Below are 120,782 nucleotides of genomic sequence, written 5' to 3' on the forward strand. Positions count from 1 at the left end.
TACACGTTTGGACTGAGTTTGCAGCAATGTGTGTGGGCAGTGTGTGTGGGTGACTGGTGTATTTTAGTGTCTGCACACAATAGGTCTCTGTGTGGTTGCTACCATAAACTGTCAGTGGTTGCTACATACAGTATGATAGCTGCCAGTAGCTGGTTTAGCAAAGAAATTAGAAGAGCCTGTAAAGTGTGGAAGTGCTTCAGCAGAATATGTTAGAAAGTTTAGAGTCTCAAGTGTTCTGGGATCCTTCACACCCACACTACTCCCACCAATGAACAGACTTTACTTTTCTTTCCCATCTGAAGCAACTTTGAGAAACTTGTCAGCTGTGCTCATTAAGTATTTCTAGAAATAGTACACAACGCCTAGATGTCACCAAAGTCGTATCAATTAAGAAAGAAAGAAAGGTACTTTATTGATCCAGGGGGGAAATTCAATTTTTCACTCATGCTATTTTTGGACATGCTACACATACAGTTTTTTTGGCATATACATACAAATGCACACACATGCAGTGAACATGCTTAGGGAGAGATGTCAGAGTGAGGATACTGCCGTCAACCAGCGCAACCCGAGCAGTTGGGGGGTCAGTGCCTTGCTCAAGGGCACCTCGGCAGTGCCCAGGCAAGTGAACCAGCACCTCTCCAGCCACCAGTCCACTTGCCAGACTTCGTTCATACTGGGACTCGAACCGGCAACCCTTCGGTTCCCAAGCCGGCGACCCTTCGGTTCCCAAGCCAAGTCCCTATGGACTGCACAATTGTATGTCCAGAAGGTTGAACTCTTTCTTACACAGAGAAGCAGCACCACAGCTGGAATATGATATTATGCAGCAGTAATTGGACCAGCATATAGGCTAACTAAAGGTAAAACACAGCTTGTACCAAAAAATGTGTTTGTTTTCAGACTCAGTTTTTCGAGTTGCTGTTTTTTTTTTCCGACGAGGGAAAATAGCTGTTCATCATATTATCTGTAAACTAAGATTAGCTGAGCTAATTGGTGCATATTTCAGCGTCATTACGACATGCTAGGCTACTGATCATCTTATCTAAACTCTAGGTGATGAAATTAACCCTCCTGTTATGTTTGTTTCTTAGGGACAGCAATAATGTTCGTGGGTCAACTTGACCTGGGGCATCTTTAATTATCCAGAAGTGTCAGAACTAAAAAAAAATCCCAATGAATATTTTTTAATCTCATTATTAACTCCATTACTAACCATTTAATTTAATATTTAGTGCAATGGTGTTCTTTAATCCTCACAGATCATGGTTCAATGAGGATAACTCACTCGTTTTTATGAAAATTCATGTTAAAGCTTTGTTTAATGTACATTTGGAAGACCTAAATATAAATACAATGGTTTTACATGACATACATTTTTGTTTATTTCATGTGATGTTGATAAATTAACAGGAGACACCTCTTCTGTCACATGCTGTATTTAGCTGGTTTGGAAGGTATATATTGCCTGAAATGGAAGGAACATCTGAAAGCCTCTAGCCTTTCATCCACTGTGACTTTAGGGCCTGGGTTATAGAGTAGTGGAAGTTGCTCTACCCACTTGTCCCTCACTGTTCTAATGGCTGACAGCGTGTCTCTATTTGATCTCAGCTCCTGCGGTCAAATGCCGAAGTGTCCTTGGGCAAGACACTGAACCCCAAACTGCAAAAAAATTAGCCCTTTTCATTTGATTGTTTTCTGCTTTGCAACACTAATTTATACAAATTCTAATCATACCATCATGATGATTGGGTCTGATTTTTAAAGAATGGGCGAAAAAATATATATTCTGCAGGTTTTTATATACTGGAAGAAAAGAAGCCATTTAAAGGAGAACATCCTGTGATGGTTTGGTAGACTTTTTTTTTGTTTTTTTGCTTGTTTGTTTGTTTACTTGTGTTTTCTTATGCTGTGAAGCCTTAGGCCCTATTCCTGGTGCTCTAAATCAGTGTCTTATATCTAACCACAAACATACTGTATGTTTGATCTCCTTCAGTGTTATAACAGAGGACATCACTTGATATCTGTAACACGACTTCCTCAGCATCCACCCTGAGTTTCCAGGACTGCTGTTTGTTCTGTGACATTGCTCATTTTGCTTTGTTGATGTTCCATCTCTGGTGGCCGAGCTAAAACGAAAAGTGCATGTTAGCTGTTCACCGGTGAGGCTGCAGAGACCACACAATATCTGGAAACTATGGTGGGTGCTTCACTTCTTTCATCCCCTAAAAAACTAGTTAAAATTGAACATATTTGTTCATGTTATGTTATTAATTTTGACCATGTTCTTATTTTGGATGCTGCACAGACTTTTTCTTGGCAGGTGATGACCTGTGAACAGCTTTCAAAGCAAAACTCCTCTCCCACGAACAGGTAATTTTCTTCTCATCTTCCCCTTTCTTGCCTTCCTTGTGTCAAACAACAGAACTATTAGTTTAAGCTGAAAATAGCCAAACTTAAAAGGTAGAGTGACAGAGCTACCGTAATCTTCTTAACACAAAGGGTAATTAACATGTAAAAATGTTTTCTCAGGAATGTTACACAAGAAAGCACACTGGGCAGTTTTTCCTGTCCAGAGGCACGTGTGTTTGTGTGTGTTTCACATGTGCCCCTAATCCTTGTGTTTACATCTACATAGCATATATATTTCAAATTTTGCCTCTGAAAACAAAGAGTAATCTACTTAGACCCATTCCTAATTTCTGAAAGAAAATCAGAAAAAATGATTTTCCATTCATACACTATATTTACATAAAGACATAAGTTTTTAATCTGGCTTTTGATTTTGAGTAATTGTTTTTAGCCCTGGACTGCATTATTACCATCATTGTTTTAACACCATTTATCTATCTTATGGTCACTGAGGCCACTGGGGATGAATATAATAGCCTAACCCAACTAATGAAGTCTTTGCTAAGGCCAAACTTTTCCATAGCGTCAAAAAGGTACACCCAATCGACCCTGTCGAAGGCCTTCTCCGCGTCAAGGGAAACAACCAACTCAGGGGTTTGGTTGCTCTGTGAATAGATTATGTTCCTGAACATAATTCTATACGCATTAAGGAACGATTACCCATACAGCATATCTCAATGTCCTCACCCGATGCGGCACGCTCACAAAACCCCCACCCAAAATCAAACACCATGGGATGGTGCGTCCCTTAGGCTGTGACAGGCAGACACATATTTAGCAGCCAGAGGAGCTGCTGACTCTTCCCCCAGGAGAACTGAAAGTTTCTCTTCTGGGGTTAATGCTGGGAAGTTTGGTACCATTTTAGTAATTTCCACAGTAGTGGGCATTTCTTAGAAAAGAGAACTTGCTGCAGTGGAGGAGGAAGGGCATCTCTGTCTCTATGTCCCCTGTAGAGCAGTGAGCACATAGACGCTATTCTCTGGGCAGCCATGTCTGCCTGTATCTCCCTGTTGAGTTGAGTTTGCTGTCTGGTCTCTCTGCCCTCTAGATGCTGTATCTCAGAGGAAAAGTGTGAAGAATGTTGACGCAGCAGTACATCTCCAACCTTGCATCATTCGACCAAACGTAGGTGAGAGAGAGAGCAGTGGAAAGTTAAGTTTAAGGAGCTGTTTATAATTATCATATTTACTTATTATTACCACTTGAGGCTGCTATAGAGTTGCAGAGTTTTCCTCTCACCGAGGTATCTCTCGATCATCGTCAGCTGATTGCATTTCTGTCTCACAACTCTATAAAGCTGCTTTAGTAAACAACACAAGTCTATCTCTGCTGTGAGTCCAGAATGCTCCTAAAACACACCAGAAATGCTGCCACAGGAAACAGCTGATCAATAAGATTTGATATTTCTTCGTTTCTTTGTTTGCTGGCTGAGTTAGGGGAAATGTAGCACTGCTGATTTCATTCTCATGATTGAATCATCGCCACATCCAGAGAAAACTTGCACATAAAATTGCATAAAAACAGGAAAAAATTAAAGTTTTGTTTTCTAACCTGTAGGAGTTTGAAGGATAAAATATGAGAAGAGGACAAACAAGATCCTGACTGTTATTTCTAACACTGAAGTGATAGTGATTGATTGATTTCTGTCTGTTCAGCATGCCACAGTAAATTTATGACACACTGATTGAGAGATGTTGAAAAGTGTGACCTTTTCTTCCTGTGGTTTGGTGTGTTGAGAGGTTTGTTTAAATTCTGCATCACACGGATGTCGACACAGTTGAACAAAGGAAGAGAGGGTTTATTTTCTTTATGCAGCCGTAATAAAACATAATTTAATTTGCATCAATATATAGGATTTGTAGGACACAAAAAACAGAAACAGCTGACAGTAGGTATTGCAGTGTAAATGTAAATATGGGATTAAAGCATCCTTCTCCTGTGTGTCCTGAAAGAGGTCAGAAATAATCTGCATTCTGTTCTTTATTCATATCACAGTCTCATACGTCAGCATGAATTGCAGAAGCATTGTGTTCATATTTGATTTGACATTGTTTGACATGTCAGAGTGTGTAATCGTTCTTGTTTGTTTGGTTTGTGAGTCCGTGCAGGGTTGGCACCTTTGTCTGCACGACACCTTGGCAAACCACAGTGACAGGGTTCAGACTTTTTTTTTTTTACACTGTCTGACAACTCAGAGTCATGACCTCTCAGGTAGTGAGTATCTGAAAATGTAAGTGTACCAACAAATCTGCAAGAACAAACACAATCTGAATCACAGAGAACAAGTAGTCTTGAATAAACTCCTGATCCTGTGCAACATTTATAATCTTTTTCTGCATTATTTTCCCACATTTACAAAGACAGAATCATCTTTAATTTTAACCCAGAACTTAAAATTCCTACCATAAAAACTCTTCAGAAAGAAGCATCAAAACTAAACTTTTAAAGAGAGTCAAATGAGCAGATTAAATTTAGTTTCTGTTATTTTATCCAGCCTTAAAACAACTTTTATATCTGTAATAAAAACTCTTCACAATCACTACTGTTCACATTTATAACATGTAGAGCGTGATTCTGATTTATTAACCAGTTTAATCCAAAAGACGTTATAATAAGGAAATAAAACACATGCAAAATAAAAACACATGTACATACCGTACATGCGTGTGAGATGCTTCAGTGCAGCTTATTGTGAAATTTTTTGTGTGCGTGCCTTGATTCACTTTGTGCGACTTAAACCTGTTGACAGCGGCGTCAGACATTTATAATAACATGGATAAAAAGTCAATGACATCTGGTGATGTGATTTGTTTTTGTGGGTCATGCAGGGCCACTGAATATGAACTGAGAATGTTTCATAGACGTGTTATATTTATTACTCAATCTCTGTTTTCTTGATTGTACTTATTGCTGATGTTTTCTTTATTTCCTCCATGTCAGGTGTTTTGAATAAGTTGTGATTTTATGCCTTCTTTTTTCTAGTACAATGTCAGTTTACTCCGGTCCTCAAGAGACATTATGACTTTTTAAGAATGAACTTAAAGTTGAACTTGGATCTATAAAATCTCAAAAGATCATATTGAAAAGTTAGATCAAGATTTAATATTTTAAACAGGGAAAATGTACAGTTAGTTTGGAGGTTATTGTAATAAAGTGCACAACAGTGTCATGTATTCCTTTTATTTTTTTACAGCCCTAAAAATGTTTTTTTGTCTGTTTTGTCATTCCATGTTTCTGCTGATTTTTTCACTACTACTGATGTTTTGTAAATCAATAATAGATAGAAGAAGATTCTGACATCATAACATGTGGTTTAATATTAGTGTAATACTACTACAGCTTTGCAGATAACAAAAAACTATGAACAAGCAAAAGGTAAAGCAACAGAAATTATTTTAAGATGTTTTATTCCATTACCAAAATAGTTTAGCCAAAATAAGAGTGGGAGGTTGTATTTGATTATTTGGAGACATTCAGAAATCATTAAAGAATCATCAAATTAGTAGATAATTAAAGCTGTTGTGCAATCTCTGTTGGTGGCCTAGCATTTGTAAGCATTTTATTACACCTTTTAAAACACGACACTCAATCATCCATCAACAAATAAAAAAGCTGGCACTGAATCAAAGAGGCTGTGAGGAACTTTGATGTTGTCAATCATGGAGGCCTTCATGAACTTGTGTTTTATCAGATTCTGTCATGGACTTGCATGCAACATTCCTCTCTGTAAAAATAGAAGGTCCTCCTCCCTTTGTCACTCTGACAGGTAAACTTTGCCTGGAGAAGTCTCTGGTCATGCCAGTCATGTTAAGAACAAAATTCCCTGTGTGGCACATACTCAGTTTCTCTTATGTTAAAGCTCCTGTGAGGAGTTTTTAGCTGGTTACCAAACAGACTGACATTACAATTGAAGCTTCCTTATGTCCAAAAATAGCAAATAAACCCATCAGTATAATGATCGTCTATTTCTGTGCAGTAACTTTTACTGACTAAAACTGCTAGCAGGGTGTAGGTGTCAGTCGTGGATCCTCCTTAAGCTACTGAAAAAGTCTGTTCTTCAAATTTTGTTAGCAAAGATTTCTAATTATAAATTTCAACGTCTATAGAAAGAAGGCTGAGGATTTTTTGTCAGAACATATACAGGAAGAAACCATCAAAGAAAAAAGAGGTACCACTTTGTCCAGAGGGGGCGCCAAAAATGACACAGACTGAAAGTTCCTCAAAGGAGCTTTAAATCAGGGGTTCCCAAAGTGTAGGTCGGGACCCCTAGGGGGTCGCGAGACACAAATGGGGGGTCTTGAGATGTCTTCCAGGATGTTGTTTTTTTAAGTTATGTAAAAATAGTACATTTTACCCATTATAGTAAAGAATATTGACCAAAATAGAAGCTAAACTTGAAATAAAACCTTGAAAATAGAAAACAGAATAGAAAAAAGTAAAGAGTTTTCTGCCTATCTTTTTGCTAGATGACTCCTAAGTTTAGGGTTAGTGAACAGTTCATTATCAAAAGCATGAGTATCAGAAGGTTAATTCATAAAGGCACAGGAAACACAGCCATATGCTCATGTAGGTAGGGTAATTTTCTGTGGAGGAGCTAAATGAAGCCACATTAAAACACTTTGAGGGACAGGGGGGGTTGCGAGTCTTTGGCACTTATATTTTGGGGGTCACAGGCTGAAAAGTTTGGGAACCCCTGCTTTAAATCATGCCCTGTCTCTTAAAGAGTTGGGATGCTGTGTAAAATGTAAATACAAACTGACTGTTATCACATGCACATTTCTCCTGGCATTTGCAGACTATTGAAGCTGCATATTTAATTTACAACAACACAAAGACAGTGTATCAAATGATTTTACTCAACGTTTAATGTTACCTTTTTTTCACATAATGTTGTAAATTTGATCAAATCAACTTTATCATTTTGGTAGTATAACAATTGGTATACTGTCTGACTGACAGACCATTCATGAATCTACTGTGTACCTTTGATAACAGTTTCACAACTTCCTCTTCTCTTCCATTACAGTCCTGATTCTTATCCTTCCTTTGAAGCTTTCTCTCACCATGCCTTTTTTTTTTTACCTGCTTTGACTCCGGGACATTTAAAAATAAAGATATCTTTGTTTTGATGGCAACAACAGATTGAGAGTGAGGAGGTGAGTAATTGTGTGGAAACCAGATTGGGTTGATTTCAGCAGTCCCCTCCCTCCAGCCTCAGGTGAGAGGTGGGACAGAGAGCAGAGTTATAAAGAGAGAGAGAGAGAGGAGTACTGTACAGCCAGAGTCTCTCTCTTTATCTCTTTTTGACATCTGAGATTCAGCGGACAAACAGCGGTTTCAAACGGTGAGCTTCACTCAATTGTACATCACAAAGAATCAAATGTGTTGTTTCATTATGTATTATTCTGTACAAATCATGGGATTTAATGTGCCTCAATGTGTTTGTTGAGGTTATTTTCTGCATCTTTTCCATCATCAGTGACCAACCTGTAAAGCATTTTCTGTCTTTTTTTTTCCTTTATCATATCAGCTTTAAATATTATGATTTCCCCTCTTATGTGGACTTTCTTTTTTATTTCAAGGACTGTTTTCTGAAATGGCACTTGTGCTATTAGATTCTCTTTTACAGTTTTCCAACATTCAGCCCTTCAATCACACCAGGCTGCAGGTGAGACAGTCAGGAAACCTGGGAAATCTCCAGGATGGAGTCCCCGATGAAGCTGGTGCCACTCCTCCTCACACTCTGGTGCTCCTGTAGTAAGTAGACGAGAACAAGTTCACAAACATTCAAACTTTATTAAACCTGTGTAGTTGTACTTTGAAAAGAGAAGTTCTGTGACAGGATGCAGGAAGTTTAGTTTGCTTGCTGATTTAGATGTGGTGATATTTTTGGATTTGATATTGCAGGTTGTTACACTATGGTGCAGATATCATTCATCTCTCTCATAGTGTCATTAAAATGTTATTATGTCAGCTGTTATTGTGATAGTTACATGCACATGCAGACATAAAATGCAATTGTTTTAAGACATTGACATGTTTCAGACATAGTACAAAAATGTAGTAAACTGAGGTTTGTGTTTTTACTTCTCTTTGACGTTTTTGAAGCTAAATTATTTTAAAAAGTAAGTAGCTAATGGCCTGAAGTCGTCTTAATAGAAAATGGTTTGCTTCACAGGAGTGTCATCTTATCAGCAGAAATGTTTGTCAACTGTTTTTGCGGTTGATCCTGAAATTGGACTAAATTAGAAACCTAATCTCATATTATGTTTCATGCGTATTTCAGATGCTCAACATGTTGTCAAAATAGAACCCAAAGTGGGAAGTGCTGCTGGAGCAACACAGCTGACCATTTTTGGAGCCGGTAAGGGACTCGAACCTCACACAGAACTGGTCTGTTTTGTTAAAGATGATGTTATAGTGAATTTTTGAAGACAAGAAACACATAAATTAATCTAATTTGAAGTTGTAGATGTTTTAAAAATGTTAGTTAAATAAAGGAACTTAAGCTAAACTTTGATACTTATATTACGCCAAATATTTTCCTTCAGAAGAATCAATCTGTTTGCTTTTTTAACTTATGCCTGAAGGAACATTTTTAGATTCAGTGTTGTTTAAGTTAAAGTCTTGGCTTTCTCCAGGTTTTGCCGAGGCTAACCAGTTCCAGCTGAATCCAAATGACAAAAACTTTGGCAACCAAGTGACCTTGGTGTCAGACACTCGGTCGGTCCCCTGTGACGTGGAGAGAGACTCATCGCACAGCAACCAGATAATGTGTTACACCAGGTAGCCTTAAAGCCAAGACGCCACCTTACAGATACATAAAGATTGTTTTTTTAAAATACATGAGTCACTGTTTGAATACTTTTAAAGTGAAATATGGGAATCATTGTCCTCACAGTGCCTTAAAATACGGTGACTACTATGTCCGAGTTACTGTGGACGGCGTTCCCATTCCTGGAAGCAAAACATGCAATGGCAATCCCAGATCATATCACTGCAGGCTCAGTGTAAGTTAAAGCAGGCACCTCCATTTACTAATGAATTAATCTCACAGTCAAGTCTGGATTATGTGTTTATAGTCTGTGTCTGTTCTCTTCTCAGGTCCGCTGGTGGTACACGCCGACTGCAAATGAATTCTTTCCAACCAGCGGTCTCCCAGGTACGGTTCACTTCTACAACAACATGCAGAGCTTCACTGTGACAAGTTTCAGCTTTGTATTAAAACCAGCTTAAAATCCCCTGCAGGCACCTTGCTTACCTTCAAAGGGCTGACCCACAGTGATGTCTACGGAAGCAACAGCAGACTGAGCACCAATGGCCTGGATGTCAGATTTCTGAGGTAAAGGAGTTAAAATGTTCTTCTCTCTGTGAGGGGTTCAGTCTCAAATAAGTGATGTGTGAGGACAGCCTCCCAGTGTCCCCAATAGAACTAATAAAAAAAAGTTTGGCACCAGAAAAAAAATAAAGTTGACTCTGCTTCCTTATAACCAACCTGTTTCAAGTGAACCCAAACACTTGAACCTTGAAGTCTTTTAATAAATGGCTGAATATGATTTTGTTAATTGCAGAGCCTACTCAGGAGGAATGCCGTGTGAGCTGCTGAAACCAAACTCAGATGAGCTGTAAGTACTTTCTCAACATCAATCAAATTTAATCAGATTTACAAAAAGTATTTGGTGCGTCATTTAATGTTTTCTGAATATTTTTCAAGATACAACATCCAGCTGAACTCAGAATCCTCATGGTGGGGCTCCATGAGCTGCAAAATGACGGGGACGTATGTCGGTAAGTTTGTATTTTTATTATAAACTGAGGAATTGTAATGTCGACTGTTGATCATTTTATGAAAATGTTTTATTCTGGAGTTTGTTTTAACCTTGTCTTTTATAATAATAATTAAATTTATTTTATAGAGCACTTTTCAAAATGTGCTTCACGGTGCATCAAAAGGACAGGTGCAAAATCATGAACTTTTAAAGGACTATCCAGATAATGAACGTACCATTACAATTAAAATAAAAAATAAAAACATTAATTATTAAAATAAGAAAAATACTACTACTACTACTACTACTACTACTAATAATAATAATAATAATAATAATAATAATAATATAAATATATATTTTTAAAGATAATAATAATAATAATAATAATAATAATAATAATAATAATAATAATAATAATAATAATAATAATTAAAAAACCCTGCTGGTTTGGGTCTCTTACTCTTAAAAATTAGAAGAGGTTTGAAAACATTGTGAGAGTGTGATGTCCAATTACTGCCATAAGTTTCAAGTATCTTTTATCCTTTTTTTAAGGTGCTTTATGTGTCTTTAAGAATTTTTTTCAGTGTCTTGTTTTTATGTGTCTTATTATGATTATTTTATTTATTTGTTTGTTTATTTTTACAGTGTTTCATGCTCTGTGTGTTTTAACTTATTTTGATCTCACTGTTGGTAAACTATTGATTTTTTTTAGAGCTACGAAGCTAACTCAGGCTATTCTGGCTGACTGTACTCACCCCCTATATGAAGAGTACAAGCTGCTGCTATATGATCGTAGATATAGTCAGTCCAGGTGTCAAACTAACAGACCGAAGAACTAATTTGTCCCTGGTACCATTCACCTATAAAATTAACCATTAACACTTGCGACTCTTTACCTACGTTACATTTCAGTGCTCTTAGTGTGTTTCTTTCTTGTTTTGCACTGCTAGCTGTAAAACAAATGACTCCTTCGGGATAATTAAGTTCACCCTGTCCTTTCAAAAATTTGTTTCCTTTCCAACAGGGAATCAGAACGCGTCTTTCATCAACACATATGGAAGGTAAAGCCTCGTTCAAACACATAAATCCATTGTAGCAACTCTGTAATCTGAACCTGTGTTTAACATTCACATACCAACACCTCTATTGTTTCGAATAGTTCCCCAAACACCTGGTTTATTCTGCCTCTGAGAGTGCAGAGAGAAAAAGTGAAATGTGATTAGGTGGCTGCTTAAAAGGACTCTCAACTCTTTTGTTATTGATTGTTTTATTTGACAGCAGTGTAACTTTAAAAACAAATGTCATGATATGAATTATTTCTCAAAAATTTAGGAGCCTCATAAAAACGGAGCTGTACAAGGTTCGTTCTGTGTATGGATCAACGCCGAAGCAAAGGCTTGCCATGTTCCAGTCCTATGCAGGTATGTTGTGCAAGGAGATAGAGCTGCTTCAGGGTGGCACTTTTTCAGGAGTAGTTCTGAAAAGTTTAGCATTATTTCTTTATAAATGAAATGTGTATTTGTCTTTTTCAGAGGTGACAGGAGTCTCCCCGTCCAACGGTAGCATCATGGGTGGGACTCTGTTGACAGTCCACGGCCGCTTCTTCGATGAAACCGATGAGCCAGCACGTGTTCTGGTTGGAGGTAAGCATCACAAGACTGACAACGTACCAAACACTCACCTGGTATAAGTTTCCTACCCTTAGACAGATTTACTTGCACTGTTTACACACTTTACAAAGTATCATAGCCTGAAACAACCAGACCAGTGGAGTTTATTTTGAATGTACAAGGACAGGTATCCATAGATGGATACAAAACACCTCTGGAAGAGGGGAGCCTTAAATCAACCTTAAATCAAGCTGGTGCAGAAGTGCAACAAAACTGAAGTTCTTTACTTGCTACAGCAGAGGAACTCACCTCAGGAAGACAACTCATGTTGTATTGGTTGAAGCTTTATTTGGAATCAAGGCTCCAACCTCATCACTCCTTGCAGATCTATTTTCCATGCAGAAAATGGAGGAGTTATGAGATGATTTCTTAAAACCTCTAGCCTACAGATGAAAGCCAGGGAGGTGGTGGGGCTGATATATTTATTATTTATTTGCACATCATAAAAACAACAACAACAATATATGTAATGGAATTAAAAAACATTGTGCAGGGGAGGTCAGAAGCCCCAAGATGACCTTCCCTCTTGCTAAACAAAAAGTTATAAAAAGCAGCAATACTGATAAGTTACCAAAAACAATTCTATAACTGTACATTTACAATAATATGTACAATTAGACCAAAGAAGTATGTCAAGACTTGTTAAATTAGGGACCTTTCAGATGCTAAAATGGATCTCAAAAGCTAATTTTTTCTATTCACTGAAACTGTAGGGTGAGATTTTTACTATATGTCGTTTTTATATATCATGAGTTTGAGGTTGTGCATTAATGGGGATGTTAGTGGGAGTCTGCTATGGGCCGCTGAACCTATTTCCGGTAAATGAGAACAGCTTCCTGGCAATGTTTGTGTTGTTGCTGGCTTTTAGAGAATTCTTTAAAGAATTATTGGACAAATAATACGGCTTGCTCTGCCATCCAATGCACTGATAGATTGTCAAGGAAGTCTGTGTTCAGTGTTTTTGCAGAGTGAAACTCAAGTGAATATACTGTATGTGTGTAAGCAAATGAAGATTGAGAAGTCACACATCAAGTTTACTTCATCTACAGGTTCTCGTAGTCCCTATAGTCTCAGGAAGAGAAAACGACAGACAGCTAGCAAGGCAAACATAATCTCACTCTCAGCTGCCTGGCTTCTGGGCTGCTATACATTCAGTTCTCTGCAAAGTGTTGGGTCATGTGATCCCTTGACGCTGTCTTATTTTATACTGGAGACATTTGGAGGGAACTGCTCGTGGAGGTGACCAAAACTTGGTCAAGATTCTCTTTGCAGCTGCAAAGAAAGCCATCATGATATCTTTTTGATGGAAAATCTAACAGATAGGTTGAAAATGAAAGATGATTTTGCAAAAGCTGGTGCTAAATGGTGAGCATATAAAAAACAAAAGTAGACACAAGCAATGGATCCTGTAACGGGGAAAATGCATCATCATCTGCTCCACAGGTTGAGTGGATTTGTTATAGTTTGGCAGTTTTTCTTGTGTTATATTCTATCTTTAATCTTTGTTATTGCATTCTTTTTGTACATCTTTGTGTAATGTTAAAACCAAAAATGAGAAAAGTTAAAAAACACACTGTTATGTCACACTTTCTGTCTTTTGTCTAAGCCCATGTTTGCTCCGTAATAGCTGTAAGGTGGTAATTAGCCGCTCTGAGTCGAGTCAAGTTGGAACACTCAGACTCAACAATTCGTCTTGTTCCCATGCTGACAGTCTTCAGCTTGAATACATGTCCGTGGTTTGTCTCCAAAACAAAACAAAACCCATTATCTGGGCCTCAAAGTCATACAAAGGTGATAATCCTTGTCAAAGTTAAAGAATGTGAGTACACTTTAAGACCTGACAACAAAGGAAAACTTCAGAGTCGTCACACGGCAGAGGAATGATCTTCTGAAAGCTTAGAGGCACAGCAGACCATGACAAGAACAAGATCGTGTCTTGTTCAAGACTCCATGGGTCATTTCACGTGTTTCAGACGAAAAGTTACAAAGAGATTAACACTTCAGTCAACTGGACTCACTTTTATTTATTTTTCACTCGATCATATGAGAGGTTATCTCAGGGCGCTTTTAAGACCGAGCAGGTGAAGAACTGAGTCTTCATTACATGACAGATCAGAGCCACATTCACAAAATCTGGCGTTGTTATTCATGATTTAAAGATCATTCCTCCACAGTCTTGGACAAAGTCAGTGATAATGCACGTGGAACTGTAACCGGCTTGCACAAATCTATGTTTCAGATTTAGTTTGTGCATATATTCATAATTTAACCCAGTCTAGCCGTGCATGTTGAGTTTGGTAGCTTTTCTCGAGAACTGCAACTCAAGTTATGTCATTCCTGTGCAGCTTCCCAACTTGGCGTTCATAATCTGCCAAAGACAACATCTTAACAATCTATATATTTATTTATTTATTTATTTATTTATTTATCTATCTATCTATCTATCTATCTGTCTATCCTGTCTGCATAGCAGCACACATTTAGTTTTACTGCATATATATATATATATATATATATATATATATATATATATATATATTTATTTCCATAAAAGTAACTAAGACAAAGATTTCAATTCTGCATTTAGCTATTTTGATATTTTAAAGCCTGTTTTATTATTATTATTATTTGACTACTATTTATTTTCTTTGTACGCCCGGCAGTATTTCTCCCCGATGTAACTGGAGGCATATGAAAAGAGATGATTAGATATGCCGCCTCTAAGGGTTATAGTCTGATAAACATCATTAAAGGTTGTTCAAGTATGCACAAAACTATTGTACCAAAACCTGCATGTTCAACCTTTAAAACTTAGATTTTAGGGATGTCAAGTCAAGTCAAACTTTATTTATAAAGCACATTTAAAACAAACTCAGTTGACCAAAGTGCTGTACAGATATTAAAATTCAATATAATCATACACAATATAACAATAAATAAAAACAATAAAAGAATAGTAAGAGCGAGAGATGTGACAGTACACAAAAGTCACGCTTTAGTATGTACCTCATTTTTGGCTCATGTTCAGTACATTAAGGAAAACAAACACAACATATACAATGTATTTTCTTTGATTAGGAACTAAGAGAGCTTTCACACGTTGTCTGAAGTGCAGCATCGATAGTTCACTCATGTTAGTCTCCTCAGATTTATTTTTAAATCAAACAAAACAAAAAAATAAAACATACAAATGAAATAGAATGGAAATAGGATAATACTGCAACCTACAACCAAAAAGCTCTCCTATAGATAAAAGATTCTATAATAAAAAATCACTCAAAATAAATATTTATTCTCGAGCTCAATTTTACTTTCAAAGGTGTGAGATCAGGTTTACTGATCCAACACATTTTTCTTAATGCACCTTGAGCACATATCAACCTAAAAAACCACATTGGTATCTCTGGTTCTTGTTCCATCAGTCAAGAACGTGACAGCAGATACTTTGGACAAGCCGCACACAACAGCATCTGTTGCTTGACTTTGTAGCTGAATTGTGTACCACGGCTAAATATGTGTTTAAATCCTGTGTTCTCAACAACTGAGTATAGTCGTAGATCTTCTGTGATAAACATGTCGATGGGTTTTGTCAGGATTACCAATAAATGTCTGTTTAAATGTCGAAAAGAGCAGTGATATTAGCGCTCATGTGGTGTTGCTTCAAACGTGGAAACAAGTTGGACGTGTTGCAAGAAATGTACCCAATTGTTGAACAATGCCAGCACACTACTTGTCTTTGTCCATTGTTGCAGTTCGTGGAAAACCAAAGTGTTCCCAAACAGGAGACTTTAATGGTAGCAGGGAACCTTAAAGCTATTTCTTCTTGTTCACTGTGACTGCCAGGACCAGCTGAGCATGTGTGGGGGTGGGCGCTCTTGTCTTCTGAAGAACTTTTTGTTATGCATGCTTTCAGATTGTTCAAAAGTGGAACACGTGTACCTTTACACCCCTAGGTCTTCTCTGCAGGGGATTGGTGCAGTGATGAGTTTTGAAATGTGAATCCACTGTAGTTTCTCCTCAATCAAAAGTGTAACCACCAATTACAAATGCCATATTTTTGGGGGACAATTTTTGAAGAACAGCACAGCACAGAGGATAAAAGAAGAGAAAAAAAGTATGCTTAGATCAGTAACCTTAAAAAGAATAAGTGTGAGGATCTGCTGTGGTGGTTTCCAGCCTGTTTCAAAAGAGACCTCCATATAGTAATGCGTACTTGACTCGACTCCTTCTAACTCTCAAATGTCAAACAATTACAATCCATGCTTCACTTCACTGTATTCTAAAATATCAGTAATTACACCAGGAAGTGGTGATACATAACGGAAATGCAACCCCGGTAAATAATTTGAATAGAGCCCCAATTAAATGACATGTATAGCCCCAATGCAAAATTAATCATTTTTAAACACTTCTTTATGTCAGCTGAATTTAAGAGTCTATAAAGATGAGTGCATGATGAGTAAAAGTCACTTTGCGGTTACCTGGTCCCTTTTGTGTTTCTGAATCAGTGTAAAGTAATTGTGAGCTGACACATGCCTTCAATCACTGACACTCTGTTCTTTCCTCAGGCCTGCCATGTGACATCAAGAGTGTGTCCGATGACGGAATAACGTGCAGAACAGCCATGCACGAGATGAACAACAATACCACAATCTACCCAAGTAAGAATTGAATACGCCTGTCCTTCTTCGGTCCTTTTGTCCAATGCAACCAAAGCATATCTCGCTCCGTTGCCTCACTTTATGTCCCCTGCAAGAATCCAAAGCATCCCCCTTACTAGTCAACAAAACAGTCACCTTTAAGGTAATGGATTCGTCTCATCACTTGTCACAGTCAGCGAGACAGAGGGACTTTGATGTGCTGTGGACTGTAACAAAATAATGCTATCTGATCGACAAAAGTACATATTTGGAATCTTACGCCATACACACACGCCTTCTCCCAGCGCTGATGACAACAGCAGACAGAGCGTGTGTTTCTTGCTTCAGTAAAAAGCTTAGGTTTTCCTCTTAATTCAAGGATGTTCATTTGAGGTATGCACGTGAGAAAGAGTGCTTACATTGACTAAAAAGAAAATTGGAACATTAAAATTTGAGTGTTGCACTTATCCACATTTGATAAGTAATGCTTCTGATTTAATATTGAGGCCAATGACTATTTTATATTGATAACTCTGCCTATTATTTTAAACATTCATGAAGTTATGAGAATGCCTGCTTTATTTCCTGAGAACTCAAGTCAAACTACATGAAACTGAAAATGATATAACTCTTTTGTTTTCAGTTAAAGTCATGTATGGAGACATAGCAGTGCCAAAAGCTTGAATACAGCAGAACATATGCAGTATTTCTCCTTGATGGAGAAGAACTTCAGACATATGGAGAGAGATTGTCAGATATGCAGCCTTTGATGGCAAAAATAATAAAGATTAGACAAGAAATTAAAAAATAGTTTAAATAAATATTTATAGATCTCAATGTATCTGAATGAAGACATGAGAGTGCAATGAAAAAGCAGGATTTATAGAAGAGTAAAACCAAAAATATGGAGATAAAAAAGAATAAAGAGAACTATACCAAAGATTAAAGAAGTCAATTAAAAAGGAGAATTACATTTTATTTATTTATTTTTATTCTATATGTACTTGTGTATTTTTTATAGCTTTCATATTGCCTTTTTTTACTTCATTTTTTTTGACTCCAGCTCTTTGTCATTGAAAAACAGTAAATTCTGACCTAGAGCAGCTTGAAACTGTAACTTTCCATGAGAATGGAAAGAAACTAAAATACAATGCTTCTACAGGTGGACTTATTGATGATTATTTTAGATCTTAATGTTGTTACATCACCTTTCACCTTTCCCTTTAAAACACAGAGGGAAGAGGCTTTTTTGTGGAGTTGTGGAACAACTCAAAGCCCAAATCCCTGGATGAGGTTTCCACTTACACTGAGGACACGCCCGGATACTGGAGCATGTGGACTCCGGACATGCCTCTCACCTTTGTTAATGGGTATGATGATTTCACCACACGAACCCGAGGCTTCTTGGTTCCTCTAACTAGTGGCAACTACAAGATGAAAATCAATTGTGACGACAGATGTGAGCTCTACCTCAGCAACACCAGCCGCCCAGAAGATAAGGTACGAACAGAGATCACCTCAAAGTTGATGTTCTCACTGCAAGTCATTCTTTATTGACATTTCAGAAACAACCAACTGAGGAATGAACGTTTAAGCATATAAATGAATTTTTATCACAGGTTAAGGTGGCATATCAACCCTATTACACCAAAAGTTTGAGTTCACAAACCTCGGATTTGCTGTTTCTAGAGGGAGGGAAATAGTAAGTCCTGAGGCTCTAATAAACTCCATCATGAATTCATAGTCGGCTGTTTTTTCGTGAAGCTGTAAATTGACAAACTGTCTCTCTCTTTAGCTACTACTATGAACTTCTGCAACAGGAATACAAGGGCGCAGCAGGTGTCAACATGGGCTTGTTCCATGACAACAGTGCCTTCACGCAGTACCAGACAAATGACGCTGTGAATGAGGTTCAGAGCATTGTGGCTGCTTATGAAGTGTTTCAGGAGGAACAGGTAGGTGTTTTCAGCTTAAAATCACTATTCACAGATCAGTGTCTCCACCCAGAGCCGGCCCTAGGCAAGATTTCAACTGGTGCCCCTTGAATTGTAACCAACTCCACCAACAATCACATCACATGATTTATACTTAAAGACACACAGCTTTATGTCTTAGGGGTTTTCTTAATTTTGAAATAAGAATTACCTCTTAAAGAATATTAATAAAATGGTAATAACACTGATATTTAGCAGGAAAGAAATTATACAATTTCAAAATATATAAAGTTGTTGCAGTAGAATTTATTCAGGCATTATATAACACAGTCATTTTCACAGTACAGACACTTTTGAAAAAGCAACATTAATGTATGAATTGATGACTGAAAGGCATTTCCAGAAGCAAAATGCTTATTTAAGCCTAGCCTACATTTTCTATCTAATTAAGCTTCCAAAGTGTAAAGAAAAAAAACAAAACAAAGCAAAACCAGGTAAATCATGAACACCTAGACTTCAAAAACTGCTTTGCAAACCATTTTTTTGAAAACCAAAAGTGAATCCCAAGCTTTTAAATGCATACTGGCATCACTCAGCAATCTAACCCCAAATTCTATTAGGTAAAACAATACCCCATTTTCCTTTATCTTCAAATTTTCACTCATTTAGGGCGCAAGCGGCACCCACTATGGACGGCCAGCACCCCTCGTACTTGCCTGAGCTGCCTATGCCACGGGCCGGCCCTTAAAGAAAATGTTTGTCATTTTGGGAAACATGCCTGTAGTCTCAGATGTCAAACACACAATTTAAAAAGAGGATGTGACCAGAAACGTGAGCTAGCTTCATTGGTAGCACCATAATCCTCATCACTTATTATTTAACGTGATATTAGAGAGCAAAGGCAGAAACAAAACCAGGTTAAAGTACAGCTCACTTTTTCTCACCTCTCTTTAATCAACTTCTTGCACTTTCTCAGGATGTAACCTTCAAGTCTTGGCCCAGCAACGTTACCCCGGTCAAGGAGGTCCAGAAGGTCACTGTCAACAGCAGCTGTGCCAGCCATCTTTGTGCGAGCACCTTCTTCACCCTCGGTTATGGAGAGGCAAAGACTGGTAACATGTTTTACTAATAATTCATGAAAACACAGTAATGGCCAAAAGTGTCCTAACAGTACAAAAAGGACAGTACTGCATATCTATGACTTATGTGGTATGTATCGTGTTTTGTGTTTTAGGACCCATCTCAGTCACTGCCTTATCAGATCAGGTGGAGGCGTCCCTGAACGACCTTTTCTCGATCAAACCCGACACAGTCAAGGTCACCAAACAGAAGGATGACCAAGGATCTCACTACATGGTCACATTCAATTCTGACAGAGGTGAAGAGAGAGAGAAGAATAGTGACTCGATGAAAAGGCGGCAAATGACCTCAGAATTATGTCTAAATACATGAATGAATTAACCCTGAGTCTCTTTTTTAACACAGGGGACTTTGAACTCCTTCAGTCCGAGGTTTTTAGTGCGGACACGCGCATCACTGTCACTGAGGTTACAAAGGGGATAAGCAACATGAAGACCTTCACTCTGCTCTGGGGAGGGATTCCTACCATGCCCATCCCCTACAATGCAACTGAGTCTGAGGTCTGCTCTGCAAACTTGTGTTAAATCAAGGACTTCTCAGTATCTCATTATATCTCCTCTTATATTTTGTCAAATAGATGGAGTCTAATAAAGTTTCTCCTGAAATACTGAAAGTAGAGACAGGACTGGAGTTAAGCTTGTGTGATTTTGTGAACAGGTGCAGTCGGCTCTGGATGATCTGACGAAAGCTAACTGTCCCGATGAGATTGAGATCAATGAAGGGTCTGATGTGGTGTTCTACGAAGACTATGAAAATGAAGACAAAAGGGTCAGTGTGGATTCTTTTTAAACATACTCTTTATGTGCTCAGTTGTCCAGTTTGAGTTTTCTTGAGTCATACTGCTAAACTGAAAACAGCTAAATCCAACCTCTGCTGATCCAGGTGTACTTTTCTGAATCAGCTCACCTTAAATCTGAAGAAAGCATCTCATTTTGGATCCTCAAAGTTTTCTGTGTTTTTGTTCTCACCAGTTTCAGAGTGAGGAGACAGGGACTCGGGTTAAATCGGGTTTCTGTGGCCTGTGGTCTCTGAAGAACCCTGCAGCTCTTTTCAAGAACACTTACTCCAAACTGTCTGGAGGCGAATATGGGCCAATCCCACTGGACACATATCCCTCGGTAAAACAAACAAATACTCTTTGTCTCGTTGGAGTTTTATGCACTTTGAATTCCTTCCTTTCAGAAAACGGACAAATGTTCAGAGGCTCAGAATGATTGTATTGTAAAGGTTAAAAGAGTGTTTTTTTTCACCTTGAAACACATTTGAAAGAAGTGGCATTGTGTTATATTCAGGGTTTAGTAATCAAACCTCAAAAACAGTGAACAGTGCCGCTGATCTGTAAAGCAGGTGTTCCTCTCCTGACCGAGGCTGGCCGTCACTCACCGCTTTGGTGCCAGGAGATAAAAGACAGAGAGACACGGTCATCATCTGCAAAAAATAACACACAGCAGACAAGTTGATTTCAGGATTATAAATGCAGCAGAGTCAGTAACTGTCAAGCGGCAAAGAAATACGGTGTCATGGATTGTAATGTCCAAATATGACATGCGTCTGAAAATACATTTGTGAGTGGGAGCGATGCAAGGATTAGAGGTTTTGATGTTGAGGTTATAGCCTGAGTAATAATCACGATCTCATGATTTTCAGGATTATTATGCATTCATTAACTTCACAACATTACTGATGTATAAAATCACATTTTAGTGTGTTATTTATGCTACTGGAAACAGAAATAACACAGGGCGTAGATTTGGCCTGGTAAATGGAGGGTTAAATCCTGCGCCCATACAGCGGGTGGCCCGGGTTCAATTCCGACCTGTGGCCCCTTTCCGGCATGTCATTCCCTCACTCTCTCTCTCCTGGTTTCAAGCATTATCCACCATCCTCTCCTCTCTGATAAAGGTCTAAAAACAGCCTATAAAATATAATTAATACAAATATATTATCATTTGAAAAATAGATAAATAAATAATTACATAAATAAATAAATAAATAAATACAAGTTAGTTAGACCTACAGCCCCTTTCCTGCATGTCATTCCCCCACTCACTCTCCTGGTTTCCAGCTCTATTCACTATCTTCCCCTCTCTAATAAAGGTCTAAGAAAAAGCCCCCAAAATATATATATATATAAATAAAAATAAATAAATAAATAAATACATTTAAAAATAATAATAATACATTTCTCCCTTTCGGTTTTGAAACATGGTGGAAAAAAATGTAGTTAATTTTTTTACTTTAACTATTAACCTTTGAAGTATAAATATACTCTAACAATTTTAATATATCACTTTGAAAGTTAAAAAAGTTATGAACATGCCATGTATAGCAACTGACACGTTCATGTTTAACTTAATTTTTCATAAGTAACTTACCACTGACATCACATCACTCAGATATCATGTATTACCTTTACTTGTGAGTGTGTAGTTGCTGCATCAAGTTTGATTTTAGCTGCAACATTTTATGTGGGAGGTTTTGCAGACTGGTGATCCGTCATTCTGAGTAACTTCTTGGTGTACCCAAAACGCTAAACGGCACTTCGTGGGTTACAAAACTCAGCTGCTTGATCCCTCTGCCACAGCTCAGCTAATGTAGCGTAGCCTCCACACCTCTTGATAAGCACGGCACATTAAGCTGGTCCCCCACAGTTGTCAATTTGTTTTCATTCTGTAGAGGCTGCAGCAAAGATAAGCACTCTGTGTAGCGGAACCTGTAGGATTAAATAAGCGTGACATTTTTAACGCTATTAATAGAAAACCGGTTAATCGCTGCATCCCTTGTGAGGAGTCTCCTTAACTGAAAAAAGTAATGCATGTTAATTACCAGACTTTTCATCCATCCAAAGTAAACACTGAACTTTAACATGAGCTTAAATCTTACCTCCATCTGTCTTTACAAGGAAACTGAACTTGGACTTACTGCTCTTCATTTTATTTTTGGTCCCTGCAGTTCTGCTTCTCATACAAAGGACAATTTAAGAATGAACTCGGAGTCAAGTTCACCTACAGCAACATCAATGGCCAAACCAAAAAAGAGACCGGAAAGATCATCACTACCTTTGCTAAGGAAGACAAGTCAGTGAAAATCAAGATGGATTTTAAAATCGTCAGATATTTGAAAACCTTTCAACAAAATTTCAGAAAAATGTAATGTGATTTTTTTTCTCGACAGGTGGAGTTATAAATGCATCGACCTGAAGGCGTCCCTGGAGGTGGAATACACAGGGAGCAAATTTAAAATGCTGGAGTTACACCTCTACAAAGAGGACTCTGGTGCGGATTTCTACGTGGACGCCACTCACATCGGAAAGACTCCCACCACCAGAAATGAAAATGGTACAACGGCTCGATAGGTTTTTGATTCTTCTTTTGATGTCAAACCAACTGTTTCACAGAAGAGCAAACAAACTACACTTTAAGCATTCCTCTTGATTGTTTCTTACAGCGGTTCCCCTCAAGAGGAGACCCCCACCTTTCGAGAGCAAAGGTTACACCTTTGAGAGTTTAACTGTCAGCAAAGACTCGTCGTCAACTACCTCCGAGCACAGCTACAAGATCAAAGCTACACCAGATGATTGTGTCTCTGGGTTCCCACTGCTGCAAGTCGCCTTCCTCCAGGTCAGAGACTAGTTTAGTTTATTACGATCAATCAGTGGCAGTGACACCAAACTTCTTACAGCAGGGTGCAAGAAAACACAAGCAAATGGGTTTTGCTTCTGTTTATCCTTTGTGTGTTTGCGGCAAAGACTGCAGCTCATTGTGTTGTAAAACAAGCTTGTGATCCCAACTCTTTCTATAATGATCTGTGATGAACAATCCTTCAGAACTTAATTAAAGACACAGCAGCACCTACTGCTGACAGGCAGTACTGCAATGTACACTATGCTGATAACTGCACGAGTATGCTCACAGTTTCAGCCTAGGCAGCACATCAGGCTGTGGCTTACATCAAGCGGTAGTGCACATCAGGCGGCGCTTAGTGGGTGTTCATTTTACGCCCTGGCCCCACCTGAATGATGTATTTGACTAGATGGTCAAAAGGGTAGGGTTTAGGGTGAGGTAAGTAAGTGGCAGCCAGTTATTTATTAGCCTTGCTACCTGGAACACAAAGCTTTGATAGCTAGTCCTACTCTTTTCTTAATATTTTCTTAATATTCTAAATTCAAATGTTTATGTTCTGACTTACTTGTTGCTAGCCCCTTAATGACAAAAGTAGTTGTGACTTAGTGTATTCAAATAAAAGCACTAGCGGCTAGCTTTGCTTATGTTGAAAACGTACTTCTTTAAATATGGATTTAGCTCAAACTTTCAGTGTAACAGACTCTTGTCATTGGAGGATACATAACCATTATTAAACCAATCGAAGTGTTTTTTTAATCATATTAAAGTGTATAGATTTTTTTTTAAATAAGCAGCCATATAACAAGCGGGACAGGGTTTAGTGGAAGGCTTGTTAAGAGTCCAAGCCTGCTTCCTCTATATATTATCTCTTACTGAGCATGCCATCAGAACAAATAGATGCATTTCCTTTGTCTGCTTTCTAGAATAGTGAGAGTATACATACATGGAAGTGTGACAACTGAAAAGCATATTTTCAGAGGGCACAGCTCTTCCTTTCTGCCACATCCTGACTCAGACGACTCAATCGTATTGTTTCAGGCGACACTTTGATGTCTGTGCCTGGGGCAACTCCAGATGTCAATCAAATTGTGGACCGCCACGCCCACACAGACTTGAAAAGTGTCTTAAAAGTCGATTTCAACTCAAATATCATACATTTTTTACTGTTTCAGCCAAATGCATGCATAGTGTGTCTTTTAGCAGCATGACTCCACAAAACAGATGTGTCTCATGCCCTGGCTTGCTGTATGAACTGTCAGTATTTGTCTAACAAGTGCAGCAGAAGCGGAAGTATGTCTGCAGGGAGTGTCCGCTGTAACAATCATTGAATTAAACCTGACAGTAATCTGACGCTAATCCATCATTCCTCATCCTGCAGAAGTCTGTAATGGTTATAGATAACAGCCTCTGTGTGGCTGCTTTGTTTGTACAGATCTATCTCTCCAAGTGTAAAATGTAAACAAAAAGGCTTAAAACACCAACAATGACACAAGTCAGTGAAAAAACACCAAGCAATTAAAAACCATGTAAAGGATTCTTTCATGCTTTTTTAATTTCAAAGAAACCGTCTGTGCACTCATGTCAAAAGCGTATTTTAAAGGTTATTTGAGGATCTTTTCAACACCTTTGTTGAGAAACAGGACAGTAGAGTGAGTGGAATACAGGGAAAAGGGATTTTGAAATCACGAGGCAAAGGGCAGGGTGGAATTTTAACCCAGGGCTGCTGCTTTAAGGACTAAAGTCTCTGTAGAGGGGCGGTCGATTGAACCACTGAGCTAAATCTGCACCCCAAACATGTTAAAAGAAAAACTAATTTAATTCTACATCTGAAGTTAAGTAATTTCAAGGAGAGGCTGCTTTAACTGGGTAGTTGTCTTTTTAAAGCCCCTGTGAGGAGCTTTCTATTTGTGTTGCTTTTGGCGCCCCCTGTGGACAAAGTGATAATCTTTGCTGATCTTGTCCCAGAAAAAATGTCATGCTGCTCCTTTAACAGTCACTTATCAGTATATTTGCTCAAGATATTTGAAAATGTTTTCTTAACACTGCTTAGATTGACTCGTCTGACACTGACTCCCTCGCAGCGGTTACAGAAAATAAAAATGACCATGTAGAGATTATCAACCTTTTTAGCCAATAGTCTCGTTTGCTTTTAGAAACTCCTCACAGGACCTCACACATCTCTTCATCTCTTGTTTAACAGATGTCTGACAGCAGCGAGGACACAATCGGGTACAAAAATGGAGCGGCTTACACCAGCATCAACCGCACTCACAGAGCCTCTCCTGGTCTGAAGGGCACCTTTGACGTGGAGATTTATGGCGAAAGTGTTGAAGGTACTGTTAATGAACATTCTTTATATATCTGATAAACGCACGTTGTTGAAGAGATAGCATCAGCTGAAAGTTTGAACTGCCAGCGACTCTATATGGAGCCTTTGACTTTATTCTACCTGTATGACAGTGTTGACGTTGTGTTGAGTGACGTTAACCTGATTGAAACGGTGTTCATGGTCTGTTTTCAAGGCTTCTTTGTCTGCTTTAATGAGTGCTTCATGTACAGAAAACAAAGACAGGGAAAGGACTTGTGTAATTTTTTGATCAGTGACTTCACTTTCAGATGTGCAGTCTTTTTTAAAACAAACAATCTTACACTTATAAATGAAAAATCTGCAAAAAATACAGCATTTTGAAGTGATAAAAGAATGCATCCAGAGATTTTTCAAAACTTCAGGTAATAATTTGTGAGTGTGTCTTTCATTCAATAACTGTTTTGTCTGTTTTGTGATAACCAGATGTGGTTCCAACTTTGAGTAATGTGTATTACCCCATTTCTGCACCCAGTATGCTATTCAAGGCGTTTATATCACACTCAGTGCTTGTTCTCAGGTCTCTCTGTGGACATCAGCCAGGAGGACCTGACTTACGCTCTGCAGGGGATCCCAGGGATGGGTGTGATTAGCGTTTCGAAGCAGGGAAGCTGCAGACGACCCGTCTGGAAGGTGACATGGCTCACAAAGTCCGGAAACCAGCCTGAGTTGAAGGTCAGACTCTTTGCTTTTTTAGATTTCTGCATCTTATAGTCTTACACAGCCAGAAATGCAGTTACATCCCTGCATTAATTCATGAAGTCTGTACTACAAACATAACATGTGCATTTATGGAGGATCTTTTAGATGAAGGGGCTGTGTTAACTACCTAATTTGAGCATTACTGTTTTCTTCACACTATATTGTTTATCTGGGTGATCTTATCTTTATCAGATAACATTTGATTCTTCTATTTATTTTCAATCTACAGCTGCTTCCAAGTTTGCTTCTCTCTGCCCTGATTGATATTTGTATAAGTAGTGAATAATGCCAGTAGAACTGCAGTAGTATTGTAGCAGCAGTAACAGCCCTGTTAGACAGACTGATCATACAGTAACAAAGGTGTTGTTGAAGGTTTTATTTCCACAATTTACTCTTTGTGTTCCCCTCCAACTGTTAATGTTTCAACAGGTTTTAAGAAAATTGCAGCTTGCCTTGACACCTAACTGTATTTATTTCATGCCAGGTTAACACCTCAAAGGTTATCGGCAACAAGATAAACTTCGACGTCCGTGAGAAGACGAGGGGAGGTCTGAAAGTGGTCAGCCTGAGAGGAGAGGCCGTACGGACCTGGGAAACCAAACCTCAGGTATATCAGTGATTCAGACACCCTCGGGTACATCAGGGTTGGGTTTCTCCATTGTTGGTGTCTGTCAAATGTCTGCTCTGCTGCTGATTGCTGGCTGTGTTTGTTAAGTACACATCCTGCAGAGTGAGAACTATTTTTATCTGTCATTGCATTCTGCTGCTGTGTTCACACATTTCATGCCTCCAGGCGAGATTTTATTGTTATGTTTGCACGCTACTAAATAACTGTTTCACATTATGTGCTTGAATTGAATGACAGCTAGCTACAATAATGACCTTAATAGTTACCCTGTTATGACTGTCACTGTGGTAGTGTCACCGTTACTGATTATCCTAACCTGGTTTGTGTTTCTGCTTTGATGTAAAATCAAGAATTGAACGGGGATTTTTTTGGATGCTGTTTGCAGGTTGAGGTCTACATCAACGGCATCCCCTCAAACTGTGTTGGTGATTGTGGGTTTGAGTGGTCTGAGGACAAGACTCCTGTTTTGACCGGAATCAGCCCATCTGAAGGTGCCGTGATATAAGAACATTTTGTACTGATTATTACTGATTTATTACAGAAGATTATTAGGGACACTGGGACAAATTGGAGGCTAGTCCAGTAAAAAAATAAAATACAAATTATTTTATTTAGTATTAATTATTTTTACTTTATATTGTATTTATTTTATAGAATAAAAAATATTTTATTTATTTTTTAAGTGTTACTTTGAAGGCAGAATTCTGACTTAAAAAAATTATTGATTTGTTACTGGTCTTTTTTTTTACTTGCTTAACCTTCCAAAAAAGTTTGGTGGGCCTAATCCTCTTCCATAGATTATGAATTAAGTTTTACAGCTTGATTTATTTCACCCATTAAAGTTCTTAAACACATTAAACAGCTCTGACAACATTTTAAAAAGTTAAGGCCTTAAAATGATTTATTTTTTGCATGTCTGGATTTTTTTTAAGCGCTGAATATATATTAAAAAAAAAGAGCTTAATGTGTTCATAAGTTGTCTCATATTCTTTAAATATTTCTGAACTAGTTGAGAACAATATTGTTAATTTTCAGGATCAAATGGCCTTGGGACTCTTCTGACTGTTACCGGGATGGGCTTCGGTGATGAAAACGCTGACATCTTTGTGGGAAACACCAAGTGTCAAGTTGAACAGACCACAGGTACATGAAAGACTCTTAAATACTGTGTCGCTAAACTAATTTAACTTTGACTTATCAAGAGAAATGTGTTAAACTTATAGTGCCTGTATGTATTTCAGCTACCACTCAGGTGTGCAGACTCGGCAGCTCCAGTGCGGGTACTTACCCCGTGTCAGTCAGCTTCCCCTCTCTGGGTAACACAAGCTACCCTGACGGCAAAATGTTCGACTTCACCTACAAGCTTGTTGTGTCCTCGTTCTCCCCGCTCTCCGGGAGTCTGGCAGGTAAAACAATATTTCAGAAAAATACCAGCATACCTCATGCATGTTTAGCAGATAAGGACTTTAAATTTTCACATCACAAGTTTCACAATCAGGTTTCTTTCCAATCAATTTACAGATACAAACAACTTTTATATGGCTTTTGAGATTTGGTGCAAAAACAATGAACACAGCAGTAGAATAAAAACAAATTAGAAAGCTTTTTAACACCAGAACTCCTACTGTCATGAAAGTTCAATAGAATAAGATGAAAATAATACAAAATAGATAAATGAAACAAAAACAATATAATAGAAAATATGTTTACTTGTGCAAGGGTTTGCAGCAAGGTGTGAGCACACAAGTCTTGCAGGATAGAATGTAAAAAGTGCACAATGTAACATTTTAACCAACGTTTTCTGTCTTTATCAGGAGGCACGCTGCTGACAGTGGAAGGTTACGGCTTCAGCAAGAACTCCACAGTTACAGTCGGTGGTGAAGAGTGCACAGTGGTTGATGCAGGAGCCACTCAGCTATCATGCAGAACACCATCTGTAAGTACGCAGGCTTTAAACTGCTGCTTCTGCCTTCATTCTCTAATATGACTGCTTTTATGTGGATGCATAGACTTAGCTCCTCCAATAAAGTATAGACCTCATTGTCAGAGATAAGGACGCTCTGGTTGCTGGTTTGATTCTGTTGTACCCCATCCTAAGGCAGCCCTATGGGGTGAGAAATATCCTCAAATGACCCAATAAAATCACAGAAAACATCTTAAACACCCAAAAATCACCAGATGTATTAATACAAATGCAAGTAATTAAAGAAAGACACATTTATTTAAAGAAACAAAAACTTTTAAGACACATTAAAGCCATATCTCCGAGGCTTAGATACAAGAAGTCTCGACTCCAACAGCCTCTGTCTTCTGCAGGCAGCACTTGGACTTTTAAACACCCAGGGCCAGGTGTTCCTAATTGCTGATCATTGATTTCACCTGGGAATCAAACATTTTATATAGAGATAGGTTGCTCTACTGATTCAGCTGGTTCCCAAGTTAGTAACTCACTGATTTGGTTTTGTAATGACGCAGTAAATTACACTTTCTTTGTGTTTTCATGTTTTATGGTCTAATAGTTAATTACAGATGAAATATGTATAAAAAAATATATTAAAAATGTAGTTTTAAATAAGTAATAAAATCAGCCACCTCATTCAAAAGCACCAGTCATTAATATTCAAAGTTAGTCACATTAACCTCTTGAGCTACTGGTCTTAAAATATGAAGGAAGCCTGAAGCATCAAAATCTCTTTAAGTTTTTTACAGTTTTTAAAACAGCCTCTGTGTTATCGTCGCCTCTTTTTAACCTGCAGGAGTGTACAAGACCATAAGTCAGAGGACTGTCTATCTCTATGTAATTACTGTTAACGCCTGTCAGCACTGTCACCGGGTCAAATTCTGACAAAATGATTTACAGGCTGCACACCGGAGGAGCCTTTGTTTGGATTTTCTTTGGCAAAGCTTCACAAAGGTGACATGTTTGACAGATTAAAGGAAGCAGGACAAGTTTTTTTATTCAGAGAACATTTGACATTTGTCACGCATGCTCAAGACAGAATCATTACGTGTTAGAGGCGCCACTTTGTCCGGGGGGTGCGCCAAAATCGTCACATAATTCCTCTCATATCTCATGTTGCTTTTATAACTCTTCAATCGTATTTTATTTGTAAAAGTTCAACTATTCACTGGTTAATAAATGCTTCATCTATTGTTTCAGGGATCTGCAGGAGCAAAGACAGTCATAGTGGAGTTGGGAAACATGAGTGTGACAGCCAGCAGCTCATTCACCTACGACACTAAACTCACACCTCAGATCTCAGGGATGAGTCCCAGCACTGCCACTGTGACAGGTGAGTGGAGTCATTTATATGGAAGCACCCCTCGACACAATTCATGCATTTGATATCTTGTTATTATGGCACAATCGTTATGGAGTGAATGTGACAGAATGCTTGAATGTAATCGCTTTCTTCCTCAAAGGTCAATAGAAATCATATCTGCCCTGTTTATGCACCAGATATTAAATCTCAGCTCCCTTTCACATTCATTAAAGAAGAAAAGGATATTATGTTTACTTAATGTGAGCTTATGCAACGCCTCCCAACACCTTATTTTTCTTGCAAACAAAATGCCGATCTGCTGGTTAATTAAATCTCAAACTCTTTAAACAAATCAGAAAGATGCAGATCTCCTGAAGGGACATTTATTCATTTAGAAGAATTTCATTTGCTCACTTCAGTGTTTGACAACGCAACAAATTGGATACACATCTTCACTAAATAGAGTATACACTGTCCATGAACAAACACGAGCAGGAAGAAGAAAAACTGATAATACCTGCCCCTCCCCTTAATCACAACATAATCACCTTCTCTTTTCACCAAACATCAAATTTCACAATAAACACTGAAACAATCAAATACAGATTTACTGGATGAGTTTTTAGTTCCCCATTGTATTACCTTTTAACATTATTTTAAACTGTAAAATATTAGAGCAGCATTTTATATCATCCTCCAGAGAATTCCAAAGTTTAACTCCACAAACTGAAACACACGTTTGCTTTATTGTAGTGCGTGTGTTTGGACTTTTGAAATTAAATTTCCGTCTATGATCCTCCTCATGAGATGTAAACACAAGCAACTTCTGTAAGTTTTCAGGTAATAATCTGTTTCTGGCTTTAAACATAAATAATAATGTTTTAAAGCTAACTAGATCTTTATATTTCAACAAATAGGAGCTGATAAACAAACTGTTAGTATGTTCTCTAACATTCACCTTATTTATAAGTCTAATTGCTCTATTCTGTAACACATACACAGGTTTAATATTTTATATCAGTCAAGTGTTGCCCCATACCTCCGAGCAATAACTAAAATATGGAAGAGCAAGTGAACAGTACAAAATACGAAGAGATGCAGAATCCAAACTGTCCTTGGCCCTGCCTAAAACACCAACACATGTACTCACTTTCCTCTTCATATATGGAGGAAAAAAACTTTTGAGAAACTTTTGCAAGATCGAGCATAAGTTTTCATTTAGATGAATACCTTATACATCCAGTATATCCATAGATCAGGCCTTCTGTGATCAATTACTCATCAGCATAACAGTGATTTTACAAAACTGACTCCTCTTTTAAACCAGTGGTTCCAAAAGTGGGGGTTGGGACCCCTGGGTGGGTTGCGAGACACTTAAGGGGGAATCATTAGATGCCTTCCAAAAAAAAAAAAAAAAAAAAAATTCTAGGAATCTTAAATACCATTTTTGTACCCACTGTTTTCAAATAAAACCATGCAAATAAAAAATCAGCCCTAAGGAAATGATGCTTCTACTGGCCTTTATTAACTTACAAAGAAATATGTAGGTTTTTGGATCGGCCTACTAGTTCTTGCACCATCGAACCACCTCAGGACAATGGGGGGTCTGCGGTCTCTGGCGTTGTTATTTTGGGGGTCGTGGGCCAAAAAGTACGAGAACCCTTGTTTTAAACCCTAGTCAGGTAGACAGCGAGCTACAACATGAGTCTCAGTTGTAGGAAAAGAAAACTCAGACCTCTGAGTTGTATAACGAACAGAAGCTGCTGTGTACGGACGGTTATAGCTTGATCGCCAGGGAACTTGTACATTATCGTAGGATAGACTTGGGTTGCCTTTTGTCTTCATTTTTTTTGTTATCATCCCTTCTGATTTGCATTGTGGGATATTTATGCTGCTGTAAAGTCCAGTGCTTGCTCAAGGTAAAACTCCTGAGACATGATGTTCAGTTTATGTAATTTAATCACACACTAAGGTTTCAAAAATACTTCAAAACAAAGAAAGATGTCAAGTATTGTTTGCGTACTTGACAGAGCACGGATATGTAAGTGTAACAATGTTTCTTCAAACAACATGATGCAATGAATCTCAGTTGAGGTTCTGTTACTTTGTGATTGACTGCTTCTCGAGCTGTTGATGAAAATAATTTAACAACGTAATTATACGTGTCAGAGTGAAGGAGTAGCTTATTATGGCGTCATTGTTAACAGCTGATCTGTGACTCCCCTGTCAAAGGGATCTCAGAGGAATGTGTGGAAACCTTTTCACTGTGACTTCATGAGTTTTGTTCAAAAGTCCTGTAATGTGGACTTGCAGGTTTTTTCTGTTTTTGTCCTTCACGCTAGCTAAACCTTGAGAATCTGAGCTGAAGTCACGGACTTGTCACCCCACGTAATTAAAGTATGTGTGGAAAGCATCACCATAATGAGAATACCTGTTAACCTGCAGGACAGTCAGTGGCACTATTAAAAGATAAAGTAGAATCAGTGAGGTGACAGGTGCTAATTATCTCAGCATCTGAATGACAGAAGCTCTTCAGTGGTGATGAGCTGCTGACACTTTAATTTTTTGGCTTCTTTTGTTTAGGAGTACAAGCTTTGAACATCACAGGTTCAAACCTGGGAGAACAAGACAACAACAGCATGGTGCTGGTAGGCAGCAAGAAGTGCGTGATAGTGCAGTGGACAGAGACCAAGATTGATTGCCTCCTCCCTCTGCTGCCACCCGACCGGTACAAGGTGTATGTACAGGTTGGCAACAGTGGCTACCCACAAACAAGGTGAAGGATTACACACTCAGTGATTTGGAAAAATACTTCCACTGTCACAAGTTCATCTGATATGTACGATGAAACAGCGCTGATAAGGTTGCTGTTTAAAATATTGCAGGCCACATGTGAGCTTTTGATGAACAATGTTTAGATGCAGTGAAAGAGCTGAAGATAAGGATGTTTTCAGAACTGTTAGATATGTTTATGTTGAACAAAATGTACTCTGATAAAAATCCAACAGCAATCATAATAACCCAAAACTGATACAGACGACAAATCAAATGATTCAAAATCTTGTTTGTTACTTTTATATATCACATAATTATTTATTGGTGCACTTTACTTAAAGCTCCTGTGATGACTGAAATTAAAATTGATGGTCCTTTATTACCCAGATAAGCAAACAAGACTGATGACTTCTGTGCACATTTTTAAAGCTTGTAATCACCACCGCAGGGTAGGTGTCAGATGAACTCAGTTACAACAAGCTGCTGAAAATAGCAGACACCACTTTGTTTACAGCATAGATTCACACTGAGTGATACTGTTGGCTGTTAAAAAACAAAAAGGAGGATGAAATTTGTTTTAAAAAAGAACAACCTCTGCATGTTTTTGGACAAAATTAGCAGAGTGGTAAGAGGTCATGCTTTGTCCACAGGAAGCACCAAAATCAACACATAATAAAAGCCACTCAAAGGAGCTTTAAGTCAGTTATTAAAATCCACAACGAAAACAAAAAGATGGTGCATTTGAATCCTAATTTCATTCTCTGATTTTTCATTTCACAGCAGCGGAGTGAGCTCCACCATCGAATACATCCTGGAAATCAACAGTGCCTCCCCAGAGTTTGGATCTCTGCTGGGAGGAACTAGGCTGACTATCTCAGGATCTGGTTTCAGCACCAACATCTCTGACAACAAAGTGTCTGTCGGTAAGCAACGGGGAGCCCAGAAATGATGAATAGGATTTGATTTGATTTGATTTGATTTGATGTCCTTATTTCGATCATGTAAAAGTAAAATAGAAAAAAAACATACAAGTAGAAAAGAAGAAACAAAATCAATCAGTTCCATTATAACCACAGCAAGAGAAACCTTTTCAGATGTTTGTGTGAAATATCACAACAAGTTGCAGAAGAAACTAGTAGTGCCACTTACATTCCTTGATTTACTTTGATTTAAAAAATAAATCAGATTAACTGAATATAAAGGATAAACATTTGAAGTAAATATCCAAGATAATGGAAAAACACTTCTTTGAAGAACAATTATTTCCAAAAATGTATAAAACACTTTTATATCATCAGATGTGTTATTAATTAAGAACATGATCTCACCTCCTTTTTCTTGGTTTATCGTTTGACAGGAGAAGCTGAGTGTGAAGTGAAGACCGCTTCCACCAATGAACTGCAGTGTGTTTTGCAGTCGGAGGAGAAGACTCACATCGTCACCAACCAAGGATCCCACCGTAGTAAGTTTAGTTTTTGATCCTTTATGCAGGTCTTAAAGAGAATTGCCTTATTGAAAACTGCTATGAATAAATCTTACATGAACTGTGTATTTCTCTGTGTGTTATAGTTCTTGGACAGGGATATGCATGGAGTCCAGTCTCACAGATGGTGTACACTGGAGATACAGTCAAGTGGCTTATGGAAGCTCCAGCTTTCCAGCAAGTCAAGTACAGTGTATTCAGTGTTAGCAAACCAAGTGGCATCACCTATGAAGACGGAGTGTTCAACAGCGGAGATAGCACAGCAAAAGGTAAAACACTGTGTTACATAACACTACCTCTTAAGAACGGAAATGGAGCCCCCTTGTTTGCTATCAGTGTCACTTTAAAGAGTTTGTATAGATGAGTATGTTGTATCCAAAGCCAAACAAGCTTTGTAGTGACTGCAGGTTCGATTTTCTTTTTCAAAAAGACATGATGCTGTGAGATGTCTTTTTAAAAAAGACATTTTATTTGGGTGAGATCTGGAATAATGACTTGAAACATCAATCGTCCTCTGAGCGCCTTATTCTTTGCAAAGACTCTGACTGTCATACAGAGAGCGACAAACCCAGATGAAACAAAGCCTCCCTATGTAGTACAGAGTGGGAGTCTGTAGTCATGAGTTCCTCCTGCAGAAGATAAGGCTTAGTCAAATTGGCTCTTACCACCCTACGGTCGAGTTAAATCTGCAGCTTGTACTGTTTTGCATTGCATCATAGTCAATATTCTACTACCTCTACCTCATCAGGGGATTTTTTCTGCTTCACTTGATGTGTTTTGACATGATCTCAACTTCACTATCGTATGTGATAAGTGCCACAGGAGGCATGCCTTGAGTGAAGTGTTATGTTTTGACATGTCTGAGGAATAAATGATCAACGCTTCAGGATTTGATGTATGCCACATTTCTTGCTCCTCTCAGGGTCTTTCAGTTACCGCTTCACCAGCCCTGGTGAGTATTACTACAGCAGCGGAGACATCGGTGGAGGGAACCCTATGCAGGGAGTCGTGAAAGTCAAGGCTCGGGAGGAGAAGAGCAGGAAGGTCACTGTCCGCGTGGGAGGCATGGAGGCCAAACATGTTACCGGAGGCAAGTTTAAATACGTGGAGGAGATGCTATCTGTCCGCAGCATGTAAATCTAAATAAACAATGGATGCATCCTACTACAATGACTCTTTTAACACAGGTCTAATTGTTTATTTGACATACTCAAAGGAAAATAAATCAGATCATGAGATAAAGTTCATTCAAATCCATGTCAAAATGTGCAAATATTAAATAGATTAAATAATCTCCCCTTTAGGATCCACAAGCAGCTCCAAAGCAGTCCAGCAGTGTGTCGCCTCGACGCAATGCAAACTGTCCACCAACACCTCAGCCGTCATAACATTCAGCTCCACCGCCTGTGCCACCCCCACAGTCAGCTCCATCTCCCCCAACCAGGGGACATACCACCAGGCCATCCACATCCAGGGCTCAGGATTCAGCGACACAGACTGTGCGAATGAGGTTAGTATTGTTCTTATGACTCAAATGTCGATTTGAAACTCGATTTGATGCTGTGCTTGCGTGTCGTGGATTCACTTGCTCATATTACTCTCTGAGTGACCATCAACCCTCCTCCACCTGCCAGTACACACTCACCTTTTTTATCGTCTTCCTCAGAGAGAAGTTAGAGCTCAGGTTTGATTACTTGCATTCTTTTAAAGCAGAGAAGTGTTTGCTCCTGCTTTTGAGGAACAAACTTGACACCTTGACGCATTCAGGTCCCATTGTTTTCTCTGTGCCACCATATCGATCAGCGAATGTGTTGTGTGGTGTTTGGGTAAGATTAAAAAAGCAGGTGCTTCACTGCGCTGGTGTGAACATACAGTATGATGGCGTGTAAGAAGGCAGACCTCAAATCTAATATTTCACATGTACAATTTTTCACATGTATTCCCAGGGACAAAACCCCCTAATACTCAGACTTATGTGGTTATTATTGATAGGCTAGTTTTCCTGTCTAACAATTGATTCGACCCTGATTCGACAAACAGACATATCATATCTTACCTTCATTTGATAGGACAGTTGAAGAGAGACAGGAAATGTGGGAGGTAGAGAGCGGGGGAAGACATCAAACCTGTGACAGCTGCAATGAGGACAACAGCCTCCATTCATGGGGCGCACGCATGAACCGATGACCAATGTCATAGCGCCCTGGCATGTCACATCTTTGATAAAAAGAGCACTGAATCTTGTATTGTTCTTAACATAGGTGCAGAGAAAAATAAGACACTAGTTCCTGAAACACTTTGTCATTACACATTTATTACACCTTTGTTACACATGATTAAAGTTTTTATGGTCCCTTTTTTTAATGAATAGTACATGTTCCATAGACAATAATAGATAATAAGATAATATGGACGTAGTATTCGTGACGTCACCTATCTGTTTCTGAAGCGCTGTTTTGAGGCCAATCGTCGGCGGCAGCCATATTGCTGCTGTCGAGCGATTGTGACTTAAAGAGGCGGGCTTTGAGCCTCCTAGCCAACAGCTACAGTGTTCCCGCCTGTCAATCAAGTCAGCTGTTCCTCTCATTGGAAGACTCGTAATCTCAATATCTTCAAAAATTCTGCGTTAGAAAAAAATTCACCCCCTCACAGTGTGTGCGGATCGAGAAATGAGCTATCCAGACTACACTCGTCTTTTTTACCAGGCTGTAAACATGTTTATTTCTGCTGTAAAGATCAGCTTTTCTGAATTGGTGTGTATGTGGTTTCCGGTACTTCTGGAGCCAGCCTCAAGCAGATCCTCGATGAACTGCAGTTTTTAGCACTTCCGCATTGGACTCATATTTTTAGACCGGAGGTTGCTGCTTGGTTAGTTCCAGGTGAAATGATGAACGTCATTGTAAGATTAATCAATCAACCGGCTTTTATTTTGTTCCCTGCAGCTGATTAGTTGATTCACCATCAGTCTGTATTTCCCAGAGTGTTGTCAGTAATCTTAGACGGTTTTGTACCACAGATTTTATTTTTTTCATCGGGTGTTATTTTATCAAAAGCAGAAGCATTTCTTTCTGGTGAGTTCGCTCATCTTACACAAAAGTGAAGTTCACTCTATAAGCTCAAATGTGGTGTCTGTGTCCTGTAGGTGACAGTAGGAGGTCAGCCCTGTCAGGTCATCAACAGCTCCAACTCTGAGATCTACTGCCAACTGAGCAAACACAACGGACTCTCCATCGGTGTCCCTCACCCTGCAGCTGTCAGAGTCAACAACCTCGGCACAGCCATCATCACCGTGCCCAAAGAGCTGCACCGCCGTTTTGTGGTTCTGCCTGTGATTGATTCACTCTCGCCTCAAACCGGTAGCCCCACTGGCCACACTCGACTCCTCATCCACGGCTCTGGTTTCTCAGAGGAACAAGTGTCCGCAGCCGACATGCCATGCACCATCGTCTCTGTGAACTATACCTCTATCGTCTGCGACACCGCTCCTTCTCAGCCACGAAAAGGTGATGTCGTCTTCAAAATGGGCCGCATCCAAAGCGCTTGTGAATCAAGCTGCTCCTTTGAGTATTCCGCCTCCGTCACTCCTGTGGTCACAAGCATTTCCCCTGACAGCATCAGCGAGCCTTCAGCAGTCACCATCTCTGGCTCTGGGTTTGGCACCGATGAAGATGTCGTGGCAGTGTATGCGAGCAACACAGAGCTGCAGGTCACCTCGTCCACTAATAACAGCCTTTCAGTTCAAGTCGGCGCTCTCCCTGCAGGCGACCATCCAGTCACAGTGATTGTGAGAAGCAAAGGTCTTGCATCTGGTTCTGTCACCCTGAGCAGCCAAGCCAAAGCCGTCCTAAACCCCGAGGTGGGCAGCCTGGCAGGAGGAACAAATCTTGTCCTCACAGGAAACGGCTTTGCTCCCGGAAACACCCGCGTGATGATCGGTGGTAAGCTGTGTGAGATTAAGGAGGTGACATCTGCACGGCTGAGCTGCTTGACACCTCCTCACGACGAGGGGGTGGAGACTGTCAGCGTCCAGGTGTTTTCTGTGAAGTATCCTGCTCTCAACTTCAACTACTCTGCAGAGCACACTCCCATCATCAGCTCTGTCAGCCCTGCCACAGGTAACTATGGTGCTCTACATCCTACATCTACTATCCATGAAGACGTAGAAACATGAAGGCTTGACAGGAGGAGAGTTCACCCTGTTATTCAGACAAGAAATCCTTTGAAATTAATGTTTTCTAAGCTTTATGCAGAAAAAGGATATCTGTTTCTTTAAATAAAAAAAAGGCTTTCCAGGATAGTTGAAGTTGTGTTTCTGCGTCAAGAGTCATAAAGTTTTCAGAGCTGTATTTAACCCTTTGATTCCAACAATAATAATTAGGTCAGACATTCACCTTACAGCACCTGTGCATCATTTGATCTGATGAAAGCACATACTGCGTCTGCTTCCCTGAACAAAAAGACATTCTATATAACGTCTGCGAAACAGTGTATTAAGTTCATACTACATCAATCCAGTCCTGTGTCCCCTGTCTCTCATTACCTCGTCTCTCTCTCTGATTTTTACACACAGGGCCGAGCGGGGCTGTCCTCACGCTCACAGGTTCAGGATTTGGCAGCAACTCTCAGCACGTCCATGTCAGCATAAACAACATCCCCTGCAATGTGTCTGCAGTCTCTGACACAGAGGTTCAGTGCACCGCAGGAGATGGCCCAGGGGGGGCGCACAAGGTCATGCTGCATCACAGTGCCAAAGGTTATGCCCAGTCGGATGTCACGTTCAAGTACGAGCTGACGTTGAGCAGCGTGCAGCCCAATGAGGGTGAGAAAGAATTACCTGGACATGATTTAATGTCTTTATATCCCTGTAGGGTCCATAAGTTGTGCATCACGATAGGATACGTTACAATACATTATGATAGGATACAATACAATACATTATGATAGGATACAATACAATACATTATGATATGACACAATACAATACATTATGATACGACACAATACAATACATTATGATACAATACGATACGATACGATATGATACAATACGATACGATACAATACAATACGAAACGATACGATACGATACAATACATTATGATACGACACAATACAATACATTATGATACGATACGATACGATATGATATGATACGATACGATACAGTGCAATACGAAACGATACGATACGATACAATACGATACAATACGATACAATACGATACAATACATTATGATACGACACAATACAATACATTATGATACGACACAATACAATACATTATGATACGATACGATATGATACAATACGATACGATACAGTACAATACGAAACGATACGATATGATACAATATGATACAATACGATACAATACGATACAATACGATACAGTATGATACAACACAATATGATACGAAACGATACAATACGAAACGATGTAATATGATACAATACCATACAATACAATACAATACGATACAATACGATACAATACGAAATGAAACGATACGATACGATACAATACAATACGATACGATACAATACGATACGATACAATACGAAATGAAACGATACGATAATATACAATACCATACCATATGATACGATACAGTACAATACGATATGATACAATACGATACAATACAATAGGATACGATACGATAAGATCCGATACAATAGGACACAATACATTACGATACAATACAATAGGCTACAATAGGATACAATAGTATACGATACGATGAGATGCGATACAATATAATACAATACGATACAGTACAATACAATACGATTGGATACGATACGAAATGATACAATACGATACAACACAATATGACACGATAGGAAACGATACAATACGATACAATACGATACAATATGATACAATATGATACAATAGCATACAATACAAAACGATACAATACCATATGATACGATAAGATATGATACAATAGGATACAATCCGAAACGATACGATACAATAGGATACAATACAATAGAATACAATACAATACAATACAATACAATACAACACGATATGATACGATACGATAGGTTACGATCAGAACCAACACCTCTCCACCTCGTCACCCCCTTCAGACATCGGAGATGTTTGGAGGCAGGATTTTCTGTGGCTATTTATCAAAACATATTGCCTCTTTTACTTCTTAAAGTTCCCAGTGGAAACAAATACTAGTGCTGTTATTAAATACAAACATAAGTCTCTGTGAGAAGTTAGTCCTTGTCCTCTCAGACACACTTACCAGCGTTTAAGTCAAAAAATGAAGAGTTAATATATTATTTTGATAAGTTAGATTAATAGTATTTCAGTGGAGCTAATATAGCTGAGGATAAAGAAATTAATTTCACTTTTTTTAATAGAGGAGAAAAAAATTACAATGCTTATTATGAAGTTGGGTTGGTTGCATGAAGGCCTTTTAGAGCTACCATCAAGAGAGTTGACCTCATTGAGGCGACCGGTCTTTATAATTCCTTTAATTGTTAAACCATCAGTTGTTTTGATATTTTGCAGCTTCAGTCTTACTCCCTGCTTCCCTGAGTTTCTTCCTGCTGTGAGCCTTCCTATTGTTGTTTTTAAATGTTGTTCTTTCCACCCTCTTGTGTGATTCAGGTAGTTTTGGTGGTGGCGCTCTGCTGTCTGTTCAGGGTTCTGGCTTTGACCCGCTCAGCTCCACCGTCAGGATCTGCGGGGAGGAGTGTAGAGTGGACAGAAACATGTCGACATCGTCACGCCTGTACTGTGGGTCTCCGTACAACAACGGTAAGCTGAGGGGAGTTCACTTTGTCACAAGATTATCCAATCTGCTAAATCTAAGAATAAAGATGAAGTAAGATGAATGAAAAAAGATTTAGGATGCTTTATAAGGCATCGGTAAACAAGAGATTTGCTGCAAAAAGTAACGTACCATCCAAGATCAGAATTAACTGAGTTCTTCCTCACCAACATCTTCATCTTCAGTGTTGTTTATCGTAGCAGTGACCTTTTGTAGCAGGGTCACCAAACCTTTGATTTCAAGATGAGTCTCCCCCTCTCTCAAAAGAATCATATCATATGTCCGATAGAATTGTTTCTCTGTTTCAGTTCAGCTCAAACAGGAATTGTTTTATTCTGAGTCAGGGTCTGAAAATAGCAGAAACCAGCAGGGACACATTCCTTCTGGAGTAAAACTAAAAACATGATAATTTGACATTTTCTTAGAAAGAGGAGGATCAGCTTTATTCAAAGGTTCAGAGACAGTTAAATGATAACCCATCATCTTGTTTTAGGATCTAAAAGAGTGTACGTTTGCACAAGGTATGTCTGGGGCGCCGTCTTGCTTAGCAATTTGAGCGTGGGCCCTGAGTACAGAGAGTATAGAACTCGTTGCAGCAGTTGCTGGTTCAACGGCCGGCCATTAACATCACCCCGCTCTCTGCTCCCCACATTTCCAGTCTCTCTTTAGCTGTCCTGTCCAATAAGGGCAAACATAACTTTTAAAAAGCTATGTTTCCTCTCATAATGGTAGTATTTTGAGTAGTTAAGATGCTTATACACTCTTTTTATTTCACAGAGGACATGAAATGTTGTAACTGTGAAAACAATTAAAATCTTTGCATGAACAACAACCAATTTCAGCAAAAACAAAAGGCACCTTTGTTAATCCCCAAACAACAAAGTGCTGATTGGAGCTATTAAAGTTCTTCAGGCTCCTTTGGGGCTAAAGAAGAGGCTCCTCGACTTTCTAGTAAAGGTTTGAGTGTTCAAGGTTTTCTCAAGTTTGCAGTGGAAAGAATCTGTGCCTGCTGGTTTATAATTTTAGCTCCTGACTCATTATAACAAACCAGTTCTGTCCAAGATGAACTTAAACAGACACAGAAATCCATCAGGGAAGAATGCAATCAGCGTTTTATCACCAGAGAATGACAGGCACGTCAGATCAGACAATGACTCGTCATGGAGAAGAGAAATCTTAGGCTGTTTGTTATCTCTGAACACTCATCCTGATTCCTTCCTTTGTTGTTTCTGTCTCTCTGTCTGGGTGTCCTGTCTGCTCTCAGGCACTGACTCAGAGTTGAGTTGCGATGTTGCAGTCTTTAACCAGAATGATGCTGTCAACATATCGAATGGCTTCACCTACAAATCTCAGCTGACTCCGGTGATCTCCGAGGTTTCTCCACGCAGGGGAGGCACCGCTGGAGGCACGCTGCTCACAATCACCGGCTCCGGTTTCAGGTGCAGTGGAGTCAAAAAATCTCTGTAGAGGACTTATGACACAGTGGAGGGCCGCACCCAGATCATGGACCACTGGTCGAGAATTAAAAGCTCAGCTTACGTGAACAATAGCTTTCAGTTCATGGGACGTCTTTGCTTTCATTGGGGCTTAATGCAGAGATGTTTTTTCTCCAAACCGGAACTGAAAATGAAACACGAACTGATCATTCTAAAAACATACTTCTGTTCACTTAGTCTCACAGTTTCTGAAATTCAAAATGCCAAGAGTAAAGATGAAGGCACAGTTCAACATACATACAAACCATCAGCATCAAAAACACAAGATACCACTATGTGCAAATAACATACGATTACTGACCACATGGAGATGTTGTATGAAAATGAAACATTCTTTACTTTAACATTTAACAGACCTCAATACAGACTTCAATACATTTTGATTCATTTTTTCTCTTATAACTTCTTCAGGACATGAAATAATATTAAAAAACAGTAAAGAAAAATATGTTTGCTGCATCGAACAAATTTTAAGTATTGCATATAATCAAACCATAATATTGAAAACATCTGATAAAACATGGTATCATATGAATTGTTTAGGCAAAGATATTTTTTATGTTATCAAATAAAATACAATTATATAGTATAATATAACATAACATAATTTAACATAATGAAATATGATGTAGTAAAAAAAGAAAAATTATTATATGTTGTATTAAATTATGTCATATTATGTTATAATATATCATATTTTGTATTTTAATATATTATATTGTGTTATATCATATCTAATCTATTACATTACCTTACATAAATTACTACAGATCCTATAAAATCAAATTACTTGATGACTTTGCTTTATCGTCTTAAAACACATTTTCTTCATTAAGAAAAACAAAAATTGTTTAATAGAGATTCCTCTAAAAAATAGGTATTTTATTTTCATCTTTTGTAGGTAATCTAAATTGTAAAAAAAAACATATTTTTAATTCGACAGCTATGTAAGAGAGGATACATGTTATCAACACATTACTTAAAATATGTTAAGGTTTGACTTTTGATAATTTAATTCCTGAGAAAATAAATCTTAGAAGATTTATCTGTTATAACTCTGTAGTGTCACTTCTTAAAATGAATCTCTCTGTTCTATCTTTCAGCACCGACCAAAGCAAAGTCAAAGTGACCATTGCAGGGTCTGTGTGTGACATTAAATCCATCACCAACACACAGATCACCTGTGTGACAAACTCTCAGTCACAGTCTCAGGAGACCAAAGTCCGAGTCAGCATCCAGGACCAGGGCATCGCCAAGATGGTGAGAGAGGAGAGAGTTCTTATAACAAACATAAATACATCTTTATGTCTATCAACAAAATACCTCTGAGAGCAGATTCTTATTTGAGTATGGTCTCTTTTTTTTCAGGATAACGCAGGGTTCTACTACATTGATGTGTGGTCGTCCAGGTTCACGTGGGGTGGTCTGTCTCCACCTGAGAGGGGATCGTTTGCTGTCATTACCAAAGGACAGACCATCCTGCTCGACATCAGCACACCAGTGTTAAAAATGCTGCTTATTCAAGGTACAACTATTAGCCTGTCATATACTTGTATGTTAATTTGTTGGTTGGCAACATTTTGACCTGCTTGTTTTACTCGTCCCTCATTTTTCTCTCTGTTTGAGCAGTGACAGAATTTAAATACAGGAATGTTCAGATGCAAAGATTTTAGGTTAATTTAAAAGTTAAAGGGACGTATATCTGAATAGTGATACATCTAAATTATAATCATCCAACATTGTCAAACCCGCTGGCCTCTGTTTTTCCTCCAGTGTTCAGGTTCTAACTTCTCATTTTTGTTCTAAGGAGGGAAGTTGATATTTGATGAAGCCGACATCGAGCTGCAAGCAGAAAACATCTTGATCACAGACGGCGGTCATCTCCAGATCGGCACCAAGGAGGAGCCATTCCAGCACAAAGCCATCATCACACTCCACGGAAACCTTCGCTCACCTGAACTCCCCGTGTACGGGGCCAAAACATTGGGTGTCAGAGAGGGCGTGCTGGACATGCATGGTAAGAACACACAAATAACATTCAAACACATGGGATGTTACATGTCCCTCTCATGTCTGTGCTAGCTTAGCTTAGACAGGAAACAGAGGGACACATGTAAAAATGATATGTACCAACTTATACAAACATAGCGTTGCTGGTTAGTGGAACTCTTTACATAACAGCAGAGCCAGTCTGGTTGTTTCTCTGTTTAGCTGAGATGATGACGCCTGACAGTTCTGTAGATATGAAAGTACCATGGATCCTCTCATCCTCCAAAGATGTTTCTACATGCTCTCAAGCATTTTTTATCCAGCCTTTCAATCACAGAATGTTCCTGAGGTAAGTTTTTTAAGGACGAAACATTATGTCAAAGAAAACCTCTCATGAAAATGCATTCACTGCAGAATACAAAGAGTCAAACAGTACCTGTGAAGAAGACTGCATCCTGATCCCTGGTGACAAACAAGGAGGACCCATGTGCAGAAAAATAAAGAGTTAAAAACAAAAGAACACTTAATTGAAGAAACTCAATCGACATGGAACAAGGCACGGAGAACACTGTAGAGGAAAAGGAAGATGTAATGATCCTACCCAGAAGAGGGGAATCAGAGAAACAAGGTTCAAGGTTTCTTTATTTGTACCCAGTTGGTAGATTTTGTTTGCAGGGAGTCAGCTTTCTTTTCACAACAACCAACAGACAGCACAGGAAAAGACATGACAGACTGTGGCCAAATCTCAATGTCCACACTCACACACTCACTGACTTTGGGGCACATTCCCGCTAAGCCTGTGAGGGCTTAGGAGTGTCCCAATGTCAAATCTTCAAGCGTGTAAGGGATATCTCACACTTTTTGAGCCCTTTATGCCCTCTTTCAGTAAGTGGGCATTTTTGCAGACTTGGCGTAAGGGAATTACCCAAAGTGATGTGAAACACAGGATTCCCAGGGGAAGCCTGCAGGCATGGAGGGTAAACAAACAACATAACATGAAATTAAAAAAAGAGAGACGGTAAACAAGAAGCATAAAGGTACAACCAATGTTGGTGCTACAGAGAAGTTTGCCAATAAGAAAACAGCCTAAATCTATTTATCCTCAGACATATATATAAATTACATAATTAAAGTGCTATTTATAGTTGTATATGTATATATTTAAATATTGTGGTTAAGCAGTCTGTACAGTAAGAGCCTGGATCACATGGCAGTCAGTCTGTCTGTCCCTTAAGCGCCTTGAATTTGAGGAAAGTGGAAATTGCGACATAGAAATCCCTAATACCGCTAAGATGAGCTTCATGACGTCATGCAGGGGACCCGAGGAGTCCCAAAGTGCTGTCCCATTCCCAGTTCTACAGTTTTCAGCCCTTACAGCCTCCTGCCCTCAATCACTTTCCAGCTGACATCAATTAAGTCAAGAAGGACTCAGGGTTTAGGGCTCAGGACACAGGTGAAACAAATGAGGTTAATCAAAAAGGAGGGAAAACACATAAGAACAGGAAGTAAAACCAAACTGGACACACAGGCATCAAGAACTACAAAATAACACAGGAAACACAATAGACTACAGAAAGAAACACGAGAGAAAATACACACACACAAGGAATACAACACAAGACATGGATCACTACTAACACAAGGAAGACATTACAGGACCGAAACACAAGGTAGATCTAGAAAGTAAAGCAGGAATCAAAGACAGATTGTAAATGCCCCTCATCCCGCTCTCTCTCTCTGTTGGACCCTGAGAAATTGAAAACTGAAATATTTGTGACCCAAATCTTCCAAACCCCTCAGATTAAATATCATTATGTCACATATAGAGTGAGCAAACAGTTATGTGAGTCCTGTGTCCTGCAGGTATGTAACTCTTACTGACACCTCACCTGCCCTCCTCAGGTGTAAGTCATTGTTGACGACCTGTTTCTCCAGGTATGCCTGTTCTTGTCCCCTGGACTCATCTGGCCCAGACGGTGAATAGCGGCTCCAAGACACTGGCCCTGATGCAGGAGGTGGCATGGAAAGCTGGAGATGAGATTGTCATCGCCTCCACCGGCCACAGGTACGGCAGGATCTCCAAAAGCCTTCAGATTTCATGCACGCAAACACAGTGACCTCACACACACAGACATACACACCTGTGGGCTCATGGGGGACAGGTTGTTTCATAACAGTGTGTGAAAATGAACACCCATTGAGGAGGATGTGTCAGGATTATAAGTGACATTATGACATTTTGTTCTTTAAGGTATAAAAATGTAATTGCTCATAAAGTTTGTCATCAAAAAAGATTCATCAAACCGGTTTCTGATCCTCATCTATTCACGTTTCAGACACAGTCAGAAAGAGAGCGAGGTGAGAACAATCGCTAGTGTGTCGAATGATGGCAGCACTCTAACTCTGACTGAAGCGGTCAGCTACACTCACCTGGGGGTGACGGTGACGCTGCCTAATGGTATTAAGATTGAAGGCCGAGCTGAGGTGGGGCTCCTCACCAGGAACATCGTGGTACGAGGTGCAAAAAATGAGGAATGGAATGACAAGGTCGAAGCCTGCCCTGATGGCTTTAACACAGGTACTGTTTTAACATGGATGATGTTTGGAGAGCTCTAAGAGTAAAGTATAGAAAACAAGATGTGGCTGCACATTCAAATCATTGACTTTATATAAAGACACTTATACATGAATCAGCACGGTAAGAAGTAACCGTTGTGACAGAAACCATATATAAGAAAATATATTTCAACCATGTTTTATTTTCTGGTTCGACCTGTCTCATCTAATAGAATGAATAAGGTGAACATTATGACCTATGCTGCATCCAGTCACAAGGGGGAGCACTAAATATTTTGGCCTTACTTCTTGAGAGCTGTTGTGCAGTCTGTATATTATACAGTCTATTGTGTGACCAAGCTGCAACCTCTAAAGTTAAAAAAAGGAAGCCAATACATTCTTCAAATTGAAGGAAAACATAACATTTTTTGTAATGAAATCAACTGTGTTTAATCAAAAATCCAATTAAGACACAAAACAGTACGTACAGAAAATGAACTCCCATTTCTTCATGATACTTTGCTGTGCTAATTTTAGGGTCATAACAGTAGAAGGTATATTTTCATAGAGATACAGCAGTGTTAACATCATTCTCTCCCTGGGCTGTAGGGGAATTCGCCACCCAAACCTGCTTCCAAGGCAGGTTTGGAGAGGAAGCCGGGTCTGATCAGTTTGGAGGCTGCATCATGTTCCATGCACCAACACCCAACAAGAATCTTGCAATCGGCAGAATTGAATATGTGGAGGTGAAAGGCTGAACACTCACTCAAAAGACACTGCATCTTATCTTTTTTTAGAGCTCATCAGATTGATGTGATGACTCTTTTTTTAATCTCTTTAACGTCACAACTCTTTGGTACTTTTTGTTTGTATGTGTGTGTCACACAAACAGGAATAATGAACTTGAAAGTGTTTGTTTGTAATCCACAGCTGTATCATTCAGGACAGGCCTTCAAGCTGGGGCGTTATCCCATCCACTGGCATCTGATGGGAGACGTGAAGTATGAATCATATGTGAGGGGTTGTTCTATCCATGATACCTTCAACAGGGCGATCACCATCCACAACACCCACAAATTGCTAGTGGAGCACAACGTCATCTACAACATCATGGGCGGAGCATTCTTCATCGAGGACGGCATTGAGACAAACAACATCCTGCAGTACAACCTGGCTGTGTTTGTTAGACAGAGCACCAGTCTGCTGAATGACGACGTCACTCCCGCCGCCTACTGGGTCACCAATCCCAACAACATCATCCGACACAACGTTGCAGCTGGGGGCACCCACTTTGGTTTCTGGTACCGCATGCACGAGCACCCTGATGGCCCGTCCTATGACAGAGACATCTGTCAGAAAAAGGTTCCTCTGGGTGAGTTCTCCAACAACACGGTGCACTCTCACGGCTGGTTTGGCCTCTGGCTCTTCCAAGACTACTACCCCATGAAGGACGGAGGCTGCAGATCTAATACCCCTGAACCCGCTGTCTTCCGCTCCCTCACCTCCTGGAACTGTGAAAAAGGCGCAGAGGGGGTCAACGTGGGCGCTGTGCAGTTCCATGACTTTGTTATGGCCAACAACGAGAAAGCCGGCATTGAGGACAAGCGTATCCTCTGGTGGGCTGTGGGTGGCTACGGAAATGAAGCAGGAGCGACGGTTTCAAACAGCATCATTGTGGGCCACGCTGACGAGCTTGGACCGTTGGATAACAAGTGCACAAGTCGAGGTATGATCCTGCCATTCGACGACGGCATGAGAGTCCAGGATACCAAATTTATCAACTTCGACCGCAGCTCTTGTGCAGCCATCGGGGTGACTACGGTTGATGGGACGTGTGTGGCCCTGTGTGGTGGCTGGCCTGCCGAGTTTCTGCGTATCGATTTCACAAATTCACCAAACAAGGGCTGGTTCAGGTGGGAGCATGAGATGCAGCTGGTGGATCAGGATGGCTCCCTCACAGGTACCTTTCTCTCTTCATGTTGAACTGGTCCTTTGTAAGATGTAAATCTTTGAGCAAGCAACTGAAAGGGAGTAGTGCATTTATTAGGGACTATTTTCAGTGGTGGATTAACACATAATCAGATAGATGGAAGATAGATTCATGCAGATTTATAGATATAAAGGCAGTGTCACTTAATCCAACCATTTGTGACGTTATTCATAGTATTTTGAACAGCAGTGGAGGTCAAAGGTTATCATCCTGTGGTTACATGGACCAACATATTTGTTGAGATCAGTTGAAATAGAATGAAATGAGTCTTGCAGTGATATTATCTCATTTCTAACATTTCTGTCTGTCATTTTCAGGACGTGCTGGCAACAAAGTGGTGTCTCACAGCCCCTTGCTGGACCCCTCTCTATGCAAACAGAGCAAAGAGTGGAGCATGGGTTTCCCCACCGCCGTGTGTGACCCCTCCGTCAGCTTCCATCGTCTGTCCTTCAACAAGCCCTCCCCAACTTCTTTGCAGGCAAAGAACGTCCTGCTTACCAACTCATTTGGTACTTACTTACTTCCTCTTTACCTTACAGAGCTTACAGTAACTTAAACCTGTGCTGACCTCTGCTGGTGACCAGTGGGAGAGCTAAAAGGCTCTGCATCCTGTGAAGCTATTATTATAGTAATTTATTAATACTGATCATTAGCTGGGTTTGTTTCTATTCTGGACAAAAATAAAAAAAATAAGGAAAATACAAAAAATATATAGTAATAAAAGTCTAAATAAAGTTAATTATACTGCATAAATCAGTTTCTTTGAGTATTCAGAAAAGCGCTTTATAAACAAAATGTATTATTATTATAACTATTATTATTATATTAAAGTAAATGCTATATTATTTTAATGAACTTAGTTTATTAGAACTTTTTTGACATAATTTGACAGTTGTGTTGAATACTTGTAATTAACAATGTCATATAACTTCAACAATAAGACAATAAAATCCTTAAATAATAACAAGAAAAGAAAAAAATAATAAATAAAAAACAAACACAAACTTCATGATAATAACAATAAAAAGAATCAGTATTATTATAATTGCACTGTTATAACTATAATAACCACAATAACAACAATGATACAAAAAGCATACAAATGAATTATTACATGTATGTACACATACACAAGTGTAAATAGCTGCTATATTAACTTTAGCAACTTTAGCTTTAACATTTATGTACCTTGCTTCTTGCTAATCAGTTCTCTGAAAGCTGCAGACTCAACAGCTGATATATGAAGCACTTCTTCAATAACATACCTTAAAATCACTCTGTTTAGTCCTCCCTGGTTTTGGTCCTCCAGTGTTTGCAGCACCGGGCTCTCTGAGGGTTAGCTTAATAGCAGTGTGTTGTTTGGTTAGATGCTTTATGAAATTGAATTACTCGTCTTGGCAGTGGACGAAGTTGTCCTAAAACTCAAAACTAAATCTTCGTCCTTTTCCTCGAGGAGGGAAAAAAGCTCACGCCTGAATCATCATCAGCCATTGTGTGTTTACTGCACTAAATATTCTTACTCCCAGGATGCTCTTATACTGACTGAAGTGTGACCTCACTTCCAAAGTCGATGATTATCGTATGTAGTTGTCATCTGACATGAAGTAACAAGACCTTTTTAATCTCTGTCATTCTAACACCATTGTTGAATTTGAAAAGTAACCAGAAAGATACAAGTTACTCCAAACAGCAGTGGAGTTACAGGAATGCGTTACTCTGTAGAAGACTGTCTTGTTATTTGACTTTGATATATTGTTTTAACTCTATAACAGGCACGAGTACGGTTCCCTACACAAAGAAGAGACTGACTCATAAACTCGGCTGGATGGCCATGTTACCCTCGAACCAAACCTTCATCTGGAACTTTGAAGACGCTTCTCAAATCACCAACATATCTTATTCTTCTGTATTCTACGGCTTCAAGGTGGGGTAAAAAATAATAAGATTACACTGAAGATGACGCATCAACTACTTTGTGCTGACGATCTTTTGCTCTGATTTTCACACCCACACAGCCGGATCAATACGTGATCATGTGTCACAACCTCACTGAGAGTCCGGACAGTTTTCACATCCTGGATAAGAGGAACGCATCGAAGACGCCGCTCAGCTACAGCGACAACGAAAGTGGGGACTGGTACATGGACGAAAGCACCAACAAGCTCTGCTACCTCGGTTAGACTCAAGTTGATCTTGATCTTTTCATGACTAAGAAAATCTGATGATCTATTAATCATTTTAAGTACCTAGCTTTCTTACTAATTACCCGGCTGTGTTCAATACTTGATTCTGATTGGTCAAAACCCCTTAATAATGGTGAGTACCTCTGAAAAGTAAGAGTGCAGCCAGGGACAACAAGTTCACACGTCATATCAAATCAACCCACAGGAAGAACATTTATAAAGTTGATGACATAAAGTTCCTTTGTGTGTCTTCTTCCTTCATTTTGACGTTGTTTTGTCTGCAGTGTCCGGGAAAAGCAGCATTAGCCAACGTCATGGCAGCGTCGACCGCTCTATGAAGGACTTCAAAGTGGACTTCAGTGTCTCCCAGTGCTTCTTCCCCAAATGCATCCCACCAACACCCGCACCTCCAGCCACACTCCCACCTCTACCCACCCGCCGGCCGAATAACTTCATGTAGGTTTGAACCCGACTTCAACATGATATCAAAGACTGGGAACAGATTATATCATTGATCCTAAAGAGGCATCAGTATTCACTCACAGGAGCTTTAAGTGGTTATAGAATTAAAAGTAACAGAACACATGATCTGAATGGCTCATTACATTGTCACTTATATATGTTTTATAGGGTTTTAATGACTGATGCATGAGCACAAGGAGAACATTCACACTTTAATCTGAGATTTAATTTACTAATTTGTCACATGCTCAGAATAGACTCAAAAATATATATAATGTAAAATTTAAAAACCTAAACATGAAAAAGGATGCAGGAAACTGTAAAAATATGAATGGATTTAAGTGCAATGTGCCCTGTCCATGTGTGAGTGTATGTTTAAATAGATTATTGGTATTATTATTGAATTGTCAAAGAGGGATTCATAACACTTTATTAATTATTGTGTAGGTAAATCTGCCAAAAAAATCTAACTTTTAGAGACATATTTTTGTATCTGTGCATCCTGAAAGTCTCATTTTGCATTGCAGAGTAAATATTTCAACAAGAGTTTGAATGCAGTGTTTAAAAACCAGTCTAAATCTTATCAATGGAGCACCGCCTGCAAGCTAGTTCAGACAGACAACTCGAGCTGCACTGATTCATACTGACACGTCATCCACTCTATCAGCTGATCTCAACATCCTCTCATTTGGCGGTCTATTCCAGCTGCAAGGCTTCCTGTCTCTGCCTCTGCCTTGTCAGTGCTACTGCTACCCTGCTCCAGTGCTGCATGCAATCTTTCAAACCCACCTCCTCCCCAGCATCCACCTGTAGGCTCAGGGGGGGGGTAGCCCTATCTCATTACTCCTCAATGTCTGCATATAAGTTATTCTGCAAGGAGTAATGAGGCTCGGAGCCTAGACGCCAAACACAATACTGTATGCTGTAATGATAAACTTGACTTTAAAGTAACGTGAGTCGTCTGACTGAACTAGATTTGATTTAAATCCCTTTTAGAAAACTGAATGTAGAGCCCTGATTGTCCTGAAACGAGTGTTTTCCACCGTTTTTTTTAAGCAGCATTAACAAGATGCATTTTTCAGAAAACTTACAGATAGTTATAATTATTTTGGCTTTCATTTGTTTGTTTGTTTGTTTGTTTGTTTGTTTCTCTCCAGACGGTGGTCAAATGCCTCTTTCTGGGCAAATTCAGCTGAAAATAACTTCACTGCTCCAGCAGATGGTGCTGATGTGGTCATTCCAGCAGGTACGGTCTTGAGACAAGTAACAGGATCATATGTGTTTTTTGTCATTTAGATATTGTTTGTTCTGAATCAGCTGTGTTGAGATCAGAGGTAAGATAAAAGAAGATGGGGTAACTAACTATAAGAGAGTGCCTCAAACATGGACACTGGTATTATTAGACTAACTTATAACAGACTTTATGATGCAGAAGAGTTCTTGTAATATCTCTGTCCCTCCACCCTCTCAATCCTCAGGTCAGTGGGTGGTTCTGGACACAAACACGCCGTCCCTCAACAAGCTGACAGTTGTTGGCGTTCTTGAGATCCCAGACACCCCGATGAACGCGTCCAGCAGACGGCGTCGCTCTACACCAGTATACAACACTGCAGTGGTGGAGGCCGTGTACATCTCAATCCAGGTAAGTGAGAACGATCGTTTGCCAGATTACTCAGATTAGCTCTTTAAAATAAACGTTTAATGTCAATTAATTTGGACGCTTCAACTTCCTCTTAAAGAAACCCTCGCTCTCCATCGCTGCAAACAAGTGAAGAAGATAGATGATGTTTAGATTTATGTTATTTGTATTAAACATTTGTTTCATCAGCATTTATTTACCATTGAATGAGTAAGAACACAACCTCTAATGCAGATTAAAGGAGTTACACAAGTACAGGATAATATCCGAGGCACTGCTTCGTCCACAGGGGGCGCCAAAAACATCAGTTTCCTCAAAGGAGCTTTAAAGGCGTTGGTTCTTTCTGTTTCAGGGCGGCAGGCTGATCGCAGGGTGGGATGACGAGCCGTTCAAAGGCCAGCTGCACATCAAGCTTACAGGGAACCACCGCACCCCTGACTGGCTTCTGCCTAACGGACCAAACCAGGGATCCAAAGTCCTCGGTAAGTTTCAGGATCCAGGATTTGACATGGTTTATTTGTCATTTCCTTTTATGTATAGATATGTATGTAGACATAAAAAAAAGACTGAATGCTGTCAGAAATATAAAATAATATCTATAAATTAACCATTTCTTAGAAACAGCCTCAGAATCAGAACCAGAGATAAAAGTTTGTAACTACCCCTTTAATCATGAGTGTGTGTTATTGAACCACAGGTGTGTTTGGTACACTGGAGCTCTATGGAAAACCTCACAATGTCTACCACACCAAGCTGGCGGCTACGGCTGTCGCTGGATCCAAAAAGCTGACCCTGAAGCAATCTGTGGACTGGCAGGTCAGACATTTTTCTTTGAGCTCAGTTTTTGTGCCTTGAAATGTTAAGATGTTCGTTAAATTTCAAATAATAATGAACTTAATTTGGAAGCAGAAAAGCAAATACCTTCTAGTCTTGCTGTAACTACTGTAAAGGCCAGCATCATTTCTCATTGTTTGTTTGTTTTCTGCGAAGGTCGGAGACGAGGTCGCCATCTCCACCACCAGCTACAGCGTGTGGGAGACAGAGAAGAACAAGATCGCTGCTGTGTCAGCTGACGGCCTCGAACTGACCCTGGACCAGCCTTTGACCCACAAACACATCGGTCAGTCACACATCTGTTGCCAGAGCTGCACAATGTCCTCTGAACTTATCATGCATGTTTAGAGTCATACACCGTTTCTGAAGCGACTAAAAGTGTCTCAGCCTGTCCGTGACAACCTCCCGTTCTTTATCTCTCCTCAGGTGAGACTCACTCCGTCTCAGGTACGTCGTACTCCTACACTCTGGCGGCTGACGTCGCTCTCCTGACCAGAAACATTAAGATCATCGGTGAGGAGTACAAGGACATGATGAAGGAGTCATTCGGAGCCAGACTGTTGGTGGGCACCTTCTCCGCAGAGGGAATCAGCTACAGAGGTATTGAAGTGTATGAAATGTGACTGTTCACCTTTTAATAGATGGGAAATAATCACATAAGTAAAGGTTTAGACATACAGTATGTGTGCCATACAACAGATCAAAGCTCCTTTTATCTCAAAAAAGATCACACCCAAGTGTTGCACTTTTTATCAATCAATCAATCAATCGGACTTTATTTGTCAAGCACTTTTCATACTGTGATATTATAACACAATTTGCTGTACATAAAAATATTACTAGGAGTAATGAAATAGAAAATGAAATATAATACAAAAAAACACCCCACAATACATATGCAAGGTTAAACACATGATATATAAATTACTACTACTACTACTAATAATAATAATAATAATAATAATAATAATAATAATAATAATAATAATACATAAAATTGAATAAATGAAAGAAGAAAAAAAGAAGTTGATGATATCTTAATGAGGAAACACTGGCTGAAGAATACGATTTTAATACTCAAGATGGGAAATTAAACTCACCAAAATAAAATAAATTAATAAGATAATAAAACACTAAAAATTAAACTAGTAAAAGAAAAACAGAATATCATCTGTAGAAATCATAAGATGATAAGATCTAATTAATAGCTAACAAAAAAATGAAATAATCCACAATAAATAAAATAAATAAATGAAAATGTAATATAGCTGAATAAATAATATATGTGTGTATAATGATTTAAAATAAGACAGTATATACTTAAAAATTGACTAAAATTTGAACTAGATACTGAATAAAGTAAGATGGAACAAGACTCAGGCACTTTTTGTTATAATGCTTTGCGCCCACTGATCTTCCCAAGACCAAACATTTCTCTGCTTCTCCTTGTGTTTCGATTCTTTATTTATTATTTTAAATAAGATTTAAAATCATTGGCCATGATCTAACTGAGTTTTATATCCTCAACAGGCAAATTTTTCTTGCAAAATTGTAAGCTTTAGTATGGCTTTGTCTCCCTAATCATCACTGTTATTTGCACATGATTTAAAAAACATCAGGCACCTCATTGTTTCATATTTTTACTCTCAAAGGGAAAGCTCAGATCAGGAACGTGGAGTTTTTCCATTCTGGTCAGGAAGGCTGGACTGACTCGCCGGACCCTCGTTACTCTGTGGCCTTCCTCAACCTGGGAAAGGTAGAGCAACACTCACACTCACACTCACACACACACACACACACACACACACACGCACACACACACACACACACACACACGCACACACACACACACACTCACACTCACACACTAAAACCCTTATTTTGCCTCCCTTGCAAAAAAGAATCCGAGGATCAGAAGTGGAGACTGAAACATGTAAATCCACAAAGATTTAAGGTTCACGTCCACAAACTTTAAAATAAGCAAAAAGGTTCAAAATAAAAACAAGGGGGACTAAAGGGAGGCAGAGACCCTGACTGAAATCAACAAAAGATGTGAAGATGGGTCCCCTGAGTGCTGCTCAAACGAGGGATGAAGTTTGTGTCTGATTTCCAAAATGTTAAAATAATATTTTGTTTTTTATCTGCGTCCAAAGATCGTAGATGAAGAAACGTACATTCAGGGTTGTGCTTTCCACGACGGCTTCTCTCCCGCCATCGGAGTGTTTGGAACAGACGGACTGAATGTTGACAGTAACATCATCCATAACACTGTGGGAGAAGGTACGTAATGAACTGTCACCTTTACAGCTAACATTGTTTACAAATGATCAACTGGAACATTAACTCTAACGGCTCGCTGTTTGATATTTATAATTTATTTCTTTAAGTATTTCTATTTTCTTTATTTGCTAGAATTCATTTTCTTCTTTTATTTTCTTCTTTTTATTCCTTTCATATCTTTTAATTTTTTTAACTTGGATGTCTCCATCTTTCTTTTTATTTCTTTCATTTTATTTTTTATTTCATTTTCCTTATTTCTTTTAGTTTTTTATAATTTCTTTGATTCCTCTTTGATTTTTAATTCCTTTGTCTCTTTTTTCTTTGTATCTTTATTCTTGCCTTTTTATTTATTTTGTTATGCCTTTTATTTTTTGTTTATTTATTTCTTAATATGTTCCCTCATATCTTCTTTAATTTTTTTATATATTTATTATTTATTTATTTATTTATTTATTTATTTATTTGATATCCTTTTGCTTTCCTAAGTTTCCATTTTTATTTTTTCTTCTTTTTTTTTTAACTTTGCTGAATTTGTGTTCTTTTAAATTTGTTCACCTCTTGGTGTTAGTCCATACTGCCTGTATCTCTGTATTGTCTCACCTTGTTGTTTGAGCTCTCTTCACTGTCTGCTTGTTAAGTCTTGTTTTTAAAGCTGCTTTATAAATACACTTATTCTTTCTCCTTTCAGTGCTTATCAAACATGTCTTTGTTTCCAGGTATCAGAATCTGGGGTGATCAGATTAAAGTGAGGAAGAACCTGGTGATGAAGGTGCTGTGGCCGGGATCCTATCAGGACAGGGAAGAGAAATTCAACTACATCTGGACCGCTGCCATCGAGGTCTGTCCAAATACAAACAAAGAAGAACTGTTTTACCGTCATCATCATCATCATCATCATCTTCACTGTTTTATCTGTTTGTGTTTTGTTTTAAGGTTAACAAGGGGACGAATGTTTTGCTGCAGCATAACATCGTGGCAGGTTTTGAGAGAGTTGCTTATCGAGTCAGTGGTGAACCGTGTCCAGGTAAAAGAAAAACTTAAACCAAAGTTTTAAAAAAAAACAGTGTGAACATACCAACTAGTCTAATGAGAGGAAAATATCATATCATACACGTCACTATACCAATATATCCATATTGTTGCACACATGAGCACATGAACATGTACACATATGAAGGAAAAATATAATTAAATGACATACAATTGATATGTATTTATTTAAATTATTTATTTATTTAAAATTATTATTATTATTATTTTATGTCTGTTTTCTTTTTATCATATTATCATTATTTGTGTCTTCACCTGAATGTTTGTTAAAATTAATACATTTCAAATCATGAAAAAAAATATAAAGTATGATGTTTCCCTTCACTCTTCTTGTGCAGGTAACCAGAACAAAATGGAGAGCTGGGTCCACAATGAGGCCCACGGCGGTCTCTTCGCAGGAGTCTTCATGGACAAAGACGGTTATCCGGGCTGCAGCCTCATCCAGAACTTCTTCATATGGAGGGCCTTTGATTACGGCCTCTTTTACCAGGTCCTGAACCTCTTCTGTTTCTGTCACTGACTTTGTTTCATTTATTTAACTCATCCACCGAGCTGAGCTCCGGGGCCGGTACGACAAAGCAGGATCTGCTGTTTTAGTAATGTAGTGTTTTATAAACCTAAAGAACAAGCCTTCCTCCTCCTGTTCCCTCGCAGACTCCAAGCAGTGTGATTGCTTCCAATAACACCCTGGTGGACAACGGGATGGGCGTCATGCCATTAATCTACGGTCCTCCTTCTCTCACACACAAGTTTGCTGATAAATATACACACATCAAGGTGAGAGAGTGTTTCCTCTCCTGTTACACCTCACACACACACACACCATTCAGTCACACGGTGGCAGCTTCATGTTTCTGATGCGTCTCTTTTCCAGCACTCGCTCATTGTTGGCAGCAGCCCAAACTTTGACTGTTCGGACACTCTGCCCAGCAGTGATTTTAATGTTAGAGGCAGTGGAGAACACCGAGCCCCAAGACCCATCAACGGTACAGCACAAACACAGCACACAGATTCAATGACGCAGAGTAGACATCAGTGTTTTTGTGGTTAGATATCTGGGTGATGGTGACATTTAGAAGCTGATGAACTGGTATTCAGGGTTGCAGCTGTGTTTAAACTTGTTGAGTTCTCTTAAATTTGCCTCTTTAGGATCATTTTTAAATCTTTCAAGCTAACTTTCTCTGAGTAAGAGATTTGTGTCAATACAGAAAGATTTTGAATTTATTAATGGAAAAAAAGATCTAATTCAGTCGTTTTGATGATTTCATTGAACTCCCCTGTCATTAAAGTCCTGGTGAACAGCTTTCTCTCTCTCTTTGTGATCTCATTTTCACTCTGAACAGGCGGCAGATCTGGAATCTGTTGGCCAAACATTGTATCCGGCCATAACAGCGCTCCAGAAATGCGCTTTCACCTGAACTCGAACTACAACGCCATCAAAGGACTGATGACAGTAGAAGGTGAGTTCAGGCTCTGAGGTTTGGGAAACAAAGATTTTATAAAGTTACTTTTTGTTTATATTATTTACAAAGACCCAATATCATGATAGGATCAGATTCAGTCCCCTCAGAGGAAGACTCAGGATCAAGGGTTGCACTGTAGAAGACATCCAGCTGTTTGTGAAAGATCCTACTTTAAATTAAAATTTTAATGTTATTTTTAATATATTTCTAATTTTCCTTTTCTTTTCTGTTTTATCATATTTGTCATTTTAATTGTGTTATTTTATGCCTGTCTGAATGTCTCCAATGCTTTTAATGTTTTAATGTAAAGCACATTGAGTTGCCCTCATGTATGAAATGCGCTATACAAATAAAGCTGCCTTGCCTTGCCTAACACGGTCTCAACTCTTTGTTTCTCCGTTTTTATCTTCAAGACACAACATTCGTCAATTTCCGGAACGTCTGCTCCGGCGAGAAGAACATCATGTTCATGACCAATCCGCTGAACGAGGACCTGCAGCACCCTGTGCATGTTTCAGGCATAACAATGGTTGGCAGCACAGAGGACGCTAAAGTCTTCATCCACAAGCCTGATTTAGGGTAAATCATCGTATACAGAGAGATACAAGGTTTTCAAAATCCTTACATGTAGTGTGAGGAATTAAATTATCCGTCTGCAGGAATAGAGCCACTTTAGAAAAAAACTAAAACACAGTTATGATAAAAGAGTCATTTTTGTCCTTCAGGAAAGTCAACCCTGCAGACTGTGTGGACATGGACTGTGATGGCAAGAAGAAAACCATGTTAAAAGACTTGGACGGTTCGTTCCTGGGTGCTGTGGGAACTGTGCTGCCTTTTGCTGAGTTTGAGTGGGACGGTGATGCCAGGAGAGGGCTGGGAGACTACCGCATCCCAAAGGTCATGACCACCAAGGCGGACGGCAGCCGCATCCCTGTCGACCAGATCGCTCCAAACAAAGGTAAAAAGATCACAGATGTTGTTCCGTTTAGCTTTACGAACTCCAAATCTGCCCTCTTTTGTTTTTCTGATTCTAATCATCTACTAAACTGAACCGATAATTACAGGAAAATCAACAATCTTTATTTATACAGCACCAAATCACAACAACGTTATCTTAAGAGGCTTTCCAAACAGAGCCGCTCTAGACCGTACTCTATTATATCATTAACAAAGACCCAACATCAATACCAGATAAGATCCAGTCCCATCTTACAGACAGGACTCAGTCTGATCTCATCTTAATCCACCATGAGCAGAGCACTTTGCAGCATTTAGCAAGTTACAGCAGCAAGGACAAACTTCCTTTAACAGGCAGAAACCTCCAGCAGGACCAGACTCATGTTAGACAGACATCTGCTGATACCGTGTTGGGGTTGGAAAGAGGGATAGAGGGAGAATAAATAAAAACACTAGTCTAAATTGGAGCAATATTTAGAATATTGTTAAAGCTCCAGTGAGGAGTTTTGTACCAAATGAAATAGACTGATTCCTCTTTATGACCTACTAAAGCAAATGAGACCATTAACAACACTCATCATTGTTGGATCATCATTTTCAGTGCCTATGGTTTTTATCTTTGCTAATATTTAAATATGTTTTTGCAAATATTATCTATAAGTGACTAATTTTACCGTTCAAAGAAATCAGGATAACAACTTAGTCAGAAAACTCTTAATATGCACGTACAGGACCAGATCAGAGACAAGGTCAGAGAACTGCTTCGTCCACAGGGGGCGCCGAAATCGACACAAAACAAAAGTTCTTCAGACAAGCTTTAAGTACATTTGAGACCATGGACTCATTAGGAGAGTGTGAACTGAGGCTACAAATGTGATAAAACAAGCATGGTCTCATCTGATTTCATGCAGCTGTGCTTTTTTTGCAACCACTGGTGTTGCACCCTGCTGGCCATTAGAAACAATGCAAGTGTAACACTGTCACTCTGTTAACACTCTCTTCACTTTTAAAAGAAAGAGGCTACATCCACTTCCTGTGTTCAGTCTTGGGTCCAAAGTTTTACAGGATCAATAAAATGACTTACCCTTTCTTAATGTGTCATGTTGCTTAATTTCTCCTCAGGTATATACAGGAAGGGCTGCACCTTCATGACCCCCTGGCAGAGCTACAAGTGTTCTTCTGAGCTGAACTACAGGATGCTGGTGATCGAGAGTCTCGACCCCGACACAGAAACAAGACGTCTGTCCCCCGTTGCTGTGCTTGGAGGCGGCTTTGTGGATCTGATCAATGGTAATCCTGTTGATCTGATGTGATTCCATCGCAGAAAAATCTGAATAATCTCTTGTGGTATAAATCAAAGGGATGCCTTTTAAAGCTGTGTGTCTTTACTCTCAGGTCCTCAGGATCACGGTTGGTGCGCAGGCTACACCTGCCAGAAGAGACTGTCTCTGTTCCACAGCATCGTGGCCACCGGTCACTCTTTCGACATCTTCTTCAGCAGCACCAGCCCGCAGAAACTTCGCCTCATGTTGCTCAACGCAGATTCATCTGAGGTTAGTGCACAGTCTCTGGAAACTCTGCTTCAGGCATTAAAGTGAAAGTTGAAGGTAAACTTTGTGTTTTTTAATTTGTTCCTGCAGAGCGTTAGGGTGTCGGTCTTCTACTCCAAGCCGCAGAGGATGGACGTCTATGTTGGCGACAAGCTTGTTGCTCCCACTAACGCGGAGTGGAACAAAGACAAAACTGACTTTGAGCTGAAGAAGCCGTTTTATCCCGGTACTAAAGCTAGACAGTCACACAAAGTGAAACATAACTTGAAAACTATGGTTTTGAGTATTTCAACGTCACTTTGAGTTCACAGTTCCTATCTTCACTCCCTCCAGGTCAATACACCCCTCAACTCAACGCCACCCTTGGCTCCAACTTCTTTGACCTAGACAGCAAGATGGTGCAAGTGGTCGTGAGAGGCTCTGAACCTGCAGAAATCCGAATCTCTCCAGTTCTCTTCCTCTCCTTCGACCTGCCAACTATGACCGAGGACCAGTTCTTCGGAGATAAGCTGGTCCTCAATCTCGCTGCTTTCCTCAAAATTCCTGCCAATATGATTCGGATCTCCAAAATCGTCAGGGAGGACGGAAGCTCACGGCGCAGGAAGAGATCCACGGGCCTGAAGGTGGAGGTGGAGATCAAGAAACCTCCAGTACAGCAGACGAGCAACACCACCAACAGTGAGTGGGAGGAACAAATGTTGAACATTCAGATTCTGCCGTCTTAGTATAGTCGTGCATTTAACGTGTCTTTGTTGTCTTCTCAGATGATGAAGACTTCTCACTGCTGAAGACCGTGGCTGATGATCTGGGTCAGGCAGCGGTTTCCGGAAACCTCAGTAGTTCCATCGGCTTCAACGTGTCTTCTATGGGCATTGTCCCGCCTCCTCCTTCATCATCAGACCCCAGCTGGAAGGAGGTGAACTTGAAGATTTATGTCTGATAGTGTTAGTTTAGTCGAAAGTGCACTTCAGGACACTTGTCTTGGACTCTAGTACTCTTTTTCACTCGTTTAGCTGCCTCCGCATTCGATTTAACACGTAAAAACACAACAATCTGTTTGTAAACAGAGACGTATGAAAACCACAAACACCATTTATTGCACATAACCTACCATAACCAAACTTAAGATGTCTAATTGCTCACTGGTTTAAATGATTTCCTGATCTCAAATCTCAGGAAGCCGCAGAGGAACCAACGAGGGAGGAGCCTAAAGTGAGCTTCGTCTCCAGCGTGTCCAACCTGCTGCTGGTGCAGGAGCCGATAGCCGGAAAGTATGTGGGTCCTCTGTACCAGCAGCCCAGTCTCATGGCTGTGGATGAGCAGGTGAGGCTACAAAACATCTACAAATAGATAACTAACACTGCACCACTACCGATAAAAGTTAAGCTTTGAATGGAACGAAAGGACATAGATTTCATCAGTCTGTTGTTAAAATGACAGATATGTTGGATATGCGTCCTTCTTTCTTCATTTACTTTTCTGAAGTGTCTTAGTCTTTCAAGCTTTGTTCATAACTCTTGTATCTTCTTGTTTAATTACATAGGTACACAGTATGCCTTTATTCCTTGACGAGATAGTATTAATGTGGTTTAATACAAAGCATTATGAGGAAAATAACAGAATACTACGCAAAAAGCACATTTTCCTTAAAGCTCCTGTGAGGAACTTTTTGTTTCTGTTTGGCGCCCCCCTGTGGACAAAGTAGCACATGTTATCTCTTTGCTGATTTACTCTTTTACATGTATAAGCACAAAAACTCTTTCTACTCTCTTTACTGTCATGATGGGGGAAAACTGAAGGAGGACCCAAGTGCAGATAAAAAAAAAAAAAAAAAGGTTTTAATAAACAAAAGAACAAAAGGTACAAGTAAAACTACTGAAATGTCAAAAAAAACAAATCCAAAAAGTCCAAAATAACACAGGGAGCACAGGAAAGACATACAATGATCCAATACAGGACAGGGGAAACAGAGGAACTAAATACACAGAGTAGTTCCACATAGGTGTGGAACACAGGACACAGGTGAAGCTAATGAGGGTAATCAAAAATTGAGGGAAACACACAATGGCAGGTAGTAAAACTAAACTGAAAACACAGGGGATCAAGAACTACAAAATAAAAACAAGAAACACAAGACACAACTAAGAAACACAACAAGAGTTAGGATCACTAAACACACAAAGGATAACTAATACAGAATAAACATAGGGAGGAACCAAGGCAAGTAACAAGGAAAAAACTAAACTAAACATCAACTCATGACATTTACATGTTCAAATGTAATGTTCACATCCTTTGTTTGGAAATGTAAACAACGCTATTTTTCTACCACCTACCCCCCGGCAGCATCTTCAGTCATTAAAAATACTCAATAGCGGTAATCAAGCTTTACACTGATGGTCTTGTTTGAGTTAGTAGCTTATAAAGAGACATCAAACTTAATTTCAGTATTTTTTATTACTGACCAAAAACTCCCCACAGGAGCTTTAATTTCCCCCTATTTTCTCATTTTTGGGGGGCATTTTTGTTTCATCCGTCTATGAACACATTTATTACCCAAGTTAATTCCTCCAACTTGTATTTCTATACCTTTTTTCCATCAAACACAACTGAACACCAACATAAAAACAAGTTATTGTGTGAAGTAAGATAGGAATTGTAGTCTGAACTGACATTTAAGCTCAGGGAATAAAAAAAGACTCAAGTGAAAGCAACACCCTGAAGATTTGACATGTTGATGCGCCTTCTCTTCGTAAACACTGACCTGTGTTGATGTCTGCAGGGTAACTGTGTCTCTGTGGGAGTGACCACTCTCACTGTGACAGCCTCCCTGAAGGACTCCAGTGGAAACCCTGTTGAAGCACTGGAGGGAAACACCACCATCCTGTTCGACACCTGTTGGGCAAACTACACCGACCTCTCTATTCTCCAAAGCGGTACGTCTACACCTCCCATTGAAAAAATCAATGCTTATTTACTCTCAGATGAAGTCAGTTTACTGAAGGTGGCTGATAGTTGCTTCTTGCATTTGTTTTTGTTCTTCATTTGTATCACCTTTGAGTCACCACAATACTAACCCCTCTTCTCCATGTAGGGGAGAACCTCACCATGGTCTTCACGCTGAAGGAATGGTCTGCAAACTCTCGCTCCTTTACTGTGAAAAACACTCCAACCACCATGGCTCCAACCACCAAGTCTCCTACAACCACACAGCCTCCTACAACAACGACAACAGGGGCACCAGAGCCGACCACTGACGACAGCATCTTCAGCTCCACTACTGCGCTGACAGCCGGCAGCCTCTGTATGGTCAGCGTTATCTACAGCATCGCCTGCTGCTCAAGTGATATCCCCATCTGTTAGGGAGCTCTGTGAAGCTCAGAGGGTTTATGAAGGATAATTTACATTCACTTTATCATGAGAAGGTCTGCTTGATGGAATATAATCCTTAATATATTATGAACAGAGGTGTTTTCTCTCCTTGTTACTCCCTTTAAGCATTTTGTTGGGATTGGGCTTCATGTGAAAAGTAACAAAACATCAATAAATAAATGAAGAAGTCAATAAATGAAGGAAAATGAAATATGAAGCACCTTACATCATTTCCTTTATGTTTCTTTTTGTTCTCTTTTTTTGTCTAAATGTATGTGGGATGTGTTTGCACACCTGGTGAATGATTCATAGACAACCTACTTGAATCTGTATGATAAAGGACAACATGAAGTTGTTTAAATCTTTATTTTTCTTTTCAATAAAATCTATTTTTCGGTGGTAAAGAACTTCATCTCATCCGTGTCTTTCTTTATGAACTTATCAGCAGAGGTGTCAAGTGACAAAGTACAAATACTTTGTTACCTTACTTAAGTAGAAATTTTGGGTATCTATACTTTACTGGAGTTATTATTTTTCAGCCAACTTTTTACTTCTCCTTACATTTTCAAGCAATTATCTGTACGTTCTACTCCTTACATTTAAAAAAAGCCTTTTGATAACATGCCTGTGAAGTTTAGACTTTTTGCTCGATTAAAATACTTATAGGCAACTAGTCCTCATATCTTCCACTCCATGAAACATGTAAATGCTCAGTAGTACACATACAGTTGTGCTCATTTACATACCCTGGCAGAATTGATCATTTCTTGGGTAGTTTGTGTTGTCATTATGATATAAAAAGAGTAAACAGTTGTTTGACAATAAATGGCTTCACCCAAACACTAACTAACTATGAGTGGAAAAAAAGGTTTTCTCTTAAATAATGGCCAAAAAAAATCACAAATTCTGCCAGGGTATGTAAACTTATGAGCACAACTGTATATGGTTCTTTAATGTATCTGCATTGTACAAAAATGCTTTAATTTTCAATGGGCATGAATGCGGCTGAAACAGGTGCAACCAAAATATTCAACATTAACATATTAATATAACATTATAGACATTATGGGCTTTAGAAACATGTTGTTTTGGACATGGAGTAGTGCACTATAGGCCCCTGTGATGCAGCCTAATCTTTTGTCCTTAATGGCATTTTTTCCCCCCTTACATTACTTTAACTTTTATACTTTAAGTAGTTTTGAAACCAGTACTTTTACACTTTGAGTAAAAAGCTTGAGCTGATACTTCAACTTCTAGAGAAGTCTTTTTAAACCCTTGTATCTATACTTCTACTTGAGTAACGAAAGTGAATACTTTGACACCTCTGCTCTGCTGTATATAGGCAGGTCAGCAAGAATACACATATTCATTTACATTCCAACAAAGGCAATTGATAACATGCTTGTGAATTTTGACTTTTTGCACCATTAACAACTTATAGGCAACTAGTCATCATATCTTCTGCTCCATGAAACACGTTTATGCTCAGTAGTACACATATATGGTTCTTTAATGTATCTGCATTGTAAAAAAAAAAATTGTTCATTTTCAATGGGCATGAATGCGGCTGAAACAGGTGCAACCCAAACATTTCAACATTAATATATTAATATAACATTATAGTCATTATGGGCTTTAGAAACATGTTTATTGGGAGGTGGGGTAGTGCACTTTAGGCCACTGTGGCGCTGCCTAAGCTTTTGTCCTTAATGGCATTTTTTTCCCTTACATTACTTTTACTTTGTACTTTAAGTAGTTTTTAAAACAGTACTCTTACACTTTGAGTAAAAAGCTTGAGTTGATACTTCAACTTCTAAGTCTTTTTAAACCCTTGTATCTATACTTCTACTTGAGTAATTAATGTGAATACTTTTGATACCTCTGCTTATCATTCTGATCATGAATAGTGAGGGCTCTGTCCGTGGTGCTGAAGGAAGCTGATTGGCTGAGTGTTTTTCCTGTTTCTGCACCGGTGTGATACTTTAGCGCACACAAGAGGGCGCGAGACTTCAAGATAATTCATGCTGCACTTTCTCAACATCGATTGCTTTGACATTTCGAGCCATGCTGAAGTAGACAAACCTTAAAATTCTAAACAAGAAAACTCTAAACCTGCTTTTTTTTTCATTTGGTATAAAAAGGTTTTGAATCAGAAACTGAATGTGAGTTTGTGCGCCGAATCAAGGAGCGTCTTTTCAGCACACATCTGCCTCTCCGGGAGGGAGGAGGAGACGTCCGACAGAGGAACAATTAGTTTTACAACCTTAATTTGCGCCCTCCATTTACCCCTAACGATAACAGTACAATGTGGGCGTGTTCTCACCCCCTCTTTTGGAAACTTTGCACCGCCTGTCCCCCTGAGCTGTGCGCACTTTGCGGAGCAGCCACTTGCTGCCGAGTGGATGCAGAGTTCAGCTCCGGCTTTGCCCGCGGTCCCCCCCCTCCCCGCCCGGCCACAGCTCAGGCTCCGGCTCTGACTCAGGACGAGACCAGAGAGGATGGATTTCCATCTCTTCCTCACTCTTCTCTGCGGGACTCTTGTGTTTGTTTGGGAAGTCCCCTGCTTTCAGGCTCTTGCTATTTTCCCTCCAGCTGCGTCGAAGAGCAGCAAGGTGACGCGGATCTTTGATGGACAGGAGGCGTCCAAGTATTTCAAGGAGTTTTATGCGCCGACGTCCGTGGACAGAATCAATAAAGCTACACCTAAAGACTATGTAGAGCCTCATGACTACATGCTGTCTATTTACAAAACCTTCTCCACAGCTGAGAGGCTGGGACTCAATGCCAGCTTTTTCCGCTCTTCAAAAGCTGCCAACACTATTGCAAGTTTTGTGGACATTGGGCAAGGTATGTAGAGCTTTCCTGTAAAAGTGTGTGTCTATGTGTGTGTGCATGTAGGTACATTTGATTAAACACTCTTGACTCATACTTTCCCAGATTCATTCCATGCAGACAATAGATTCCACATCTCTATGGTATGCACATCATCTCTGTGAGAATGCATCTGACCCTCCTGTTTTAATGCTTTCCACAGATGACCTCCCACTCTCCCCTCTGAGGAGACAGCAGTATCTGTTCGACGTCTCAACCCTCTCCAAAAAAGCGGAGGTGCTGGGGGCCGAGCTCAGGATTTACACCAAAGTGTCTGGGAATTTCAGGATATCAGAAACAGAGCCCGTCGACATCCAGCTCCTCTCCTGCCACGACCGGCAGCTGCTCGACTCCAAAACGTTGGACCTGCAGGACTCCCAGAGGCCAAAGTGGGAGGTTTTGGACGTGTGGGAAATATTCAAAGAGCAGCGGCACCTGAACCATGGGAAGCACTTCTGCCTGGAGCTTAGGGCCATGCTGGACAACCCGGAGAGGGAGCTGGACCTGCACCTTCTGGGCTTACACCGGCACAGCAGGCCTCAGCAGAAGAAAGCCATATTGGTGGTCTTCACCAGGTCTAAAAAGAGGCAGACCCTCTTCAGTGAGAGGAGGGGGGGGAGGGTGTTATTGGGGCTGGAGAGGAAGGCCAGAGAGAGGGGCCCTGGTGCCAAAACCAGCAGGAGGAGGAGAACTGCTGTGTCCAAGACCCGTCACGGTAAAAGACACGGCAAGAAGTCCAAATCCAGGTGCAGCAAGAAGCCACTGCATGTCAACTTCAGAGATCTGGGCTGGGACGACTGGATCATTGCCCCGCTGGATTATGAGGCGTACCACTGTGAGGGAGTGTGTGACTTCCCGCTGCGCTCCCACCTGGAGCCAACCAACCATGCCATCATCCAGACTCTGATGAATTCAATGAACCCCAGCAACATGCCGCCCAGCTGCTGCGCCCCGTCCAAACTCAGCCCCATCAGCATCCTCTACATCGACTCAGGAAACAATGTGGTGTACAAACAGTACGAGGACATGGTGGTGGAGTCCTGTGGCTGCAGGTAGTCGATGTGGCCGGTGAAGGGCTCAAGGTTGACCTCCATGATGTTCATCATAACTGCATTACAGTACGAGTCGTGGCAAGGCTGCAGCTGAAAAATGAAAAACTGGATTTAGACTATGAGAAACAAAAGTATTCATTTTACAACCATGCACCCGACAAGGTCACCATCAATACCTCACACTTTCTTTATTTTTTTGTTTTCTGTATTATTCCTGAAAAGATTACCTGACCACTTCACCACCACAGTGACTGCAATGATGAATATGAAAAGATTGAATGTGGTGACAACTTCCCAAAACAATCAACCAAATCAAAAAAGCATGTTTGCTTCTTTTGCAGGGAACGAGTGAGGCTGCAACAAAGAGATGATTTGTTGTCATCTCTTACTATAATATCACTTGTTTTTTCAAATTAGATTTGAGCTTTTTTCATGAAATAGATCCCAGCTCCTTTAAATCTAAGTATTTTCTGGATTCTTCTCTCCTCAGTGGCAGAAAAACTTATTATCTTAGGTTGTGGAAAAATCAAGAGATTTAGGATTTTGTCTTTGTCTTTGTAAAACACAGATTCACACATTTTCACCGTACTTTACAACATAAAAAAAACTACCATACAATTATTTTGTATGGAAGATGAAAACCACACACGTCTGAATAATTAAAAGAGAGTTGTTGTTTGCAGCTTGTTCACTTAGCTCTGCAATGTGAGAGGAAACAGTTCACTAGGTTTCATCTGTTTCATCATCAAGTCCTTAACAAAAGTAACACTTTTGTTTTTTATTCAATATAATCAAACAAACAAAATCTATTGAATTTGGACTATGTCATTAATCCTTCTATGGGCAGTTGGCTTGGAGCAGCTTGTTACCAGAAGACAGTGATATACAAACAATAAGCTTTACCTATGATATTCAATAAGACAAATAATGATGAAGGCAGTGATAAATAACTAAACAAACTAATTGAGGCAACAAAAGGATCCGTCTGGTAAAAAGGATCTGTAAAGAAAATACTGATGTGTGAGTTTTAGAGGTGCTGTAGGCAAATTTCATAACATTTGAAAAGAGGCCAAACTATCTACTCAATAAGTCAAATTCAAACTACTTGATACCTCCTATTCAAAGACAGTAAATCATTATTATTAGTCTTTCCATTTCAAAATTAATATTCAGCCACATTAAGCATTTAGTTTACAAGCACTGTGAAAGAATGTTATGCTATGAATAGTTTCCTGAGTGTGATCATCAGTTTTTTAAATGATGAATAAGACTCAGGCAGCTGACATAAATTCACAATAAGGCCCTGCAAGAAAAGCAACCTGAAAACTGAAGCATCCCAAATTGTGGAAGAATTCAAACAATGTCCAGTAATTACCTTTAATAACAATTTAAACAATCCTAAATGTATCAGTTTCTAATAATCAGAGTCTGTTTTAGCTTTGGGTATTTCAAATCTTTAAACATTTACTTTTAATGTTCCATAATAAAAATCAAAGTGATTAAAGAGCAAAATAAAAAAGCAGACTTTCAGCTCCAGACATGACCGCTATGACTCAGGGATCGTCTTCGAGTGCTGGAGAGAATTCAAAGCTTAAACCACGGTCAGTCCCGTTTCTCTCCACCATAACCAGGAGCGCAGGGTTTCTCACACGTTTCATCCTTTGTCTCTTTATCATTGTTGAAGAGGTACTTAATTTTGTCTGCAATGCACTGATGTTCAAAGGTACCATGTGTAAATATTGATACAGAAATAATAATTTATGATCTTTGATGAATAAGTTATTTCATTTTTATTGTCCGCTTTGCGCCGTTACGACTTCCAGACGGCCCGAGTCACACATCTGGATGTTCAGGTTCAAATAAACACATGGGTCATGTTTTTGTAACAAAGCGTGACAGTAATGTTCTGATCACAGACCCTGAGATACGGTGGTGTCATCAGTGTTTTGGTTACACAAACAGGAAATAAGTCCTCTCTGAAAAACTAACTTTGTTTTTAAGTGAACTTTTCTTCAAGTCTGTGCTGTTTTTCTTAAAACATGAATTGAACATTTTATCCTTTTATATTTTGTTTTCTTTTATTTACTGGAATCTGAAAATAATATATTATAATTACTGTCGTGCCACAATGTTTATATATGTTATCAGGCCCTTTCTTTTCTCTCCAGCATCAAACAATGTGACATGTTTTTACTGCAGGTAAATGAATTGATAATGTATTTTTACAGAGTAAATTAATCAGTTAAATTGTTTAACCAAATGAATCTATTCTTATAAACTGTGTGAACTGTAAGATATGTAGAGTAATAACAAATTAAAATGCTTTGAACTTAAAATATGCTCTTGTTGAAGTGTGGAATTTACTTGTACTTTCAGTTTTTCTATTTATTAGTGTTTACTAAGTGTTGAATACTTCTATTAGATCAGTGATTTTTCTTTTTACTATTTATTCTACAATCACAATGTATTATTCTTCATCCCACTCGTCCTGACTTCATTTTAATCACACAAAGTCATTTGTTTATTAAACCAGATTTCCAGCTTTAGTTAGTTCACTTTGCTCAGATATTTGTAGGGTTGCCAACTTTCTCACTACTAAATAAGGGACAGGTGCACGGTGCCATGGTGGTGTGAGCATGATGTGTGAATTCAGCATATATTCATATTCTGATTCAACTGGAAAATCCAGAAAGTGTGTATATTCCCTTTAATCCTCACTGTATCATTATGTAACCTCATATGAATAAACCTCAAAGAAACCACAATTTGGCTCTTTACATCAAAAAACAGGCAAAAGAGAAATTAAATGCAAAAGAGGAGCATGACTTGCCAAATTTACTTTTAGCTGCTCTTGACTGACTCAAGCTGTCTTTTACTTACTAGCTAACATAGCTAGTGTCATGTAACTTGACCACCATCACACTCATTTTAAAGATAATTTTGAGTTCCACGGTGTCTGTTTATTAAATAATCTGTATCGCTCTGTTCCACTGAGTAGAAACCAAAAACTGATGTTTAACAGTGTATTACTTGAGAGTCTGCCATCTTGCTTGAACTGGCAGGCAAATAATCACATGTGGGCCATGAAGAATGCAACTGATTCATCCTAAAAGTAGGACACATTTGTCGGTAGTATTTGAGTGCGCCTTCGATGTGCTGCTGTAATACAACCAGCCTTTGAATATAGTCTTCGAAGGATGCAGCCCCTGAATTGGGGCCATAGACTGTATAAAATATGGACGTAGGATCCTTGACGTCATCTATCTGTTTCTCAAGCGCTGTTTTGAGGCCAATCTGCGGCGGCAGCCATATCGCTGCGGTCGAGCCAGTGTGACGTAAAGAGGCGAGTTTTGAGCCTCCTAGCCAACAGCTACAGTGTTGCCTGTTAATCAAGTCAGCTGTGCCTCTCATTGGAAAACTCGTAATCTCAATATCGTACAGTTTGTGCCGATCCAGAAATGAGCTATCCAGACTACACCTGTTTTTCGTACCAGGCTGTAAACATGTTTATTTCTGCTGTAAAGATCGTCTTTTTTGAATTGGTGTGTATGTGGTTTCCGGTACTTCCTGAGCCAGCCTCAAGCGGATCCTCGATGAACTGCAATTTTGATCACTTCCGCATTGGACTCATATTCTTTGACCGTTGGTTGCCGCTTGATTGGGGCACATGCCTTTTGGAGCAAGCAAAGGTAAGCTAGCTAACCTTCAAGCATAGCTACTATTTAATGGTAACCAATTAAGTAATTTAAAGACCACAAGCTAGCCACTTTACAACTCATATAAGCCCAGGAGTTTGGATAAATTAGCCAATGTTATCCACCCAAAACCGTATTAGCAAGACGTTCATCTGCACTAGCAAAGTAGCTGATATTAGCTAGCAGCTGAAACAAAGTCACTCTGCAAATGCATTTTTTATTTCAACCCTGGATTTCCCATCATTGATAACTTTTCTGTAATTCAGAACAGCTTCAGATTTTTTTTCCTTTATGTTGAGGGTCTTCTGTTGTAATATTTTGGAGTTGGCTCTATAGAGCGCTCGAGAGAGGACAGGCAGTCTCTTCTTGAACTGTTTTCCTGCAACACAAAGCAATTAATGCATGTGAATTGTAAATTGAGTATGAGGAGTGAAGGTAAGTGTGTTTTTTGCTGGACATCTAAATGTGTGCAGGTGTGTGCAATGGTGCAACAGGCTGCTGCTGCTGCTGGGCATTTTGTGGGGTTTTCGTGTTGGCCTGTCATTGTTTAAGAAAGAAGGACTACACCTGCTGTTCTTCAATTTAAACAAACTGTCAGAAGCCTTCAGACATCCAGAGGGATAAGCAGGGTGAGTGACAGTTTGCAGGGTGAAAACAGGGTCAGCAGACAAGCGGAGAGAGCGCCATTTTCTCTGGGTGGGCTGCGTTTCTGTGTGGTGGAGGTCGTGAAAGGAAAGGGGGGTCCAGTATGTGACAAACAAATTGGTGGGCAGATGTAGTGACCAACCTCCCCCTTTGGTCTAGCGCCACATTGGATCCTCAACCCCTCAGACAAAGGCAGTGGAGGATCTCAACATCAGATTAAGCCTGCCTTTTCCTCACTGGGGCCAAAGGTCAAGTGGGCCATTGTCTCTGTGGTCTGTGGACATTAAACAACGTACACGTCCCCCTCCCCTCTCAGAAAGAAGGGGCTGCAATCAAGCAAGGAGGGAGGGGGCGAGGGGGTAGGAATGTGTGTGATGCTCTCTGAGGCCTCGCTGTCACTCCCCAAACAACAAGGTGAGATATAAAAAAGGGGCGGCCAGTTTGAAGCAGCTGCTCTGAACAGCCAGCCGAGCACAAAAGACTGGAATGTGCCGTCTCTATAGCGGCGTACGGAGGCGTTTCAGCGCCGTGTCTCGCTGTGGAAGATTTGCTGCGAGATGGAGAAAAATATTTGCAGGGGCAACAAAGCGGGGTGTAAATCCAGTGCAGGATTCAACAGTTGTTATCACAGAGGAGGGGGGTAAATGTGAGCTGGGGTTTTCTAAATGTTTCACACATGTCCAGAAAAGTGCAGGCCAGAGGAAAAGAAAGCTAAAACAGGATGAGGAATAAGCACAGTGAGATCTGGGAGAACATGTAGGAATCTCACAGCGAGAAAAAAAAAGCACAAAAACTTTCCCCTCTTTAATCCTACACTTGTCTCCTCTGTTTGCTTTTACTCAAGGACAAAAGTGATGTCTTGTCATCTTGACCTCTGTGTTTGCTCTGTTAAACGCAGCCTGTTAGAGTGGAAATCCTCAGTGTGGAGTCAGATGGCAGCAGGCTCAAAGACCCTCTGACCAACACACGTGGGAAGTGACTTATTACTCTTGTTAGGTGAGTAAACTTTAGTGACTCATTCACAGGATTTTTTCGGGTTAAGGACAGCTACATTGTCTCGGTTATAACTGAGTCGAACATGTTCAAGAAAAACTGAGAGGTTAGGTTTTCTAAACTTAAAGGCCTCTTTTCATCTTCACGCTTAACGTATTTTCTGCATCATGATACCTGTATGCCTCCAAGTGTTGTGTCGTCCATCTTGCTGAAGCCAACCATAGACTGTATAGAACATGGACAGAGGCTGTTTTTGAAACCACCTTCTATACTAGCAGTACATACTGATTTGGACAAAATTCAGTATGCAGTATGTGAACAAGAGCAAAATCTGCAGTATGCCAAAACTACCTGGCCGGGTGTCGTACTGATTTGGGAAAAATTCACAGTATGCATCGGACCAGTCTGCCTCACGTACTGTTTCCCATAATGCACAGCTCTCGTTCCGTTTTTTCTTCTTTCTTCTTTCTTCTTTTTTTGAAGGGGGGAACCATAGACTGTATAAAATATGGACGTAGTATCCGTGACGTCACCCATCTGTTTCTGAAGAGCTGTTTTGAGGCCAATAGTCGGCGGCAGCCATATTGCTGCTTTCGAGCCAGTGTGACGTAAAGAGGCGGAGTTTGAGCCTCCTAGCCAACAGCTACAGTGTCCCTGCAGGCAGCTGTGCCTCTCATTGGAAGACGAGTAATCTCAATATCTTCGAAATTGCTGCGTTAGAAAAAAATCCCCCCCCCCTCACAGTGAGAGCACATCGAGCAATGAGCTATCCAGACTACACTCGTCTTTCGTACCAGGCTGTAAACATGTTTATTTCGGCTGCAAAGATCGTCTTTTCCCATTCATGTGTATGTGACTTCCGGTACTTAAGCGGATCCTCGATGAACTGCAGCTTTAGCACTTCCGCATTGTACTCATATTTTTAGACCGGAGGTTGCCGCTTGGGGAAACTCAGTTTTACCTATAGTACCTGCAGTACCTACTGCCTACTACAGTCGTAGGTAGTATGTTGCAGGCCGTTTCGAAAACAGCCAGGGTCTCAGTAATGCCACCCACTGATTTCTGATGAGAGGATTTGAAGCTAAACAATTCAAATGCAGACTCAAGCTAACTTTCAGTCTAGGAACAGACGAACACGTAAATAGACTAGTACTTATAAAGTGCTATCTTAGTTTTCTGACCCCTCAAAGTGCTCTTGCACCACTCATCACACTCACCAATTTGCGTCACATTCAACACTGATAGCAAAGGATGCTGTCATGAGTGGCTTTTGTCTTTTCCCTGTGTTTCATGTCTTGTGTTATTTATTCATGTGTACTACATTTTGGATATGGCTTCTGTGTCTGGTTCAGTTTTACTTCCTGTCCTTGTATTTCCCTCCAGTTTTGATTGCACTCATTTGTTTCTGTCACATCGGGAAAATTGATGAAGTGCAGATTGAATTAAAAAGTATTCAATAAACAAAAACTTACTAAATCAAAGTCCACAGTATCCACAAAAGAAATCACAATGAATGAATCAACACAGAAGGGAGGAAACACAGAGACTATGTACACACTGGGTAACGAGTAAGTAACGAGTGTGGACAATCAAAATGGAGGGAAAGCACAGGAAGTAAAACTAAACTTAACACTCTGGGAGAATATACTACATAATAAAACAGGAATCACAAGACTGTACACGGACATGAGGGTACACAAAAAAAGGAGGACATATTACACAAGGGAAAAATCAACACATGAAACAGAATACACAAGAAACTAAATAAACCTAAACAGAAACAAGAATAACAAAATATCACTTAAAGAAAACTGAGAACAGACCAAAACATGACAGTTTCACCTGTCACACCTGTGTCGATTACCCTCTGTCTGTAGTTCCCCTGGTTATACTTTACCATGTTAGTTCATTGAGAATTTATTAATAATCTTGCAGACAGACTCAGACAAAAAATCGGCTATTTCTATAGAAACAGATCTATATTTCCAATGTTTTGTAGAAAGAGGGTTGTGGAGGCTGTTTTTATGTCACTCTATGTCAAAACGCACCATCCTCAACCCTCAAACGTCTTGACTCCATTTATCACTCTGCGTTACGGTTTATTACAGGTGACCCCTTTCACACACATCATTGCATTCTGTACAATAAGGTTGGCTGGCCCTCTCTCCATGAAAGATGTAATATCCATTGGAATCTTTTTATCTATAAAGCTGTTTTAGGATAATTACCACCATACCTTACTGAACTTCTTAAATACCCAGACCGTTTTTATCAGACTCGCACCTCAAACCAGCTACTTTTGCATGTTCCTCAAGTTCGGTCAGAACTGGGAAAAACTGCCTTTTCTTTCTCTGCCCCTGACTCCTGGAACAAGTTGCAGCAGCGTCTTGAATTAAATGCACTTTTAACTTTCTGGCAATTCAGAATCCTAAATTTTAATCTTTCAACCCCTCTCTGCAACTGTTTTAGCTAGGTTAACCTGTGTATATTATTGTATCATTGGCCCTTCTTATTTTAGTGCTTTTATAGTCAGTCCCTAACACCTCCTTTTATTATTTTATTGGATCTTTTAATTGTTTTTATATCCAATTCAAAAATACATTGTTGCTTGTTTGTGTCTGTTTTTTTAAATGTAACTGTAAATGACTCAATATCATTGTAAATGAGGGTTGCCCCTCAATGATCTCTCGAGTATAAATAAAGGTTGATTGATTGATCCCCTGGGTCTTTTAGCATTCCCCTGTTTTTCTTCAGTGGGTTTTGTTTGTGGACACAAGAAATTATGATGCTACCCAGTGGACTAATCACAGGGCTAGTGGTCTGTGCTGCATCAATGTGGAGTTGAAAAGTGATTTCAGCTTTACCAGATGAACTTCAAGCCAATTAAGTACAGAGAGTACCAGAGGCTAACAAGTTTCTTTATAAGGCTGCCTACGACCAACAATGAAGTTTGTCTTCACTGCCCGAGCAGTACTTTCCATCAGGAATACACTTATGTTAAAATCAGTGTTCTGTTAAATGAAAGTGTGCAGAAGGGTAAAGGTGAAAATTTGAAAATGAGCTCAAAGGAGAGAGAAAGAGAGAGAAAGGGCATCAAAAGGGGAGAAAACAGTGTAGTGGCAGTGAAATGAGTTTGTGTGTGTGTGTGTGTGTGTCGGCTCCTTGTTCCTGCAGCAGAGCCCCATCACTCAGAGCTTTTTGGCAGCAGAACAAACCGGGCAGAGTTACTTTCTAGCGGGTGTTCCTCTCTTCTCTTCTCCGCAGCTTTTTACTGTCACACAGGGATCTAAATGATGAGGACACGCAGAACATGCAGATGTTTGCAATATCTCTAATATGAACTCTCTCGTGCGGACGCACCTGGCTCTGATTTGTCTGAGATAGAGAGTGTAGCGTGTGCACTTGACATCGGTTTTTATGTGTGCAGAAAGATACTTAAAGGAAACAGAGAGGAGGAGGGGGAGAAGGAGGAAGGGGGGTGGTAAGTAAAAACAGAGCAACTGTCGCTCACACGGCCGACACAGAATGATAATCAGGGCCCCGGCTGCTTTTGTACACGAGCAGCTTTGGTTTTGGGTGACAGCGGTGGTAGTGTTGTTTTACAGTCAGTCTGCAGTGGGAAATAAAAACCAGACGAGGAGGGCTCTGCAGCCAGAATCAGTCCCCCCTGGTAATTAAAAGTGCCTGCTGAGAGCTCTTTACTACACGCAGCCAGATCACTGATCATCACCGGCCGATCACATCAAAAGGAAATGACACAGGACACACGGGGAGCCATTAGTGAGTCCATTTCCCCCAAAAGATCACAGGCACTCATTGGGCGGTTGATTACCCACAGATTGTCTGTTATTTCTCCACCTTTCTGCTCAAAAACAGACACTACATAAACACAAGTCTTTTTCAAGACTCTTCAGTCGGCGGCAAACAAATTCCAACACTGACTATTAAATGTCACAATGATCTGACATGATGTGTAACCAAATATCACACTGTCCCCATATTTCATGTTTTTCTTTATTTGATTTTTACTTGTGTTATGAGTTTTGTCAAATAGCACTCCCTGTGGTCACGAGTGCTCACTGCAGGATTAAGACAAAGACTTTTGTCCTCATTTTCAAAGATTCCCTCCAGGAAAAGTGTCTTTTGAGGATTAATGCTCATTTTCTTTCTGGATGAGAGTTACATTTACAGTTGTATACCTCTCTTATGTGTGTGCAGTCAATATGAAGTGTACAGCCAGCTTGTTAGCCTAGCGTGAAGACCGGAAACATCAAGCCTTGAGGCAGCAGCTTTTCTACCCATCACGGCCCACTCTTCACAATCGGATTAGCTTTATCATCTGATTCAACTTGAACACTACAAATATGATATACTGCAAAAGAAACGAGAGGTCAAACATGAGACAAAGGGTGTAAAGCAAAAGTTTGGTTCAGATTTACCGGATAATCTGAGACCCTTTAAATGAAGCTTTAACCTGAATTTCCCTGGAGGCTCAATAAAGTCATTCTAATCACAACGTCAGTGAGTCATCAAACTAAACAAGATGGTTTCACAGAGTTCCTGAAAAGTTGACCTTCCTGAGATCAAAGATTTTTACAGGAGAAGCTTTACTTTATGAGCTTTTCCAACATTTAATGTAAAATATGAGAACCTAGCCTAAAGGAGGTGCAGCTGTCAGAGCAGTTAAATATGATATTTAATAAACGTCCATATTGTCATGTGATAGCAACCAAACCATCTGCAAAAAAAAACAGCAAAACACAGTTACAAAGTGACTCTCAAAAACAGAAATAAAACATGAAAAATTAAACATTTAAGGGACAATGTAAAGTGAGCAGGTGAATATGCATAATAGAATCTAGACAGGGTGAGCAGGACTCTGATATGGAGCAGAGCGATCCTGCTCACCCTGTTAGTATTTTATTTGCATAACAAACTATTCACTTTAAGTTATCCCACTTATAAACCCAGCTACCAATTAAAGCTACAAACAAGTTGACACAAAAATTGATTTAAAGAGGATTTTCAAAATGATGAAGCAGATCCTTATCAGCCTACTTGCCGGATGACTTAACTTTAAACTGAATATTTTGATTTACAGTCTAGTTTAGACATTAACCAGCTTATTTGGTATAAACGAACATTTCCCTTAAAGGTCAGGTCAGACAAGTTGAACAGGACCTCTGCAGAAATACTATATGTTGACATCACTGTCCTCATTCAGCTCTCCTTCTTCCTTGAGCTGTGCAGTCAAAAGTATCTTTAATGAGACAAATGTCCAAACTTCTAACACTGTTGCTACTATCACTACCCCTAGTGATTAGCAACTTAGAGATGCTCTATTACCAGCTATTCTGACGTTGCCTGATTGCATGACTTGACCCGACATTTAAATATCCTCCACATTGTTCAGCCGACTGATTAGGAACACTTACATTTTGCCACAGTGTCAACAGAAAGAGGTGAAGAGATTCCATTCTGCAATTGATCTGATATGATGTCTGTGATCAGGTTATCTCTAAGTTAGCTATTGAGGATTAATCACCATTGTTATGGGCTTTTAACCAATCAGAATCAAGTATTAAACACGGCTGGGTGACTTGTAAGAAAGCTGGGTTTTTAAAACACGATGAGAAATCAGCAAAGAAGCCTACACTCAAGACAGGGATGGATGTACAAGAGGGCATGACAGTGTCCCAACAAGTGAGTTTAAATGTGTGATTTTAAGGTACAATAGTTATAAATGTTGTTTTCAGCTCTATATCATATAAAATAGTTAGGTTGTGTCCTCCCAGGCTACTCCTAGGCTCTGTGATGGACGTAACTTTGAGTCAGCTTTAATTAATTTTATCTATTTAATGAATCTTTAGCTGTAAGACTTAAACATCAAGAGTGAGATAATTCACCCTCTTGGTCTCGCTCTTCTTCTTCTTCTTCTTCTTCTTCTTCTTCTTCTTCTTCTTCTTCTTCTTCTTCTTCTTCTTCTTCTTCAGTGTCAGACTTTTGAGGAGGATAATTTGTACAGGCTGGTCATTTTTAAACACCTTGTCAAATGAGATACAGGTGCAATCAGCAGGACAACACACACTTTCAGACCTCGACACAGTCGCCCTCATACTGTAATTTATTCCCCTCAAAGAAACGTGGGGGTGTCTGGGCAGACAGGGTGGGGGGCAGAGAAGTCTTTGGGTCAATAAAAATCAAAAAAGCAGTTATTGACTTTGAAGCCCTTTGCCGTTTGAGGGAAACCTAAAACCGGGCCGATTGTGGCGAGTGGCCACGTTTGAGTCCGGAGAGGAAATGCAGTGTGACACTAACAGGCCGGAGGAGGAAGTGTTGATGGACTGAATTAAACAAGGAGGGGGGAGGTGGGGGGGTCTGTGGGGGCATGACACTAATGTTTTCCATTGACAGGACGGAAAAGCCCTGCTGCTATGCCACACACACACACACACACACACACACACACACACACACAAACACACACACTCACAAACACAGAGAGAGAGTCATAAATTCATGCATTTATTCACAGGGAGTCGGCAGCAGCAGCAGGGCCACTTTCCCATGCGTACTTTAAGGAAAACATTCACAAACTTTCATTTCAAGCTGAAATTTAAAACAATGATTGAAGGCTGAGAGATCCGTCCAATCAACATTCATCTACAAATCTCCCCCAGAGCAGTTTGATTAAAGTCTAAAAAACGTCCGGAGTAAAAATCAAACTTAAAAACATATTTAATTTGAGAGCACTGTGACGCAGACGTACACACACGCTGTCTGTTTCCAATTACAGCTTTTTAAGCAGTTTGAGGAAACCTGTGGTAACTTCAAGAGGAAATATTTTACATGTCAGGGATGTAATAGAGGAGCATTGTACTTTGTAAAAGCTGCTGGATCTGGATCGTATCTGCACACAGAAAAAAAAAAAGCAGCAGCTTAAGAAAAAGTAGTGGTGAAAGTGAATGTGAAAGATGATGCGAAAACAAGCAGATAATAAACAAACGGATGAATTAAGATTTGTGGCTGATGCTGGCAGTATCTAGTTTATAAAAATAATCTCACAGCACTTCTGTTTCCTCTGGTTGTGACCATAGATGTATAAAAACATGGGTAACAGAACAGCTTCCTGAAGTGAGGCCAAATTATTAAAGCTCCCCCTGGGGACTGCTGCTGAATGAGTCATACAGCCCGCCTCCTCCGTGTTAACAGATGGAGCATGGGTCAAAAACCAAAATACATATCAAATACTTTTTTCTCAAACATTCTTTTTATCATAGCACTTTAGTTTTAATTAGTTGTTTGGTGTTAAAAAAAATATTTATTCACAGCATTACAAATGCAACTTCTGCAATGATCTTTACTGGATTAACAGAGTAGAGGGGGAAGTGGAAGGGTTAAGGCATCGCAAGCTCCACCATTTAGACCACTTCTGCCTTGGCTTCACCAGTGTACTCTCAATGCACCCAATAAGGCAGTGATTTAGCTTCATCTTTTCTACAAGGGGAGGATAACTGTATGCTGTAGCTGGAGGAACACATATCAATCAATCAATAAATCTTTATTTAAATTGCGCCAAATCACAACAAACATCATCTCAAGACTCTTTACATACAGAGAAGGTCTAGGTCATACTCTATGTTCTATTATTAACAAAGACCCAACATCAAAACAGGATATCATCTACATATACTTTTTTAATGTAAAACTACCTCTGCACTATTATCATATTATTTTAGCCTGTACATATTAGTCATGCCTATTTGTTGTTCTTTTGTATTTATAGTTGATGTTATTATTATTATTATATTTTTATTTTTATTTGTATGCCTTATTCTTATGCCTTGTACAAAGAGAGCACAGTTTACCAAGTCAAATTCCTTGTGTGTTCAAGCATACCTGGCCAATAAAGCTGATTCTGATTCTGATTCTGATTCTGATAAGATCCAGTCCCATCTTACAGACAGGACTCAGTCTGATCTCATCTTAATCCACCATGAGCAGAGCACTTTGCAGCATTTAGCAAGTTACAGCGGCAAGGACAAACTTCCTCCAGCAGGACCAGACTCATGTTAGACAGACATCTGCTGAGACCGTGTTGGGATTGGAAAGAGGGATAGAGGGAGATGAAGAAAGAAAGAGGGATGATGGTGTGTAATGCCCGTGAAGCAGTTGATAGCCTAGCTTCAGTCCCGGTTCTCTGGCTGCTTTCTCAACAAAGGGCCCGGGCTGACGGTATCCACTGTGGCTAGTACACAAACTATTGACAAGTTCCTCATACAACCTCACTTCAAAATAAATATCCCTTCAAGGAATCTTTGCAAAGAAAATGTAAAAACCAATGGAAAGGAACCGCGTCCTGGCATAAGGAGCAGCTCTTGACCTGGAAATTGTACCCTTTAAAAAAATGGGAATGGTTAGATTCACTTCTGTCATTTCGTATCAGAAGTCCTGCCCCTCCTTGATTTTGATTGGTTTGTGAAGGAGATGGGTTATATCAATTATGGGTTGCATAGATTTTCAAGGAAATGAGCGCTGCCAGCCCCTCAAAAAAGGTCAAGGTCCCCTCTTCCATTCTTTAAAACCAGACATCAGTAGAGTTTAATAGTTTTCGTGTCATATGTAGTTTGTGGCCGTTCTGCTCCTCCTTTGAGGAGGACTAAAACTCAAAACTGTTCAGCTGTTCTTCATGAGTCTCTGTAGACGAGCTGATCCTCGTAGTGATTTTTCCTGAACATTCGTTGGTTGATTAATTTTTGGTCCTCTCAGCTTTTATCAGTGTGAGCGCGCTGATGAAAGCCTCTTCTGATCTGTAAGCCACCTTTCATATATCAGGATTTGGAGGCACATGGGCATGGGAGAGGTCAACTTTATGACCATTACCAACAAGTCAGACAGACCTCCCACCTCGCCTGCATTCATCTCATACAGCAGGTTTTTCCTCCACCTCCAGGACTCTCCAGGACTCTCCAGGACTTGATAAGGATGTCAATCAGCTGCAGGTCGGCCTGGAAGCAGCAGAGTTAAATGTTACAACCGAGCTACGTGATAAAAATATGAAATGAAATATTTTATCTTACTTCTCTTCGAAGTCATGAGTTTGTTAATTGTTGTTCATCTCTTTAATGAACAGGATTAAAGTGAACTTTGATCAGTTTGATCAGACAAATTATTAATCCCTACAAACTGTCGGCTTTCATCAAAACCGCCAGAAGAAGTTGATCTGATTGGATTTTAAGATTGGCCCAGAGCCACACGCTGAGAATCTGCTGCCAAAACTGTAACGTGTCGAGGTGTTTGGAAAATATTTTCTTAAGACTTTTGATATTTCGTCTCCCTACGTAAGATGTGTAATTTTCTTGGTTTTGATATAAAATTAGATTAAAGGTCCATGATGGTTCTTTTTTACCACATCAGTCTGAGATATATCACCAAACTTCACTGTGAGGTTCCATAATACATCGTTTCACAGGTAGAACATCCAGACATGAGTCTGCTGCAGTACAACTTGAGTTACATTTGAATTTGCATGAGTGTGTATGATCAAAAATGACAGCTTCTTAATTGGAGTGTGTTGAACCAAAAGTTTTTGTTGCTGTTCTCCATATTACAGATGTTTAATTTTATATTTCAAGGTTCCCCAAATAATTCTTAATTTATTTAGTGGATCTAATAGTCTGGGGAGAAAAGAAAGTTAAAAGTGAGAGCAAATGAGAATAAATAAAAAAGAAATAAATAGAGAGAAACACAATGACAAATTTAAGTCTAGAAAAAAGGGAGAAGAAAGAAAATTTTAAAAATAATAATACCACAATGAAACAAACAAAAAAGGCAAGAATAAGAAAAGATGGAGATAGAAAGAAAAATGTGAATGAAGAAAGAAATGAGAAAGAAAGAAAGGAAGGAAGAAGGAAAGAATGACAATTAGAAGTCAAGAAAGACAAAAGATAAATTATAAAAAGATGAAAATAAATGAGAATTGAAAGAAAGAAAGAAAAAGAATTAAAGAAAGAATTAAAGAGACAGAAGGAAAGAAAGGAGGAAAAGAAAACAAAGATGGTGAGGTATCACTTTTTGTGTTATTAAAAGTCAAACTTCTTGCTGTATAGCATTTTCAGCACAGATGACTGATATTTATTTTAAAAGAACTGTTCTCAGTCACCCCAAAAATATTTAAAATGTGTTCCTCAAAATGGCATTGTATTAATGAACCCAAAAAATTAAATCTATAGGACCCGTTGTAAAGAATAATGGGTAAGCTTAATAACAGTTATAATCGTGAATGATGGAGACATGTTTTATAACTTTTACATTTGTCAGTTTTTTTTGTATCTTTATTTTTATATATTGTTAATTCTCTCTCAAAGTGTACAGCTCAGATGTTTCCTAAAAATATTATATCTTTAAAAGGGGTAATTGAAAAAATATTACTTTGAAACTTGGTTGTATTTTTTTTTTATCAACTGTCAACTGAACATCAGAGGTTATTTTTTTTGTCATACATGAAAAATTAAACCTTACATCAAACTGTGTAATTGACATCAGCTAATAGTTACATTATTCTATATAAAACAAGGACACGTTTAATTATGAAAGTGACTCTGGGTTGTTTTTCTAATAAGGCATGTTTGTGCGGCGCGTTGTGTCTGAATAAAACGACCGTCGTCATCCCGACAGGATCAGAGCGATGTGGTGGCAGTGACCTCGGCTCCCCTCCTTCACCTTTAGGTGTTGATTGCTTTTAGAGCCCTAAGTCTAGATTGAGGGCTTTTCCCATGGAGATTAGACGATCTGGCTTAAAGCTGTTTCAACAGGTCGCTTGTGAGGGGTCAAAGGTCAATTACATAGTAGTGCCTAATGGTAGCAAATAACGTCAATCACCTTAAACGGACCAGCGGCGAGACTTGTGCCTGACTTTGGGTTTGGAATGTGGAGAATCCAGAGGTTAAGCTGGTGGCAGACTGGACACACACACACACACACACACACACACACACACACACACACACACACACACACACACACACACACACACACAGTTCCTAAAGGCTAGCTGGCTGAGCTCACTCATCATCAGATCCTACGCAGGGCTATCAATCTTGCAGTGACCTCACTTCAACTGGAAAAAAAAGTACATTTTTGGAGATCATGTGATAGAGAACACATCAATTACCCCCCCTGAAGTTAATAAAGCCTGTAGAATATTTAAAAGTTTTGAACGTGAATGACACTGGTAGAAAATGTATCAGATATTTAGTGAAAGTGGCAAAACAATACAATACAGTGTGGGAAAACAGGTAAAAACCTCAAGTATGGTGGCTGACAAGGACCATCATGCTGCAAGACCAGAGATATTTCTGTAGGGTGAAACAGGCTGCAAATTAAGACATGATGCAAATTTAAAACATAGATAATGATAAAGAAAATCCTGTAAAGTTTCTGTGGTGAGTTTTTGACTGCTACTCCCTGACTAAGGGTATAAAGCAGGTAACACAGAGGCTCTTTCTGTGGATGCAGTCAGTGGACACAGGCCCTTAAGCTTCAGTGTTTTCATGTATTTTAGATCCCAGCAGGGTCTGCAAACAGAAAACATATTGTAATGTGTTTTTTAGATGTCTAAAACTCAGAGTTGCAAAACAAACACAGAGTTAACATTACTTATTGAAGAGTGGTGAAGCAGCCAGCTGTAATGCTGACTGTGTATGACAATCAATGAGCTGTCAGATGTAGTAGTAGAGGAAAATATTTCCCTCTGTATCAGAAGTATCAGAAAATAAGAAATACTCTCGTAATGAAGTCTTTGAGATCACTAATATACTCAATTTTGTCCTCATTTCTCCTCCTTTTTGCTCCTCCCCCTCTGTTTCTTCCTCTCTCCTCCAAAGCAGGGGTGAAGTCTTCGTCCCTGCATGACATCCTATGAATGAAAACTCTGTCAGCACAAACGTCTGACCTCCAAATTAAACTTCATGATCCATTAATGCTGTCTCAGACTGACTGTAATTAATGACTCAGCCCGAGGCGCACAAACAAATGACGCCGCAGTGTTCGCACTCACCTGGCCTGATGTGCTGCCTGAGCCAACTGTATAGCTTTAGCCTGTGAACATGTTAACGTTAAAGTGTAACTCACACTGACACAGAGTGATGTGTTCATCATGTGGTTGGTTTTCATAGAGAGAAGGCAAACTGCTGGAGTTTAATTCAATATGTTATATTTTTCATCGTTAATCAATGGACACTGTGCCCATACATCAGAAGTTAACTGTGAATTGGGGGTAGTTTGCTTGTACTGTTTTTTTAACCAATAAAAGTCTCAAAAATCTTTCTTTTATCTTTGGGAAATTGAAGATAAACTGAACGTGTCCTCTTACCTCTGAGACATGAAATCAGTGACTTCTAATCTTCATGTTCAAAACTACAACTACCACAGATGTTTCCCAAAATGACACACTGATGGGAAGTATCAGCTTCTGGTGTAAAGGAAATACAGTGTTTTTAAAGCAGGATTGGCATTATAACTTCATTTCCAAGCCCTGTATCCAAATGCACTTACAAGACAGGAGCCTGCTCGCTTATTTCTCACCTGAGTCTGGTCACACTTGATGGAGCCCTGGTTCAGAGAGAACTGTACTTTAAATCAGACTTCAATCAGACTTTATTTGTAAGGCACTTTTACATAAAGCTTTACATGAAACCAATAATGGTAGTAATTAAAAAGAAGAAATAAAAAATACAAAATATAGATAAATAAACGTAATAAATAATGAAATAATCCACAATAAATTAATAAATTAATATAAATTATAAGTCAACTGAATAAATAATAATAATGTGTCTCTAATAATTTAAAATAAGACAGTTTATGACTTTTAAAATTGGCTTAAATTTGAACTAGATAATAAAGTAAGATGGGATAAGACTCAGTTAAAAGTGGCACTAATAAGGTAGGTCTTGATTTTTCTTTTTTCCAGCTATATTTATAGAAGATTTGAAACATTTTAGACAGACAACGTGATATACAACTTAAGGTATAAAAATATGGAATAAACATCAATTGTCTCATCTGAATGTTAACTCCCTTCCCCACCCACCACCCATTACAAGGCAATTCAACAACTACTAAAAGAATAAAATAGAATAAATAGTATTGAATAAAATAAATAACAAATAGTAAGTTAAAATTGCATTTGTCAATCCTCCAACTCTGAGGAGAAACCTAGAGAATGTAAAAAGGGATCCCAAGTAACATGAAAAGATTTCACCGAGCCTCTTAGTGTAAACCTGAGCTTCTCAAGCTTCAAATGATTGATTTTGCTTTTAAAAATGTTGAATGTTAAAAATGTGTGAGTTTCCTGTTAATAGTCTCTCTTGTTGTCTTTCCGTTTGAAACTGTCTAATCCTTCAAGATTAATACAGGATCATTTTGTTTGATAGAAAAACATGATTTAAACAAATGAGAGTGCAACACCGGAGCAGTCATGTGCAGTATACCTCTTACAATGGGGCCCAGCTCACAATGTCCCAAACACAGTGTTTGTGTTTGCAGGTGTCTGATTTTGTTTCCATGCCACCCTCGGCCTGAAAACCCTTCCTCAGTGAACAGCACGCTGCAATCAGGCCGCTTTATGGCAGCCAATCTGCCATTCACCACCGACTAAGATTGATGACGCCTGTCCTGACTGACTGACACTCAGAGCACGACGCCGCTGCCCAACATGCACTGCACACTCATAAACCTCAGTCCATGTGGCCGCAGACAAACAGGCCCATGTGTCCATAAATTCTTACTTGTTTGAGAAATTTTGAAGAAGTGAAGAAGAAACAACCTGAATGTAAAGGATCAAACAGCTGGAATGTAGTGCAGCCATGTTGCCCTTTTGACCCTCTGACCAGACTCCTTACATTAACTAGACACAATGTATTCTCCCATGAATGCGGCGTTAACCACCGCGGGCTCCCATTGACACTCAAACGGAAGTATTTTTACGGCCTCCAAGCACCAGTGAACAAGTTTAAAGCAGTGTAATTGCAGCGTGGACCTGACTGGCAGCTCTGTGAATGTGTCTTAGTGGGGAAGAGGCCACAGACTGTTAACTGCAGCGAGGTGCTAACAAGGGAGAAGGTTAATGAGCTAAACGCTGCTCTGCCAGGACAGCTTTCAAGTTAGAATTCAAATCTTTATGCAGACCAGGAAACGCATCTTTTGAGGGAGATACGGTGGCCCAGAAGTGCAAAATGTAGCAACACGGAAAATCAAATATTTTCTTTTTGTTAAGAGTTGGTCTATTTTTTTCCTTTAATGTTTAACTTAAACTGAAACACACTATTTAAAACACCTCAGAACAAATGCTTGATTTGAGGCCTCCTCAGTGTCTTTTTTATAATGCTGTATTTTTTTTTTTTTACAAGCTTTCATTATCTTTTCTGGCTTTTTTAATCTGACAAGTAACCATTCACGTCTCATTGTTACATCAACATCATGTATCAATAACCTTGTGTAAAACTGAAATTGCGTGTTGTCTAACTCTGGGTCACTTATGATGCTGCTTAAAGGCGTCATTTTTGGACATTGGTTATTCATAGAGCTTACTTGCTTACTTTTGGACAAAAAAATAACACTTCACAACTAAGTGAGATGAATCTCAAACACATATGTATCACATACCTTGCACTTGTTGTCTGTTATTAAACTTTTGCCTGAAAGTTACTACATCAATGTATCGTATGTGTTATTGATGTTGCACCAAACCTTCTATGTTTTGTTGTTAGCCTTGTCAGGAGGACTCTGAAAACCTCAGCCTTTAATTTTCTTTCAACAATGATATGGCTTTTGGGGCAACATTCAATACCGTCATGGAAGTGTTACCAACCATGGGATCAGAGGGACTACTTTTTAGCTGTATAAATAATTATTTTTGAAACAATTAAATCATCTTGAAATTAATATTTTGTGTAAACTTGTTTGTGTCTTTAGTTGGTAGCCAGCAATGAGCAGGTGGTTATGCAAATTAGAATCCCCTCAGGTTGAGCAGGACCCCAACAAAAAGTGGAGAAGTCTTGTCACTCCACAATATCTCTTGCTTAAGTTGTTTTGGGGGCATTTTTTCCTTCATTGGTCATAAAGCTGGAGAGAGACAGGAAATGTGGGGAGTAGAGAGTTGGGGAAGACATGCAGCAAATGGGAGAGGCCGGGAGTCGAATCTGCGACTGCGATGAGGACTGTAGCATCTGTACATGAGGCGCACGCTTAGACCATTAGGCCAATGATGCACCAAGTATCTCTTAATTGATAAAAATGGAATAATTGGTGGTTGATGGCTGAAGGGTTCTGGGTTGAATTTTACTCAGTGTGTTCTGACTCTTGCTTTCCAAATTGACTTCTCTGACATAAACGAAAACACAATCATACATGATCAATAAAAACTGCTCGGACTACAAACAGAATCCAGGAAACACCAAAATCTTGTTGTATACATGCTCACTCTGGGCTCATCTACAGATATATGTTTGTAGAGATGCCTATGTAGGAGACTTAATGCTGGCTTAGTGTAATACAACAACAAATTAAGACCAAGTACCACATCTATGTCTCTCCTATTCAACAAGTGTTTTCCTCCAGCATTTTGAGAACCATCTATGACATACATTGCAAACCTTACGCAACCAAACCATGAGGTTCAGATGCTTGTCTGGTACAGTAGTAACAGGAAATGAGGTAATGAGGGCCTCTCTGGGAGAGCACAGCATGCAGAGTGAAGCACTGACCCGTAACAACCCAGACAGGTCCATTGAACTTTAAAGGTGAATTGGATCAGGGCCGCTCAGCCAAAAACCTCCTGATGAGAGCTTAGCGGCGGCAGTGAAAGCGACCTAATGAGTGAGGAGTAATCAACACTATTACCGGACCCTCTCACAAGTCCACCCCAGATCCAGCCCAGCAGGTTGTAATGTGGTTTACAGCCAGAGTACAGGCTGATTCACTGTGAGGGTGAGTAATCAGGGGAGGGGAGTATTAGTGAATGGCTTTAGTATAAATCTTTGCCATTGTGAGGCCAAAGGGAAAAAAGGCTCTGATTAATAAGGCGGTGTGGATTTTTGCCCAGGTCTCGAACCATCTGGGGGCTCTACCTAAACTGATGACCTCACTGCATTTCACTGGCTACACTGCAACATGTCCCTGGAAATCACAAAGTAGTGCCAAAGCAAAGATCAACGCAAGAATAAAACCTGCAGGGTCACAGTGAAGTGAAACTCTGATCATAAATAATAAAAGTCTGTCTTTATAGAGTCCGTGTCTTTGGATTCTCTTCTTGTTGTAATGACACATGAACCCAGGACTGGAGTCTACGCTCTGAACTAGAAAGCTTTAAGTGAAGGGTTGTGCAGATGAAAACATTTGATAATGTTATAGATTTTCATCCCAGGTGGTGCACAAATGATACATGACTAAAAAAGTTAGCGTGATATGGAAGAGAGAACGTCAAGAGTGCATTTTTATTCTCTGAAGAGGACAAAAAATGTGGATTGGCTCCAAATAAATAGAAATGTAACACAATGACTACATATGTCTAGAAATAAATCAAAAGCTGCAGAATTCAGGTGAGCATTTAAGGTCACTGAGGAACAGAATAACTTTAGGAAAGGTTTTCAAATATCTTTGAGAAAACCTTTATTACATTTGTCATAACATTATAAAGACGGAGGCCTCGATAGCGAACGATTGTCTCTACAGTGAACAGGAACCTCCAAGGCTGAAAATGAAAGCTGATGCCAAAAAGTGTAGTTCCACAAGTGGCCACTAGAGGCTGGTTCCTAAAGCAAATCAGTCCCCATTTAGCCCCATTTTAAATTAACCAACTTATCAAACATGTCTAATGCCTGGTACAAAAACTGTTGGCCTCATTTTCTGATAACTCTGAGCATGATGAGTTCATATATGAGTCCCACAAATGAATTATTCTAGTATACAGTTGTGCATGATTTGGCTGCATGGTCCTTTGGCGGGTGCAACTCTGCGCACTCCCACCACTACTAGAAGCCTTATACATAGCCCAGGTTGTCTCTTAAATGGAGCGATGGTTGTTTGATCACTGACTTTCCTTTAGTCTGCATGTTTTAGTGTCTTTGGGCAATGGGCAAGACACTACTGTATAAATGTGTGTGTAAATGTTACCGGTAGGCGGCTTGGCACTTTACACTACAGTCACTGTCATCTATGTATGACTGGGTGAATGTGGCATTCACTGTAAAAGTGCTTTGAGTAGTAAAATTACACTCTATTTACCATTCATTCATGCCTCAACTCCTCTGGTGAAATATTGTCACTTCTTTGTCAGAAAAGAAAACTGGATTTTTACATTTCTGAATAAATATTGACAAAAGAAGAGATTGAGCCAAACAGTAAGGACCTGTTTCCATTCTGTTTTTTGTGCTGGCAGCTCCCACAACCTCAATTTCAGAGCGCTTCTCAACAGTGCTTATACTGTTGCAAGGTTATGAAAGTTGTCTCACCGTATTTCTGCTTCCCTGTTTGATGTTTTAAATTGATCTGTATGCTTAAAATTTGGTTCTATTAATCAAAATCCTGTCCTGGTGTTAGTTGAAGCTCAATTGTACCCTTGAAAAAAAACATGCCTGATTAGTTTCTCCTCAGATAATATTGTTGACAAAGTTGATATAGGAAGTTCCATCTCTTCTTGATTTTGATTGGTCGATGATGGAGATGCAACAGCAGCAGGGCTTAGGATGCTTTGAGATGAAAGCACTTAAATGCATTTGTTTTACCAGCACAAATGATCGCTGTTAGTGGAAACAAGCCCTTAATGTTTTGAGGAATCAAAACAAGCAGTAAATAGACCCTCAAAACCTGAGCAATAGACCTCACTGTTGGTAAAAGACCCTTTTAGACCCCAGTGAATCTAAATTCTAATATTTGAGTGAGGAGATTAACTTTTTGACAGTTGGCATACATGTAATCATAAATTATTCCTTGGTTAAGTTACACTTAATCGCTATTCCTGGGGATTTCATGCTTTGTGTGTAATTCCACTTTTTAATAATTGTTTTAAATTGTTCTAAAAAAAGAGTTAAAGTATTTGATATCCAATTTTTGAACAGCTGTTATTCAACCAAAAGTCTGTAAAGTGGACCACAGTTGACATCAGAACAAGATGATTTCACAAAGGGACACACCTAAGGAAAATCTAAGTCATTTTCATCACAAAAAACAAATGCTCTAAGAAACTTAAACAGCTGTGAGTGAGGCATATTTTTGCACATTTCCAGAGCTGAGAAGCCATAAAGTTTCCCCCCAAACTCAAGTTGTCGTATTAATCTAAGTCCCAGTACTGTACGTGCCATATGCTGTATTGTTGGCAGGCAGGTACTCACGTCTCCAGGCCTCCTGCAACAAACAGAGTTCAAAAGTTTAAACCCGAGCAGGTTCGGTTGTCGGGACGCTTTAAGCGACTTATGGAGCTTATGGAGCCATAATCCTCTGTGTGTAACTGATTTAATGAACAAAGTAAAAACAGAGGGTTGATCTTCTAATCCCTCAAATACTACAAGCTACTTGAAATACTGGTGTGCTGCTTTTCTTTCCCTTGATGTTAATCTGGGCCGTAAATCCTCAGATTTTAAGATTCTGACTTATCAATCTTGCAGGGCGGAATAAAACAAAAGCAAACTGTTCGAGGAGGATCTGTGATATATCAGACTGCATGCTCTCAGATGGAATCTCTGTTGAATGTGTGTGTGCATGTGTGTGTTGTGGACTCTGGCATGTGAAAGAGATTGAATTTCCTAAGCAGATCTGGTCGTTAATTCACCTGTTTATCTCGATGCTGAGCTCTGGAGTACATTTGGGTGTGATATAAGATTCATTGAGACATATTCTATCTCTGTCCACCTCCTCATTTTCTCCTCAAAGTAGATCCTCCCCTTCCTCACACCCCCAACACATACCGCCTTGTTTAATGCCAAATACCTTCCACCCCCTGTTTCAAGTTTTACAGGTGCAGTTTTGCTATTTTTACCTCCACAGAAAAGAGACCTCACTTTGATTTGAGGCATCACTTTGGATCAGGTAGAAGCCTTGTTAATTAACCAAGATTGATCTAGTTTTAATCTATTCAAATGGCTTATGCTGCCCCTGGTCAGGATCCAGAGTTCCCTCTCTCAAGGGTTTTTACAGGAAACTAAATTTGACTTCTCCCTCTCTAAGAACAAAAGTTTTGCAGCCAAAAACATGATTTGGAGCAAATTTCATGACATTACAAGTTGTTGTTTTTTTACTTCAGTCACTTCAGTCAACAACCAGAACCTTCAGTCACTCATGAGCCTGTGGTTCCCCCTTGTGGTAGAATTGAAGCCTTTCTACACAACAGTAAAAACACAAGGGGAACCACAGGTACAGGTCTAAAGAGTTCCCATCGGGTGAATGCTTCAGACTGCAGCAAGCCACAAAAACATTTCTATAAAATCCAGCCCCAGCCCGGTGAATATAGCTGCCAGAGTTTGCATTGTTCACCAACTTTAACTGTGCACCAGTTTCTTGTATTTATGAACTATGTTGACTCTGAAGATGCTGATGACTGCAAGCACTCTCGTTTTTTTTTTTTACCTCACCATGGTTTGTGAAATGATCATGTTTTCTGTCTGTGAAGGTTCTCAGTCATCCAGGTCAGGGTAATTCGAAGCTAGATCCAAAAAGACAACTCTTCAGTTCCCTGAAGAAGCGTTTCAGAGGAGGGGTGAAACATCTTTGAGGATTCCTACTTAGTCCAGTATCAAGCTTCAAATGATCATGTTTTTTACATTTGTACTATTTAAAATAATGAGCCATATTGACTTTGATGATGTAAAGGACTACAAGCTTTCTCAATCGCTTACTTTTTTAAAAAGTTGTCTCTTTTGTGATCCACGTCTCTGCATTTTTGTGACATCAATGACAATTTCCGACGAATACATTTAAGTCTATTTTTATTCAATTCTCAGCAATATGATGTGTTATCAAAGTGAAGACATTATATGAATGCAAAGTATCAGGGTACATATGACTGTGTGCGTTTGTTTTAACCTTTAAAAGGTTTTCTCAGTTTCAGTCTTTCTTTCAGTTCATGCTCCCTCTCTGTGCAGTCTTAAAACTGAACATTTTACAAACAGCACTTCCTCTCTTTACGACATACAGTCAATATCATCGTAGTCATCCTCAGTTGAAGGGTTGTCTTCAGGGCTCACAGCCGAGTAAATGGGGCCATCATCTTCATCACCTGAGGGTCAGACGGTAACAAAGATCAGCAAATGTAGATCCAGATTTTCTTCAAGTGTATCATCAGTTCCTGTAACATGTTGGCAGAGATTTACCTAAACGTTGTTGCTGTGTTGTTCTGGAGTAATGTTGATCACCGCTGCTGACAGGCATGAAAGGGCCACTGAGATCTGAAGACTGGCTAGGTCCCACTTCTGCAATAAATGGCAGCACAGGTCATGTGACGCATTTTCAGACTTCATATATCCAGTCAAAGCTCTCAAAGGCAGTTTCAGATTGGATTTTGTTACATCCTTGTAGGTGCTCTGACTATACGGGGAGCTGAGAGTTCAATCTAAGGCATAAAAAGTTAAACTGTCCCTGATGTTAATGACAAGACAAAAAAAGAAACAACCTCTCACAACAGGGGTTAAGGGTTAAATTAATAATTGAGTTAAACATTAGATTAAAAAAAAAAATTATTGGGATTTTTTGGGGTTCTGACACTTTTGGATAATTGAATATGCCCGGGTAAAATTGACCATTTCAGAGAAACGAACATAACAGGAGGGTTAAAAGACTTAAACAAAACTCTCTAGGCCATCTTTGATTTTCTTCTGCAACTTTATGAAAAGTTTCAGCTCAAAGAGATGACATAATCTGTCTCAGCAGATGTTTGTCTAACATGAGTCTGGTCCTGCTGGAGGTTTCTGCCTGTTAAAGGAAGTTTGTCCTTGCCACTGTAACCTGGTAAATACTGCAAAGTGCTCTGCTCATGGTGGATTAAGAAGAGATCAGACTGAGTCCCGTCTGTAAGATGGGACTGGATCGGATCCTGTCTTGATGTTGGGTCTTTGTTAATAATAGAACATAGAGTGCGGTCTAGACCTGCTCTGTTTGGAAAGAGTCTTGAGATTATGTTTTTTAGCGCTATATAAATAAAAATTGATTGATTGAAATAATCTGACTGACCGGTTGTGACCATGGTGTAGCCGTTGTTTGTGTTTTGGTAGGACTCCTCAGAGGATGTGCACGAGTCATCAAACGAGTCCATTGATATTTTTGACACTCGGGCATACTGAGCCTCTATGGGGCCACCATTACAGTCGGTAAAGACTCTCATCACTTCATTTCCCGATTCAGGACCTAAAAGATAAAAAATAAAACACAGTCTTATTGTTTTTCATTTTCTTTTTGTTCTTTGTTTTAACCAGAAAAGTCAGATTAAGAAATTATACTTCTTTGATCAGAAGCGTTATCTATCAGATGGGCGGCAGACAACACCTAAAACAAGGTTTTATTTAAAGGCAGAGACATTTTAAGATATACAAAAGCAAAATAAAAAACATGATATGAACAAAACACACAAGGATCTGGTGCTTAAAGAATAATGACAAAAAAAAGACTGGCAGTTGTTCAAGGTAATATAGTTTTTAAATGTAGTTTAAAAATGTTTAAAATTAAAAATTCAAGACAGATATAATTTATACAAATAAATATTAAATGAGTTATTTATCCTAAAATGTAATAACAAATATCTTTGGACCAAAAAACCTTGGGTCTTATTGTTCTGTGCGAGACAATCTGCGATGGGATCTCACGTTGTGTCACAAAATGATTGTATATAAGATTTGTGTTCTTGCACCTTCTTCTTCAACTAACTGTGACTCACCTTCCTCACACAGACTTTCAAGACCCGAGGGCTTCATCAAAGGGTTCTCATCAGTTTTGTACCGCTGAGAATCTGCAAGATGCAAAAGGAGCAAAGCTGTGATCACAAACTATCCTGCAAATGCTCAGTGCAAACACCATTGATCTGCACTCCATCAAACTTTAACCGCAAATGCAGCAGGGGAGCGAAACAACATCTCATGCAGCAAAGACTGAAACACACACACACAGAGAGGATTAATACAAGTGGAGAAGAAATAAAAGAACGTAGCTCACTCCGAAAGGTTGATAAAGGGACTGACGGCTCATTGTTCAGCTCATACTGCTCATAGTCTGTATCTACTGAAGTGCTGTCAACACTACTAAGCTGCGTCCAAAGATACCTGGGGTGGGAGGGGACTTTTGGAGACAAACACAGAAAATAAAACGCCTTGATGAGATGATTTTGCGCTTGGAGGTGCTGCACTTTCTCATCACTAGGCTTCTTTATAAATACGTATATGCATGCAGATTGTAAAGAAAGCCAAGTGGAAGTTATTCACTAGAAATATTCAGCTTCTCACCGTCCGTCTGAGGTGTGTTGGCGGTTACTTTGACGAGGTTGACTGAGTCTTGGTGGCTTTTGTGGTGTTGTTCAGAGGGATGTCGTTGGTTGGCGTGGGACTGCTGGAGCAAGAACACTGTGGGTTGAAACATAACCATGTTAAAGGTAAATACAGTTAACAGGATACAATGTTAAAGTTATGTCTGCTGAGTCTAAGGCATCTAAGGCAGATCAGTTCATCTTAAACAGCTGGAGGGCCACAGAGATAAAATGATTTGGGTTTTGGAGCCACAGAACATTTTGGAAGGGAACAAAAAGCTCCTGTATAATGTTTACAGATTTAAATTATGAGGACATGAATACATTCCACGTAAATACACTACAGGAAGTAATTCCTGCCTGTGGCCAACAAACTGTACAACTCACCCCTTTGAGTATCACACTTCTCTCTTACAAAATCAATCTGATTGTTAACCCGTCAACAACTTGTTTTACTATGCAATATCCCAACCATTGTTTCTGTGCAATATCCTTAATGCTTGTAATATGTCTAGCATTTGCTCTGTTTATATCACTTTAATTTTAGCACCTGGTAATTAGCTAACTGTAAATATTCTGTGCTTCTGTATTATTTTTTATTTTATTTAAAAATTATTTATTATTTTATTCATGCTTTCTGTAAATACTCTAATATTATTCTTTATTAGATATATTATAAGAGCCTCTGTAAAGACCAAATTTCCACCAGGATAAATAAAGTTTTTCTGAGGGTTAGGGTGAGGTCATATCAATGGTAATTATTTTTCTTTTTTAAAATAAATTAAATTTAAATTACAGAAATTATATAAAATAAATGTCTTTAGTGCTAACAGCAGCTCTCAGAGTAAATGCTTGAAATTGAAAGGAGTTATAAATTGAATCCACTTTTGGTATTTAGTCCTTTTTTAGTCAAAGTATTAACCCTCCTGTTATGTTCCGGGTCAGATTGACCCATTTCAAAGTTCAAAAATTAATCAAAAAATAGTTAAAAGTATTTTTTTGGTATGAAATTTCTTCTGCTTGGCTTAATTAGCGTAATTAACATATACAAATAAAATAGTGCATTTAACATATTTGTAACCCCCCTGCATGTTTATATTACATAGACACTGTCCTTGTGTCAATTTGACCTGGCAATCAAAGTGGAGGCTAAAAGGAGTCAGAAGTGTTCAATACTAATTGTTTCTTTTGCAACTGTGGGACATATTTCATCCCAATCACAAACACACACATGAAAAAGGGGTGAGTTCTCCTCTTTGAACCATGATATGCGAGAATTAAAGAACCAATGCACTATATATTGATTTAAATGGTTGGTAATAGAGTTAAAAATGAGATTTTAAAAAAATGATCAGGATTTTTTGGGCTCTGACACTTTTTAATTATAATGCCCCGGGTCAACTTGACCCAGGAACATTATTGCTGTTCCTGAGAAACGAACATAACAGGAGGGTTAATACTACTTTACAATCATCATTATCATCATTATTTTAGTGTTTCCCTCACAAAAACTTTCATCTGTTCCCCTTGCTCTGATCTCCCCTGCCCTCCAACACACATAGAGACGATAATAAATAAAACATACAGGTACAAATATACATCTTTTTTATAAACCCTGTTTTTTTGTTTTAAGTTTAGGGACACAAAAACTGAAATTATTGTATCAACTTTCCACATGATTCATAAAAAGATACACTTTCACATCTTAAACCATTAAAGCAGAATTGAGTGAAAGTGACTGGAAATTTGGGGCCAAGTGGTTTAAGACTGCGCCCTTTATACAGAGGCTACAGTCCTCATCACTGCAGTTGCTACTACTACACGTCTACTCCCCACATTCTGTCTCTATTCAGCTGTCCTATTTAGAAAAAGAGAGAAAACATGTCCAAAAATATATCTTTAAAAAAAAGACTGAAAATCTTTATGACTACATTTTTTTTTGCAATACCTTGTGAAAATGAGTCAAATAAATGCAGGTCAGAACCTGGAGAATAAATGTACTTTGCCTGAAAATATTAAATGCACCTTTTGCTTTTTCACTCAATATTTGGACAATTAGAATTTGAAAATGTTATATTTTTAAAGAAGAAAACTGTGACGTTTAAATACGTGGTATCTGTGGATGTACTGATCCTATCACAGATCAATGTGATGTGTCTAAAAGAAGCATACACAGGCTCAGACACCCTGACAGAGGTGAGATAGCCAAAGGTTGTGTGAATAAAGTAAAGCACACTCACTTTTTGTGTGTGTTTTCATTGTTTAACCTCATAAAGGACGCATCGTATCACGGACATAAGACTAAAATATAATGTAAAGCTTTAACTGATTTAGTTCCCAGCTCCTGTAGAGAGCTGTCGTATCACTAAGGCTGTGTTGTAAATTTAGTGCAGAGCTTCACAAGAGAAAATCCTCGACTCGTTTAATTCTAGTGAAAGACCTTTGTTCAGACTGAAGACAGGAAACCAACCGTTTTTTTTTCTGTAACTGCAGCAGAGCATCGTGTTTATGATCAGAAGCAAAAGGAGCAGCAGAGACACAGCGATGGCGCAGAGGAACGCTATGGACGAGAAGGAGAAGCTTCCAGAAGAACTGATGGGAGTTACACCTTCCGTAATGAAGAAAGAGAGAGAGAAAAAAATGATCATGTTTTATAGCATTGGTAGTTTTTGAACACCACTTTGACCTATTCTATATCTGATTTGGTCTTATGAGAGCCAAAAACTATTCAAAGTAACATGAACAACTGTATTCTGACATCACTTTCACTCAGATAAAAAGCTTCAACATTTACCGGTGGTTGAAGGAGTCATAGATTCATAAACTGCAGTGGCTGTGCTTACGTTAGGAAACCCGAGGGAACCTGCAAGAACAGAAATCACACAGAGCTGATTAATGACTGAAAGCTTTAAAATAATAGAACAAAAAAATAAATATTAATCCAGAAAAAAAAACAGCATGACTTTAGCCTTCATGGTCTCTCTGTAGAGGGTGAACACTTCACCTCAGGGTGCAAAAATGTTTATGTTTGTCTTGTTTTTAATTAATTAAAACTAATTCTGGTCCAGTTTTCAATTTATATAGCTCAAAAAAATGAACCAAAAATATATTATGTGTGTGACAGTATGTCAAAAAAACATGTTGCATGTGTTACTGCATTTTTGAAAAAAGAAAATCTAGGATATAATTACAAATACAAATATTTTGCAGTGTGATGGTGAAGTAGTGTAATTACTGTCTCTATGTTTAACTTATTTACTTTCACTTTCAGATGCAACATTTAAGTACAAAAAAACAACCTATGTTTTGCTTTCTTTATTTTCTTTATTTGTATTGAATTATGGTTCTTGCTATATGATTGTTGATACACATTAGGCTGAGAGAGCAATGACTACTACTGTGAATATTATGTCATGTCTGTGGAGGGGGTCTTATTGCAGTAATGAAAACAGCTACTATGGGTTATTTGGATCATTCTTGTTGTTTGTGTCTGATGTACTTTTCATGTTGTTTTGTTAAGCTGTGCTGTACCACAAACTGGACCTTAAAGTTTTCTAAACTAAACTAAAATGATGAGTTTTTATAATTTCATAGTTTTAAGTCCTGATTGAAAAATTCTGGACCCAGGTAAAAAAGAAATCCCTCAACACCTTGATGTACGCATACTTGGAAATATGATGAGCAATACACAGTCAAGAGTCACACAACTCATTGTTGCTTTAGCTTTTTTGTCCGTACATAGAAGAAAGCATAACTTGCTTAGAGACTTTTTAGTTTTTCTATCGATAGAGTACAACATTGACTCTCAGGGACTGCAGTAAACCAGAAGCCTTGTCGATTATCATTAGAGAAATGTTGATAAAAGAGGAATAATCTGATCCCAAATCCCCCCCTGTCCTGCCTCTCTCCCATGGAGAAAAAGGCCCTTTGTCTCTTCCTGTCTTTTGCCGTGTCATCGTTGTTGTACGTTTCATGGATTTTGCTGTCCTTGTTATTCTTGGTATTTGGAAAATGAAGATTTTTTTTTAATATGAGTAAAAGTAAAGATTTGAAGTCCTCATGTGGAAAAAAAAAATCAATATTTCTAAATGACACTAATATACTACTTGTGCTTAATTATAGTAGATAAACAGATGTATTGTAAATGGTGTATGTTATTAGTTTTTAAAGAGGCATTTCCACTGTGATGTTCCTCTGCTCTATTATTTCTAAGCAAGCTCATATGTTATGCTGCTTTAAGCTAATTCAGGTCTTACCCATGTTTTCGCATCATCAACGACAAAAACATCTTTAACATGTGTCACTCACCTTCACAGATGACACCAGAAGCTTTTGATGATAAACACAGGTTGGTATTGTTGATGAGCTCCCTGCACTGCCACAGATCCTTCACACCTGCAGCACACTGATAGAACCACAGTGTCCCGTTGTTGTGGACGAGAGGAGGGGTAAACTGAGAGACCTTCTTCGTTTTGGCCCCACACTGCAGCATGGAGCAAACCGTGGAGCCCATCTTCTCATTCCAGCAGTTATCACACACTGTCCCCCAGCTGCCGTTACGGTGGATCTCCACTTTACCCGAACAGTGGTCCAGACCTCCAGTCAGTCTGAGCGCTCTCATCTCTGCACAGAGACACAGGGAATAATAACTGAGACACTATTACAGGACATGAATGGTCACATTTTCTACAACGATCAACATGAAGTAAATTATTTCTGAGTTTTGTAGAGGTTCAAGATTCAATTATCTCCAAATGGATGGATGAACCCTCTCCTGCATAGAAGACCCAAGTCAATCAGAGTTATTTTTTTTACATGTAAATGGGTTTTTTTAGAGCCATCACCTTACAGCCAGCATTCTGCAGCAGAATGTAACATGTATTGTAGGCAAAACATACTTTATAATTCTACAGCAATTTAACTCTTCAATTATCTTTTTTAGGCAAAATGTCCTAACCTCCCAAAAAAAATATGTTCAGAGGACCCAATCTTCTGAATCCTAATTCTGATATTAATCTGGGGGTTCTGACTATAAAATCAGAATCTGACTTTACAGGATTTTGAGATTATAGTTATAATTCTGACTTTAATCTCAGAATTCTGATGAAAAGAAGTCAGAAAAAAAAAAAATAGTCACCATTATTTTTTCACTGACCTGAACACACGACTCCAGCATCCTCCTTGTGTCCACAGTCGGTCTCGCCCTGTGCAGACGGGCAGGCCCACAGGTAATCCTCTTTGCCTGTACAGTTCAGTTCATCCAGGTGGATGGGTCCTCCGCCGGGGGGAAAGGAGCCGCCCTGTCCCGTCACACTGATGGCGTATCCGCAGCCTAGCTGGGCGCACACCACGTCAGCATCCTGAAGGTCCCACTGGTCGTCACACACAGTGCCCCACCTTCCATCTCTCCACAACTCTACCCGTCCAGCACAGCGGTCTGGCCCTCCTGCTAGCCTGGTGGCATTGTGGCCTGAGGAGGATATTAGAAGCTGTCAACATATGGCTAAGGACTAGAGAGCCTCAGAAGTCAGGCATCATGAAAGTTTTTTGATAACATTAGTCATTATTTGAGATTATAAAAGAGACATTCAATCAAAATCTTGTAAATTAGTAGTTTAATTCAGATTTATGCATCAAAAAGTGCAGACTTTAATTGCCCTCGTCACTGTTATTGCTGTTCTTTGTATAGTTGAGACTTGACAAGTTTAACTTAACCAAATTAAAGCTGCAATCTCCACCGACATCAGAAACCTAACTAGTAGGATATAAGTTAAAGCTAGGGTTGGTAGTCTAGGAAAACCAGAATGAATTTGAATGTAGCTTTTCCTCATGACTCCGTCTAACCCCTCCCCTCCTCCCTCGGAGCTCCTCCAAAACGACGGTCAGTGAAGGCATCAGGAGAGGTGTAGCGTGTGCGAGTGGGAGAGAGGAGAGGAGAAGTTTTTCATTCATTCAAACATTGATTGTTGTTTTGTTGGTTGGCGTGATCACGGCCAACAGTGACCGGTTATTAAAGCTCAACGTGTTCACGAATCGGCTCGTCATCACTGCAGCGTCCGGACGGACGCTACAATAAATATATATTTTCTGTAGGACTTACTGAACGTCATTAATTATTCTGCTAGTCGGTGAGAGCTTTTTAGACTCTGATCCGGACTACAGTCCCGAGTAAAGCACCTCATCAGGTCAGAGGGGACAGGCCCGAGGACGAGCGAGAGGGGCAGTAAATAGAGTCAGGGGAAGTAGAGGCAGGAGACGGGGACTCAGAGGAGTGCACGCCGGGGAAATGTACGCGCAGGAGGAGGGCAGAACGGCTGGACGGGATTTGATTGGTTTAAAATTTGGGGATCCAAAAAACGGTGATTGGTTAGTGTTTTCCCAGGTTTACTCCGGCTGTAGATAGCAGTTTTTTTTCACTCTTTTTTAGGAACACATCATGTATTGATTGCCATCAGGACATAAAGATCATTTTAACCAGTATGACAAAAAGTGTGTCTAAATCTGATTACCAACCCCAGCTTTAAGTAAAAACTAGGATAAAAAATAATTCTAGAAAAATCTTACCACAAACAGCCTCAGATATCACCGAGCAGTTTCCTCCCACACTCTGTGAACAGTTCTTCAATCGTCCATCTCCGTACAAACAGTCGCTGAAGCAGGTGATTCCAGAAGATGAGCTGATTTTATTCACATGAAAGACGCTGCCACAATTCAGATCCTGACAGATCTGTTCCACCAATGTATCTACAGAGTCTGATGTTACAGGAACTGCATCGCTGCTGCTGTTTCCAGGCATCCTGAGCGTGAAGCTGCATTTACCGGAGAGTTTGTGGATGTGAGGGTCACCTTAGGACACATAGGAGATGTATTAAGTAAGGGATAATGTGGTTAGCAGGTAGTTATGGGATTGAATCCTGACAAGGTGAGACAAGACCCTGACGAGAAGCCTTTATACAGCTGGCTTATCAATTAATAAACATTTTAATGCAGTTAGTTAGAGTTTGGGTTATTCTCATTCAACTATAATCCAGGTCTAGATGCAAACTCTCCTCCTCATTCTCACCAAAGCATGGGGAATAAAACAATGTATGAGATTTACAATATTTTCACTTGATGTCAAATGACTAAATTATATATATATGATATATACTGTTGGATTTTTTCCCCCGTCAGCTGCACTCAACAAAAATTCTGTTCACCTCTAACAAGCACTTTTTTAATCCCGGTGGCCCATCATGATATTTTTTCATTTCTTAATGGTTGATAATGACTGTCCCCCTTCTTGGTCCTTGTGAGTCTGTAGAAGCCACATACTTTAGTGCAGTGTGGGCAGGGGGAGCAGTGGTGTTAAATTTTATTTGGGTATTTTCGATGAAGGATCTCTCCTTTCTCAGAGTGTTATTTCTTCTGCAGCGTTGTGGAAATCATTGTTACCCATCTTCATGGATAAGCTTTTCCTCAGGCATTTCTGATGATGTGCTTCATGTGCCTTCAGGTGCCTGCCGTACAAGGCCCAGGTTTCCGATTCATACATTAGTGTGGGCGTGACTACTGCTCTGAAGACCAGAATTTTGGTCCTGGCCTGGAGGTGTTGATTATCAAAGTCTCCTCTCTTAATCTTGTAAAAAGCCTCACTGGCACAACTGAGCTGGCTTTGTATCTCATCATTAATGTGATAATCTAATGTGATGATTAGTGAGCAGTGCTCTGAATCATCTATTGTGCATTGTACAACATTTTCCAAAAATAGGTTCCCAACTACATAATAAGAAAATACTTTGTTCTTGTTTCATTTAGCGCTTCACTTTCTCTACCTGTAATGCAAAGGTTCCTTCTCAATCATTTTATTGACATTGATCAACTCTGTGTAAATTCTAGTAGTTGCAAAGCATTGCCATAATTACTTTGGCATAAAAATATACATACAGTTTATTTTGTGTGTGCTCTTATTTGAGTTAAATGTATCTGGGGTAAACTGTGCTGCAGAGGATGCAGATGAGCACAACGCCACACAGAAACTAAGTGCTGCAAAGGTTACTTGCAAAGCAAACCAGAGTGTGTGTGGGAGACTGCTCTTCTCTATCTCAATGTTTGATTTGCACCTGCGAGATTTACAGAGATGCCTCATAAGCAGGTCAGCCCACATCCTGTGGCAGTAAGAGCAACACTTCATACATTGTCTACATGCAATGTTTATCTGTTTATCCTGATTCTGGACAAAAAGTGAAGCACTAAATTCTGGTACAACTTTGTGTTTGTGTGTGAGGGAGGAAATGTTTAACTCACTGTTGGATTCCTCTTCCTCTGCCCCACCCGGGACGTGAGTGGGCTCTGTTTGAGAGGAGTTTTGTGAGGCTATAATAAGAGAGCAAGAGACTCATTACCTTCAGTTAGTAAACATGTGAGCATCAAATCTTTATTCTCACACCACCACATCAAAGCCACCACCAAAGGGCTTTACATAAAGTAACCACTTGACCATGGTAATGTGGGCAAAACTTGAAAAGAAGTCAAACCACTGATGCACATTTCATCATGTGTTCTACACCAAACATCATGTGTATCTTCTTTTACATCTCATGTTGACCTCTGACATTTATAGAAATCTCCTGTATGTTTTTCAACTAACAAAAGCACCCAGACTAAATCATTTAAAGAATCCAAAAGTCCAACTCTATTAATAACATTTTAATCTCTCTCAAGATATGTCTTTTAGTGGAAAAAAGTATGCACATGTAAACATCAATATACAGTCTATATAAAAAAGATCTAACTAGAAATATAACTGGTTAAAATGTACATTTACATAAATGTTAACAAGCAGTTATGTGTCTTTGAAAATTTTCTAAATGAGGTCCAACTTCACAAAACAGTGACAGATTGGAAAATATATATGTTCAAATAAGAAGCAAAGTCCATTACCGATGTTGACGCTTCTTGAGAAGGAGCAGTAAATACAGTCACAAAAATCAATCAATGTCTTCTCACACAGCAGAGGTCATGTTTCAGAAGAAATTACCATCTTTGAATAACTCTAGTTTAAAGTTCGCAAGAGTACAAAACAGATCACTTTACCTTGACATAGACAGCTCAGTTGGATGATAAACATACAATATATTAACTTCATGTTGAAGACACAAAGAGAGGAACTGTTTCTATTGTCTCCGCTCAGAGTTAAAACTCATCCAGCGTAATCTACTAAGCCCGTCTGTTAAAAGTGTTGCTTCCTCTTCTGCTCCCCTTTACATTTGATTGACAGAACTTCCCATCACCACGGGTCCGCATTATGACAGGAAGTGAAGACAACAGCATTCTCTCAAGAACACCATTAATTAGGCTAAAACCACATTCAGGATGCAAAAACGACAGCTTTTGTTGTCTTTTAAATGAGCTCAATAACTACTGAGAAAAGGTATTCCATAAAAGACATTCAATTTGTGATAATAGTTTACCATACTTTTTATTTGACATGAAAATTACATAATAACTTAATGACCCTTGACAGTTTTTTTCGTTATGCAGATATGTGTCTGATGTATAAATTAATTCATGATCAGGCCCCACCACCACTTAAACAATGTGTGTTACTCTGCAGGAACAATCTTAGGGAGACCAGGGCATCAGCAAGAGGAGACTGTTCAGCTAAACGTAGGAAGACTGCATTTGGACAGTCTGCATTTTCAGTGAAAGTAACAGGAAAATGGAACTCAATTCCTACCCACATTAGAGACTGTACAAGCCTCAGTGTTTTTAAAAGTAAACTGAAATGTCTTTTTATTCCATATAAACAGAATTAAAGGGGACATATCATGCTTTTTTCATCAATATATATTGGTCTAAGAGGTCCCAAAAACATGTCTTTAAAGTTTATGCTCAAAAAAACACTTTGAAATCAGATTTTGGCATGCCTGAAAAGTCCCCTTCTTCATTCCTCATCAGAACACTCTGTTTTCCCTCTGACCACGCCCCCTCCGGAAGTGGATGTGCCTCGGCTCTCCAGCACGTTGATCTAATGTTTACATGTTGGCTGAATATACATGGCTGCTCAGAGATCGCGTTACTTCAACCCTCTGAATCTGATCCTGATGGAGAGGCGCCTGTAGCAGGACCTTTCTGAACGATTGGTCATAGATTTAGTGTTTCTTGTTGTTTTATTTGTCAGTATGTAGACGTGTGTCTTGGTACACAGCTACGAACATGTAGCTATGTGGCTATGCTAACTAGCGCTAGCACTTATCCATGATAAATAAAAATCATCCACTAGATCTTCAAATCTGCAGACGTGGGGAGTAAAACCGACCTCTGCCAGAAAGGCAGCAGGACCTTTTATGAAGGATTGGTCACAGATTTAGTGTTTCTTGATGTTTTATTTGTCAGTATGTCGACGTGTGTCATGGTACACAGCTACAGCTACAGCTACAGATACAGCTACAGCTACAGCTATGAACATATAGCTATGTGGCTATGGTAATTAGCGCTAGCACCTATCCATGATAAATAAAAATCATCCACTAGATCTTCAAATCTGCAGACCTGGGGAGTAAAACCGACCTCTGCCAGAAAGGCAGCAGGACCTTTCTGAACCATTGGTCACAGATTTAGTGTTTCTTGTTGTTTTATTTGTCAGTATGTCGACGTGTGTCTTGGTACACAGCTACAGCTACAGCTATGAACATGTAGCTATGTGGCTATGCTAACTAGCGCTAGCACTTATCCATGACAAATAAAAATCATCCACTAGATCTTCAAATCTGCAGACGTGGGGAGTAAAACCGACCTTTGTGTTTATTAAGACAGCCTACAACTAGCATGCCTCCCTCCTAAGCTCCTTGTTAGCACACATTTGTGCAGGTAATGAAAAACGGGGGAGGGATTCAGTATTATTTTATACAGTCTATGGGCTGAACAAGCTCCGAGCTCTGACTCCGTGACAGACCGGATATTGTTGTTACGTAACAAAAACACGGAAGTCTGAAACGGCTCGTTTCACACACATTTACAGAAAGGAGTAGAAATCAGAACAGGGGCAGAATGGATTTTTTTCATTCTCGGGGGGTTTGTAGACATGCCAGGGACACATATTTCAGGTAAAGAACCATTAAAAAGTCAATTTTGCATGATATGTCACCTTTAAGATGTGATTTTTTTGGGTGTCCATTTGTTGCACTTTTAAGCGTTTTAAGATCAGCTCTCTGATCCAAAGAGAACTGATATACCATCCATTGTAGATTTTTAAATATTGCTTCGGGGTCATATCAAATCATATCATATCGTTCAGTTGTTTTTTAGTATAGTATACATTGTAAATACTGATGTGTGTGGTGCTCAGCTTAACTGAAGTGCTGAAGATAACTTGTAAACATCATCAGTTAGAGTTGACTTGTTTTTTCTGTCTTAATGAACTCAGATGCAAGCTTTAACTGGAAACCTGCTTCCTTCTGTTTTGTAAAGTAACCTGTTATCTGCAAGTTAAAGGAATTGTTTTTGTAAAGTAATCTCTTATCTTTAAGTTAAAGGCCTTGTTTTTGTAACTCAGGAGAATGATTAGTGACTGAGCATACTAGTTATAGCATTCATTAGAAATGATTAAGTCTACAATGGGTAAATGTATTTATTCAGAGATTTATTTTCTACCAAAAAATAAAAAATGTACATTCCCAGCCCCCCCCCCTCTCTCTCTGAAGTCTGACTGGCTCGCATGTCTTCTAGAAATACAGTTTGGCCATCGCCTGCAGGAATCTCTTCTTTCTTTTCTGTGCAGCCAGCTGCAGCACCTCCTCGGGGTTACTGGTGTTGAGCTCAGACTGTCCGATCGCTTTTATCTGAGGAGGAACAAAAAGATAGGAGACTGATGGAGCTTTCTTTTGAGCAAAGACTTTGAGAGATGCAAGTTAAGATGTGGCTTTTTTGCTTCTACATGTTTGACACAAGTAACTCATCAGTATTATAAAAGACGGGTCGTATAAGAATTAAAACCGCAGCCGTTATTTAGGGTGCTCAAATTCTTCAAATGCTAAGGAAAGTTGCTTTAATGCTTCCTTCTAATTCTAATTTCATTTTTTTTTAAATGAAAAAATCAATCAATCTTTTATTTGCATTGCGCCAAATCACAACAAACATTATCTCAAGACACTTTTACAAACATAGCAGGTCTAGACCGTACTCTATGTTAAATGGAGATGAAACCATCCCACAATCCTTTGCAGTTGCAGCGACTGAAGCCACATGTAATATCTCCTTTATGTCTTCTCTAACCTCATGACCAAAAAAAAATGTTCATGCAAAGTGAATATTTTGATCAGCAGCCTGTTTGAGGAAGAATCTGACTAAATTGAAAAAGGGTTAAATTTCTTTATAAAACAATGTAAGAACTGACATTTAAAACTTGGTTTGAATTGAAATTTTAACCTTGAAGAAAAAAACTGGGATATAAATGAGGATATTTAGGATAAGCTTACAGGAGTTGAAGATACTGCATTAACTAGTGTAGGAGCCATCTGCTTGAGTAATTTGTCTTTGAATGTCTGCTTCTGGTCACCAGGTGATATACACTACCAGTCAAAAGTTTGGACACACCTTCTCATTCAATGGTTTTTATTTATTTTAATTATTTTCAACATTGTAGATTAATACTGAAGGCATCAAAACTATGAAATAATCTGGTTTTGCCATAATCTGGATTACAACAGTAGTCAAATAGGGCTATCCATCGTGTGCTAACCCTACCTCTGAACAACACAACTGATGGTCTCAAACACATTAAGAAGGCAAGTCATTCTACAAATGAACTCTTGACAAGGCTCATGTTAATTAGAAACCACTCCAGGAGACCACTTCATGAAGCAGACTGAGAGAATACCAAGAGTGTGCAAAGCTGTCATGAAGGAAAAAGGGGGCTACTTTACAGAATCTAAAATATTAAACATATTCTGGTTTGTTTAACACTTTTTTGTGAATTAAATAATTCCATAAATGTTCTTTCATAGTTTTGATGTATTTGGTATTGATCTACAGTGTTTCAAATAATTAATATAAATACAAACCCTTGAATGAGAAGATGTTTCCAAACTTTTGACTGGTAGTGTAAATTAGGGCAGGTAAGCCTGGTCTTTGTTGGATGGTGAAGAGAGCACACGGTTCTTACCATACCAATGCTTACAAGCTGAATCAACAAAACTGGACTATGTAAGTCAGATTCTTTTCATCTCTCTCAAAGTGACTGGAAAAGGAAAGGCCAAGGACAACAACAACTAGTTTGAAACAACAAGAAAACATAGGGGGTTTAAACTTCTATACTTACTGCTATTTGTCTCTTTTCAGTCTCACCCCGCTTGTGGTGAATATCTGAACACTGTCAAGGAACAAAACTATGACTTACATAAAAGTTAACAGCAGGTTTTGTTTAGAGTTACTGTAAGAGGGGCGATTATAAATGACAAAGTGATCTTTGCATGTCAAAGACATCTGAAGGTGTTTGTTTGCCCTCATGGAGTTAATAATAAAGGATACGTGTGAGGTACTCCAGGATGGTGACGTCCCAGATGTAGTCATAGAGCGAGTCCATGGCATCGTGACTGTGATGGAAGAAGAAAGAAGATGAAGTACGAAATGTTTCCTGCAGATTTTAACCACTCCTGTATGTATTCTGGTTTCACACCTGTTCTGTTCCTGGAGAGCTTTGAATGCCGTCATGTAGTCGACCTCTCTGAGGAACTGACAGAGGACAGCAACCTGACGGGGAGCAGAGACACAAACTCATGATACAAGGAAAAATCAGGTGGTAGATAAGCTAAACTTTACACATCTACTAATTCAGCTGTTTTACACTCACAAACAGTAAACAGAGACAGATTTGTTATTCTTAGTACACTAAACGGGTTTGACCTCTGACCTGTGTGTGGCAGTTCATCATTGAGCAACACTTGATCATCCTCTTCAGAACCTGCAAACAACAGCCACAGTTTAATGAAAGGATTAATCTGAATGAGTACAACAGCTGACTGAAAGTACGGTTCACCGTGGATCAAGTATTTTCAAAGTATTTTGAAATGATCCAACCACGGGAACTGATGAAATGTAACTTCTTAAGATAAAACTTCAGCGCTATTGAACAAATGGAATGAATAAATGAAGGGCTAGTCACTGTGAGGTGTAGTATTTAAATCAGACAGTATCCTGTAGCCTTACCTGGTCAGTGTAGACGTCAGGGGGAACAGTTTTAGTGAAGAAGTCTGAGCTCACGGCTCCGGCCTGGAGGTAAAGGTTCAGTGCAGCAGAGTACTGATTGGTCACTGCAAACAGAGGCGAACAAAGATAATATTATTAATACAAAAAATCCAGAGTCTTCTCCGTCTTCACAGCTCTGATGGTGTCACTGTTTGTGGTTCTCACCAAAGTAGATATCAGCCTGTGTGATGAGCCACGACTGGTTGTTGGGGTTCAGAGTGAGAGCGTAGGTCACCAGCTCCTTGACCGTCACAGCCACAGCCTCCACATCGACCGCCTGTATGCTGGTGGACAAACATCATCACATTTATAAGGCTCTGTTTATAAAATCTTTAACACATCATGGAGGAAAATGTTAAGAAAAAGTTCTCACTTCGCCAGAGTAGAAGGCCAGATGGTGAGATGTTCTGCGGTCACTTCATTTACAATATCATCCTGAGGAGAGAAGAACGTCAGCCGTTCATATAAGCTTTTATTTACATTGAAGCTATTTAGCAGACTTTTTCTCTACCTCAGCTGAGGAGGTTATGTTTAGGGTTGTTTGTTTTCAGCAGGATTACAGGAAAACTAAAGATCTGATTTTTATGCAGCTGGAAGAAAGAGGGCAGCCCTATATGAAGAGGAACCGTTACATTTTGGGCTACATCGCACTCAGAAAAATAGGATATTCTTCCTTTATGTCGTAGTTTGCCTAGAGTTGAATATTTAGACATTTGTGCAGAAGTAAAAAACCTTTTCACAAATGTAAACAAAATATTTTCTGTATTTTCGTTAAGCCATTTATGATGAACGATCAGCTGAGATGATGAATCTTGGCACAAAATGAATTGACTTTGTAAAGAAAGTGGCTGAGACGTACCCTCACTATGCTGTGGAGCCTCACAAACAGTGAGATGAGGGTCGTCAGCACCAGCGGCTCCTGTGAGAAAAAAGAGGAAGTCTCATTAATTTGCATCAACAACTCTCCACCCAATGAGGAGTCAGTAAGCCAGGTTTATTCGAGGGATACTTACTCTCAGCTTCTTGACAAAAGTGATGAATTTGCTCCTAAATGTGTGGACGAAGAAAAGAGAATGAACAAGGCTGATTCCTCTCTGTCTTATTTACAGGATAGAACTGCAAACATGATTCATCTTTAACAGATTGAGTGCGTTTGTACCTGTACAGTATTCCCATAGAGGACTCTCTGTGTTTGATGAGACCCACTCTGCCGTCGCTGTTCCTCTTGTGCTGGATGGACATGCTGCAGATCTGAACCACCACTTCCCACAGCTCCTTGGCTGTGCGCCGACACTCTTTAGGACCCGGCAGCTCTTTGCACGTCGAGGCCAGGAGCTGACCGAGCTGTCAGAGGGGAACAGGAGGGATGAACGTACCCAGTGAGCCACAGTGGTTATGAACAGCCACACAAAACACTTCATTAAACTCACTCATGGTGTTTCTAGTGTTTCCAGATTTTTCCAACTGTAATATGGCAACATGTAGAAATATTACAGTAGAGGAATGTTTTGTAGTGATAAATACATCACAATGCACTTTGACTTGTCTCTAAATAATTACAGGGCTTAAACTTGAATAATGTTTAACTACTTAGGAGGAGCACAAAGATCTGTAGAGACTTTTTATGATTTTATAAATTCACTGTGAATCCAAACGGCTGCCTATTGGAGCATCCAGCAGACATGACACAGCATGATTATTAATATGGAGACTTATTTCTGTCTCTCTCGTGCAAATTTGAGTCCAATGTTCTTTTTCCTTCTACCTTAATCGGTCTCATGTCTAACATGAGTCTGGTTCTGTTCAAGGTTTATGCCTGTTAAAGGAAGTTTGCCCTTGTTGCTGTAACTTGCTAAATGCTGCAAAGTGCTCTGCTCATGGTGGATCAAGATGAGATCAGACTGAGTCCTGTCTGTAAGATGGGACTGGATCTTATCCTGTCTTGATGCTGGGTCTTTGTTAATGATATAACAGAGTTCGGTCTAGACCTGCTCTGTTTGGAAAGGGTCTTGAGATAATGTTTGTTGTGATTTAGCGCTATATAAATTAAGATTGATTCATTGATTCATTTTAGCTGCCTCCTGCTCACTGAAGCAATATAGAAGCCTAGCTAAAAATGAACGTCAACTTTAAAATGTTTTATAACCACAAAGAGAAATGTTACAGGAATGTGAAGGGCTTTTTCAAACATCTCTGTAGCTGCTACCAAAAGACAATCATTGTCGTGAACGTAGAGCCTTCTTACCTTGATGTACGGGTTGTTCATGACCAGAGACGGTGGCACCTGCAAGGTCAGGTAGTCGTTCTCCCTCCAGTTTAACATGAAGGCAACACACTCCTCTCCAACCACCTGACGTAAAGGCAGGTCTGAAGACAGAAGACAGGCACTGTTAGAGATTTGGTCAAAATATGTGCTGGCGTTCAGGTTGAGATTAGAAGCGTTAAAACTTGAGAGACAGCACACGAGTACCTTGATTAAAAAAAAAAAAAACATAATGGATTGAGATTTGAAATGCTCTTACAGTCTAATCTTATAGTAAAGTATGAGAGGTCGAGCCTTCAGTTATCAGGCACCTCTTCTTTGGAATCATCTGCCATTCAGAGTCCGGGATGCAGACACCCGCTCTACTTTTAAGAGTCCTTTCCTTTTTGATAAAGCTTATAGTTAGGGCTGGCTCAGGCTTGGACCAACTCTTAGTTATGATGCAGTAGGCTTAGACTGCTGGGGGAACTAACACACTGGGATCCCCTCTCTCTCTCTCCCCTCTCTTCACCTACTTTAACTCTTCCTGTCCCATTAAAGAGCTCCCTTGTCTCGTAGGTTCCTCTGAGTTGCTGCTACGGACATCCCAGCGGCTACAACTACCTGCCTGTTAAAGGAAGTTTGTCCTCGCCACTGTAACTTGCTAAATGCTGCAAAGTGCTCTGCTCATGGAGGATTAAGATGAGATCAGACTGAGTCCTATCAGTAAGATGGGACTGGATCTTATCCTGTCTTGATGTTGGGTCTTTGTTTAATAATAGAACACAGAGTACGGTTTAGGCCTGCTCTGTTTGTAAAGCGTCTTGAGATAACATTTTTTGTGATTTGGCGCTATATGAATAAAGATTGATTGATTGATTGATTGATTGATTGAATGATTGATTGATAAACGTCATAGACTTTATATCATCCCAAGCATCATTGATCAATAGTGAATAAATGCGTCTTGAATACTTACATTTACAAATTATTCTCCCAGCTTGCAGCACAATCAAACATCAGAAAACAGTATTTAAAGACCGTGTCTCTCACCGTGAATCCTCATCTCCAGGTATCCTCTCACCCTGCTGACCAGGTCGGAGGGAGGTCTCTCCTTGCAGCCCTCTGCTGCCATCGTCTCGTGGGCTCGGACCTCCAGCAGCAGCATCTCGTTCAGCATCACCTGCCTCAGCTTTGGGGAGAACTCAGTGACGAGCTCCAGGCAAGCGGAGAAGAGCTGCCGAGCGTGAGCGAAGTCCTGAGAGACCAAGAGGAGACATGATCTGAGTGTTTCATATTTTTACTTACACTGAGTCTGACTGCTTTGAACTGACAGTGTACTGAATGTATCCACTAGTGTTTTCATTCATTTGGATTATGTATTAATTGTTCCCTAAGCTGCTGCTGTAAGAATATTCACATTTGGGATCAATAAAATACATTAATCCATCTATTTGTTGATGTAAACAGACCTTTATAGATATGCAGTGGAGTCCTTTGGCCATGAGGATGTACACCAGGTCCTTCGTCAGGTTGTCTTTAATGCCGAGGATCACATTGATGTAGTCTGGAGGAACTTCCCACTGTGCACACACAGACAGAGGTTTTTCATACAACACTCTGCATGTCTCTCATACGAGCTCTGTTTCCTCTTGCAGTATTTCTTGAACTCTGACCTTGCTGTTCACCCTCCAGAAAGGCCGCTCAGCCATGCCGTGCAGTTCGATCAGGATCTGCCTGATCCTGCGTGGTTCTAGTAAGAGGATGAGCTGCTGCTCCAGCTGCCCGATGCTCACACTCGCTGAAGCTGCAGAAGGATGAAACAAAAAAAAACTTAGCTCCATTCTGATAACAAAACAACAAAGCTAAAAAGTCACAGTGAATCTTTCAGGGCTGTACCTGGAATGTCGTAGAAAGAAGGCAGAGGTTTCGCACTGAGGTTGATGGTGGCAGATCTCTTCCTCATCTGCTCCACCAGCACCTTCCTCTCCTCCTCCGTCAGCAGCTCCATGAAGAGTTTATGAGATGACACCACAAACAGCAGAGGCAGCTCCTCCAGGCTCTCACACAGAGTCCTGCGAGATCACAAATGCTTCACTTAAGCATGACTTCATGATGTGGTTCATCTCAGAGCAAGTGTCAATCCAGTGGCAGGATAAATAAAGCTCATCCTTTTGTCTTAAGTTGTTTCACTTTTGTACTTGATCAATCAGTATCTGGACAACCTTCCTTTTATTTACTCAATTTTTTAATAAAAGAGATCCAAACTCTGCCTTCACTCACTTCATGAAACATGCCATGTTCCTTCTAGATGTCTCAGATGGACGATCCTTTTCCAGCGACAGAGTGCAGACCTGCAGGAGAGAACAACTATGAATCATATGTGCACAAGCAGCAACCAAATGATGCTCATCATAACAATGAAGTCATCTTACTTGAGCATGAAAAATATTTACAATAATCATGTTTTTATTATGTCTGTGTATTTCTATTACTGGCAACAACTGGCTAAATGAACTGTGCAGCCACCTTGCATTATTTAGGGTAAAGTCAGCTTCATTTAAAGGTGGATATCAGAGAGTGATGGAATCATCAGGTACATTAAATAAGGCTTAAATCTATCATCTGTTGTATCTTTACAATTTTTAAGTGTCTAAATAACACACAGGGACGTAAGGCAGACATTACCTCTAAAATGAAGTCCACCATCCTTTTACTGGGTCTCATGAGGAGCTGCTGGAAACGCACACTGAGGACCTCTCCTTCCAGAGCATCCCGAACGGCGTTACAAACACACAACTTATGGCAAACCTCGTCCAGCCCGGACTCTCTGCAGAGAGACAAAGATGAGTTACAGATTAATGAAAATGTATGAACCATAAAATATATTCAAGGTCTGAAACTATGTGACAGTCTGGACTTTCAAAGTTGTGATAAATGTAAATAGTGATATCAGATATCATTAGAGAACAATGAGAAAAATAAAGAGTAAGGCGATAGTAACACTCAGTTTTACAAATTTAAGATGCTTTTTACAGATTCATGGTCTCACCCTTGTTGGACTTTGTACATATACTCTCTGAGAACAGAGCGTCTGAAGTGGACCGGCAGATTGCGCGTCATGTTGTCTTTGATGAAGGCTTCAATCACAGCCTGTCAGAGAGAGAAATTGTAATATTAACAGGATTGTATGTAGTATGAGTTTCTGCGCATGTCACTGAGGCGTCTCCTCTGACCTGGTGGTTTTGCGCCCTGATCACACTGTTGATCTGATCGTAGGATGTCGTCTGCGAGTCTGAGGGGTCACAGTCTTCGGTCAGAGCTTTGCAGGCGTTCCAGTAACCCGCCAGACGTTTCTCATCCAGGTGAACATGGACGGTGGAGTCCAGCTGAGAAAATCAAAAAGACATAAGATGGAAAAACTCTCTCAGAGGCAGACTGCTGTCATTCCTGGACAGGTAAAGGTACCTTCTTCAACAGCTCCTTTGTCCCTCTGAAGTGATCCCGGGCTTTCTGATAGGCTGGCTGGTCCGTGCAGCCTTGCTGGAAGAAAATACCTCCCAGATCATAATGCACCTGCAACACAAAATAAAAAATAAACTCAACCACCATAAGTCTGAGATCATAAGAGTAATCTGCATTCAGAATCAATTTGTTAATTTACCTGACAGAGCAGCTCGTCTGCACTGATTCGAAGCCCGGCAGTCGAGGACTCGGTCTCTCCGTTAGCAGCGGCATCTGCAGCCAGCAGATCCAGAGTCCTCAGAGTGTGAACGTAGAAGTCTTTCTTCAGATGCACCGCTCCTTCTAGGACGCTGATGGAGTCATTCGCCTGCTCTTTCAGCTGAGGTTGGGACATGATTTTATTAAATCCACAAGGACAGAGACACAGATCCAAACCTTTACATGGAACAAACTATCAAGCAGACTAAGATGTATCTGAAATGTTCATTACTTCGTTATGTCTCTTGAAATTTGCATCACATCAAGTAAAAGTATTTCTTGACTCACCACAGTAAGGATGTTGTCTGTCATTTCTTTTTCCTGCTGCACGATGTTTAACCTGAGAGAGGTCACAAGACAAGGACTCAGCATTTTAAAGCCATTCACACAGAGTATCAAAAAGCTATTTGGGATTTTGTTGTTTCTTATAAGCATGAGGGTGATGAAAGCTTACATGTTCATTTGGTGAGGTCCAGGTTTGTTCTGTTTTTCTGGGAAGCTGCTCAGCACGATGGTTCTGATGGCCCTTTAAGAGACAAAGAAAAATCTGATGTTTAACCTGATGAAGCAGTTCTTTTGTGGATTTATTGAACAGTTTATTCTAATTGGGTGCAGTTACTATTTCTGAATTAAGTGAATAAAGCTGCTGTAAACTGGTCCATGATGTAGATGTACTTCCTTTTTTAAAGTTGTAGGAATTCATTCTGACAGTAGACACTGAAAGTTAAATTAAAGTATTTTCTTGTGCCTCCAGCTGGTCCGTCTTTCCTCACTGAGTTTGTTGAGTTTTCATATGGGGTCTTACTCACCAGCGGTTGTAAATGATGACAGCCATGGCTGTAGTAGGAGGCAGAGTGGACAGTTCCAGGTCCACGTGTTTGACCCCTGGTGGTACTTTGCTCACACACAGGAGCTCGTTCAGTAACATGTTTAATACTGGAATGGTCAAACTGTCAGAGAGGAGGGATAGATTCTGTTTATTAAACATGTTTTAACGGTTGTAATTACTTCAAATAAATCTCAAACTTTCAAACTTCATACCCTTTTTCAAGAACGTCCAGATCCCACTTCATGTGCGCAGCGACCTTCAGTGCCAGCAGCTTCAGGGTTCGGTTCCTGCGGTTGTCTGCTGGAGGCTGCACCTGGTTCTGCTCGTTCACTGAGGGCTTAGACGCCTGCTCCAGGAACTGAACGATCAGCTGCACTGGTGTGGGGTCTTTAGAAACACACAGACAGATATATGAAAATGAATAAGAGCAAACTGTGTCATTAACCACAGTGTGGTTATTACATTGGTTTATCTAACTGAGAAGGGACAACTTTAACTGTAACACACATATACAAATGCTGACCTGGGTATGACTTCTGTAAGTGTGACTCCAGCAGGCTACTGTCCAGCAGGAACTCAAACCAGGAGGTCTGAAGAGGCGTGCTGGGCCTACTGCTGGTCACAGCAGCCACCCGGTCAGCCGCCTCAGCACTCATCCTTCCCTGTGAACGGTGACAAAGGTATAGAAATTAATGTTATCTCAAGACAACACATTTACCGCCTCCACTGCCCCTGAACCAAACTCACAATATGGGAGACCGGGCCTACTACTCCGCTGCCCCACTGACTCCTTTACAAAGAGACTCAAGACCTTCCTTTTCCTAGTTTTTATCTGATCTCCCTTTTTGCTTTTGTCTAACCACACTGTTTTTAAAAAGTGGGCTGTTTGCAATTTTTATTCCTAAATGTGTTCTTATTGTCTGTTTTTAACCCTGTCTATACCTTTGCTGTTTTAATGATGTGTCTTGTGGCACTGTGGGATTTGCTCTGCTATAAAGAAAAGGTATTATTATTATTTCTTGTTATTTACAAACGTTATACAAAAGATCAGGGACACAGGAAATACATTTTTAGCTATATTTGAAACAAAGTTATCCTAATTAAACAGATCATGTTTTTGAATTCCCAAAGATGTGTTGAAACTCACTTTTTTACATTTTTTATTGGATTCTGTAACTTATGACAGTACATTTTCACTATGATACGCAAGTAAATTCTTCTGTTCCTCTGGAGGAGTCAAAACAAGTCCTTGAAAACAATATCTGAGATGTCACAGGATTTATTTTCATGCTGAAAGCTTACATTTGAGGGGATGACACCTCTGATAAAACAGGATACTTACACTATATGTCAAGCTCATCAATCACTGTGCATATAAAAGCTTATTTTCTTTAATGAAACACATTGTCCGATTCATATACAATATAATAAAATGCAATTTACTACTACAAATACACACAATGCACAGTGTGCAGACTGCAGATGCTCCAGAATAAACACAGCATAAGTAGGTAAAACAAGATGTGAACACCAGAGCATTTATATATGAATTCCATTACTTAATATGCAGCTATAACGTGGATATAAAAGAGTTTCCAGCCATGATAGATCACCTGGATATGTTGTTTATAATGAGATTAGCAATTAATTAGCAATTAAGAAATAAATACTGGGATTTTCTTTAAAGGCTGCGACAGCTTTAATTTTATATCGTATGTTTGCGACTGATTTAGTTCATAATTTCTCCCTGAAGAGTCTGGATGAGTCAGAAACAAGTCTGTAAGAGGCTTTAATGATCTAAAATCAGCAGCATCCCTGCAGCCAGTTCTCTGTTGTGACAGAAACCTTCAGTGTTTAGTGCAAATATTCAAGCTAACCTGCTAAATTCTAAAGCCTGGAGCGGACACAGAGGGGACTATCTTACCTTTACAGGCCAAAACCAAAAAGGTACAGGATATAAGAGCTAAAAGTGGATAAAAATCTAAAAATGAAGGGCTGAAAAGGCTAAAAGGACTGTTTCATTCTCACATATTTCGTTCTGCGGCTCGCCATCTCCGCAGTGTTTCCGGTTCCGGTTCGTCATCAGACTGCGCCATGTTTGCGCATATTCTGATATTTATACTCTGCTGAGGAAACTTTGATTAGATTTTAAACCTTAACCTCCAAAAAGGCTTTGTCTTATAGTTTTATTTATTATTATTTTATGTTTTTGTTTAACTAATTCATTGTTTTAATTTTATTTGATAATCTTATTATATCATTTATTGTTTAATAATTTTTATTTTATTTTATTTTATTATTTTAATCTTCCTAATTCATCTTTTTCCATGTTCTATTTTCTCCAATATGATGTAGTCTTCTTATTACTAAAACCCCTTCTATTGTCATTTAATGCTTCAATTCACTTTCTATTTTTATTCATTTATTTTTATTTATTAATGTCTTCTTGAAAAAACTGTCTTTAGCAATTATTTATTGGTCTAATTGTCGTCTATTTTTATTTTTTGTTTTTATCCAACTAATTAATAGTTTTAATTTTATTTGATAATTTTATTTAATTATTTATTGTTTGTAATTTATTTTCCTTTATTATTTTAATGTTCCCTATTTATCCTTTCCATTTTCTCTGATGTGATGTTGTCTTCTTATAATAAAAAAAAAACATTTTTATTGTCATTTAATGCTTTTATTTACTTCTTTATTTGTATTTAGTTTTGTATTTTTAGAAAACCTTAAGCATTGTGTTATTGGACTACTGTCTCACCAATTTATTCTCTTTAATTTACATTTATTCTTTTTAATCTTTTGCGTTGTATTCTGTTTTTGTATTGTTAGAACTCTCAAATAATATATATAAAATATTTGTCTTATAGTTTAACGTATTATTATTTTAAGTTTTCATCTAACTAATTTATTGTTTTAATTTTATTTGATAATCTTATTTTATTTTTATTGTTTTACAATTTATTCTTTTAATGTT

At 39.3% G+C, this 120,782-nt stretch overlaps 4 protein-coding genes across 8 annotated transcripts; 2 read left to right on the plus strand and 2 right to left on the minus strand.

Moving 5' to 3' along the window:
• Window positions 1–8,114: 8,114 nt before the first annotated feature.
• On the plus strand, window positions 8,115–65,429 carry LOC117828328 (fibrocystin-L-like). The gene is made up of 76 exons (XM_034705368.1): window positions 8,115–8,169; window positions 8,699–8,776; window positions 9,054–9,198; window positions 9,314–9,422; window positions 9,517–9,574; window positions 9,661–9,754; window positions 9,984–10,037; window positions 10,127–10,200; window positions 11,209–11,245; window positions 11,517–11,605; window positions 11,717–11,827; window positions 16,423–16,515; window positions 17,729–17,994; window positions 18,114–18,196; window positions 18,290–18,449; window positions 19,405–19,540; window positions 19,663–19,806; window positions 19,914–20,068; window positions 20,226–20,336; window positions 20,540–20,686; window positions 22,521–22,645; window positions 22,743–22,906; window positions 23,016–23,188; window positions 25,392–25,524; window positions 26,077–26,231; window positions 26,743–26,865; window positions 27,272–27,377; window positions 27,922–28,029; window positions 28,128–28,292; window positions 28,701–28,822; window positions 30,047–30,179; window positions 32,733–32,925; window positions 33,705–33,847; window positions 34,282–34,386; window positions 34,494–34,676; window positions 35,330–35,497; window positions 35,712–35,917; window positions 37,550–38,522; window positions 38,978–39,226; window positions 41,039–41,188; window positions 42,466–42,640; window positions 43,801–43,957; window positions 44,066–44,222; window positions 44,505–44,714; window positions 46,622–46,751; window positions 47,023–47,264; window positions 47,852–47,988; window positions 48,173–49,202; window positions 49,550–49,741; window positions 51,005–51,156; window positions 51,248–51,407; window positions 51,700–51,871; window positions 53,035–53,123; window positions 53,356–53,519; window positions 53,869–53,998; window positions 54,214–54,332; window positions 54,507–54,636; window positions 54,777–54,950; window positions 56,003–56,106; window positions 56,504–56,630; window positions 57,347–57,468; window positions 57,564–57,654; window positions 58,019–58,170; window positions 58,335–58,457; window positions 58,555–58,666; window positions 59,024–59,140; window positions 59,557–59,722; window positions 59,869–60,101; window positions 61,223–61,390; window positions 61,496–61,653; window positions 61,741–61,876; window positions 61,984–62,328; window positions 62,415–62,566; window positions 62,827–62,973; window positions 64,433–64,586; window positions 64,745–65,429. The coding sequence occupies exons 1-76, from the start codon at window positions 8,115–8,117 to the stop codon at window positions 65,011–65,013; spliced, it is 12,672 nt and encodes a 4,223-aa protein (XP_034561259.1). The 3' UTR covers window positions 65,014–65,429.
• Window positions 65,430–67,520: 2,091 nt separating this feature from the next.
• Window positions 67,521–69,245, plus strand: gdf6b (growth differentiation factor 6b). Its single transcript, XM_034705169.1, has 2 exons — window positions 67,521–67,869; window positions 68,057–69,245. Exons 1-2 carry the CDS (start codon window positions 67,521–67,523, stop codon window positions 68,947–68,949), a joined length of 1,242 nt encoding a protein of 413 aa, XP_034561060.1. The 3' UTR covers window positions 68,950–69,245.
• A 24,998-nt stretch (window positions 69,246–94,243) lies between these two features.
• On the minus strand, window positions 94,244–106,183 carry LOC117827930 (T-cell differentiation antigen CD6-like). Of its 4 annotated transcripts, none has more exons than XM_034704804.1 (13): window positions 105,858–106,183; window positions 105,069–105,137; window positions 103,347–103,628; window positions 101,938–102,252; window positions 101,091–101,405; window positions 99,577–99,645; window positions 99,253–99,390; window positions 96,742–96,879; window positions 96,476–96,598; window positions 96,201–96,272; window positions 95,501–95,674; window positions 94,645–94,743; window positions 94,244–94,550 (listed from the first exon to the last, which is right to left on the minus strand). In XM_034704804.1, the coding sequence occupies exons 1-13, from the start codon at window positions 105,907–105,909 to the stop codon at window positions 94,456–94,458; spliced, it is 1,941 nt and encodes a 646-aa protein (XP_034560695.1). In that variant the 5' UTR covers window positions 105,910–106,183; the 3' UTR covers window positions 94,244–94,455. The 4 variants fall into 4 exon arrangements, with proteins under 4 accessions (XP_034560695.1, XP_034560697.1, XP_034560698.1 ...); XM_034704806.1 differs by having other exon boundaries at window positions 96,763–96,879; window positions 105,858–106,019; XM_034704807.1 differs by lacking the exon at window positions 96,476–96,598 and having other exon boundaries at window positions 96,763–96,879; window positions 105,858–106,015.
• A 2,196-nt stretch (window positions 106,184–108,379) lies between these two features.
• Window positions 108,380–119,879, minus strand: ints8 (integrator complex subunit 8). 2 transcript variants are annotated; one of them, XM_034704809.1, is made up of 28 exons: window positions 119,831–119,878; window positions 118,326–118,464; window positions 118,015–118,189; window positions 117,783–117,923; window positions 117,428–117,499; window positions 117,262–117,313; window positions 116,915–117,094; window positions 116,719–116,826; window positions 116,487–116,639; window positions 116,303–116,403; window positions 115,939–116,080; window positions 115,534–115,604; window positions 115,150–115,325; window positions 114,927–115,057; window positions 114,723–114,833; window positions 114,304–114,508; window positions 113,254–113,375; window positions 112,168–112,352; window positions 112,022–112,055; window positions 111,868–111,927; window positions 111,382–111,443; window positions 111,174–111,292; window positions 110,970–111,073; window positions 110,674–110,724; window positions 110,440–110,513; window positions 110,292–110,356; window positions 110,083–110,126; window positions 108,380–108,604 (listed from the first exon to the last, which is right to left on the minus strand). In XM_034704809.1, exons 1-28 carry the CDS (start codon window positions 119,852–119,854, stop codon window positions 108,488–108,490), a joined length of 3,018 nt encoding a protein of 1,005 aa, XP_034560700.1. In that variant the 5' UTR covers window positions 119,855–119,878; the 3' UTR covers window positions 108,380–108,487. The 2 variants fall into 2 exon arrangements, with proteins under 2 accessions (XP_034560700.1, XP_034560701.1); XM_034704810.1 differs by having other exon boundaries at window positions 108,390–108,604; window positions 119,727–119,879.
• Between the last annotated feature and the right edge of the window lie 903 nt (window positions 119,880–120,782).

The sequence above is a fragment of the Notolabrus celidotus genome, chromosome 16 (genome assembly GCF_009762535.1).
Source record: "Notolabrus celidotus isolate fNotCel1 chromosome 16, fNotCel1.pri, whole genome shotgun sequence".
Classification (NCBI taxonomy): domain Eukaryota; kingdom Metazoa; phylum Chordata; class Actinopteri; order Labriformes; family Labridae; genus Notolabrus; species Notolabrus celidotus.

What these genes read in the sequence shown, in the direction of transcription:
- LOC117828328 (XM_034705368.1), top strand. Translation starts at nt 8,115, where the DNA reads ATGGAGTCCCCGATGAAGCTGGTGCCACTCCTCCTCACACTCTGGTGC. An exon ending in CCTTCCTCAACCTGGGAAAG is followed by an intron (nt 56,107 to 56,503) that starts GTAGAGCAACAC and finishes CTGCGTCCAAAG; the next exon opens with ATCGTAGATGAAGAAACGTA. An exon ending in CCAGATCGCTCCAAACAAAG is followed by an intron (nt 60,102 to 61,222) that starts GTAAAAAGATCA and finishes ATTTCTCCTCAG; the next exon opens with GTATATACAGGAAGGGCTGC.
- gdf6b (XM_034705169.1), top strand. Translation starts at nt 67,521, where the DNA reads ATGGATTTCCATCTCTTCCTCACTCTTCTCTGCGGGACTCTTGTGTTT. An exon ending in TTTTGTGGACATTGGGCAAG is followed by an intron (nt 67,870 to 68,056) that starts GTATGTAGAGCT and finishes TGCTTTCCACAG; the next exon opens with ATGACCTCCCACTCTCCCCT.
- LOC117827930 (XM_034704804.1), bottom strand. Translation starts at nt 105,909, where the DNA reads ATGAAGTTAATATATTGTATGTTTATCATCCAACTGAGCTGTCTATGT. An exon ending in ACTGAGCTGTCTATGTCAAG is followed by an intron (nt 105,138 to 105,857) that starts GTAAAGTGATCT and finishes CTCTTATTATAG; the next exon opens with CCTCACAAAACTCCTCTCAA. An exon ending in TGAAAGTCTGTGTGAGGAAG is followed by an intron (nt 95,675 to 96,200) that starts GTGAGTCACAGT and finishes TTTATCTTTTAG; the next exon opens with GTCCTGAATCGGGAAATGAA.
- ints8 (XM_034704809.1), bottom strand. Translation starts at nt 119,854, where the DNA reads ATGGCGAGCCGCAGAACGAAATAT. An exon ending in TCAGGGCGCAAAACCACCAG is followed by an intron (nt 116,404 to 116,486) that starts GTCAGAGGAGAC and finishes TCTCTCTGACAG; the next exon opens with GCTGTGATTGAAGCCTTCAT. An exon ending in CTTTTGTCAAGAAGCTGAGA is followed by an intron (nt 111,928 to 112,021) that starts GTAAGTATCCCT and finishes TTTTTCTCACAG; the next exon opens with GAGCCGCTGGTGCTGACGAC.